This window comes from Medicago truncatula, chromosome 5 (assembly GCF_003473485.1).
Source record: "Medicago truncatula cultivar Jemalong A17 chromosome 5, MtrunA17r5.0-ANR, whole genome shotgun sequence".
NCBI lineage: Eukaryota > Viridiplantae > Streptophyta > Magnoliopsida > Fabales > Fabaceae > Medicago > Medicago truncatula.
This window is the reverse complement of record NC_053046.1, coordinates 8,464,968-8,597,482: the sequence shown is the minus strand read 5'-3', so window position 1 is coordinate 8,597,482 and position 132,515 is coordinate 8,464,968. Positions and strand designations below refer to the sequence as shown.

Below are 132,515 nucleotides of genomic sequence, written 5' to 3'. Positions count from 1 at the left end.
AGGGAGCAAATCGTGCCGATTTTGACCAGGAGGCGAGCCCAAAGGCCGAGGAGGAGGCACCATCAGCAGGATCAGGACCGGTAGTAGTATTTTCATTTTTAGGACTTGTTTTTTAGTTTTCGTCTTTTGATGACATTGATTTGTATATTTGTATATTTCTACTTTGATGACATTATTTTTAATTTCATGGGCTTTTTTTACTTTGTTTAATGTACAAAAATGTTGGTTTAATTAAGTTGTGCATTTGCACCAATATTTTTTTGTTATTTGAACCGTTATGATGAATTTTAAACGTTTGTGTAAAAATCCGGCTTTCAAAATAATTTAGAATGATATTGAAATGTTTTTTAGAATGAAGATTTCCTCGGCAGTTAACTACCGAGGTTTTCTTCGGCAGTTAACTGCCGAAATTTTGAAAAATCCGGCTGCAGTTAACTGCCAAGGATCTTCTGCGCTACAAAATCTGGCAGAATCTCCTCTCACCCATTATTCATCTTATCTTCCAAATAATTTCTTCAAATTTCTCTCAAAATCTCTCTAAAAAACACAACAAAATCCAACCAACTTTATTCAACAAAATCACAGGTAAGTAATTATAATGCTATTAACTTACATTTTAGTTGTTATAAATGTTATTATTTTTTAGTTTTTGAGTACATTTATTATTTTTTAGTAGATTTACATGTTATAATTAATTTTTAGGGTATATGTTAGTTGATTAATGTTGTTAAAATATTTGGATGATGTTTTTGTTATATGATTAATTTTTTTATTTTAGTAAGAGTATATGATTTAAAATTTTAGGGTTATTTTTATGAATTTTAGAGTCTATGTATAATGTGCACATCAAGTGTTCGATGAAATGTTTGAATTAGTTTTTCATTGATTGTTTTTAGTTTCTTATTGTGTAGATTTAAAACAATGGCCGGGTGGATCGACGTTCATGCGCAATTCAACGGCGGAGAACCTCAGAGGTTGAAGGTTCGGTGCTTTGGTGTAACGTTAAGAGGTCTCAAGGATAAACTGACTGAATTCAACCAAGGAGTCAACCCCAGAGACACAAGGATGGTGGAACACGTTTGGTATAAACGTCCAACGCTCGACGAGGGGAGAGTATCATTCACTTGGGTGGAATTAACGAACGAAGAAAACGTGACGACCATGTTTTGGGAGCACAACATGTTCCGGTGGATCGATATGCGGGTGAAGTTGCTTAGATCAACTGAAGATATCATCAAAAGTTTGATTCCGCCAGAAGATTGTCATTAGTTAGGGTAAGGTGCATTCCAACTACAACAATTGTCTTCCTTTGAATGGGGTAATTCAAACTTGTCAAACAACAAGACTCGAGCATTTCGCGAGCACCTCATGTTTCTCCTTTGAAAATATTAAATTCTTGTTATGCTGGTTTAGATGAAGGTATTAAGTGTCAAGGATTGAACCTCAATTCTGTGGCACTTGAATACCATCATCTAAAGCAAGCCTCACAAAAATTTATTCTTTTCAAAGGGAAAACATGAAGTGCTCGGCGAAATGCTTGAGTCCTGTTGTTTTGCAGGTTTGAATTTATCCCATTCAAAGGTAACACAATTGTTGTGGTTGGAATGCACATTCCAACTGCAACAATTGTCTTACTCTGGATGGGGCAATTCAAACTTGTTAATCGGCAGGACTCCAGTATTCGATGAGCATCTTGAACAATGGTATTCAAGTGTCAAGGAATGCACCTCATTCTTTTGACACTTGAATACCAGCGTTCAAGATGCTGATCGAATACTGGAGTCCTGCTGCTTAGCAAGTTTGAATTTGCCTCATTCAGTGGTAAGATGATTGTTGCAGCTGGAAGGTAAATTTTGGAATCTAATGTGTAATGCAATGTAATGTGATAACATATATTTTGTTTTGAATGGAACAATAATTATCTTATTTTGTTTTCAAATTTATTTATTCCAAATGCAATTTTATTCTAAATACCATAATGTCAAACAAAATGTGCGCGACACAAAAATAAAACATAAAAAAATCCAAAACAATTAGGCATTAAAAGCCATTACATTCATTCTTCCTCGTCACACAAATCAATCGGCTTGTCCGCTATAGTCCCTGCGGTACCTTGTTTTGGTTGAGGACCGAAATAGCATGTCCTCCCGCTCCTCCTCAACCTCGAGTGATTGTACACTGGCACCTTCGAACCCTTATTTTTTCGGAACCATGGCAAACAATTCCATGCCACGTCATAGGTGATTTTTCTTTTTTCTTCTCATCACCCTGAACGTTACCCTGATTCTGAGACATATCTACATTAAAAAAAAATGGCGATCAATTCAACCTATACTAACCTAAACTATCCTAACAATTCTAACCTAAACTATCCTAACATATCATAAAATCAACAAATCAACATAATCAAACCTATATAATCGAAATTTAACAAAAAATAACATACAATTCGACCACAAAGCAACAATGCAATAAGATTCAAAAAACTTACTTGTTTTTGTGATTGAAATTGGCTTGTAATGGCTTCAAATGACTCAAAATCGCACCTTGGATAATTCAAAACGCAACAATGGAGTTTTGGAAACTCCTATGCAGTTCTATTCTTATAACATTTTCCTCGGCAGTTAACTACCGCCGGTTTCCTAAAAACTCCTATGCAGTTCTATTCTTATAACATTTTCCTCGACAGTTAACTGCCGCCAGTTTCCTAAAAACTTCGGCAGTTTACTACCGAAGGGCATTTGAGTAATTTACTCGTGTGCACAGCCAAACCAAATGTGGGAACAACAATTCTCCTGAAGTTATGGCAATGTAATGATGTTACTTTATGGCTGACGTGGCTGGCTATGTGACAAAATGGAAGGACATCACAAATCACAATACTACTATGTTAAAACTCTTGGGTTATGTTTGGTCGACATCTTTTTTCTCCTACCACTCCTATACCACCCCTATGTGGCATTAAATTTCTTTTTTTATTCATTTTATTAATACAACAAAAAGCAGGACCTGGATCTTCTCCTACAGTTTTTGTGCTTTGATCTCTGCTGCGGTAATCTCAACCTTTAGATTTATTAAACGGACTAGAGACAAAAGGTAAAATAATAAAAAATCTGCAACATGAGGGAGAGAGAGGGGGGGAGATCAGAACACTTATAACTATCAAATATTTCACTATCTTCTCCAAACCTTCTAACCCAACCACTGCAACTCCACCGCCCCATTCAAATCCAAACCTGTGGCCGACAATGATGCGTTGAGTACGGAAATACATTTGATGATGATGGTGGTGGAATGGTGAGAGATTGAAGGTAGTGAGGAGCTGCATATATCTTCCGTATGAACTTGCAAATTTTCTAGAAAAAGTGTAGTCTTAGAAGAATTTTGGGAAGGATAATATTTTTCCATTATTAAAGGTTTGAAAGGATGTTAATTGATTGAAAAAAATTGATTTAATAGTATTGTCGTGTAGCCGCAACATGAATTCATGAGAAGAATAATATGATAAAGCAAATGGAAAGAAAAAAATTGTTTAGCATAAATCTTGAAAGGATAGGTTAAAAAAGCATGAAACGAAAGAGATGAAGAAAAGTAGAAAATCTCTGAAACACTCTTAGGATCACTTTTTTTTTATATATATTTTTAATTCCTTAATAGCTCTCAGCCGTTGGATCAAGGGTAGGAGAGATGGTTGAATACACTTGGTTGCAGATAGTATTTTACAAAATTGCCCTTAAAATAAAGTGTGTACAAGAGTGGTTGCCACATAAAGGTGTTTATGTATCACCACTCAAAACTCTTACTATAAATCCACGGGGTACTAAAATTCGAGCTTATACTTGATTATTCAACTCAAAACGGATATTTAGACTTGTGAAATCATATTATTTAACGAACTTTGATTCTTAGGAAGATAAGATCTTCTCTATTTCTTTTATGGAGATACACAGGATATTGAATAAGCAATCAAAATAATAACTTTTGAGTAAATTATATTCCCTTCATCTCAAAGATGCTTGAATTACACTCTCCTTCCCTCTTATGTTAAAATATACACTCCCCTCCTTTGAAAAGTAAAATTTACACTCCCCTCCCCTATAAGATGCTTGAATTACAACCATCTCCCTTAATAATTAAATATGGACTACACTTTAATCTGTTTTAACATAAATAAATATTTGTATAATTTATATTAATTTTGAATCACAGTTTAAAAAATATAATGTCGTTTCTTTATAATCTAAATGTCAATGACAATTAAATTTAAATATTTTGTTATTAATTTTATAATTTAGAGTATAAAATTCACTTTTAAATAACCATACTTAATCGACTTTAGTAATTTTTCTCATATTTCAATTTTATTTTGGGTTGTTTCATATTTTATAATAGGGTTTAAAACTATATGTTATTGAAATTGTGAATAAAAAACAGAGAAAAATATGTATTCAAAATTTGATTATATTAAGATGAACCCGCAATGCTATTTTTCTTTTAAGTGTGTTAGATTGTTAGAAATAAAAAAAAATTGAGGGACTAAAGCGTACATTTTAACAAAAAAGGGGAGGAGAATGTAATTAAAGCTTCTCTCAAGGGAGGGGAGTGAAATATTTTCTAATATGTTTTGAATAAGAGAGGAGTGAAGTGTATATTTTAACATAAGAGATGAGGGGAGTGTAATTCAAGCATTTTTGAGGGGAGGAGAGTGTAATTTACTCATAACTTTTTATAAAGTAGTTTAATCATTGTTTAATCAAAAGTAGTGTCCTCAAAATAATGGTTAGCAAGATTCATCTTTTATTCATTATTAAACTCTTGAGTGATTTGAATGTATTTAAGATATTTGGACCTCACCCAAGATAGGTTATGATTGAATCGAGTAACTTGAGGTTATCTGCTTCTACTCGTATAAGTATACGTAAGAATGCTTATGATAACAGATAAAAAAAACTTATGACATGCTCATATGGTGTTTCAACTATGTTTAATAGCTTTTTATGATATTGTTGAAAACAACTTATATTATGTCTTATATATATATATATTTTTTAAATGGAGAAAGATAAATGTCACTAATATCCATCTTACAATTATCGTTGAAGGAATTTGAATTTTATCCATTGAAATTATAAAGTCAAACCATAATACCATTAAGATTATCCTTAATGATAAGGTGTTAATCATTTAAGACCTCGTACTTAATAAGTAGTTTCATTGAAGATTTTTTTTTGGAGGTCTTATATGACTGAGAGTCACACTTAAACATCACATTCTTAAGTGGATCCTAAAATATTTTTCATTAAATTAATAATTTTACAATGTTCGTTTGGCATACATTGTATATTAGTGGGATCCAATTAGAACTTTTGTCACATGTGCTCCAATGAAGTTAATGAGTGCTTGTTAGATACTCGTATTAAAAAATTATAAATAATTCATGTGTACACGTGAGACCCATTTAAATACTCAAAATTAAGAATCTTTTTTTTTTGTTTGGTCTATTTGTCTAGTGGCTAGAGCTCACACAATTAAATGTGGAGAAGTAGGGTGTTCGGGGTTCGAACCCCGACCCCTGCATAAATTATGCAAGAGTCACTGAATAGGTTGTGTCGGGGTTGACTCCAACACTATTTCTCATCACTTTGTGCAGTTCACTAGTATGTCAGGTTTCGGCAAAGCTAGGAGGTCTTTTCTACAGTTAATATGGCTTCTGACTTCTTGGATGATTTGGAATGAGCGTAATAATCGTTTGTTTAAAAATGTGATTACCGAGGTTCCTAGATTACTTGATAAAATTAAGTTGTTATCTTTAGCGTGGCTGAAAGCTAAAAATGCCACTTTTGTTTTTGGAACTCAGATGTGGTGGTCAAGTCCCATGGTTTGTTTGGGCTTTGGCTAATCACTGGAGGTTGTTTCCTCTTGACTTTGTTACTTTGTTTCTCTTTGTTTGTTGATAGTGGTCTTTTGGCACACCTTATGCAAAGAGATTGCTATCGCTTATGGTAATATAATTTCATTTTGGCTTGTTAAAAAAAAAATGCTTTTAAGATGACACCTCTTTAACTTTATTTTTTCTTTGTTATAAAAATATCATATACATAAACACTTATTCTATAAACATTTACTTAAGTTGCTTATCAAATTAGGAGCCTAATGATACAATCAATAACACCTGTATTTGGTTAGATTGCATTTTACAAAGAAAAATGAAAGTGAGAAAATAATTCAATTATTTTTATAGTACATTAATGAAACAAGTCTTACATTATATAAATTAATTTTTATCACTAAATCAATAAATCACATCATTAAATCAAATAATATATGATAAAATTCATTAATTTAATGATAAAAAATATACTTGTACATGTTACAACACCATTTAGTTGTGGTCTTAGAAGTATATTTTTGCTTTCTCTCACTTTCTACTTCGAAGATAAAGTTTTATATTCTTTTTCTTTTCAATTTCACTCCAACAAACACACGTAAAAAAATCATTTCACTTTCTCTTTTGACTTAGATTTATGATCATTAGGTTTGAGTTTGGTTTGTTTGAAGTCTCACACTAGGTTTTCAATTTTTTTGGTGTTTTAATATGTTTGGACACCTCATCCTTTAAGTTAATTTTTGGGATAAAATTTAAGCACAATTAACGTAACAATTAGAGCGTGGTTCAATCCTCCTTAAATCACTCTCAATCTTTGTTGTCGAGTTCCCAAAACTTATGATTGTATTTTGATTCTCTTTGTTTATTCTTTTGTTTGTTGTTTGGTATGATTCTCTTAGTTCATCTTTTGTAGAATGTTCTTATATCGATTTGTTCCTTTCTCTATTTTCTTTGTACTGTTAAAATAGTATTAGAACCGGGTTATGATTGCAATTAGGGGTGAGAATAGACTAGATTGGGCTAGGCTTTGTAAGGCCTGAGTCTAACCTGCCAATTTTTTTTTGAAGGCCTAAGTTTGACATGCGACCTGTCATATGCTTACTTTTAAGGCATGAATCTTGCTTTCTGAAAGCTTAATATGATCTGCTAGCCTGTTTAAAAACCTATTTCATATGAACGTATTTAAATAAGTAATGTGATCTAAATTTAAATAGACTAACAAACTAATATATCAATTAGATTAAACTTTTTTTTTTCATAATCAACATGAGTTTTTAGGGAATTTGACTATATATTGTATCATATTTCAATTCAAGTTTATAATAATACATTTAAATATGCAAAAAAAAAAAATGTGTACACTAATAAACTTAAATTACTAAAAAAGTTAACAAATTTTTATTTTAATTCAAAGTACAAAACATAATATAATAATAAATACTATTATTCATATTTACTTAAATAGGCGGCAGGCCTAAGAGGCTTTTTTAATGGCTTGTGGCCTGACCTTTTAAGTTAAATAGACTAATAAAAAAAATATAGACCTTCTCTATTTATGAAAAAAATCTGACCTAACCTTACTTGTTATAGATCCTTGTAGGTCGGTATGCCTTATTCTCATCCCTAATTGCAATGTAACAATTGAACTTAGATTCTACATTACTAGTACTCGTGGTAGAGCTTCTAATATGCTAATTGAAGTCACAACCTAGGCCTTTATTTGGCTAGGGATCTTGGTTACCGGACTATTATTATGGAATCCAACTCTAAAACGACTTTGAACTTGATTTCTAAGGAGCATCAACATGATTTCTATCCCCATAGAACATTACTTTCTCTCATCAGAAAGTAAATATCCCTCCCTTGGTTGGTGGCCTTCAACCACACCTTTAGAGAAGACAATGAGCGTGTTGATTAGTTGGCAAAGTTTGATCCGAATAGTGTGAACATTTTAAAAATGTAGACTTCTCCACCTCCTCAATTGAACCTTATCTTGTTAGCGGATGTTTCTGAGGTTCTTAGGAATTGTTTTTCTTAGTTTCTTTATCTTGTTTATTTTTTCCATTTAATAAAAAATAAATCCAACATTACTTAGATTCATGATCATTTGGTGTATAATTGTGTTTGACCACATCCATCTTTTGAGCTAATTTTTAGAATGAGTTGCAAATTCATTTAAAATATTCATTATAATTTAAAATGATGGTGATCATAATATCTAAAATTTAAAAAATAAGTATTTGTTTTATACTTTATAAATAAAAATACTAAATAGTAGCACACTTTTATTTTACAGAAAAATACTCCTAAATAGTATGCTTCAGAGTATTTTGTTTTTAAACTCTGACAATGTACCTGTAAGATACTGAAATATCTTGCTTCCATTTGATTGATATAATGTCAGTATATGATTTGTTGATTGATAAATACCAAAATCCTAATAATGTGATATTGAATTAGACAATTATTATCAATTATAAATTAGATGAGAGACATTGAGTTGAGACAATGGCAATGCAATGCACCTCGATAAATGTCTGAATCTGATATATGACAAGACTTTTCAATGTTTTCATCAATCTGAACAGGAATATGCAGAAGGTGTTATATGAAAAACAAAAATTTATCCTAAAATAAGATCAAATATTTAATTTAAAGAATGGAAACTCAAGTACTGCTGCAGTAGAAGCAATCTCACGCGCGGGTTATAATTCATACATATATGAATACGACAGTTATACATACAATGATATATATCACATAATAAGGGCTTTGTTTGGATGACAAAAGAAAGAAAAGGAAAGAAAGTAGCAGGAAAGATTATTGAAGGAATAAAAGTGAATAGAGGAAAGTGAAATGATTTTTTGATTGTTTGGTAGAAGTGAAAGTGAATAGAAAGTGAAAGGAAAGAAAGTGATATATTTAGTAAATGACACAAATATCCCTACATTAGAATAAAACACTTTCATATAAACATATGTTAATATTTATATTAATATACTATATATTTATATAGTATTTTAAAATAAAATATTACTATAGCATTTATTTATTAATTAAATTATTGATGTATCATTCTTTTTAAATATTAGTTGCGACATACATTTGGTACTTGCACTTGGTCATATAACACTAGCTAAACTGGAACATAACTCATGCACGCCAACCAAAGCAAGGGCATGAATGTCTATTTGAAAAATTGAACAATCTTTCCTCTTTCTTCTCAATATTGGATGGAAAGTATTTATGTTGTATGGCCCACCAAAAAGGATCATTCCTCACCTTTTCTTTGGATATCCAAACTATGGAAGTTCAATTTTCCGTAAACTTTCCATCCTTCATAGCATCTTTCCTTCCTCTATCTGTAGTTCCAAACACAAGTGTGTTTGTTTGTCAGGTGAGAAAATTTGATATTTGGGTAGATTAGTGATGTAAAATCGATTTATACAATAGTTGAGTTGAAAGTAAAGTGAAATATGTTTGGACACACCACACATTAACATACTCCCCTCTGTCACATTTATAAACAAAAAATGATTTTTTAAATACATTGAATAATTAATGTATCTTGTCACATTTATGAGTTGGATACATTAATTATTGGATGTACCTTAAAATTTGATTTTTGCTTGTAAATGTGACCGGAGGGAGTAAGTGAGTTGAATAATAAGTGTAAAAATCATTTTTAGAGTTAGAATTTACAATTTATAGTTTTAAGTAGAATGAATTTTAATGACAATTGATTATACTCTAGAAGAGCTAAATTTGTCAAAATCAATTCTATATATCTAAAAACAATTTTGGTTCATCCAAAAATGAAAGGAAACATACAATAAATATTTTTTTATGCAACTGACTCATGATTTGAATCCTCTCAATTTTAAAAAGACTTGAGATAGTTACGGGGATGATTTCATTATTAAAATCTATTAGATTCTACGACGTGAAATCCAATGTATTTTAATGATAAGACACGTATCTCTCAAAATTTTATTTTATTTTTACAATTAAGAGGATATAAATCCACTGACCCAACATTTATAGAAAGTCTTTCAAATTGAAAGAAAGCCAAGCGTGGTAAGCTCATTGTAATGAGAATGGAGAGTTAATTTGTGAGTTTTTATAGTTTTTGGGATCATGTAGTGTTTATGCGGCATTATAGTGTGAGGTTCTTAAAGATTTGAGGTTGGACTTGGATCAAACCCATAGCTTTAGGAGGGTGAAACTTTATGTTGAATATAATGTAGTTTTCTTAAGTGTTTAGTTAGATGTTTTCAAATATTTGAGAGTTTGATGATTGATTTCTTTAGAAAATTTGTAATTTAATAAAAGATGTCTTGAAATTGTCGAGTTTATCACAACAAAGAACAATCCAAATCTCAATCCTTTCAATTGTTATGGGAATTCAAGTATAATGGCAAGGTAACTCTAAAATAATTAATGTCATCTTCAAGGTACAAAGACGTGCTTTACAAACATAACCCTCTTCTCTCATGGTTGTTATGTTGCTAAAATCCATTAAATCCAATTACCTATGTCACCCCAAGAGTTTATAGACTACTCTCATGTTTACAAATCCTTGTCTAATCTTATAAGTTCAACAATATCCACTATCTTTCTATAAATATTGTTGCCTTGATTTTTCTTAAAAGCAATAAAATTAGATTGGACTTTGAAACACCACAATAAAAGAAAATAAAGAGATCATGGATAGTTCATCCTGGTGGGGCTTCTAACACATATATTGCATGTATTTCATACAAGTGGGACTTATAACTCACACTTGACATATAACAACTCATCATATGTAAATTCCTCCATTCATCTCGGTATGCTCCCCTCTCAAGCAATTTTTTTCACATACACTTGCACTCGTTGGCTCACAACATCAATCGAATACACAACATGAAAACATTTGTCAATAAGACTTTTGATACAAGGAAGCAATCCCCTTTAGGAGGAATGTTTTAGGAGATTTTTAAATGGTTTACATGAATTATCCAAATTTAATCTTTGTTCTTAAATTAAATATATGTTAATAATAAGCATTAATTTATCATTTTTTTAAATACTATTTGTTGAAATTGTCTTCAAATTGTGATGCTGTGAAAGCTGAAAATCGTGGCGCGATTTTGTGCAGGCGTGACGCAATTTGTGGATAAGGTTGTCGTACCTTGGGTCGTACGCTTCAACCGTTCACTGGCGCGGCGCGATTTTGTCTGTCACTGTGTACTATTTAAGTGTTTCAGCTCATTTTTGAAGATAGAGGAGAGAGAACTTCAAGAGAGGAAAACTTGGGAAATCAAATGAGGTAACTTTAGGGCATGAGGGTCTTTGATTAGAGTTCTCTTGGGTTCGGAAACATTGTAAACACCTTGGGTGAGTGAAAATCATTGAGTGTCTTGTTCATTTGTGAGATTGAGAAAATGGGTAGAACTTAGGTTTGTTCTTTGTGAGCTTGTTTAAGCTAATTTCTTGTAACCCATTTGTATCCCTCTGTAAGAACTCATTGATAGTGGATTGGAGAGATCAATCTCTCACCCAGATTAGGTCAAGTTGGACCGAACTAGGTCAACAATCTTGGTGTGTTTGTTTTCTCTTCTCTCTTTATCTTTTGCTTGTGGTTTTGAGCTTTTCACTTTGATTACTAGATTAGATCTAGGTGTTGTTATTATTATTGTTGTTGCTTGTGTTCACTTTGTTATTGGTTACTACTTTCCTTTGCTCCACACATCATAGTTTATATTAGTGTGATTTTGAATCCAAATTCACAACACTATTTAAAAAATGTAAAAAAATTCTTCATTTCTTCGTATATTTTTTATCCCTCAAAACCCTCAATTCCTCACTCCAAACAAAATGAAATTAAGTATACCTAATTTGATTTTCTTTTTTCATAGACCCATGAGTTAACCATTCTCTGCTCAAAATCAAAGCAATGAAAATGATTAGACTGCCGGTCAAGGGCTCAAAGCAATTATATAGGGCTTTTGAAAAGATTTCCAAAAGTGTGTACAATTGATAAGAACCTAATTCAAACTTTTGCTAAAGGACAGACTCCCTCCTGCTACATCGAATATACTTCAAATATAACTTAAGTGCTTACGCATATAATTAAATAGAGTCTTAATCTTAATTTAAATAAATGTATATCAGCTAATAACTTCTCAATTTTTCCCCTACAAAAAAAAAACTTCAGTTTTTAAACATCAAAAGAAAAGGAATGTAGAGTAGCGTAGTATATTTTAAAACCTGAGTTTTTTTTTTTGAAAACCTGACATTTGTCTATTAAACAACTTGTTTAAGAAATGCTAAGCAAATTAAACCATGATGAGAGTGCCAAATTTTGAATATGATTAAAAAAAATTTAACCAAATTTTACTCGCCTTCATTTGGATTTTAAATTACCGGGATCCCATTTGGCCATTTCCTTTGAAAAAAAACTACGATCATTGCATGGCATGGCCAACATCAATAACTCAATAGAAGCGTCACAAAAAGTTAGTTGTGGTGACCAAATGTATGTTAAGTTGTATTCTTTTGAATGATAAATATACTCCCTCCGTCCCTATATGTAAGCACCTTTTTATTAGAAGAAAAAAATGCTTACATATAAGGACAAAGGAAGTAATATATTAATGATAAAGGGCTAACATCAGGTACTCAAACTCATTACAAATAAGAATGCGAAAAGTTATAGGGATTAAAGACCCACACCACAAAAAACCGTCTAACCAAATAGAGGGAGGGTTCAACTACCCACTTGTAGAGCGTAAAAAGAGAATCGATTGACTTACCCAAAAATCATTTTGGAGAAGAGAGATTAATACAATCTGCCAATTGCTCAATCACAATCTTGAATGAGAACGTAGCTTCATTTCACGATATTCAGATCAATCATACCACAAAATGTCAAATCAAAGGAAAACAATTTGCGAGTCGAGAACCCCTTCCATAGGAGCAAAACACCGAGAATAAATGGAACAAGTCGGACGACGTTTTAAATTGCATAAATGGTTGCATTTTCACATGTTAACTTTTTATGTTATATACAACTTTCATTCTATGAATTGTTTGGAGATTTGGTAACTCAACTGATTTATAGGAGTTGATAGGATTAAATGACTAGAGATCAAACCTCATTGAAGGGGAAAAATATACGAATTGCTTGAGTTATTACATCATCTTCATCTCTCGACCTGAATTTAACATGTTTAAGAGACTGTTATTAGTTCCTTCAGCTAGATTTAACCATTTTTAAAAATAACAACGAATACTTAAAAAAATAATAAGGAGTACTTTTCTTTCTTTCTTTAATATATTTGTACTTTATCGGTGGCATATTTTGGGCATTTTATTGTACTAACTATATAACTTTGAAAGAAACTAATCTTTAAATATCCTATTTTATCAATTTAAAATTAAAAAAAAATATTTATTTTAACCTTTTACCAATCATATAAATGATAATGAAAAATAAAATATAATGGAGTACAGTGAGTACACCAACTCATTACAAAGATGATAATAAAAGGTGTGAAATGAGCAATTCAAACTTCTTGTGATCGAATTGGTGGCATTTTAATATATTTTGCTAATTAAAAAAAAATAAAGTAAATTGTCTTGCATAAATATTAAACTGTGATTCAATTTTCAGTTCACCTGCATTATATACTCATTCAATACGTTTTCTTCAATTATTTATTCTGTTTTAATTTTTAATTTTTTACGCAGTTGAAAAATAATTAAGTGAATCCTTTTGTAAAAAAAAGTAAAATAATTAAGAGAATCCTATTCAAACGGTTGTGACTAGGATAGATATTGTCGCTATATTCTTTTTGTTATTGAAGTTATGAGTGTGTCTGATATGAACTTTTTTAAAATTGATTTAAAGGTTTTTAGTAAAAAAAAAATTAGTTGAAGATGGATTTTTACCATTTTTATTAAAAGATAAATTTATTTATAATAAGAGAATAATATTTTATTAAAAATAATAGGATTCCACTTTTGAACCGAGTCTATCCCTCAAGTTACAAACACTTCCCTTCAATACCTTTAAAGAATCAAAGTAAACAGTGAAAATTATTACGTGGGAGTCTATCCATAATTATGTCGAAGAAATCATGCGAAATTCCATTTGAATATAAATAAATTCCTTTAAAATAAAAAGAGAAGCCTTTATATATATGTCTAAGAAAAAACTTTTTGTAAGGGTTGGAAAGTAAGTCACTATCGAATCGATCGAAAACATGGAAGGAAAGAAAGAAAGGAAAAATAAAATGAGAGCAGTATAGTAGAAGTAGAAGTAGAAGGCTAAGATTGAGAGATATGGAATGATATCTTTAGAGATACGGGTGGAAAATTAGTGCAACAAGATGATTACCCGTAAGACTAGGAAGTGAACCTCTGCGGCTGCCTCTCTCTCTAGCTAGGGTTCCCTTATATGAGGTAAGCAAGTTCAGGGTTTTGCATGAGAGAGAGATATATATCAACAAAGAATCAAGGTAAATAAAATATTCACAAACAAAATTATGGTAATTCACACTCACTATAGTACTTACTTTCTTATTAAGTAAAATTAATATAGATTTCACCACTTTAATGTGAGACCAATATCTAAAATATGGGATACACATTGATTTTACCTACAAGAGAGTGAATGCTACAACAAGGATTGAAAAAGGAATGTTACTAAAAAATTCATTTGATTTTTTTTTTTTTTTTTTTTTTTTATGTAGTATTTGAGTTGATAATTGATTTGATTACCTTTCTATTAAATTTTATTTATCTCTTTTTCGAACTTCTAGTTAATCAACGTTGCTTTTTCTTAATGTATCGTAGGATTAAGAAGAAAGAACTCTCTAATTTTGATCGGAAGATCCATATTTTTATTTTATTTTAAATATGTTTTGCCAAGTGTGAATACTAGTTGTTGTCTTAATCAATCAAACAAATGAGATTGCATAATTACATAATAATCTCAATCACAAATTTTGTTTTGATTTAAATACAAGTATTGCTAAAAAAAGGATTTTGATCCTCTAAGTATTTTTTTCCTTTCTATATAATTTGGTTCACTCAATTTCCCCCCAAATTCACCTAAGGCGACACCATTAATTTTCGTGACATCTATGAAATTTGTAGTGAGCTTATTATTCTTCATGTTCTTGAAACCAAGTTTCTCCTAAATAATTAAAAATCCCCAAAATCTCAAAAAATATTCAAAAACATCAATCTTCTTTTGATTATGCTAACTCATATTTCTTTTCTTCTAATTCCTTATAGATATTCAACCAAGATCCAACAATATGATCATGGGTTATACTAACCAATACCCGAGTACCTCTCGTGCATCATCAAAGGATGATTTTGGGATGGAAACGAAGGCTTTCAAAATTTGAAACTGTTGTAATAATTTCATTTTCTCACACGTGGCATTTCTTTATTTACATTTTTTATTTTACTAAAAAATTAATTTGTTATTATTAACTTGGTGTCGCAACAATTAAATGTGTTACCTCAATATAATCTTGTAAGAAAATTGAAGTAGAGAACCAATTTAAAATGGAAGAAAATATAGAAAACTATAATTGTTGAGTAAAAAAAGAAGAGAGAAGGGATAAAATAAAGGAAAATACCCTAGGAAAGGTTGGCATCTATGTAAATGCATGATAAGGAAAGGAAAATCTCATGATGGCGGTGTCAAAATCAAGCAAATTGTGTAATCTGAAAAGTTGAAAAACATAAAGACACGTAGACGAAGGAAGAGAGAATGTATATTATTTTGAATGTTTTTTGGTTTTGCATCGATCAAGATCAACCATGAGACTGTTACAACAGAATGAATTCAGAAAGGAAAGATTGAATAGTTCCATCCACCTTGGTTTTCCTTATTCGTTTGTTTTTATGTATAACTTGTACTACCCGTAGCTTACGCACACACGATACAAAGACAAATTATGTTCTTTTTGTTTTACGGTAAATTATGTTCTTTTTATGTGTCTTCATTTGCTTCCAATGGTCCACAAATTTCGGTTATGTGATTATAATTTAATTTTTGAAAATAAGGCATTATTTAAGGAAATTAATATAATTTACACATCTTAAATGATGTTAGCATGATCTTTTATTTTTTTATACAAAAATTCAACTCCGTCAAGTGTACGTAGTTATGATCAAATGGTCGATGAATAATATCAAGATGAGTGTTTTGATAAAGTTTTACATATTATTTCTTTGGTTTTCATTTGAACTCTAAATTTTTTTTTGAAAGAATTTGAACTCTAAATTATCAATAGTCTCTTTGCCTAAAAATTACAACAACAAGGGATGCGTTTGGTTTGCAAAACAACAAATACTGTACATAAGAGAACAATACACGAAAGAGGGAGAACAAAACATGACAAATTTTTATGGCATTGATTAATTTTTTGTTTTATACGATTTTTGGGGACGAAATGTTATTTTGGTATTTTAGACAACTTGTACCTGGAACAAAAAGTTGTGATGTGGTTTGGTGAGGAACAAAAATATCAGTTTTTGTCTTGTCCTTTGCTTTCAGTTTGTCCTGTATCTGAAACAGTTTTACAAATCAAACACTGAATAACTGAAGTTGTTATGTCACGTCCTTCGTTTTTTAGCAAATCAAACGCACCCAAGGTCTATTCTGATAAGTGTGATCAACTACATGAATCAAATCGAAGTATTAAAGATAAAACAAAATTTGTATAAATACCATTAACAAGTAGTACCGTAGATAGTAAGAATATGACATAACACCACAATAAAATATATATTATATATATAAGTAAAACATTTTTACTATCGGCACATGAATATATTAAACTAGGACATTTTTAAGTGATGGATGTGCATGCCATAAACAAACTTGCCTAGTTGTTACATACCTATTGAAATTAATTAACTGACTCATGATCACTTGAATTGATAAAAACTTTGTACATATGAATTCATGTAAGTTTTTAATTTGGGTAGCATTTTAGAAGGAAGATTGCATGCAGCGAGGGCACATATACGTTTTCAGGTTTCACTGTGGTCTTAATCATAAGTTCACTCACTTTCAAGGGCGGTTGTAATAGCAGCATAAAACGGTGAAAGGTGGTGGGTGAAGCAGTGGCAAAAAAATGATGTAGCTTTCGAGTTATGATCTCACAACAAGATAAAGATCCAGAAACCATGACATACTTTGCATTTAATGCTAAAGAGCATTTACTTTTTGGGGCGCGTGCTCAGTCGCATAAATTGAATTATAAAGACATGTTGCCATCAAAAAGTCTTCAACTTACATTTACATTCCTATCCTACCATTCCCCTAGCCCTAGCTACCAACACCCTATGCGCCTATATATTTTCCTTTTTCTCCTATTTGCTCTTAATTCATAAATAAATTGCTAACACAAAATCTTTTTATACCATGAAAATTCACATGAACACCGTTTCAATAATATCAATTCATTTACTGTGTTTGGTATCTTGTGGGTATGTTCGTGATTCTGATATACCTACTCTAAAACTAAACATAAGGTTAATATATGTTTGATTATACTTTGAGAAAAATTGAGTTTGAGTCAATTAATTCCAATTAAAAATGAGTCGTAGATAAAATAGTTTGTGTTTTGATATATTAATACAAGGGTAAGTTGAAAAATAATTTTTTGCTAGAATCAACTCCACAATCAAGAACTATAAATAATAACTTCAAGTAAATTATGTTAGAATTACTTTTAGGTGTTGGCTATAGTAAGTGTCCTTAATGGGTCTTTTATTGTAGGAGACTCAATTTATTTATTTATTTTTTGATGAAAATTGATTGTTAGCCTTTGGATATAGTAAGTAGCTATTGAATGGCATGGATCTCTTGACAAGTTGACCCATTAAAATTGTATATTTTAAATTTAATCATTAAAGTTGATCTTTTAAAAAGTTACTGATTTTGAAATGAAATTGTAATAAAGGGTGTTTTTGTCAAAGATGGGATAACTGTAAAAATCCCAGCAACTATTTATTTAGCTTATGTTCTCCTACATTTAATATTTTCTGTCATTAACCAACTAAACGAGCTTGTAAATTCTTAAAAAAGCAATCCTTTAATTTTTGTTCATTGAATCTAAGGTTGGGCATGCTTGATAAAACGTTCAGTAATTTTAAAATTCGTCGCATGCCTTTTGTATTATACTGAGTGTAACGTTCATTTTATTTAAAAAAACGGTTTCCACATAAATAGGTTTTTTTAAATATTATTTGATTTTTTTTAGTTTGATTTTATTTAGAATTTTGATATTATGTGGTATTTTACTCTCATATTTAAAATTGAAACAATAAATCACCGTTTATTGAAACTAAAAAGGTTAAATTTTATAACGATATACCTATTTTTATGAGAATGATAAAATAGTGGACAATAGTACAACTATACTTAAAATATAAAAACACTATGAATAATTAATAATATAATCTTAAAAATATATCTAATTAATTGATTGTCAAAAAAAAAAAATCTAATTAATAAGAGTTCAAATTAACTTTAGTTTATCGGTCATTCAATATATTAAACAGGTATGATTACCTCTGTTTTAATCTACCACTATGAATAAAGTTATTACTTTTTTTTTATTTAATCACAATACTATTTCGGATTTCAATTATAAAAAAAAAAATAAAAAAAATCTAACTTCAAAAATTTACTTAAAGTATCATCTATTGGAACTTGTCTCACAGAGGTGCTCGGAGCAAACTGAACATGTTCAAACGAACAGTAACGGTCTATGAAAATCTTTCAAAGACTAACTTATGGTATATGAAAAATTTCTAAATACTAACTTCCGTTCTATGAGAATCTTTCAAATACTAACTTTTGTTTTATGATAAACTTTCAAAGACTAACTTTCGTTCTATGAGAATCTTTCAAAGACTAACTTTTGTTCTATAAGAAACTTCTATAGACTAACTTTTGTTCTATGAGAAACTTCTAAAAACTAACTTCTGTTGTATGAGAATCTTTCAAAAACTAACTTATGTTCTATGAGAAACTTCTATAGACTAATTTCCGTTCTATGAGAATATTTTAAAGACTAACTCTTGTTTAATGAGAAACTTCTAAAGACGGACTTTTGTTCTATGAGAAACTTCTAAAGACTAACTTTCGTTCTATTAGAAACTTCGAAAGACTAACTTTTGTTCTATGAGAAACTTCCAAAGACTAACTTTATCTTGTGAAATTCTTCTAAAGACTAACTTCCGTTATCCGAGAATCTTCCAAAGACAAACTATCATTATATATATGAGAATTTTCCAAGGATTGAAATGTTTGTATAATTTTTTTTAATTAAAATTTAGTTGTAAACGTTTATAATTTTTTGGGTTAAATATGTTTTTGGTCCCCATAAATATGTCAACTTTTCATTTTAGTCCCAATACAAAATTTGTTCAACTTTTAGTCTCTCAAAAATTTTTCATATTCACTTTTGGTCCCTCCTTTAAAGTGAACTCATACGTAGATTCATATTTTTGAATAAAATTTTGCAGAAAAATTCATAATATAATAAGAATCTCTCCTAAAAAAAGTTAGATTTTTTTAACAAAACATGAATTTAGTATGAATTTTTAAATGTTTTAAGGTTAAAAATTCATATTTAATTTCTGTTTTGTTAAAAAATTCTAGTTTTTTTTGGGATTTTTTTTAGAATATTTAACACATTTTTGCACAATTTTATTAAAAAATACAAAAATTAAATTAAAAATAGGTACCGAAAGTAGTGATTGAAAATTTTAGAGGGATTAAAACGAAAAATTGATATATTTATAAGGACCAAAAATATATTTAACCTTAATTTTTTTATTAGAAATTATGTGTTCAATTAATGTACTATTTTCCATATGTTATTCTATCGTAATAATTTATTAAGATTGATGGTGTTAAATGATTAATAATCAAATAAATATAATAAAAACACTACCAAAAAAGAAATATAATAAAATAAAAAGGGAGGGATTAACTTTTAAAAATAAACAATGTTAATTAAGGCGTGTATTAAACCGGGAGGAATGGATATTCTCTTGTTTCAGGGTAAAGGACAATAAAAGAGAGGAAAGGTAGTGAATTTGAAGTACCTTAAATGCCCTTTGCCTTCAATTTGAGAATATAATTCTTAAAATTAAAATTACACACAAAATCAGGTAACTAACAGTAGATTTACCTACAGTTGCACGTTATAGCACCAATGTTAAATTCTTTTTTTAGTAAAAATGCATCTCGCACGTTAAACGACGCCTTACTTTTGGTACTTGAAAAACACTTCTAAGATATATAAAAGTGAAACCAAACATATTTCTAACATTAATCAATCAAGTTAATAATTGTTTGCATCAATAAAAGTGACTTGATAATAGGTGACTCAGAAAATTTTAGATAGAGTGCAATATCATTTTAAATTTTGAGCCGAGTCTAATTCAATAATTTTAACATCAATTTGTAAGTTGATGATTTTCCTCATTTATAAACACATATGTTTAATCCATATTTAATCAACGTAAGATACTGTAACCATATGTGCAAGCAATAAAAGATTACAATTTTTGTAAACTAGCCATTGAGCTAGTTTGTACTGTCTCGCTTTCTCAACGTGTTAAACGAGACGAGAAAACTTGAAAGTTTTATGTTGAAAATCTCTACTGATCTTACCTAAAACGACGGGTTAAACGAGACGGACCGGCAAGGTCGGCTCGTTTTAACACCCCTAATCAAAACAAAATCCAAATTAGTAGTTGTTGTCCCTTAATTTTATGAATCTTTTTATAAATTAATTTTATCAATCCTTATTTACACGGAAATTAAACAACATAAAAAGTTGAGGAATAGATCATCTCATTAAAATTTTATACTGATTTGGTGGGGTATTTTTACAAGTATATTTAGTGGTTTTTCATCACAAATTTTATTAGAATCTCATCTCATCTATCTAATATATTTATAGAGCGATGGATACAAAACTTTCACATGATACCATTTGATGAAATCATGCATTTCCGTATGAATATACTATTTGTTTTATATTGGGATAGGAGATATTGTGGCCGTGTGCATAGAGACAAAAAGAAGACAAAGCAAAGTGTTAGTTTATTTGTCATCTCCTCCAATAATTTGTAACTAAATCACTTCAAAAAGCTAACTATATAAAGTTTAAGAATAATTCCCTTTACATTTCAACCCTATCATATACATATCTCTCTATTTTATTATCTTCACATAAAGTGCAATCACTTTAGTAGAAAAATGTGACATGTTAAAGAGAATCCTAACCTTATTGTGTGATCTTGACTGAGAGAAAGAAAGATTAATTAATTACAAGAAAATGAATATTAATTGAAAGGAACGTATAACTAAAAAAAGGCTTTATTTACATACTATATTTTCTGTTTTTGGTCATTTCCCAGTACTGATCATAATCAAGTCTTGTGCAGATATAATTATTAATTAGACATTTTGAGAGTACCTATTCTCTTATAGAGACTCAAGAAACTGTATAATTCAAAATCTTTGTCACACATATATAGAAATTGTACCATACAAAACCATAATATATAGTCTTCTTTGCTCATCAGTATCATCAATTCTACCACTGCATCAAAAGTACAGTTAGAAAAGTTATACTTCCTGATATAACTTTAGAATATGTGTACCAATATGCAGAACAAAATAAATTTAAAACCCTAATGAAAACAAGGTTCATATATATTGGGACCCATACCATACATATGAGATTCATACTAATGAAAAATACATTTTTACCCTCCACTTTTTTTGCTCTAGTACAACAATATCTTAGTAGCTATTGAAAAATGATATATTCATGTAGGGGCCATGTCTGATTTCCACATCAAAAGAAGAACCTATTGAGAACTCCCAAATCACACTAGCATCATTCTATTTCATTCATTCATTCAGTAACATCTACTTTTTTTCATATCATTTCATACATAGATACATTACAGTACATTTACATACATACCCTTTATTTTCTAATTTAAAATTTAATCAATGTATGCAAATACATTATTTTTTACAATATACCTGGCATACAATGCCTTTTGATCCAAGTAAATTCCTGGTCACTTTCTAAGCTCTCTTTTGTCCCTTCCCTTTTTATGAACATCTCTCTGTCAACTTCAGTCCTTCTCTCCCAGATATCATTTCTGATTTTCTCTCTTTATCACTCCATGTACCATGTGCATGCCCTATATCATCATATTCATATTATTTATATTTATATATATAACCTACCAATACAATACATTACATGCAGTAGTACTCTCTTTCACACTCACCTACCCTCTCTATTCTATCTTTTATTTTATTTTTTGTTTTCTTCTCTTTGTTTTGTTCTTGTTTTCAGTCCAACAAAAACATGGAACAGCCTCAACAACAACAACAACCACAGACACAACAACATTCACCAAACAATGGGATTATGGGAAGCAGACAAAGTAGTACAAGGTGGACACCAACAACAGATCAGATAAGAATATTGAAGGATCTTTACTACAACAATGGAATTAGATCACCAAGTGCAGAACAGATTCAGAGAATCTCTGCTAGGTTAAGACAGTATGGTAAGATTGAAGGCAAAAATGTCTTTTATTGGTTTCAAAATCACAAAGCTAGAGAAAGACAGAAGAAAAGGTTCACTTCTGATGTTAATGTTGTTCCCATCATTCAAAGAGCACCAAACAACAATACTATTATTTCTGCTGCTAATTGGAAACCTGATCATCATGAACAACAACAAAACATTAATGTTCATACCAACCATTCTACTTACAACATTTCATCTGCTGGTATATTCTTTTTCCTTTTTGAGACAAGAAAAAAAAAAGTAACTAATTGATTAAATATTATATACTATATCCTATATTAATTTTTGTGTGTGTGTTTATTTAGGGCTTTCTTCTGCTTCATGTTCTTCTGCTGAGATGGTTACTGTAGGCCAGATTGGTAACTATGGATATGGATCTGTCCCCATGGAAAAGAGTTTTAGGGTAAGTTATTGACATGAAAAACTTTATACTATTATTTCAAGTTTTCTTTCCCTTTGCAATGCATTCAAATCCATGATCTTTTATTTAATAACCAAAAGGACAATCCAGAAAATTTCCATAATAAGAAGAACAACCTCATAAACCTAAGCATTAAAAATAAAACTTTAATTTATGAAGTGAAAGTAACACTTGTATATTGAATCATAACTAGTTAATGCTTCTGTAGATTATTAAAACTCTATATTTTAGGTATAGCTTTAGACATGTCACATATATTTATTTTCTTCTGCAAAATGTTGAAATATCAAGTTTTGATTTTTTTTCTTCTTTTTCTTAGGAGTGTACAATTTCAGCTGGATGTAGCAGCAGTCAAGTTGGAAGTACCATAAACCCTCACATAGGATGGATTGGTCATCATGTCGATCCATATTCTTCAGCTTATGCCAACTTATTTGAAAAAATAAGACCAAATGAAGAAATCATGGAAGAATATGATCAAGGACAAGAAAATGGTTCACCTGAAATTGAAACCCTCCCTTTATTCCCTATGCATGGTGAAGACATTCATGGTGGCTATTGTAACCTCAAATCAAATTCATCTAACTATGGTGGTTGGTATCAAGCTGAAGATGCTGGATTCATGTATGGTTCTCGTACTACTTCCTTGGAACTTAGCCTCAACTCTTACGGCTGTAGGTCACCAGATTATGCTAATTAAATTTGCTAAGTTTAAAGATTTGAAGATGAAGCTTAATTTATCTTATATATAATAATAGTATGCTACATATATATAATGAATTTAGGGTATGTGTTAAGGTTATATATATTTAATGAATGTGAAAATTAATGTAGTTAGTTTGTTTCTGTTTTTAGTCAAGAGTTGTTCCTAACTTGACAAGTGTCATGTAGGCAACTTAATTGGACTGACAATGACTGATTATTAGTAATAATTATTGTTATGTTATTTTTGTTGTCCATTTCCCTACAAACATTCTTTGCATTAATTTGCTAATTCAAATGATTGGCTTTACAAAAAGATACTAATATACTAAAAGTGATGATGGAATGTTAGTAAAAGTTAATCACACACAACACATAATTAGCCAACAACTTTACTCAAGTGGTAGCATCATATTTGGTTTGCAACCAGTGCAAAATCATGTGCTGCATCAAACTCCATCGTTTTCTATGAATTAGTGACGTAGTTAGGACATGTTTTTTTTTTGGATGAGTTTTTGGGTTAGTAATTGATTATATTATGTTATTTTTGTAACAAAGGAGAAATTCATTTGTATCCAAATTCTTCACTTTAAAAAATAAAATTAGTACTGTCTGATGTGTACAACTTATATAATAACTAGTTATATGCTTAATGTTTTGTTTAGGAGGTTGTTGATAAGTGGATCTTGATATCGTGTTGACAGTTGATATATTCGTCAACTTTAACCATTTTTTATTTGCACGGTTGCTCCCTCTCCATCTTTTTTTTATAACATGATTTCACGCTCGTACGCGAATTCGTTAAGCTATGCCTGTAAGAAGTGTTTATTTTGTTAGGATTGATTAGGACTGGTCCACTCGATTTATATTATCACAACGTATTTCTGATTTGGTTGTATCAGAGTAGGTTTAATGTTCTCAAATCTTTATGTCTTATTTTATTTTATTTTATTTTATATACTTAACTTTTTCGTCTAAAAAATATATCTAATATCTACGCCTACAAGTTTTTTGAACATACATGCAATTCACCACTTGGTAGCACTGATTGTTTGAGTTTTGCAGCTGAACTCTTTGAAACAGAAACAAAAACAAAACAAGCAGTTACATGAATTAATTAATCATCTCATTCATCAATGTAAGATAGATCCATTCATATTAGAGATTCATCAAATCATAATAAGTTCATCCTTAGGTTGATTTGAGATGAATAAATGAGTCACTAGAGTATTAATTTGATTTATTAATGGTTATAGCACGTGAGTGAGTTATAAATAAGTACTGTAGACAGAGATTTAGGTGGGGACCAATGAAGCCATCTTTGTCAGTGGTGTGGTCTTAAGGAACTGACAACTTGTACGGCAAGTTTGGTTTTCTTTTTTTTCTCATTGTCTGATTCATATTATTAATATCTTCTTATGCTATAGTATAGAGATAGAGATACAGCTTTATTTTATGTATCTCTGAGCATTTTATGTGTGTGTAAATGACAGAAGGATATGACTAAGAAATTGCATAAAAATAAATAGGGCAAGCAACAGGTCCGTTAAAGGAGAGAAATTAAAAAAGCATAGAATTAGACTGTGCAAACTGTGTCTGTCTGTGACCCTCTTTTCTGTTCACTAGGAGAGTATATATTTTGAAGTTTGAACCAACATCGAAAATAGTTACCACTTACAACATCTAATATAGTCATTATTATTTGCATGTCCTCCTCTCTTAGCTTATCTATGAGTATGAATGAATAACGAATCAATGGTGAATCAAATTTGGATCCGGATTATCGACCGTCGGAAAATGGTGCAATAGCAAATATATCATTAAATATTGATCAAAATTGGATGATTGAGATTCATCTATAGTTACTATTTGATCCCATGAATCGATTTCCATGAGTATTGATTCATGTCATGTTATAAATTTAAAAATGATTGTTATTCTAGTAAAAACATTTTCCCTAAAAAAAAACAATTCTTGTAAAAATATTTATAAATTAACTTTATTTTAAGCAACACGAAGAAAAGGGAAGAAGAGTAAAAATGGGATATGATTATGGCCTTTATATACAAACAAAATTGAGGATACTAAGGTGTGTTTGGATTGAAGGTTTAGGAGGGGAAGAGAGGGGGGGTCTCACTTTTATTTTTTAAATTACGAGCAATGTAAAATGTGTTTTAAAAATAAATTAAGTGTTTTTAAAGTATTATATGATCATTTATAATGTTGTTAATTTAATTTTTTAAAAATCATTTTATAATGTCTGTAGTTTAAGAAATAAATGTAAACCCTTTCCCTATTAAACCCTCTATCCAAACACACCCTACTACTTCATAAATATACAATCATTGGGCTTAACACATAATTGCTACATTGGGCTTGCTAAATTTCGCAGACAAACCTTTAATATGAGAAATTTACTTTTCCCACCCTGCTGCCTTCTTGCACGCCCTGCAAAAATTTCAAAAATATCCCTGATCCGAATTATATAAACCAGACCAGATTGTAGAACTAATGAATACCAGATATTGACTAAAAAAGTTTTTAGTAATCTAAACTTAAAGCTACCAGATATTAACTAAAAAAGTTTTTAGTAATCTAAACTTTCTTTCTACACTTATCACACCCTATTTGGTAATATGAGTAACATGAACCATGAAGTAGAACTAATGTTTCATGTCATGTGAATGAAACAAATGTTTTAACCACAACCTTATATTTCTAGTCAAAATGAAGCTCCTAGTTAAGTAATACAAATCAATTACTCTTCTTAGGAGGCATGCTCTTCACCATATATACGTTGCCAAGTCAGAAACAAACTCTTGCACCAAGGACAAAGCTTTATTTTCTTCCTGCAATTTATACTTTGCACACCTAAATAAATTATAACAATATTAGTCAACAATGATAAAGAAAAGTTGCAAAATTTTCAATTTGCACGGGGTTTGGAATAGTTCCGAACATCCATCAACTACTTAGCCATTGTTTGGATCCATGTTTAAGTCTCATATTCCCGCTTCCCTATGTTTGGTTCAACTTCTACTTCTCTTAAAATCACGGCGAAACCTAGGCTAAAAGCACTTCTGTGAGGACGTCACCAATGTGGATGCTCTTACGAAAAAACAAACTTTTAGTGACGAAAAAAGTGTAGTTATGTTTACAAAAAAAAAAAAAAAAAAGTTGTTATAACCATAAGAACTAGGTTTTGCAACTTTTGTAACTTTCAAATAATTATGTTATTTAAACATCAAAATACAAATATAGTCTTTATCTCTCTCACTTTTTATTTTCTCTAACTTACACGTATTTCAAAAATACACATAAACACCTAAAGATATCATTGTGCTTGACATCAAAATTTTGATGTCAAAAAATCATTTCGCATTTTAAAAGGAGAAACATTTGTTTATGAAAAGTGCTAAATATTACCATGAATGTAGGATCCTATTGGATTGACTTATATGTAGCTTATCAAAAGTATTTTATGCAAATAAACTAGTTTTTATGTTAATTCATAAATTCTAACTAACGAAAGTTGTATTTTTATAAGCTGATTTTTCATAACTACTTTGACTAGTTATAAGTAATACATAAAAGTTTATTTATTTATTTATATAAACTATTTTGCATAAGTTCAAAAATATGTCAGTTCAAACAGCCCTATAGTATATGTTTGTGTCTACTTTTGGTGGAGTCAAAGTTGATTTTAAAGATGTAGAATTGATTTTGTATTTATTTTGTTTATCTAGAAAATAAATAGAATCGACTTTACCGGAGCTTTTGATTATAAAATTTATTCTTATACACAAATTTATTGTTCAACTCGCTTTTACATGTATGCAGAAATATAATTCACTTTTCCTTTAATTTGCTTTTTACGAAAATAAATTTTACATAACCAATTCATCAAAATCAAATTTTGTTAGATCAAAATCAAACGCACAATATTGGTTAGATAATATTGGTTTCTTATACTCGAGAGTTTTATATCAACATGACTCTGCAAAACTGCAACCAAAGCTCAAACAAGCTGAAGCTTGAAAACATGTGTGAGTTTAAATAGAGAAAAGAGGGCATGCATTGTCAGTTTAAACTAGTTTTAAACAGACAATAAATAGCAATCAAGTATTTTACAGTTATTCTCTAAATTCTAATATTGCAGTTTTGAAATGGACTTATGTGGCAATATGGTGAATTCAACTGTCATCGGATGTCAGTGTAAAAGTAAATTATAAAGTGGTGAACTTGACAAAAGGATGATGGTAAAGAGTTCAATATCATGTCAACAAATTGAAATTTAAATATAGTCTATAAGCTTCTCAAATAGATGGTTCATTATAATTCACATTTCGCGATTCATAAACCTTTTTCAAAGAACAGTTTAAGACTGAATCTAGGAAGATAGGAAACAAAATGAAAAAGATGAGCAATAATCATTGTCTTTTTCTAACAAGCAAACAAATCACAAGCCAATCTTGTAAAACCAAACATCATGACAACGAACATCTAGATTAAAAGATAACAAAAAAGACATCATTTGCATCCTAAAAAGAGATATGTATGTTTTCAAAAATCATAACTTTATGAAAATTAAGCTATGTTTAGTCATCATTCAAGATCTTTGTTTTCTTTATGCAATTTTAAACTTTGCACGCCTATACAAAATAACACCAATATTACATAACAAAGGCTAATTAAGCTAATGTGGTTAAAACTGTACCAGGGAAAGGATCATAACACCAATCAATGCGAAAACAAACATACTATTCTTATAGGAAACACACTCTTCACTGGATTCTACACTTCTACACCATAGGATGAAGAGGAAGATATATTTATCATGTCACCATAAGGTAATGAAGAATCCATGTGTGTCAAGTCTCAAACAATCTGTTGAGACAACGAAATAACTTCTTTTTCTTCCTGAAATTTAAACTTTACACACCTATATAAATTAAAACAATATTAGGAAAGGATAGCTATGTAATTAAAAGCACACCTATATAAATTAAAACAATATTAGGAAAGGATAGCTATGTAATTAAAAGCACACCTATATAAATTAAAACAATATTAGGAAAGGATAGCTATGTAATTAAAGTAAGGAAATAAACAACACCATAAATATATTAGTTGTAAAAGCAAATGATTGAGAAATCATCATAACCTTAAGTGAGAAGATCTGTACTTAACAACAAGCCTTCCTTTATCCAAATAGAATGCCAAAATAGGAAGTTTAAATATAAGCAGTAACACAAAAAATTCACACATGACCCTTTGAATACTCATCTTATGATTAAAATTAATTACTATGATTTTTATGGGAGCATCAACCATCAGATTAGATTGCCCAATCTGAAATATTAAATTAGAAGCTACAATATTCTTACTTTGAGTGGATATTCAGCACCTCAATATTGTCTCCTTTCATGACATCCTTCAATGAGATTAGACTTGGAATATGTTGAATTACTTCAAATGATTGTGAAGAAGAGCCATGAATTCGAAAATCTTTGACTCCATATTTATCGGGGTTATAGTAAGTAAAACAATCCAATGAATGATATAACAATACGGCAGCACCCTCTTCAAAGTGTTTTACCGGCAAACACAAAGCATGACGCCGCGGAGAAGGATTGGTCAAAGTATCAATGTGGTAAATCTTAGTCCATGACTCTCCATATTCGTTCATAACCCACATTGTAACATAAGAGAGATAGTTCCAGTCACAAATGTAAAGACATCCCTTTAATTCTCCCAAGCTAATACGTCTTCTCACACCACGAACTTCGGTATTATGATTTTCAAACACAGATGAAGGAGAAGGAAATGATTGAAACCTCTCTCTTTCAAAACAAAAACACAATATAGACCCTCCCCTTTCCTTAAATCGGATCCAATGAAGTGCACGATTCACACAAGTGGGATACATAAGATAAGAAGAAGAAATTTGAGGATCCACTTATTTCTCCATGTTGGTGTTCCGAGTGTGTGTATCTCAACAATTACCACACGCTCAATCTCACATGCATAATCACATATTGCACGTCTAGCATATTTCTTCCAAATATTTATCACTTTATATTCATTAGTTTTAGGATAGAAACCACAACCAGCTGCTTCTTGATTTAAAATATAAGCTGTGTCATTTGGCATACGAATCGTAGTAGCTTCAAGAAGTCTTATGAACTCCCCTGTGATTGGATTGCAGATCACTAAAGGGTTTCCGGTAGTTGGTTCAGACAAACAAAGCAAGCCACTGCAAGAATTCACAATATCAAAATGATCACGATCTCTGTTGCAAGCAATATAAGGGCGCTTGGATTTATTCTTGATCCTGTCACTTTTCTCCCTAAATGATTTGATATAACCACGAAGAGGAAGCTTGAATATAGGATCAAGCTTCACATGATTGTTGCTTCCAATCTTGAACTTTTCAGGCTCACACTCAAGATGGTACATGGTTCTTGACACTAGTCTATCGTCATCTGTCCAAATCATTAGACAAACTTGTGATCTCTCAAAGTGCAATTTAGCAAAATGTTGTTCTGAAATAATTGTTTTCCAAATCTTGCAAACACATTTACAAATGAGAAGAGACTTGATGTGAAGTTTAAGCAGAATGTGGGCAGTGAGGTGAGATGGAAGATTATCAAAATAAGGGCAAAGTTCATCATGATTGTCTGCCTCATCAACTTTTCCTTTTTCTTTATTGCATCTTCTTCTAGCCCTAACAGGGGCAATTGAATCCTTTTTTCTTTTCATGGCTACACTTAATTGCAAAAGGAACAGAAACAAAATAAGTAAATAAATAAATTAAAAAAACACACAAAAAGTAAGAGCAAAACACATAAGATTGTTTCGATTAAACATAAAATCAGAACAGTGATCAGAGAAAAGAAGAAAAAACACCTTGGGTCGGATTGGAGAATTGCAAACGCAGGGAGCGTGCGTTGGTAGAATTGTTTGCGAGAAAGGAAATAAGAGGGCAAAGGGTTTGACTTTAGACCCAAATTTAATCTATAAAGAAAATTTAAACCAATCAAATTGTAGGTTAATATGTTAATGAGTTTCATCAAATTGTTAAGGATAGTTTGATTTTGATTTTATTGGTCAGATTTTACTTAGTTCTGGACCGAACTCCGAATTATCGGCCCTTTTTTTTTTAGAATCGGAGGTTAAAAAAAAGGCCAAACAAAAGAGAGAGGGGTATTTTAGATATCAAATTAAAAGTTTATTATTGATTTTTCAATTGTTAATTAGACCCAAATTTAATCTATAAAGAAAAAAACTAAATCTATGTAAAAATCACTTATTATCTTATAAGTGGTGTCTGAGTGTGGCAGAGTCGGAAGAGCACTCATTTGTTAAATGTTGTTTTTCGGAATTCATTTGGTACAGAAGTTACAAGTGATTCGGTGTGAAATCACTTACCAATAGTGAAAAACGAATAAGAGGCATGGTTAAAATTTACAAATAGTGAAATGAAATTTTTTCTTCTATTATAAAGATATCCAAATAATGATAGTGTATTATGCTTTTATGCAATAATGAGTGACTTTATCCATTTATGGGGCTTATCCTATTTTGTAGTGTGTCATGGTATGAGTTTCTTCTGCATAACCATCCATTATATACTACAGCAGAGGTACATTAAGTTATATTTTCTACTTATAGATCTTCTTTTGTCTTTAGCAAAAAAATGAAAAACAGTGGACCATATAATCATGCAATCTCCCACGCATTTTAAATAGATGCAACACAAATTCAATTTTGAACATATTTTCTCATATAATACAGAAGTTTTTATTCCCTTTTATTTGGTTATGAACTGTCATAAAAAAACTTGAAAAATTCCAATCACATGAATTATTCGCTGCAGAAACAGAACTAAACTAAATTCCCTATTATGTATCAACAGTTATCCTTCTTCATTTCCATACCTCCCACTAAAGGACTAAACTAAATAGTTCAAACCATAAAACTAAGGTAGTTATAGGATAATGAGAAATTATATACTAACTAACAACCTGAATGTGACAAAAGGATGTAAAGGATTCAATATTATCATGCCACCAAAATTGAAATTCAATCATTAAAAATTTAAATCTAAACTATTCATCAAAGCTCCTCAAATCAATAATTCATTATAATTAACGCTCAGGGATGCAGAAACTCTTTTCAAGGAGCAGTTAAAGACGAAGAATAAAGGAAATCAGGATTGATGAAGTAAAACACATATAGGAGATCGGGAAACAGAATGAAATAGCTGAGCAATATAGTCAATCGTTTTCTAAACCAAGCCAACAAGATAACAGGCCAATCTCGCAGCATAGACAATGATTAAAGTTTACAAAAAAGACATCATTTGCATCCTAAAATGAGATTTGTATTTTTTTTCAAAAATAACAACTAGCCAAATCAATAATTTTTTTCATTAAAATTAATTTGATTTTAATTAAAATTATAGATATAGATAATAGATATTTTATATTTTCTTTTTATTTATTGTGATAATGCGTGTAAACTATAAACGATAGTTTTTATGAAATTTTGATTAAAATTAATTTGATTTTAATTAAAATTATAGATACAGATAATAGATATTTTATATTTTATTTTTATTTTTTATTTTTATTTTACTTCATTTTTTATATTTTGTACTTTCACAATGTAACAAGCTATATTTATCTTTGTTCTCGTGAGCTTAACTCAGTTGATAAGGACAATGCATAATATATGCAAGGTCCGGAGTTCGAACTCCGACCACCACAAAAAAAATTATATTTATCTTTTTCAATGATAACAACAGATAATATCTTCCAAAAAAATATAACAAATATGATACTCCCTTTGTTCTTTTTTAAGTGTCTTTTTTGAATGAATTTTTCGTTCCTATTTAATTGCCTTTTGGTATTTTAATGGTACGATTTGTCAATTATATCATCTGTCAATTACTCTTATCTTTTTCAATAAAACTAATTAACGTTATTTATTTGGAAAACTACATTTTTTTTAAACAAAGTTTGTTTCTTGTTATCTTCAAATTCAAACAAAATTTTGTTACAAACAATGGTTTCAAGAAGAGTTAAAATTCTATAAATAAGATGAGTAGCAACTGTTAAAAATTTCAAGTGTAAAGTAAAAGAACAGATTTGAGAGAAGAAAAATAAAATACTTCATGAATGTTCAAAAGGAAGAAAGAGTGGAAGACTCGTTGAAACTGCTGATGAGAGGTGAAGAGAGATAAATAGTTGAAGACTTGTTTGACAAGATAGAAGAACAAGAACAAGGTGACAATGAAGAAGAAGAAGTTGAAATAATTGTTATATTGCTTAAAAATTTAAAATAATTAAAAAGATGTGCACAATATTTAGAAAATTGACAATTGTTTGATATGAGAGAGAGTGGGCAAAAAAATGGAATTTGTTGGAGAAAAAGATAATAATTGACAATTGTTTCTTACGAGAGAAAGATAACATATTAAATTTATTGGAAATATAAGGTGTGTGCAAAAAATCAGGAATTTATTGGTGGATTAAAATGAGGGTATAATATGAAGAAAATGTGCAAAAATACACATTGTTAATTTGGTGTTAATTTTTTGAAAAGGCACTTAAAAAAGAATGGAGGGAGTATAAATTATCATCCTTCTTAATGACACCAATAAAATAACATTTTGAAAGGAGAAAAAACCAATCGCTCTACTTTTTTTATACATAGGATAGATATAGGTAAACATCAAAACAAAACAAAAATGAATGAAATTATCGAATATAAACAAAATTCTATTCCAATTTTACCAGTAAATTCAATGTTGATATTTTTTAAACACACTGTTGAATGTAGTATTATGCCCTTTCGAATAAGTGTATTATTTGAAATAATGTTTTTATCTCGTCAATTAATGCGTAAGTGTACACCATCTGGTAATTATCTTAAGAAATTTTTTTTTTTTTTAAGTTCATTTAATAAATAATGTATATGATCTACAAAATTTTATTGACCTGTTAGTTTCTTAAGAAATATATGCTAATTAGCCTTCTTATAAATATATCAAATGTATACTATTTAAATTTTTAAGTGCAAATTAGACCTTTTTTTTTAGTGATCGGGGTTTGAACTACGGACCTTTCATATTTTATGCATTGTCCAAACCAACTGAGTTAAGCTCACGAGGACAGTGCAAATTAGACTTTTAGACAAGGTAATAGGTAGACCGGGCTTTTGTTAGTTTTTTAAGAAATAATATGTTTATTAGCCCTTTTATAAACATCTTTACAAAATTTTATTAACCTATTAGTTTTTTAAGAAATATATTCTTATTAGCCTTTTTATAATATGTCAAATGTTCTATTTAAAAAATTTAGTACAAATTAGACTTTTAGATAAGCTAATAGGTACATCGAACTTTTAAAAATGTCAGATCAAATTTAAATGTCAAACTAATAGATCAAACTTAAACTTTAATTTTTTTAATTAATCATGTCCTATTTAAATAAAGTTTGCATGACCTAACCTATTTTCACATCTAAATGTGTGTGTTTGATTTGGAGGCAAGTGGAATTGAATTAAAGTAACAACAAGCCTTCACTTTTTCAAATAAAATGTCAAAAATGGAATTCAAAACATAAATTACAACATAGGAACTCACACATGTCCCTTCAAATACTCATTTTATTATTCAAATAAAGAAAATGCTAACTAGTACTCCCTCCATCCTAAATGTATGATGTTTTGGGCATTTCACATATATTAAGAAATGTAATTAATATTGTGTGGAAAAGAGATATTATGAGTTGTTTTACAAAATTGTCTTCAATAAATGATATGGGAAATATAAATGAAGGAATTAAAAGAAGAGAGACCAATAAATAGTTAAGGATATAATAGGAAAAGTAACATTAATTTTTCATTGGTATTGTAAAGCGACATATAATTTGGGACAAATATTTTTTCTAAAGTGACATACAATTTGGGACGGAAGGAGTATCTCTCAGACATTAGTTAAGGAGATTAATATAGTAAAAAATTATTGGACGGGTCGGCGTGTTGACCCGTCAATGTTTTTTTTTTAAATAAAAATCTTCACATAAACAATGTAAAAATAAATAAGTTGAAATCCAATTTAAAGAAATTTAAATATATAACTAATGGCTCCACTGAGAATATGAAAATAATTATTCAAACATATAAATTACATCTTCTAAAATTCTATAATAAATCAATAAGACATTAAAAATAAAAACTCCATGAGTTATCAATTAACTAACCGTTAATAATATAAGGCTAAAATCATAAAACAAAAGTGATACAATTAATTGAATTTTCCCCCCCGCTATATGGAGGTGAAAATTGAAAAATTGATTGTGACTTATAAAATAAAAAGAAGTGAAAAAGAGAGTTTCTTTTTAACATATCAATCCGACGAGTCAACCTGTACAGCCCCGTTTTTTAGTGGGTTAGGTGGAGCGGATAACCTACTTATGGCGGGTTCAAAATCTCAACGTACCCCGCTAAAATCGATGGGTTAAACGGGTCAACCCAACGAGTCTAACCCATTTTTTCATTCCTAATTAAAGGAGTATTTTGTGACAGAAATTGAGAGAAGGGGGATTAATGTGAAAGAAAGAAGATGATGGACACAATACTGTTATATTAGCTCAGTTGTCAAAAATAAATTTTTGAAATAAAAAGCAAAGAAAGAACTTAACAAGAGAAAAAAAATATGTCATTTTATAAAGTTTTCATTGAGTTTCTATGAGTCTTGATCTATGTAGCATATGTTTAATTAATATTTTCTTATGTTGCAGTTTCATTTGATTTGGTTCAGTTGATGAAATAAAAACCGCAAACTGAACCAAATCATGCGGTTGAATTAGAAAATGATTTGAATTCATCCGAATGAAATACTCTCTCCGTCCTAAAATATAAGCAAAAATATCTCATTTTTTTGTCTTAAAATATAACAAAAAAAGACCAACTTTTATGTTATTATTATGTTTTTTCAAACAAATCATCTTTTCCAATGTAAAATTAAATGCAAATTGCATTAAATTTGTTCTCCATTTTATTTTCTCCATAATTTTTAACCAATGAGAATTATTTTTACATCTTTCCAAGAAACTTATTCCAAGAAGAATACAAAAAATTATACCTCAAATCACTAAGTGTTAGTTTTCTTAATAAGTGTGAATTAATGTTTTTTGCTTATAAATTAGGACGGAGGGAATACAGTTTTGGGTAGGATTGGTCTAGTTTACGGTTTTATTATTGGGTTGGTTTGATTTTGAACACTCATCTATTTCATAGTAAAATGTGGGTGTTTAATTAATCTAGTGGATCTTAAGAGATGTCTTTGCATATACACAAATACAAATAAAATTTCAAGGACTAATACCTCAAATTCGTCATTGAATTTTAAAAAATCGGCCAAATTCGTCCCTGAATTTTGCGAAATATCTATTTAGTCCTTGAATTTACAAAATGTCAATCAAATCAGTCCCTCCGTTAAGTTGGTCTGTTAACGGAGGTGATGTGTAACGTTAACCTCTTACAAGGCTTACCACGTCAGATGTCATGCAAGCAGGGACCAAATTGATTGATTTACAGAAAATTGCCAAGGACTCTTTCTCCCCTTTCTCATTAACGGCTCTTTCTCCTCTTCCTCATTAACGGTTCTTTCTTCCCCAAATATATAAATTTGGAACCCTAATATTATAATTCGTCACCTAAAGTTCAAAATCTCCCAAATTTCTTCCATGAAATGATGTCAATGTTCTTCCCCAATTCAAAAAACTTAGAACCCTAATTTTTTTTTTTATTCAATTCGAAATTCAAAAATCAGTGGTCATTGTTGAAGATTCGGTGTTCAGAAATGATGGGCGGTGGGCGTATGGGCAAAAACAACTACAACAGTTAGTCTTCATCTTCAAGCTTTATGTACAATGATGAGGTGAGAGAGCTTCAATGTTGGTGTCATAGAATGTGTTGTACGAAAAACCAACACTGTCCTAGAATTTGTTTGATTGAGTTGTTTAAAATGCTATTGTATTGTGTCAAATCCATGTAATGTTGTAATGAAAATAGGTTGTCAATGAATGAATCAAACCTTTCTGTCAAAAAATTTCAATCAAATTGATCCTTGAATTATATGCATATCCATCATATCGATCCTCAAATTAGTGAAAATATCATCAAATAGGTCCTTGAATTTTCACAACAGATATCATTGTGATCCTTGGTGCATAAATTTGCTGAACAAAGTAAAAAGTAAAAGACATACACTTTGATTATAAAAAGACAGACATTTGCATACCATCATAAGTCATATATTTGATGTTCATAAGTCATTACATAGCCAAAAAAAATAACATTACATAGCAATCAAGTCATCAAATCATTTGATGTTCTTAAGTGATTACATATCCAAAAAAGCATAAACTAAACAAGTCCAAAAAGCATTAATTAAATTAGTCCAAAAGCATAATTTAAACATGCATCAATGCTTTGGAAATCCTGGAGTAGGGATAAACTACATGTATTGGGGTTGAGTAGAAGCGGATGGTCCGTAATTTGGAGCAGTTGGATTTTGTGGAGCAGGACCCTCAGTAGTGTTTGTTTATGCATGCCATTTGAAATCACTGGTCCTCTCATGTCATATCTCTTTGTACTCATTCTCTGCAAATAAAATCAATCATATCAGTCATTAAATTATAACAAAATCCAACAAATTAGTCCTCAAATTATGACAGTAAGTCTCAAATCGATCCAGGACAACACAGGTAATAGAGGGGTATAATTGGAAACACATGAAAAATTACACTGAAAAGTTAAATCTCGAATTTTTACCATTTCCATCAATTTAGTCCTTGCACACGTGGCTGCCTTGTTGACACGTGTACATGACAACACAACATGCAAGAGGACACACCATCAACACTAACGGAGCTTTTGGATGGAGCGACTATTTTGATGGACGTTTGTAAAATTCAGGGACTAAATAGATATTTCGCAAAATTCAAGAACGAATTTGATTGATTTTTCAAAATTCAAGGACGAATTTGAGGTATTAGTCATATTTCAATGCTATAATTCGAGAATTGCTGTTGACACATTGAGTTTGGCTGAGAAACACAAGTAAATTACTCAAATACCCCTCGGCAGTTAACTGCCGAAGTTTTAGAAATCCGGCTGCAGTTAACTGCCGAGGAAAATGTTATAAGAACAAAACAGCATAGGAGTTTCCAAAACTCCATTGTTGCGTTTTTTTTATCCAATGTGCGATTTTGAGTCATTTGAAGTCATTCCAAACCAATTCCAATCACAAAAACAAGTAAGTTTTTTGAATCCTATTGCATTGTTGCTTTGTAGTCGAATTGTTTGTTATTTTTTGTTAAATTTCGATTATATAGGTTCGATTATATTGATTTGTTGATTTTATGATATGTTAGAATAATTTAGGTTAGAATGGTTAGAATTGTTAGAGAACTTTTATTGAATTGTTAGGTTTTGATCGCCATTTTTTTTAATGTAGATATGTCTCAGAATCATAATCAGGGTAACGTTCAGGGTGATGAGAAGAACAAAGAAAAATCACCTATGACGTGGCACGAAATTGTTTGCGATGGTTCCGAAAGAAGGGTTCGAAGGTGCCGGTGTACAATCACTCGAGGTTGAGGAGGAGCAGGAGGACATGCTATTTCGGTCCTCAACCAAAACAAGGTACCGTAGGGACTGTAGCGGGCAACCCGATTGATTTGTGTGACGAGGAAGAATGAATGTAATGGCTTTTAATGCCTAATTTTTTGGATTTTTTTTATGTTTTATTTTTGTGTCGCGCACATTTTGTTTGACATTATGGTACATAAAATAAAATTGCATTTGGAATAATTTTGATTAAAGTCGCGTTTTGAATAATAAAAATTAATTAAATCTAACGTGAATTCAACTAATTAAAATTGCGTAATGAATAAATAAATTTAAAAAGTGAATAAATAAGATAATTATTGTTCCATTCAAAACAAAATATATGTTATCACATTACATTGCATTACATTCTGAAATTTACCTTCAAACTGCAACAATCATCTTACCACTGAATGGGGCAAATTCAAACTTGCTAAGCAGCAGGACACCAGTATTTTGACACTTGAATACCAGCGTTCAAGATGCTTATCGAATGTTGGAGTCCTGCCGATTAACAAGTTTGAATTGCCCCATCCAGAGTAAGACAATTGTTGCAGTTGGAATGTGCATTCCAACTCCAACAATTGTCTTACCTTTGAACGAGATAGATTCAAACCTGTCAAACAATAGGACTCAAGCATTTCACCCGACATTCATGTTTTCCTTTGAAAAGAATAAATTTTTGTTAGGTGTGCTTTAGATGATGGTATTCAAGTGCCAACGAAATGAGGTTCATTTCTTGACACTTAATACCTTCATCTAAACCAACCCAACAAGAATTTAATATTTTCAAAGGAAAAACATGAATGCCGAGCGAAATGCTCGAGTCCTGTTGTTTGGCAGGTTTGAATTTATCTCATTCAAAGGAAGACAATTGTTGTAGTTGGAATGCACCTTACCCTAACTAATGACGATCTTCTGGCGGAATCAAACTTTTGATGATATCTTCAGTTGATCTAAGCAACTTCACCCGCATATCGATCCACTGGAACATGTTGTGCTCCCAAAACATGCTCGTCATGTTTTCGTCGTTCGTTAATTCCACCCAAGTGAATGATACTCTCCCCTCGTCGAGCGTTGAACGTTTATACCGAACGTGTTCCACCATCCTTGTGTCTCTGGGGTTGACTCCTTGGTTGAATTCAGTCAGTTCATCCTTGAGACCTCTTAACGTTACACCAAGGCACCGAACCTTCAACCTCTGAGGTAGGTTCTCCTTCGTTGAATTGCGCATGAACGTCGATCCACCCGACCATTGTTTTAAATCTAGACAATAAGAGATTAAAAACAATCAATGAAAAACTCATTCAAACATTTCATCAAACACTTGATGTGCACATTATACATAGACTCTAAAATTCATAAAAATAACCCTAAAATTATAAATCATATACTCTTACTAAAATAAAAAGATTAATCATATAATATAACATAAATCATTAAACTTATGTTTAACATAATTTTTTTTGTTATAACATAAGTAAAATATAACAAAATTATTAAATTATAACATAAACATCATGCAAATATTTTAACAACATTAATCAACTAACATCTACCTTAAAAATTAATTATAACATGTAAATCTACTCAAAAATTAAAAAATAATAAATATACTCAAAAATTAAAAAATAAAAACATTTATAACAACTAAAATGTAAGTTAATAGCATTATAATTACTTACTTGTGATTTTGTTGAATAAATTTGGTTGGATTTGGTTGTGTTTTTTAGAGAGATTTTGAGAGAAATTTGAAGAAATTATTTGAAAGATGAGATGAATAATGGATGAGAGGAGATTCTGGCAGATTTGTAGCAGAACATCCTCGGCAGTTAACTACCGAGATTTTAACTGCCGAAGGAACGTTCTTTACTCGTGTGGCACAGCCTTATCAAATGTGTAAATAGCAATTCTCCAATAATTCTTCTAGTTTATCAGTTAAAAAAGAAAATAAACTCCTCGCCCTCTTAACCCCCTCCCTCTCAACAGCGTTGGTCCATTCTTTCACCAGTCTTGTTGGAACGCTTTTCCATCGAAATTAGGGTTCCGAACTTCTTCAAGGTAATTCTTTCTTCCACTCCAATTTTGTTCCTAATCATTCTTCGTTGTTAATCGATCAATAATCAACATCATATTCTAATCATAATCGCTTTCTTAATTCTCAAATTGAAAGAAACCAACTTTTTGTCTCGTGTTTGATTCTTAGTTTCTCTTTCGTCCTTGATGATATTGATCAAATTTAATCACTTTTTTATGTGATTTAGTTAACTTATTTTGTTTATTTTACTTTTTTACAACTTATTGTAGTCATGAAAAGAAAAAAAGGTTCAATTGCCCCTGCTAGGGCTGGCCAAAGACGCAATAAATCAAAAGGGAAAGTTGATGAGGCAGAAAGCCATCAACTTTGCCCTTATTTTGATAATCTTCCGTCTCACGTTATTGCTCACATTCTGCTTCAACTTCCATTTAAGTCGCTTCTCATTTGTAAATCTGTGTGCAAAATTTGGAAAACATTGATTTCAGAATCACATTTTGCTAAATCCCACTTTGAGCAATCACCACTCAGTCTCATGATTCGGACCAATGACTATAGCCGAGTTTCAAGAACAATGTACCTTCTTGAGTCTGATCCTCAAAAGTTTGAGATTGGAAGCAACGATCATGTGAAACTTGTGCCTATGTTCAAGCTTCCTCTCAGATCATTTAGGGATAAAAGAGACCAGATCAATAATGAATCCAAGCGACCTTTTCGTGCTGCGAGATTAGTTTCAGGGAAAAACGACGAGAACAGTTATACGGGTAGACAAAGTCTTTATATTGCTTGCAAAAGAGATTTTGATAAGTTTGATATTGTGAATTCTTGCAATGGTTTACTTTGTTTGTCTGACCCATCTTTTGGAAACCCATTAGTGATCTGCAACCCAGTCACTGGGGAGTTTATAAGACTTCCTGAATCTATTGCGGATCAAAATCGGGTAAGAAGGCTAGGACAAGCTGGTTTTGGTTTCCAACCTAAAACTAATGAATATAAGGTGATAAACATGTGGGTGAGACATGTTAAACGTGCCAATGTGTGGGAGTTTGAGCGTTTGACCCTTGAGATAAACACACTTGGAACCCCATCCTGGAGAAATGTTGAAGTGGATCCTCAAATTTCTTTTTCGAGTCTAAAGTATCCCACTTGTGTGAATGGTGCACTACATTGGCTAAGATTTGATGGTCTGCAAAGGTCAATATTGATTTTCTGCTTTGAAAGTGAGACGCTGAAGTCATTTCCTTCTCCTCCACAGATGTTTGGAAATCATAATAATGGATTTCTTAGTAATAGACATATTAGCATGGGAGAATTAAAGGGATTTCTTTACATTTGTGATTCGACCTTTTTATCTGATGTTTCAATGTGGGTTATGAATGAATATGGCATTGGAGAATCATGGACTAAGATTTACAACATTGATACTTCATTCAATCCTTCGGAAAGTCGTGTTCCACGGAGATATGGTTTAAGCTGGCCAATAAAACACTTTGAAGAAGGTGCTGCCATATTGTTATATCATTCCTGCAATTGTTTTATCTACTATGAACCTGAGAAATATGGATTCGAAGTTTTTCGAATTTACGGGAGTAGTTCAAATTTTTTTGAAGTAATCCCACACATTCCAAGTCTAATTTCATTGAAGGATGTTTTGAAAGGTGACAATATTGAGGTTCTGAATATCCACTCAAGGTAAGAATGTAGCTTCTAAGATTTTATTTTTATTTGCAATTGAATCTGATGGTTGATGCTCCCTTACAAAGTCATAGTAATTGATTTTAATCATAAGACGAGTATTCAAAGGAACTTCTGTAAGTTTCCTATGTTACCAGTTATATTTTAAACTATTTTGCCATTCTAGATGTAATTAAAGGAAGACATGTTGTTAGGCATATATATTCTCACAGTTGTGATGTTTCGTCAATCATTTGCTTTTACAACTAATATATTTATGAAGTTGTTTATATTTGTTATAAATTTAGTTATTTTCCATTATCTAATATATACCACCTTTAATTACATCTTTGTGGCTCTGATAGTTAATGGAAAAAAAATCACGTGGACACAATCTTTTATTACTAATTACATCTTATAACTTTCCTTTATACTTTCGTGTTGACGGAGGAGAAGAAAATGAATGGACAGTTGTTGTAATCTCAGTTATTTGGATCTTCTTTAGTTGCTAGGTAGTAAATAGTTTCTTGAGGCTGATCCATCCCCTGTAATTTGCAGTTTTAGCTACTATTACTTAACCAATATTCCCCAATATTGTTTTAATTTATATAGGTGTGCAAAGTTTAAATTGCGGGAAGAAAAGGAAGTTCTTTCTTTGCGATCTCAACGATTGTTTGAGACTTGAAGTTCATGTTTTTCATCATCTTATGGTGACTTGATAAATATATCTGCCTCCTTATCTGATGGTGAAGAACCTGCTTCCTAAGAAGAGTACGTCTGCTTTCGTATTGATTGTTATTCTGACCCTTGCTTATTACAATTTTAGGTATGTTACTTAGACTTCGTCATGTAATATTGGTGTTATTTTATATAGGTGTTCAAATTTTTTAATTTGCATGAAGAAAATGAAGATCTTGTTGTACAGACAATACCTTTGTCGTTCGGTGCTGACGCTTTTGGTGAAGAGTACAACTGATTAGAAGGAATTTCAAACAGTAGGCAGGGTTATAATTTGGCTAGTTATGATTTTGAAAAAAAATACATTTCTTGTTTTAGGATGCAAATGATGTATTTTTTTGAAAAATTTAATCTAGATGTTCATTAATCATTATCTATGCTTTAACGAGGCTGTCTTGATTTAGAAAAAGACTGATTATTGCTCAGCTATTTCATTCTGTTTCCTGATCTCCTATGTGTTTTTCTTCATCAATCTGGATTTCCTAGATTCCTAGTCATTAACTGCTCCTTGAAAAGGGTTTCTGAATCCCTAAGCCTGAATTATAATGAATTATCTATTTGAGTAGCTTTGATGAATTGATTAGATTTAAAATTTAATGATTGAATTTCAATTTTGGTGGCATGATATTGAACCCTTTACATCCTTTTGTCACGTTCACTTTAAAGTTATTTAAATGAGTTTAATAGAGGTTTATTGTCAATCTAAAACTATATTTCACTTTTAAATATGCATTTTAAAAATACTTGATTGTCATTGGTTGTCGGTGTAAAACTAGTTTACACTGACAATGCATATCCCTTTTTTTATTTAAATTCTGAAATATTTTCTGACCGATTTCTTACGAGTATGTGCAAGACCCTTTTGTTCTTTTTTTGTTCAGCTTTCACAATTCTATATATTCTTATGCAAACACAATCTTAGTGCTTAACCGCTCCCTAAAAAGGATTTTGGAATTTCCAAGTGTGATATACAGTGAACCAATTATTTGAGGAGCTTTGATTGCATTGACTAGATTTAAAACTTCAACAGTTGAATTTCAATTTTTTGGTATAATATTGAATCATTTACCATCCTTTTGTCAAGTTCACTCGTTATTTAAATTCAGACATGTTTTCGGGTCAAATATGCTTTGTATGTGAGTAGGCACACAAGTCCCTTTTATTTTCATTTTTTTTATTATTCAGCTTTTAGCATTCTATGTTTGAACCCATACTAGAGGGCAACACTAGTAAGTGGTTCAAGAGTTTGAAACCATCAACTGGATGCAGTTTGGGAAAGTAAGCAGCCTAGTTATTTTAAACATTTTGTCTCACATTGATAATCAAAATTCTTCTGTCAAGTGACAGCATTGCTTCTGTCAAACTGCTGATACATGATAGTAGGCAGCAGTCCATTTAGGAAAATGTATGTGAGATCAATAGGGTGATCATCCATTGATCAGATTAACATGGTTATTTAGTGTATAGATTCATTCATTCAATAAACTGATTCATTCCATTCTAGTGGTGGGAGTAGGGCAACCCAAAACCATTAGAACCAAGAATGCTGTTATGTCATTCAATTAAAATTATTGCACAGCTTTTCAATTCTTTTTACTTTTCTAATTTTTATGTGTTTCTTCATTTGTTTTTGAATCTGCAGCAAACTGCAAATCCATTTAGTGTAATGTTTGGTTTGTTTATTAAAAGTTTAGTTTAAATTAATTAAATTTGAAGTTTTAAAAACATCTTGACTGGGGTCTAATTTGGATGGAATAACTTGGTTGAACTTATTGTTGTGTTGAAAGTTGAAACTCTATCATCACAATTAAAATGAAATTTAAGATTCGACTCAAGCAGATTTTATGAGTCCAAAATCCAATTTTAGAAGCTAAACTGGAGTAATTAGTTTTTGTTGATTATGTCTGCTCAGAAACTAGGGAGACTGCATGATTATATGATCCACTGTAATTCATTTTTTGTCAAGACTAAAGAAGATAGAAGTAATAACTAAATGTACCTTTGCTGTAGTATACCAGTATAGTATATAATGGATGGTTATTCAGAAGTAATTCATACCATGACACTTTACAAATAAGGACAAACCCCATAAATGGATAAAATCGCTCACTATTGCATCAAAACATAACATAGTATCATTATTTGGATATTTTATTATAGAAGAAAAAATTTCATTTCACTATTTCTAAAATTTAACCAAATTTAGTAGAATAATACATAATTTAGGCCATCTAACACTTGAAATCGAAAGAAGAAGAAGAAAAACATAATTTTACTCCTTTAAAATTAGGGAGGGTTTCCTACATGTAGATAGAGTTTTGAAATGTAATTGTGATGGAGTTATCATCCTTGAGATCACAAGATATGGCGGTGTGGAGGATGCTTTTTACTCTCACAGTCCTAACACATCATAATTTGGTATACTAATTAAGGATTGCAGGGATATCATTTCTTCTTCAAATGATGATTTAAAGTGTCTTTTGTTAGTAGAGATGTAAATAGAGAAGCTCATGTTTGGCTAGAGTAGCTATCTCTTGGCCAGTTTCTTATCAATTTGATTTTATACCTGATTGTATTCACTATTTGATTATCAATAAGAAAGTGAGTGTGCACTCTCTTTAACACTAATAAAATTAGATTAGGATTTTTTAAAGAAGGTCTCGATTTCGAACATTGTGTATGGAAAAAATATTGTTGGGATTGAAACTTGTCAGGTGACAGGACAGTAAAATTAAGTTCAAAGCAATATGTTGGGATGCATTTCTTTGTGTGATTACTCATTGTATACGAGGGAATTCGATGTGAGAATCTATAAAGTTGATTCGATAGAATATATGTGTTGTGTTCTCTTCATTCTTTTGACTTTTCATAGGATGCTGCAAATCCCTACCCGAAGTATACGACACTTCGATCCCAACATTTTCCGCAAACTTCCAAAAGTTAAACTTAATCCAACATCATGATGATACCACATATATTTAGGGAGAATGTAATGTTTTGTAGATGAAATTAAAACCAAATAAAATTGTGAGTTATTTTAATTGATTTTGTGTATTTGTGCAACTTTATTCGAATTTATTTAATATGCAACTTTAATCAGATTTATTCAATACGCAACTTTAATCGAAATTATTCAATATACAACTTTATTCAAAGTACCAAAATGTGCAACATAACAAAAAAACAAAAAAAAACAAAAAAACATCCAAAACAATTAGACATTACTAGTCATTACATTTAATCATCTTCCTCGTCACATAAGTCAATTGGGTTGTCGTCGACGGTCCCTAGGGCACTTGCTTTTGGTTGAGGACCAAAGTAACAAGTCATTCCGCTCCTCCTCAGCCTGGAACGATTGCACCTTCGAACTGCTTTTTTTAACGGAATCATTGCATTCAATTCCATGCCATGTCAAAGTCGATTTTGCTTTCTCCTTCTCACACTCCTTTTGTAATTGAACAATATCACCCTGTTTCTGAGACATATCTACACAATGCAAACATCGAATCAAAACTTACTCTAATCCTAAAAAAGTCTACCACAAATTTCTAACAATTTTTACAATTTCTAATTTCTAACAATTCCTAACATTTTCTATCACAACTCAATCAATTCTACTCTAATCAACATCTAATAAATCAATCAAATTATAAACATCTGATATGATAAAATAAAAAATAAAAAATCAACGTAACATAAATATGTTACAATTTATCCAAAAAAATCTAACAATTCAATAAAAAAAAAAATGCAATAAGATTCAAAACACTTACTTAATTTTGTGTTTGTAATTGGCCTTGAACGACTTTAGCTTCGACAAAATCGCACCTAAAAATTTCAAAACCGTCGATTCTTTACATCCGCATTTAACTACCGTCGGAGCTTTTACATTGATGTTTCAGCCTTTTAGGAAATTTCAATTTATAATTCTTCTAACTTTTCAGTCAAAAATTAAAATAAGCCTCGCCCTCTGAACTGAAGTGCTTCAAATTTTCATTGTTTCTTTTCCTTCTTGTGTTTGCTTCTTAACCCCCCCACCCCACGCTCTTAACAGCGTTGGTTCATTCTTTCAACAATATTGTTCGAACGCTTTTCCCTCGTTTTCTGTCACACCAAATTAGGGTTCCCAACTTCTTCAAGGTAATTCTTTCTTTCACTCTCCAATTTTTACTAACCATTCTTCGTTATTTTAATACTAATTGTAATCAACATTATACTGTTCTTTTAATCAATCATTTACATCAGTTTGTTTGGTAATTGGTTTTTTCATTCCCAAATTTCTTCAATTAAACTTGTCATTTTTAATTTGAAGAAAACCAACTTTTTGTCTTCTCTCTTTCATCATTCTTTAGATATTCAATGTTCAATGTTTGATTTCTTGATCAAATTTTAATCACTTTTTTATGTGATTGAATTTAACTTAATTTGTTTATTTTTCTTTTTACAACTGATTGTAGTCATGAAAAGAAAAAAGATTTCAATTGCCGCTGCAAGAGCAAAAGTTGATGAGGCAGAGAGTCGTGAGCTTTGCCCTTATTTTGATAAACTTCCGTCTCACCTCACTGCCCACATTCTCCTTCGACTTCCATTTAAGTCTGTTCTCATTTGTAAATGTGTGTGCAAAGTTTGGAAAACAATTATTTCAGAATCACAATTTGCTAAATCGCACTTTGAGCGATCACCAATTAGTCTCATGATTCGAACGCGACACCGAGTGTCAAGAACCCTGTACCTTCTTGAGTGCGAGCCTGATAAGTTTGAGATTGGAAGCAACAATCATGTCAAGCTTGCACCTATATTCAAGCTTCCTCTCAGATCATTTAGGGATAAAAGAGACCAGATCAATAATGAATCCAAGCGCCCTTTTCGTGCTGCCAGATTAGTTTCAGGGAAAAACGACGAGAACAGTGATAGGGGTAGACAGAGTCTTTATATTGCTTGCAACAGAGATATTGATAAGTTTGATATTGTGAATTCTTGCAATGGTTTACTTTGTTTGTCTGACCCATCTTTTGGAAACCCAATAGTGATCTGCAACCCAGTCACGGGGGAGTTCATAAGACTTCCTGAATCTACTACAAATCGAACTCGAGTAAGAATGCAAGGTCAAGCTGGTTTTGGATTCCAACCTAAAACTAATGAATATAAGGTAATAAGCGTGTGGATAAGACATGTTAAACATGCCAATCAGTGGGTGTTTGAGCGTGTGATCCTTGAGATAAACACACTTGGAACAACATCCTGGAGAAATGTTGAAGTGGATCCTCAAATTTCTTTTTCGAGTCTAAAGTATCCCACTTGTGTGAATGGTGCACTTCATTGGATAAGATTTGAGGGTCAGCAAAGGTCAATATTGGTTTTCTGCTTTGAAAATGAGAGGTTGCAGTCGTTTCCTTCTCCTCCACATGTGTTTGGAAATCATAATGTTTTTTGTTGTAGGCCTATTAGCATGGGAGAATTAAAGGGATTTCTATACATTTGTGATCCGACCTTTATATCTAATGTTTCAATGTGGGTTATGAATGAATATGGCATTGGAGAATCATGGACTAAGATTTACAACATCGATACTTCGTTCAATCCTTTGGATCGTGTTCCACGGGGTTATGGTTTAAGCTGGCCGATAAAACACTTTGAAGAAGGTGCTGCCATATTGTCATATCATTCCTCCAATTGTTTTACCTACTACGAACCTGAAAAATATGGGTTCAAAGTTTTTCGAATTCATGGGAGTCGGATAAATTATTTTGAAGTAATCCCACACATTCCAAGTCTAATTTCATTGAAGGATGTTTTGAAAGGAGTCAATATTGAGGTTCTGAATATCCACTCAAGGTAAAATTTTATTTTTATTGGCAATTGAATCTGATGGTTGATGCTTCCTTACAAGTCATAGTAATTGATTGTAATCATGAGTCGAGTATTCAAAGGGACTTGTGTAAGTTTCCTATGTTACACTTATATTTTAAACTTACTATTTTTCCATTCCATTTGGAGAAAAGAAGACATGTTGTTAGGTTACTTAGGTAGATATATTCTCACAACGACATGTTGGAGAAAGGTTGTCATGTTTCGTCAATCATTTGCTTTCACAGCTAATATATTTATGATGTTGTATATATTTGTTATATTTTTAGTTCTTTTCTGTTGTCTAATATATACCACCTTTAATTACATCTTTGGCTTTAATAGTTAATGGGAAAAAAATCATGTGGACACAATCTTTTGTTACTAATTACATCTTATAAATTTTCTTTATACTTTCGTGTTGATGGAGGTGTAGAAAATGAATGGACAGTTGTTGTATTGTCGGTTATTTGGATCTTCTTTAGTTGCTAGGTAGTAAATAGTTTCTTGAGGCTGATCCATCCCCTGCAATTTGCAGTTTTAGCTACTATTACTTAACCAATATTCCCCAATATTGTTTTAATTTCTATAGGTGTGCAAAGTTTAAATTGCGGGGAGAAAAGGAGGTTCTTTCTCTGTCTCAACAGATTGTTTGAGACTTGAAAGTTCATGCTTTTCATCATCTTATAGTGACTTGATAAATATATCTTCCTCCTTATCTGATGGTGAAGAGTTTGGCGAAGAGCCTGCTTCCTAAGAAGAGTACGTCTGCTTTCGTATTGATTGGTATTCTGACCCCTGCTTATTACAATTTTAGGTATGTTACTTAGACTTTGTTATGTAATATTGGTGTTATTTTATATAGGTGTGCAAATATTAAATTGCATGAAGAAGATGAAGATCTTGAATGATGTTTTGACTTCTTCCTCCGGTGGTGAGGCTTTTGGTGAAGAGTACAGCTGATAAGAAGGAATTTCCATACACTAGGCAGGGTTATGTTAAATCACAAGTTATGATTTGGCTAGTTGTGATTTTGAAAAAAAACTACAAATCTCATTTTAAGATGCAAATGATGTCTTTTTTTGTAAAATTTAATCTAGATGTTCATTAATCATTATCTGTGCTTTAAGGAGGCTGGCTTGGTTTAGAAAAAGTCTGATTATTACTCGGCTATTTCATTCTGTTTCCTGATCTCCTATGTGCTTTTCTTCATCAATCTGGATTTCCTAGATTCCTAGTCATTAACTGCTCCTTGAAAAGGGTTTCTGAATCCCTAAACCTGAATTATAATGAATTATCTATTTGAGTAGCTTCGATGAATCGATTAGATTTAAAATTTAATGATTGAATTTCAATTTTGGTGGCATGATATTGAACCCTTTTGTCACGTTCACTTTAAAGTTATTTAAATGAGTTTAATAGAGGTGTATTGTCAATCTAAAACTATATTTCACTTTTAAATATGCATTTTAAAAATACTTGATTATCATTGGTTGTTGGTGTTAACACATATCCCTTTTTTTTTATTTAAATTCAGAAATATTTTACTGGGGTCTAGTTTTTGTTTATTATGTCTACTCACATTCTTTCCTTGTCTAACGAGGGAAACTGCATGATTATATGATCCACTGTTATTCATTTTTTGTCAAGACCAAAGAAGATAGTAGTAGGAAATATAACAAAATGCACCTTTGCTGTAGTATACTAGTTAGTATATAATATAATGGATCGTTGGTTATTCAGAAGTAATGTAATGTTAGGGGGGTTTTCCTACATGTAGATAGTGTTTTGAAATGTAATGTTGATGGAGTTTTCATACTGACCCCTTGAGTCCTAACACATCATAATTTGGTATGCTAATTAAGGATTGCAGGGATATCATTTCTTCTTCAAATGATTTAAAGTGTCTTGTTAGTAGAGACGTGTCTTTTGCAGGGAAATGAACATTTTTCGGTCCAAAAATAAAAGTACATGATATCCTTTACAGGGAATATAAGAAATCAATAGTTGAAAAGTTGATGTATGTATACTAATTTTTTTTAACTATATACATTGATCTTTCGACTATCATTTTTGTTTATATTTCTTTCTGGAGGAAATATATAACAATAATAATATTTCGTTCTGGAGGAAGTATATAATAATAATAATAATAATATTAAGTTATTTAGAACTCAATTTCTGTAAAGCGAGTCGTTGTAAATTTGAGGTGTTAGCTAAGTATAAGAATTTAAGTATAACATGCAAAAAAACGTATCATTTTTCCAAAATTCGCATTAAGCACCCATGCACGTTATTTGCAACTCTACTTTCTCAGGTTAATACAAAAAAGTGCTATAAAAAACAACACTATATGATGAAGAAGTTTGTAACCTAAGAAAATAATAATGAAAACATATCTAAATGGGTGAGGCGTAGATTACCCTCTCTTGTTTAAGAGGTATTTACCCTTTCAAGATATCAGCCAATCAAAATGTACTATACAAATGTAACATTAAATGTCAAATAAATGAGTCAATTTTTTATAAAAAAAAAAAAAAAATCAATTTTAATAAGGTAACTTTTAATTTTGGGTTAAATATGTTTTTTGTCCTTATAAATATACCAACTTTTCGTTTTAATGCCTCTAAAATTTTCCTTCAACTTTTAGTCCTATAAAATTTTCAATCACTACTTTTGGTCCCTCTTTTAAAGTAAACTCATATGAAGAATTCATATTTTTGAATAAAAATTTTCTGAAAAAATCCTCCCTAAAAAAAATTAGAATTTTTTAACAAAACATGAATTTAATATGAATTTTTACATTTTTTACGGTTAAAAATTCATATTAAATTTGTGTTTTGTTAAAAAAATATAACTTTTTTTGTGAATTTTTTTTACAATATTCTACACAATTTCATTAAAAAATACAAAAAAAATAACTTAAAAATAGGGAGTAAAAGTAGTGACTGAAAATTTTATAGGGACTAAAAGTTGAAGGAGAATTTTAGAGGGACTAAAACGAAAAGTTGGTATATTTATAGGGACCAAAAACATATTTAACCCTTTAATTTTTATTTAATTATATTTAGGTATACAATCTTAATTAATTTACAATATAGGGCTTGTAACAATTAAAATTTCACATCAAATTCAACTCATCATATACGTTCATAAATTTTGTTCCATTCCAAAACCTAGAGTACACATAACGTGCAATTTCTTCTTCATTCTTCTTCTCATCTTGATTGTTCAATTCTCTTGTTCCAGAACTGCCGCCGTTTCCAATTATCGTGAGGATCGTTGTCGTTCGTTAGATTCCAGACATCGTGAGATCGCCATTGTTTCCAACAGTTATATCCACGAATTAACGTTCACCTTATGAAATTCACGTTTGTATTAGCATTATTTATTATTTATTTATTTCACTTTGTCTTCTCTTCCATAGATTAACTGGTCTCACACCGTGTTCACAATCTCAACAAATGTTAATTTCGGCAACACAAAATACACCAGGAACAAACAAAACATAACAACACAATATAATGATTTGAATAAAACAAATTCCAAAAGTAAATTTAATAATCAATATTGTACCAAAAATAAAATTAATAATCAACGCATTGAAGATCCATTTATCTTAATCAAACGTAAAATATGTGTGATAAAATATAATTTTATATAATCTAAAACAACTCAATCAAACTCAAAACCCAAATAAAAATGGAAGCATCATTGGAATTCATGCCAAAGTTGAAAGTCACCACTGTCGCATTATAAGTGTGAAACGGTTGCAATCAAGTCACAATAGTAGTAAGAAAGAAACGAAAATGAAAAATCAAATCAAGAAGAAAAATCAAGCCACGATACCTGATGTGATTATGGAAACAACATCGATTCTCACAATGTCTGGAATCTAAAGGACGACAACGATTTTCACGATAATTGGAAACGACGACAATTCTGGAACGAGAGAATTGAACAGTCAAGATGAGAAGAAGAATGAAGAAGAAATTGCAAGTTATGCGTGTTATAGGTTTTGGAATGAAACAAAATTTATGAACGTATGTGGGGTGTGTTTGGTAAAAATAAGCTATAAGCTAGCTGAAATCTGAAAAACTAGCTAATAATTGATTTCTTATAACTGATAACTTATAGCTGAAAAGATGGTTTATTAAAATTAAAGTGTTAGGTAAAATTAGATGTTGAAGTGGCTAATAAGTATAAAATGACATAAAATGACATGTTTATATATATATATATATATATATATATATATATATATATATAGATAGATATTTTTTCTAATGTATTTATTTTTTAATATTTTAATTTATGGTTAACTATGTTTTGAATCCCTATAAATATTCAAACTTTTGGTTTTAATCTCCAATAAAATTTCACTGACAATTTTGATCTCTCCTTATTTTTTTTTGTACAAAAGAGGGCAAAAGTTCATTGATCTCGACTTTTATGAATCCCAAAAATAAGAGCAAAGTGGAATAAAATGTAAGCAAGAATATATAAAATATTACAACGTACCGTAGGCTAGTTATAGTTAAATATAAAGCAATTCTTTTAAGAAATATATATAAAGCGTTTATTAAAAATAAAATAAAGCATGACGATTTTTTTTCAAAGGAGAAAATGTGGCAGTTGTTTTATTAAAAAATAAGCTATGAACTTGGCCATTATCTTTTAAGCCATGAACATGTTTTATTAAAAAATAATTAAATTAAATTAATAGGGTTAAAATTGAAAGGAAATATAAAAAAACTACCATGTATAAGCTCAAAAGCTACTTGAAATAAAGTGTGAAAAAACTTGCTGATTTAAATTAAAGTGTTTGGTAAAATTAGCTTTTGAAGTTACTAATAAACACAAAATTACTTAAAATTACTTTTTTTACCCATAAATAATTTAAGGCTTAATAGGTCATTTGGTCCCCTAATTAATTTCAAGTTTTCATTTTGGTCCCATAACTAATAAAACTCATGTTTTGATCCTTCATGTTTGTCTCCGTCAGTCAAATAAATCCTGACAGTTAACTTTAACCCCCCAAAATGTTATGGTGGACCAACCTTCAGAGTGGTCCACCATAGGAATTAATTATTTAATCTCAACCCTTTGATCTTTCTTCATATTCTTCCCCAATCTTGTTCATCATCTTCAACATCACATTCATCAACACCATCATTTTCTTCATCATTTTTCCAGAAAAATTCAAAAACCTCGACCATCATCAGTAAATGGAAAATTCTTTACTCTTTCCATCATCATTCATCAACAACAACAACATCATCATCACCATTAATTTCTATCAATAACAACCCCAGAAAAACAAACCCAATTGCAGATCAATAACATCAACACAAATCCAGTTTACTAGAGAAACAACCGTAAAGTAAAATTGCAGCAAACAAGGCAAACAAGAATAGAATGAAGAAGGATTGAATTCAAAGAACCCTTCTTTCTACTAGTACGAACCATAATTGCAGAAGCTTTTTAGTATTTCAACAACAACAACAAAAATGAAATCAAATTGGGTAAACGTGAAATTGAATACAAGGATCCCAAATAAAAATTTAAAGATCCCAAATCAGAAATACTAGGAATTCCAAAATTTGGCAACAAAAGAATGAAGAAGGATTGAAATCAAAGAATTTCATAGAAATGAAAAAGTGGGTCTCAATCTAAGCTATCTAGGATCACGAAAATGAGAAGAAAGTTCCATATTCAATTGGAAGAAAATAAGGGTTTGTGGGTTCAATCCTGAGTGAGTAACGATGGAGAGAAGAAGAATCATTAACCTCTTTCGTCAACTTCCTTCTGCACCACATCATCATCCAAATGTCGCCGTTTCGGAGAAGAAGAATCAATCTTTTTATAGGTTGTTTAATTTTTTGACTGTTTAGTTTTTTGGTTTGGTGTTGATGAAGAAGATGAAGAAAGTAAAAAAAATTAGTTGTTGATGGTTCATTGTTAGATACAACGTGAAGGTGTGAAAAACACAAGAAGGGGGGGTTGAATTGTGTTTTCTTTTTCTCTCTAAAAATACTTCTTCTGATAAAACTTCAGAAGCAGTTTGTGAATGCTTATGATGAAATGATCAGAATCAGATATGCAGCGGAAAAGATCAAAGCAGAGAAAAGAAAAGCAAGACACAAGCAGTTATCCTGGTTCCTTCCACAAATCGGAAGTAGTCCAGTCCCCCTTGCACTTCCAAGGAGATTTCACTATAATCACAAAGATTACAAATGCTCAATACTCTCTAAGTATGAGACTTCTCAAAAAATGCTCAAGCACACACGCAAGAGTCTTCCAATGCTCAAGCATTAAGCAAGAGTCTTCTAATGCTCAAGCACGCAGGCAAGAGGCTTCTGATCAAACAAAAATACAATGAATTAAGTTTGACTTGAACACTTGATATACAATCAGTGGTGTTCACAATACAATACAATAAAGACTCTAGACTTTTGAATTTCTAAGATGTATCAAATCAGTGCAGAAATTCAGTGTGCTTTGTAGAATCAAATTGACAGAGTTTTGGCGCTTTTTAACTTGTGTATCTCTATCTACAATCTTCAAGTCTTCACTCCTTTATATAGAGGCGTGAAAGAGACGTTGAGATAATTAGCACGTCTAAAGAGTCGTTTGAAATCATTTGATCATTCACTAGTAATCCTTTGCCTGATTTGGGTGTAGTCCTTTGAAGAATTAGCTTCAAATTCATTCCCATCTTGAAGGCACAAATTCTGCAGGCATAGCTGTTGTCTTGTCTTGTAGCGTGGACAAAACAGAGTAGTGGAGGTAGTGGTTGTACACTTGTACTTTGTCAACTCTGATAACGAAGGACAAATGATCAGCGCTATCCAAATGACCGTTGATACCTTCCTTTCAATTCTTCGTTCTTCTTAGATAAGATTGAAATGAGAAACAGCTACTTTGGATCTTCAGTTTGAATATATGGATTAAATGTAGCTTCTGGTGATGATTTCGCTTCTGATGAAAACTTTGCTTCTGATTACCTTCTGCTTCTGATGACGTCATCACTTCAGATGCACTTCAGCTTCAGAAGCACTTTAGCTTCAGACACAGTTTTCTTCAGATGCTTAGAATTTCTTTTTCTTTCCATTGTTCTTCCAAGACCTATTGAAATAACTTGACTAGCCTTTGGTCCTGTACACTTGAACAATTATTAGCAATAACCAATTGACAATTTTTAATACCTTGTTATCATCAAAACTTATTAAGGTTCATTGTGAAACACATTTTGTTCCAACACAACGGCCCTTCGAAATCTAACCGTCCTTTTTTGAAAAAATAGATCAAAGGGTTGAAATTAAATAATTAATAGGATCTATGGTGGACCATTCTTAAGGTTGGTCCACCATACACATTTGGGGTTAAAGTTAACCGTCGGGATTTATTTGACTGACGGAGACAAACGTGAGGGACCAAAACATGAGTTTTATTAGTTATGGGACCAAAATGAAAACTTGAAATTAATTAAGGGACCAAATGACCTATTAAGTCATAATTTAACTAAGAAATTATCTTAATAATTTTAATTTATTTCAAAATATTTTTATGGAAAATTATTTCTTTGATTTATATTGGTAAATATGTTCAAAGAAAAAAATAATGATAAATATTTACATAATTTTTTTTAAGGAATAAATAAATATTTAGATATGAATTTAATAGAAAGTGACCGTGTAAAAAAAACCAAATCTAAAACAATATTTCAACCAACGGGAACAAAAAAAAAAACAAATAGAAATCAAGGATTATGCTTGTTCCCATGTTTTCCGCCAAACACTAATTTATTTTTTTTTGTTTAAAAAAATAAATAAAGAGATTGATATGGAATACTGCTATTTCGTGTTTTTCTTAGAAATCCCTTTGTGGGATTTAGCATTGCTCAGAAACCAATCTAAAGCAAATTGCAAAAAAAAATTAAGCACTACGTGGGAAGTTTTTCCCTTTTACTTTTACGTGGGTAGTTTTTTTTTTAATAAAAAATAATATTAAAGGTTAAAAATGGAATAAAATGTAAAAAGCTACAAGCTATAAGCTCAAAAGCTACTTTGATTAGTTTCTTAAAAAATGCTATAAGCTAGTGAGAAAAGATTTTTACCAAACACATCTCATTCTATCAAAACTAGCTTATAAGCTAGTCTAACAAGCTATATGCTAGCTTTTTTATGTTACCAAACACATATATATCAAAACAAGCTTATAAGCTAGTCCAACAAGCTATAAGTTAGCTTATTCGTGTTACCAAACACAGCCATGATGGGTTGAATTTGATGTAAAATTTTAATTGTTACAAGCCCTATAGTGTAAATTAATTAAGATTGTATACCTAAATATAATTAAATAAAAATTAAAAGTTACCTTATTAAACTTGATTTTTTTTATAGAAAAAATTGACTAATTTATTTAACATTTAATATTACATTTATATATTACATTTTGATTGGTTGATAACTTGAAGGGGTAAAATGCCCTCTCTCTCTAAAGAAGAAAGGGTAATGTAGAAAAAAACCATCTAAATACATCATTACTTCGATGAACTTCACATATACATAAAAAAAATCCCGAATTTATCTGCAAATATATCCCACACCACCTTCCTTATATTAATGGATCTAAATATTACAAGTCCATCACATCAAATTACAAATTAATTAGGTTTTCTTACAAAAAAAGTATAATTTATAGAACGTAATCGGAACCTGAATTTATTCTGACTCCCAAGTCCCATCTAGTCGGAATTCTCCGCATTCATGCAGTCAGAACATTAGTGATCATCTGACAGATAGACGGTCCAATTTAAGCTTTGGTATTTTGAAATATAAAATTAAAAGATTGAACTATACCATTGATATCTTCAACTGCGTGAATGCAACGTCCCCCAAATCCAAAATCCAGAGTATCTATGAATTACACGACATGACGGACATCGAAACAACCATCTCAGACGTGTCGTCGGCGGAGCTACTAGCACTAGAGTGGCGGTTTTCCTCCGTATCCCTGGCAGCTTTTTTCTTTATGAACTCAATGCAATCTGCTACAGCTTCACTATTGTGAGTATCATAGTGGCTATAACGTCTTTGCCTTTCTCCGTCACCGGAACCACCGTGATTGGTGGCTGTTTTTGAAAATGCAGACATCATCATTAATCTGAACACTGCTTCCCTAAAACGCTCTAACAATGTCATCGGAGATGGAATCTTGTTCTTGTATGAGTTGCTTTTAAGCCTTGGCATGCATTGACCCTTCATCATTTTGACACTTTCTTCTTTGTTCCTAGGAGAATCTATATTTGCATTGGACAATGATTCATAAATATATGTTTGGTTTATATTGTTTAAAATTTTAAGGTGATATGAATTAAAATGTACTTGTATTTGTTTATGTGGAATTTAGCTGCGTGTCTTGTTACTTTGGCATCTTAATTATATAAGGTTTGACTAATATAGTGCTTAGTTGGTTTTTATTCGTTACTTTATTGAAAATATTCTTCCACTTTTTTGGCTAAGCAAGATTGTGGAGGTTATGGCGGTTTGATTAATTAGATAATTCATGTTTCTATACTATATATCTGTCTCTCTCTACGTTTGCAAAACAAGTGTTTATGTTAAATAAATATTATAAAAGTTTAAATATATATTGAGCCATGCTCATGTTACTTTCGAATTCAAATTTTGTCTTGGACCGCCTGACTTAGAATGCTTCACATGGTTACATGTGCTTGGTAATTTACATTATTACATTATACTATTGTTTTCACATCCACTACACATGAGTGATGAGATGTTTTTTTGCTGCCAGAATTATAACGTGCGTGTGAAATTATCATTATTGTTTATAACAATTAATAATATATTTTTGTTAATTTAGAACTAATTCTTTTTATGTCTTATCGCATCATAGAAACTTTAATGTATATGACTAATGTTATTTTAAACAAATATTTCACAGTAATGATTAGTTTTACATCCAACAATTTGCAACTCAGTCTTCATCTTAATAACTTTCTGAGGCAAATATCATATTCTGCTCAGCCAGCTTCTGTTTCATAATTCATATTCCAATTCCTTATAAAACCATAGATTCTGAAAATGGGGCATAACCCATATGTCATAATTAAGAAGTTCTCTAACAAAGTAATTTTATCTAAGGCCTCAAATCAAAAAAATCGAATTCAGGGAATTCGATTTTTTTTTCAAGTGAAACAATTTTTAACAAGATTTTACTTAACTCTCAAACAAATTCCATACTGTCAATGCCAATGACCTCTTCTACCAAGAACCGGAGGGGGGGTTAACAAAAAAAAAACTATGTTATCGTATGTTGTTCTGTTTGGTTTAAACTGGTTTTAGCAATATTTGAAAGGCAATGCCTTTTCCATTGATCCTTTTTATAAACGATTTTTTTTTTTCCTTTTTCAATATGACATAGAGCAATTGTATGAACTTTCAACTTTGTATGAACTTCAATATAGGTAGTGTCTCATATACAACCAAAATACGATAATTATAAGAAAATCTTAGAGTAAGGGGTTACTTTCACTTATAAATATAACCAATATTATCATGAAAAATGTTATTTCGACACCCATATATACACACACCTTGAAAGAGAAAAAATAAAGAGAATAATGTGATAAATATGTTATGTTAGTAATGTGATAAGGTCATTTTTTGAGAAGAAATGAAATGTTGAATGTGTGTTAGAAATTGAGTATTCAAATATTACTCTTGTATTCTTTTTTTGGTTACATATTACTCTTGTATTCCCATATCATTATTTAATGTGAGACATTTTTTTTTTGTTATCATGATATTGGTATGGGGTATTCATCGTCACTTAGGAACGACTGAATTTTTTATCGAGAAACCTATAAGACATATAAGGTGAGTTCTCCTCTTCAACTATATTTTTTTTCAAATGTATGAGTTAGAAATCGAATCTCTGACCACGTGTATAAGGAGTTCTAGTCTCTTTTGGACCAATTCATTGTTTGTTGGTATTTAACGTGAGACTTTGAATAATAATAACACTGACAAATGTTCATTTCTTATTTGATTATAAAATTCTTCATCCATTGTACCAAAAATAATAATAATAATTTGTTCATCCGATTAATTAAATGATTCCCTCCCCTCGTCATGGTTAAATATTGAACTGTGTACATCAAGTACTTTCTGCATTGAAAACAACTTATTTTGTTTATACCTTTAATAGCATAGATGAAACTTTACATGACAACGATTTACAAGACAGAATCGTTTGGTTGGTAATGAGAGAGGAGATGTGTTGATTGGTTTAACCATAAACCTTTTTACTGCTTATGCGACCATTGGTGCCTGCCTTGTTTTGTCTCTATAGAAGAATTTAGGAGACAAGAGTAACATGGCTTCACATGTTTATCAATTCATAGGGTCCCCTTGTCATGTTTAGACTCCAACCCCTTTGTTTATTGTGCATTATATTGGTTGATGATGTTTAAGTATAGGTTCTAAGGGGATCTCTAATGGGATCCTTACTTAACAAGGATTACTTCCCGTTAAGGATCCTTCATTGGAGGAAGAAAAAAGAAGTCTCCGTTAAGGAACAAAGAACTATATAAGGACTCTCTCCTGGGTAATTAACGGGTCCCATGTTTAAAAAAGTAATAAAATGTGTATTATTTGGTCTCATTTGTATAAACAAGTAATAAAATGTGTACTATTTGGTCCTACTTGTAAAAAGTAGTAGTAGATAAATTATTTTTGTTTAATGATGTAAAGATAGTGGAACATATTTAAGTATTTTTTATTGGAGTTCATGTTAGTGTATTGTCATTAGAGTCATTGAGTCCTTAATAAGTACTTTTATTAAAAAATTATAAATAAATGATGTGTCACGTGGAGTCCATTTAAGGAGTCCTTGTTAGGGAACTACCATTGTGGATGTTCTAACTTAATTGGAAAATGTTTATTCAAAAAAATAAAAATTTATGTTTATTCAACCCCTTCTGTTTTATTTTTTTATTTTGACCGACTAGAAAATAGAAATATCATTATCGACTTCTCCAAAAAATAAAAAATATCTTTATGTTTATATGTTTGTGTCTATATGTTTATTATCGACTAATGCACACAGGCATTGAAGTGTTTGTCTATATGTTTCCCTTGACGGAATATCACAAACAATCTCTGTGACAAAAATTAAACTTAAAATTGTGAACGAAATTCTAACATTTAATAGTATTATATTTGTTTCAAAAATTCAAAATTTAAATAAGGATTAGACCATCTACAATGGGGTTTCTTCCCCTATTTAACATCAAGCTAGATAAACATCCCATTGTGACATCAATTAATTGGATGCCTATATATAGGAGTGTTTTTATGGACACCCTCTCTCTCATATTGCATATGATCCCAAATACACAATTAATTGTAATTTTTTTCTCTATTCAATTATTATATTATTTTAATAGTAAAAAAATAAAATAAATAATACTTACAAGTCTTGTATTTAATCGATCAACTTTAAATTTTTAATAAAAGACTACTTTTTTCCCTCAAAAAAAAGTAATAGACTATTTTTTACTACATCAAATAATTTATTCATCTTAAAGTTAAAAAAGAAATTAAGCGTGTGTAATTTATTATAATTTGAATTTTTTTCAAGTTTTAATTTTTTTTGAATTATTAATAAAATTAAAAAATTGTTCACTTTTTTTATAGTTTATAATAAAATTAATTCAATATTTCAATGTTATATAATTATGAATGAATAGATAAATTATTGTTAAAATAAAATGATATATAGTTATTACTGGGACACATTTAATCATTTTTTTTGGGTATTGGGTTCGAGAGATTAGGTGATTATTATATATTAGTTATGAATTGAGTAATATGTACCGTCGGGATCCGTATAAGCACCAAAACGAGGTGTTGCATTGTAGATGGTCTTAGGAATAGTTTAGATTTATTTTGTTGTTGTTAATCTATTTAATATGTTATGATTGATCTATGACAATATGTAAAAGAAATACAATATCTTTTTGGGTTGAATTTTTCATTATTCCAGCTATATCTTTAAATAAACTTTTCTTTAAGAATGTTATATTATTGGTGTTATTGAAAAAGATAAGAATTTTAATTTTGTTATATTGTTGGTAACAGATAAGTATAGTTTTCTACTATTTAAAAGTTACAAATATATATACATATAATTTTAATCAAAATTTAATAAAAACATGTGTTTATAATTTACATGCGTTAACACACTAAAAAATAGACGGGCTGAACGCTACTTTATATAAGGACTTAAGAAAATTTAATTTAAAATATAAATTATGATTAGATCAAACTAAATTTGATTTGATTCAAATTTCAAATTAGAATGAAATAAAATTATTTAATTTGGTAAAGAAAGATAAAATCATAAATATTTTCTTTCATTCTTGGTATATAGGTGTGTAGATGTAGATGAAGCATACCTTTGCTTTCTTCCTTAGGCTGAAAGCCTCCTTCTTCTTAGTCCAAGCCTCTTCTGTTTATTTTGTTACAAGCCTTATCCAGAAGGTTTTTGTTTTATTTTTGGTGAATCATCCATAAGATTGTTTTACTCTATTTTATTTTTGTTCCAAGAGCTCACCATGATCAAGGCAAATTTCAAGGCTCAGCGAATGTTAAGATTTATGTAGATACTTCATGTTAATAATGAGAGTTGAACATATATATTTATTCGATATAAGTCAACTTTTTAGAAGAAGAAATATAGACAAAAATTTGTTTGAATTAGAAGAAGAAATATAGACAAAAATTTTAAAAACTAAATAAGAATAAGATGAAATTATCATTCATCATCTTTTTTTCTCTTTCATTTCTTCGTTGTGGGGTGGCTTTGGATCAATTTTAAATCTGAAATCATCCTTCATCATCTTTTTCTCTTTATTTTAATCAAAATAAATTATTTTCACATAACTATATTTTTTTTTAATTTAGTCATTTGAGCGTGTCGTTGTGTTATTCTTCGTTTAGTGCGACATAGTTTGATTTTCTGTTTCTTCCGGTGTTCATTTAGTTTATATTGAGAGATCGACTTTAGTCATTTACATACACAATCAATGATTTGGACGTCAATCTAGTAGATACGGAGGCACATATATTTTGGTCACTTTTATTTTATCATATTATTTGTAAATATTTTGTCGTTGTATGTTATTAACTTTGATTTTATTAATTTGTTTGCAAATATCTTTTACATTTTTAGTGATATTAAATATGTGGTTGTATTTGATATACTCTATCGATTTAAATAAATAAATATCGTTATATATATATTATATATATATATATATATATATATATATATATATATGTAGAAAAATAAAAAAAAAAGTTCATGTGTCACACATTCCTTATAAACCCTGAATAGACAAATTGATGATGTGATAACAACATGCCACCAAATAAAGAGTTTCCAATACCAATTGAGCATGCTTTATACTGATGCAGACACATTTGGTCCTTGCATTGCAGCGCTGCAAAATATATAAAATAAAAGCAGCAATAGTTGTATCCTATTTTAAAGAGGATTGCAACTTTTAATTAAACAAAAGCTTTTTAGATGACATTGATATTTGGAATATTAATAAATAAAGTAAAATTAATATGATATTTTTGTAATTAAATCGAAAAAATTGAAAATGAAAACAAAAACCAATTAGTTCAAGCCTGTTAGGTTATAGAAAATGTTTTCATTTTGTTTTTTAAGTTTTAATTTTGAAAATGACACATCATTTTTACTCTGTATATTCTTTTATAGTATTTGTATAGCATATAATAAAACAAAACAAAAAATTGAAACCTCTTTGCTATAATTTTTGTGTGTACTTTTAATTACAAAAATTTGACCTTTTGATGATGACAAAAGTCTAGCCTTCATCGTAATTAAAAGTAAAAACATATAATATTTGATCAGCAAACTTCTTGGAGTGTTGGTTAAATAATGTTCCAGTTTTGTACTTAAGAATTAAGAATATAGAATCGCATTGGTTTGTACAATACTATTGACTTAAAATTTTGGAGTATATTCATCCTCAAGATCTCAGGTTCAATTCTCTTTAATATCTATTTATTTTTTTTGCTTTCGCACCGGTTTCCGACCCACCAAAGGTGGACGACTAATCTGGCTCGTGCGTAGAGGCATGTGCACTGGCCAAGCATTGTTTCCCCTAGGAATCGAACCCGGTATTCCCCGGGTACGTCCTTGGAAGGAGCTCCTTGCCACTTGAGTCCAAGCAACTTGGTTCTCTCTAATATCTATTTAGGTGAATAAGTTTAACTTAAAACAAATTAAGAATGGAAACAAGAATTAAAAGAGATTTATTAAAAGTAAAAGACTCGTATCGTGACTTTAGAGTGTACAAAACTCGACCCAGTTATAATCTAGAGGACATGATTTTAATCAAAATATTATGGATCTTGTTATTATATAGTTGATTTTGATCAGATTATATTCATACTGTCAAGTAACAAAATTTTGGTGAATTGTTGTTTATTTTTGTATAATAGTATTATCATATGAGTTATTTATTGATTTATTTTATTTTATTTTTTTCAAAAAATGGATATGCCTTACTATTGGATTGTTTGTCTTGGGATTAATCCGGCTTTGTATATATATCGCCTCATTCTTATTGAACTCGTTTATCATCAGAATTTATCGGGTTCATAGTCGGATTTGGGTCTAAAAAGTTTGTCCCGTTTTAATGTTACGGTCGGATGAGGGACACACAAAACCCTATCTAGCTCATTTTTTGTACACCTCTAATATGACCTACATGGGTTGGGTTTAGCGGTAAAGACTAGACTTCTATAGCGTGACAAACAATGGATTGGGTTTAGTGAAAAAGACTAAACTTCTATTTCGTGACATACAATTGTTGATGACTAAAAGTGATATGTATTCACATTTAGTATCTAACAAGTCTCGACGAATATGTCTCTAATAGAAAGAACATATGCGCGCAAAAAAAAAAAGACCCATCTTGTGTGAAATGTTTTCTCAAATTAAAATGCAAGATATTTTTTTAAAAGTAATAATCATGTTACGGCATATATTACGGCTCGTATATATGTTTCATTCTTCCAAGCGAAACTGTTATTTAAAACATGGGTTCACGTTTTATTTCATTTGCTAAAGGAAAGAAAATTGCTGGGGTCTTATTCTCAATTCCATGGTCCAGGACTTCATAATTTGGTATCCTCATCGTACACGATTACTTCAAAATAGTAACAATGCCATGATGACACCTATAAAGGCAATACCATTTAATCATCTTATGAGTGGACAAAAATAACCAAAAATCAAATCGAACCGGTTAACCAAACTTTACTAAAATTAACTGAACCCATAAGTTTTGGCCTTGTACTGCATAGGTTTTATAAGCTCCGACTCTATCTAAAACTAGTATAATCTTATGTTGGTTTGTGATAAACAACCATAATTAGTTAGTTAGTTAAAAAAAATTAATTGATTGTAAAGTACATATTTACTTAATTAGTGTCTGATATACCTATATCTTGATTCAACCATTAATTCTAGTTTGTTGATGCTTTATAGGAAGTATCAAGATACATTACTTCAGCCATCAAATCTATACAATTGATTACCAAACAAATCTATTACAATTTAATTAGGGCAGATTATAGAAGAGGGGTTTTAGTGTAGCTAGCTTATCTTCAAATAAGCACACGAAAGATTTCCATTCTAATCCAATTGGCTCAAATAACAACCCATGTTGCCACTAGTTTTACAATACTTTTTCTTTTTTTTGACAAAATAGGATTCAATTGTATAAGTTAATGAGATATGGAATGTTCCACTTTTTCTTAGAAAATAGGACCACAAAACCTATATTTCTTTAAATTTAAGATCACATATACTAATCATATTCTACCATTGACCCTCATATATGAGTTTATTAATGGAAGTCATATTGATGAGGGGAAAGATGGAATGTTGACCTCGTGTAATTCTTAACACACATCTCTTATGTTCAGTCCTGAACATATACAATGGATCTTAATGATTGATAATAGACGATCAAACAGATCTTAGATAAGTTTTGATACCATCTTAAAATTAAAATTGATTGTAATTCATGTCTATAGAACTCATTTATAAGATGAGAGATTTCTCACACTTATAAACTCATTTTCATTTTCATGTTATATCTTACTCCCCTCGATCCTATTTAGAAGAAAATTTTGACTTTTTAGATTCATTGAGTAATTGACGTATCTTGTCTATATTCTAGAAGAAAAATATGACATGATACTTGGTAGGAGATTTCGATTTGATACATTATCATCATATCATACATTTGTAGTCGATCGGTCATAACTAGGATTGTCCGGTATCATAATACCATGGATTTCATCCAAAAAAAAAAGAAGGAAATAAATTATAGAAAGCGGAATACTATGTGCCTATGGAATTTTCCAACATGATAATATCGATTATAAACAAAATGCTAGAAAAATTTGAATTAAGGGCGAAAAAAGTGGCCCACGTTGTCTATTGAAAAAGCAGCATGCATGCGAACCTCCACTGTGGTTGGAACTTGCTTTGCCCGTTAAACAAGTTTAGCCTAAAACACTTATAGTCCCCACACCCACATGACTTTTGTTCTCTCTTTTTTTTCTTCTATAAAACACCAACACATCACAAATAACTCTTCAACCTCATAATCCACATACTTCTCTTCTCTTCTCTATCCCCCCCAAAAACATTCAAAGTTGGAGGTGCAAATAGCAAAACAATGGCTATAAAAAAATCCAACAAACTACCACAAGCTGAAGTTATCAAGCAAATTGTCAAAAGATGTTCAAGTTTTGGCAAAAGGCAGAGTTACAATGAAGAGGGTCTTCCTGAGGATGTACCAAAAGGTCATTTTGTAGTTTATGTTGGAGAGAATAGAACAAGATACATTATTCCAATTTCTTGGTTGGCACATCCTCAATTTCAAAGTTTGCTACAAAGAGCTGAAGATGAATTTGGCTTCAATCATGATATGGGACTTACTATCCCTTGTGATGAAGTTTTTTTTGAGTCCTTAACTTCAATGATGAGATAAAAATTAAGGATTGGTAGATTTTATTAGTGGAGATTACCAAATATAAAATCCCTTTGTCAAGTGGTGGTTTTGACCAAGTCACCCTACTAAAGGCACGTTTAGATTTAAGGTGAGTTTGGCAGAATCATGCACACCGCTAGTGATTTTACAAAAGCTGCACTTTGGAGTTTGAACGAAATTACGTCAAACCAGCACTAATAACATTTTAAGTTTGGTATTGCAATTGCTAAATTGTATATATAGGTCTATATATGTATATGGATTGATGTCCAAGTAGAGAATTTCCTTGGCAATGTCATTTGTATCTTGAGTAATGATTTATTAAATGAAGCAATGTTCTACATTGGATGAGGGCATTTTGCCTCTTTTAATTATTTGAAACCCTCTTTGATTTAACTTGCTTTTGCTTGTTTGAGAAATGAAATATTGAAAGGGTAATGCTTAATTCCAAATAAATTGTTTTAGGCATTAATCAAATTTAAACATTTTGACAGCAAGATATAAGCTCCAAAACACATAGATTAAACCCATATCTAATGATGGGGTTTGGTCAAACCTTACATTATTAGAGGTGTTAGGAGCAAAGGGAGGGGGTAATAAAATGAAGAACAATCAAAACCCCAAAAATTCAAAATAAAAATAAAAATTCATGATATGCAAAGGGATTTTGCAGGGTGGAATAGGGTGTGGGGTATATTTCATAGTTATTTTACAAATTTGATAGTTGCTAGTGTTCTTCTATAGTTCTACTTCTATCCAATTTTAATTTTTTTGGTAAAGTATAGTTCTATTCAATTAGCATGTGAGTAATTTGTAAAGATGAATGTAAGGGATGTATCAAGAGTAGAATGATTGAGACATGAATAGGTTATCCTAAAAGTGCAAAATTTTATTGCATTACGAAATGCACTAGCAAACTTCACATGTATGTATACATACTTTTATAAGTTTATTAATTATGCATGCTATATATTTTATGTCACATCCCTTTCAATTACAATTCAAGGTAAGCTAGATTCTCTTTCTTTTTCCCTCTAAGAAGTTAATTGACTTGAAGAATAATCCCTCCAAATAAACAAAGCATTTTGAGAAGTGGCCATCATCATGTTAAGGGAAAAGTATGAAAATTAGCCACCAAATTTTTTTCATGCATTAGTTTTGCTTCTTTCCTATCTCACTCACTTAACATGTGACCTAAAATGTAAGTAACTGAAATTGGATGTGTTTAAATTCTTCATCTCAGGCCATGATTAAAGAAGTTGCTACTTATTAGTCTTGTGGCCCAATTCTTGTTTTTGTTAGTTATGAGAAAAAAAATTCAAAGTTTAGAAAAATCTTTTCATGAAAATAATGCTTGAAAATCATTTAAATTTAATAAAGTTTAGGAAAATTTTAAAAATTCGAAGAAAGTAAACTTTGAAAAGAAAAACAATTGCATAATTTAATGATACATGATCTTCAATTAGGATGAAGTTTTCCCACCTCCAAAATCACTTTGAAGTTCGTATGAGGAAAAAAAGTACAGCTTTTATGTCGTTCAGATGTATATTTCCATATAGAAACACAGTTTTTTTATGTTGAAAATACACTTAAGATAAATCATGTAATTTTTTAGAAATATATATGGAGCATCTGCAAACTTATTCCCTCTCAAATCATACAGCTAATATGAGTTTGGACTTTTTCAAATATAGTTCATTTGCTCTTCCACCCGAAATAAAGGACCTAAAGTACTTGTCCATACAATTAGAAGTGCTATTTTTTTTTTTTTTTTGAGGGGAATTAGAAGTGCTATTGTTGAGATATTTTCCTTATAAATTACCTGAAAAGTATATAGTAAATAGTATTTACTAAATACGTTGGCAACTTGGCCACATGTTACTGTCTACTTGGCAATAGTTGCAATTAAAAATTGATCATAGTTAAATCAGATTATACATATTTCATGTCAACAAACCCATGCTTAATAGGCTAATCCAGCTACATCATTGTCCATCTGAGGCACATGGAAATGGGGCCTCATTGTCTATAAAATGGGTCTTCCGGACAATTAAGCCCTTAATCATTTTGTCCTTTCCTTAATTAACAGATAACAAAATCCGATTACCTTAGCCACAAAAATAAAGCAAAAGTTTAGGTTCTTTTCTTTGATATCTTAGGTTTCAATCACAGAGATGTCCCTGCAGTGATGGATTTTGATTTTTTTTATGGGGGTGACAAATATTTTCAGAATATGTATTAAACAGTTTTAAAAACTAGCAAAATTATGGATTGGTGCAGTGGTTTATTTTCTTGAATCTAACATAGAGAACGGCAGTTCAAACCCACGCCCATAGGGTGTTTAGGAGCTCGTCAATCCACTGTGATACCGATGTAACATATGAAATAATATGCATAATATGACAGTTATAGGAAACTTGGGGGATCCTATGGGTCTCCAAGGAGATCCGCCACTGCGTCCCTGGTCTGATACATCTTTTACATGGCTTAGAGTATATGCAATGGAAGAATTTAAATGTATTAAGTATAGGTATTGTTGCCCCATAAGTATATCTCATATGGTAAAATATTGCAGAGACAGTTGATATGTTGGAATGCGGAGTCAACCTGTAATCTCCACTTCTCAACATATATGAATTTAGCCGCTAGATTTTTTTAAATAATATCTATCGCATATAGGCTTAAAGACATCGTGGCATAACCATCGAGGTGAAAAAAAATAATATGGTATTATTAGGTATGTACATATGTTTTAAAAAAAAAAAAAAGGTATGTACAAATGAATCTCAATTATCTTTTGGGATTCGTATACTCATTAGTATACATAGCTATTTTTGTTTACCCAAAAACACTTTGTGCACAAGTTGAAGAGGCATGGGTTTCTTTTCTCTCGTGTTATGTGTGGGTTATAGTATAATAATTTTTTTTTTAAGGAACTCAAATTAATAATTAACTTGCTAATAAGTCAATAATGTCACTTAATCAGATAAATTAGCAATAAATTAAGACCTAGTTTCTAAAAAAAATAGTATATTCTTTTAAACAAAATAATCACTAGAATTTCATGTATGAAGAAAGAAAATAAACGTATAAAATGTTTTAAATGAAAAGTTTTAGTTCCTTGTCTTATTTTGGTTCTACCGTGACAAAATTTATCTTAAACAAACACAAAGTAGTTTCTGTTTTTTTTTGGTAGAATAAATATTTTCTGCTTATTTTAAAAATCTATGCATTAGTGTTTTAATTATTAAATATCTCTATTTACCAAAAAAATTAAATTATTAAATACAACCATGTTTAAGAGTTTAATATTTTCTTGTAATCATATATCCATAATGGTAAGATCTTACTTCATAAGATTTGAGTCTCACACATCTTTAATAAAATAAAAAACTAAATGTAATGATATAAAGTAGTTATTGATAGATGATTAATGAATCTCGTTTAACAAAGAGTTATATTAATGAATGATGTGTGCACATTTAAATACTCAAAAATATATTTCTACATTTCAGTTAGAGTACACTTTCAATTAAGAGGTGGTCCTCGGTACACCCCTTCTGGATCTCTCTCATACCATTGATGATGCAGTATATATGAGATGAAATGTGGAATTTGTTTTCTTGTTTTATTTTCGTCTGGTTTTTAGAGAATAAGACTTTGACCAGAAAATATGTAAAGTATGGTCAATAATAATTAATTATTTGAGTCTAATCACCTCATTAGATGAAATGCAAGAGTTTAAGATGAGACGTGTTCTCCTTTAGTAAAAAGTAAAATGATCTATATGCAACAACAAAAAAATGCACTAGAGTATAATTGAGTTTGCTTTTACAATTTATTCTTACTTAAAGTTAAAAATTAGAATTTTTTATTCTAAAATTGAGTTTTACACTCACATTTATTGTTCAAATCACTTTTACATAAATTTGTCCAAACATTAAACATTTTACATTCACCTTACTTAAAATAAATTTTGTCACGGTAGAACCAAATACTCCCTCCGTCCCATATTATAAGGAAAAAAAAATTACACTTATTAAGAAAACTAAAACATAGTAGTTTGCAACATAGTTTCTTATGTTATCCTTGAAATAAGTTTTATAGAAAGATGTAAAAACAATTTTCATTGGGTTATTGAGAAAATGAAAGATAGAGCAAATTGAATGCACTTTGCATTTAATTTTTCTTTGGAAAAGATAATTTTTTGAAACAACATAATTAAATATGACAAAAGTTGATCTTTTTTACTTATAATTTGGGAGAAAGAAAATGAGTTTTTTTTCTTCTTATAATTTGGGACGGAGGGAGTACACGCTAAAGGGAGTATTGATGATATGATTAGAGCAGTCAAAACGGGCTTTGGATTTTATCGGGCCGGGCCAAAAAGCCCGGTTGAAAACGGGCTTGAAATATACTACCCGAGCCCGGCCCTACACGGGCCGCGGGCTTAACGGGCCGGCCCGTATTAAAAATTATATATTTTTTTTAAAAAATAAGTACTATAAAATACTGAGTAAATAGTCAATTTCTCCCTGAAATTGTAAGTTTCGTCAATTATCCCCTTGAAATTAACAAAACTTCAATTACCCCCCTGAAATTGCACAACGTTGATCAATTTACCCCCTCCGTCAAATTTTTCTGTTAGTTAACATGACGTTTTGCAAATACCCCCCTGAAGTTTTGTACTTATGTGCAAAATGCCCTCTGAACTTGAAAATTTATATATTTTTTTTCTTATCCTTAAAAGTGACTGCATTATCACTGAATTGTGGAGCATATTAGCTCTAGATATGATATACAAATTTCAAACGTGCAAATAATCATTTTCGCCTGTGAATGTGTAATGAGTAGTCACAATAGTCCCTCCTCAATATATTGAAATTGAAAATAGTCTTTGATTGTGCACTTTGTTGTTCAAAATAATCTTTGACGATAAAATAATCCTTCCATGTTAACAATAACTCTTTTCTTATAGGGATTAATATGACTGTAAACTGTAACAACCCGTTTTCCCAACTTGAAATTTTTTGCATAATAATCAGAGTATTCAACTTAAACAGGATGTCACGCTTCTTTAAAAGATAAATAGAGTAAAATTACTATTTATATAAAACATATTTTATCAATAATTCAAAATACATTGCAGCGGAAAACATTTCTTATTCAACGTAATGGCACAACGGCCTCAACATAAACAACTTATTAAAATTCCGTTTTAGGTGGTTCATCAACATAAATCATAAAAATATGTAACACATGGAAAACAAAACAAGATCCCCATCGCGTTAAGTATCAGAGCGACTCTAAGACGACGCGTGAGAGAGTCAATTCACTTCAACAATTATTCCTGGTTATCTGTACATTATCCACGTAGAGGCAACATTCAAACAGAAGGGGTGGGATTTCACATTCAATAATAATAAGCATATAATTCTATAAAAGAATTTAACAGCACATAACAACATCTATTCATCATTAGTAAAATCATAAACACTAACTTAAGTAAGAGAATTTATCAACATAAACAACAACAATTAAACAATGTTAATGCTTCACATAGTTTCAACTATACATCATCAATTAACTTCGAATCATCATTAACAATGATGCACATAATTCCTCAATAACAACTCATTAATTATTTCGACAACTTGACAACACGACGACAACACCGACAACTCGACATCAACGACAATGCAAAGACAACAACAACATCAACTCGACAATGTAACAACAACAACTTAAACATGCATGTGGTATCAATCAGGGCATCAAGCCCCCAACTTTAAGAGCGAATAAGGCTCACAGGGCATCAAGCCCCCAACTTATAGAGCATAAGCTCTTAGGGCATCAAGCCCCCAACGTATAGAGCGAAAAAGGCTCACAGGGCATCAAGCCCTCAACTTTAATGAGTATGCATGGACTCAGCAACCAACAACTTTAACAACTTAGAAAACTTCGACAACAACTTACAACTTTAACGACATTGACGACAACAGCGGAAACGACAACAACAACGACTTCGCATCATAATTCATCAATTATAAACAACATCATGTAACATCATATTCATCAGTATATACATTCATATAATAATTCATCAATCGTGAATAACATCATGTAACATCAAAACATAGGTTAAATAATCTTAAACACCTTAATTGAATTCATAGTACACAAGCTTTGAAGTTTGAAGACAATCCATAAGTTTTGGGTTGACCTAGAAATAGTTATGCGGAATTTTCATAAAATTTCACTAAGACCTCCTTGGAGTATTTTCATCATAACTCAAAAACCAAAAATCATTTTCAAGTCAAACCAAAGCCACAGGAAAGCTAACATAATTATCTACAACTTTCATTTTTACACCAAAGGCCAATTCAAAACAGAAACATGTGAAAAAGACGCAAGAACATGAAACAGGAGATGTTGTCACTGTGTAGCTCTCGGGAAAAACCCAATTTTGACTTCCCAATGCCCAAATTTGATTCCAAAACTTGTCTAACCATTTCTATACATGATAAGGCACTCAAAACCATATAAAACTTGACCCAAAATATTATTTTAGAAATTCACCAATTATCAACCTAATTCATCGGATTATCTACTCTTTCTACGATCAATTTTAGTTTCAAACCCTAATTCTACAACATCAAAACCTATTAACAACTACAAGGTTAAACTCTTGTTCAGGATTACATACTTATGATTGAAGAAGGTTAGTCCCACCCTTACCTTATATTAGATAATCGGTCTCTACGAGATTGCTCCTATTCTCTTTATCTGACTTCTCACTTTCTCCCTTTTCCCCCAAAAGCAGTTTCACGTAATCCTTATTTTCTAACTCTAACTCTCCCCTTTATGTAAATCCTTAACCTACTTATTTTTCCTTATTTCCAAATCTGCCCCCAAAGCCTCATAATTCTATTTTAATTATATAAAATATTTCTATAACAAATAACAAATATATCTCTACCTCAAATAACAAATATATCTCTATAACAAATATATTTCTATAACATATATATTTCTACACCAAATAACAAATATATTTTTACACCAGATAACATATATATTTCTACACCAAATACCAAATAACAAATATATTTCTACACCAGATAACATATATATTATACTAATAAATACCAACATATAACATAACAAAATATCACTCATCAAAATAAATCGACTAAATTATAAAAGACATCTAAACTCAATAAAATAAATAAATAATAAAATAGTGCGTTACATAAACAAGTACTTATAAGGATTGATATGACAATTCTTTAAAAAAATGGATTGATATGACAATAAATAAATATACTAAGAGATTTATATGACAATATTAACCGAACGTTATAGACTATTTTAATTGATGTAGTTCACAAGATTATTTTAGAATTTTGATATATTAAAGGGCTATTTTGACTATTATGATGACTATTTATCCAATTAAAAACTATCAAAACTATCCTACCGACTCAGAACACCAATTTGCAAACGTCGACCACCTTTCCAACAAATGAACCAACCCATGACATCACGAGACTCTTAGGGTGTGTTTGGATTGAGGGTTTATGAGAGGAAGGTTTATTTATTTATTTTTTAAAAATTACGGACTATATAACATGCTTTTCTAAAATAAATTAAGTGTGATTGAAGTATTATGTAATTGTGTATCATATTAATTTGTTAACTTTTTAAAAAATATTTCATAATGTCCGTAATTTAAAAATGAAAAGTGAACCCTCCCATCCATTCCCTTCATAAACCATCCATCCAAACACACCCTTAAATTGATTTGATCGAGAACACCACGAGACTCTTTTTTTTTTGGAAAGCTCGGTATCCGATCCAAGAAACACCACGGGATTCTTAAATTGATTTCTAAAGTACTCCACTTGGATTTTATTATAAGAAAAATAACTAATTACATATAAAAATATCAAGAAAATTTGTTAACCTCATTTAATTTTGTTGATGTAATATAAAAATAATTGAATTTTCTAAACTACTCTTTCTTTTCATTTATTTTTGTACGTGAACTTATTTTATTGAAATATTTTGAGAATAATATGGTAAAGTTAGTTAGATTTAATTATATTTACACTTGAGATGCAAGCTCGGCTCAGTGATAAGATTTTAATTTTGTAATTTCAAGATACAAACTTCAAATCCCCTCAATGATGGTTGAAAAATGACCATTAATTAACAAAAAAGAAATCATATTTATATATGCATAAAAAAAATCATATTTGTTCTTATGGGGTCTTGATAATCTAGAGTTTAACATGAAGTAAGTGAAATATAATAAGATAGATGTGCAAAATATATTTATATTGTTGGTGCATGATCTTTTAACCTTTAGTTGTTTATAAGTAGAAATCAAATTTGATATCTGAAATTTACAACACTCACATGCATTGTGTACCAACCATTTATACAAGACTTTGTGATCTTTAAACTCATAAATTAAACTAATTAATAAATCATTCTATTTTAAATTTGAATTGAACCGCAATTCTTGATAATGAAGACTTTTTCTAATCTATTTTTTTAAAGGTGTCATGTACTCTTCAAGCATTCTTTTATAAATAAATAAATAAATAGAACTTTTCATTTAGGTTTATCCTTTAATTTCAGTCTTGTAGATATTATTGAAATGATGACTAAATTATACATCTTTACAAGTAAACTCCTATCTACAATTCTAGAAAATAATATAGCCAAAAACATTGTGATTATAGAATAAAAAAGTAGGTCTAATCATATCATTAATCATAACAATTAAAGCTTTAGTCAAGTCTATCCATTTAAAAAGCACATATTGAGAAATTGATAACTAGATGTTAGTCAAAATGGAAAGACATGGTATCATATAGAAAGACTTACTTTTGGAAGTTGTTTGGCAAATCTAAAACCCATTATTGATTATTTGAAGAAGCACACAAGTAGGTGTTCGGTTGCTGAAGAATTTGTAGGGCAAACATGTCAAGTGCATGAACAATAAAATAAAGCTTATGTTACCCAACGTACCAATTCTTTACTATTTTTAATGTAACACATTCATCATCTTTTGCATCCAACAAGGCCTAAACTAAATACCAAACACAAAAATCAACAACCATTGGAATAATGTAATCTATATACTATCAAATATGTCTCCTAAATTTCAAACTAAATGTTCTACTTTATGTATGCACAATTTCATCGAGACCAAATGTCTTTGTCTTCATTGGTTTCTTTTGCTTCAATCCATAAGCGGATTTTAGGTACATTCTGAAACAGTGTCCTTCATATTTTAGACTATTGTTTTGAATTTTAATTTAGCTTGCACATGACATGTTTATGAATTATTATTTTTCATTCGTGGTTGAGCACTAAATTGAGTATATGGTTATTTAATCTTTTCTTCTTTTTAAATTAGTTGACCCTTGCATTTGATTTCAGCTTATGCTTATCAACACACGTGTTTGGTCCATGGTATTTTTTGGCCAAACCATCAATAATTCCTTAAGTTGAAAACAATCGATTAGAAATTTGGAAATTCCTGTTTTTGAGTCAATGCCCTAATATAATTGATAAAAGAAATAGTTAATGTAAATGATATTCAAATCATGTTTGCTATTAATTCTTTATGCATAGTCTAATCAAATGTACTTTAATATTTTTGTTAATCTAGTTCCTAAAAGTCTTTGATAATCTAAAGTTCGGTCGAAAGATAAGTAAAATATGAACAATTTATTCTTTGGTGAAGTTATTTAACCACTTGAATCAAATTGTTTGATTATGTCCTTCAACTTTCATTCCGACTAGTTTCTTATATATGCATTGATAAGCAAAATAATGCTATGCACTTTTTGCTTTGTATGAATATAAGTTGAATTTTCTTATGACTTGATGTCAACTCAATAGTATATGTCAAAAATGTTTATTATACAGAATGCCAAACAATCAATATTGGAGAAAATCGAAGTCCTTATATCAAAAACAAAAATTGAAGTCCTACATGTCACTAGAGATAAAATCCCAAAACATTTATAAAAAAATGGACATGTATCAGTTGATTTTGTAGCTTTGAAGTACGTCCAAAATCTAGGATATAATATCAAAGCTTATCCTGGATCCATAGGACCTCCACGGAGAATTTGATTATAATAGCATAGATACAAATTTAGGCTTGTTTATGCAAATAGTCTTGGTAAATATACGTCATTTGTGTTTTCGTCCCTAAACTTACTAATCTTTTCAAACAGCCACTGCAATTACTAATCACTTGGATTTTGGTCCTTAAAACTTGATATAGTATTCGTTGAAGGAGTGTATGAGAGTAATCTATCTACTCTTAGTCATCTAGGTTTTCAACCATGGTTAACTGCCTAGTAGAAACACTGTTGAATAACTAATGAGGCTTAATACCTATATTACTACGTACCTACAAAGAAATCAAAGTGGAATAAAAAAAACTAGTGTGAGCTTATCATTGTCTATTTTATGATAAGTTTTACACAGCAAGCTAAATTTTGGTAAACTCTCAGTGACACATACATGAAATAGAAGGGCTAGAGCAAAAAACAATATTTATCTAAGTTCAATTATACTCAGGAGAATTACAGACACAAACATCAGTGTCCACATTTTTTTTTTACTATATAGTCTATGTACAGCATCATCGATGAGGTCCCTCTGATACTTCTAGAAGTAACAAAAAGTGCTAGTGACCAGTTTTCTCTTTAGAAGAAAATAATTGACTCAAACCATGTGAATTTTGCTTCCCTGTGGCAGAAGCAGAAGGACGTGAATTTGATTCAGTAAGCATATAACAGCTTCGGCTTGACTTAATTGAAGAATTTGTCGAAAAGTTGCCTTCGGTGTCCGAAAGACATGATGTGGAACCAAAGTTGTGTGAAGATGAAAACTCATCATTCATTCCTTGAATGTCAGAAGTAGAAGATACACTACATGCTTCAGCATGATCAATTTCATCTGAGGTATACGAGCCATTAGAATTCGACCAGCCATAATTCGGTTTAATGGAAGATTCATTTGTTTGAAATCTTTTAGAGTCAGTTTGTGGGCACATTGCTTGTAATTGCCTACCAAGTACATGTAGTGTCTCCTGACATTCTGCTAGTTTTTTCTCTGCAGCTGCTAGTTCTGTGTCCTGTAATGACATTAAGGTATCGAAAAACTATGATTGAACAATGAATTTATGGATGAAATAAATGTAATAAAACATTCATCAGAGCTGTTTCTAGTTCAGGTTGGATCTAATTACACATAATGACATTACAAAACAGCTGCATAAGATGTTGCCAAAATATATAAATAAATAAAAAACAGATACAGTTGTGATTCTACGAAAAGTTAACACAACCTCGATTTTAAACAAAGAGAGAATTAAATGTTGAATCAATTCCATTACTGAACCTATTTGTTTATCTACTTTAGCATGCAGAACATGTACGACGGTATATAGGAAATAATGCAGAACCAACCATCACCACTATGATATGTACTAGTAAATAATGTAATGTAATTACCTTTTGAGTATTGATGTCATTATTTTCAGCTGAATTCGTTGCACACACCAGACACTTGTCCCTTCAAGTGGCAAACAGAAAGAAAAATCAGAAAGCACTCAGTAACAAATCACAAAGCTCAAATTATACAGTATGTATGTAAGCTATCATATTGTTGCCAATGGGCCTAACCTTTGCATTTTTTCCTCAATATCTTTGTGCCTCACCAAAGAATCGTGATGACATTGTTTTTCCTCCTCTAGATCATTCTTTAGCTCATCTATTTTTTCCTTTAGAAACTTATTTTCAGCTTCTAACTCTTCTACATGTGTTTGAAGTGACTTATAAGACTCTGTCATGCATTTCAGCTGAATCTCGGCCAAGTTGTATGATTTATGAGATGACGCCAATTGCGCTTTCAGTTCTTCCAGAAGCTGTTCATGTTCCACTAAATTCGCATTTTTGTCCTTAAGATCAAGCGTATCATCTGATTGTTTATCTACGGCGTAGTTCTTAACTTTGTTACCAATTTGCACACTGGCATTGTCTGATGAGCATGCCATTTTCTCGACTTCAAGGAAATCGTCCATCAGTTCTGAGAAAGTTTCACTTTCGTGATTCTCAAATTTAACTGAGCTTCTAACTCTACTGTTACCAAAATGGTCAGAAACTGAGGATGCAAGTGACTCAACAGGACTTCCCGGATCCTTGTGCCAGCCATCAGATATAGAAGTGATGCTCGGTGAATTACTAGAAATTCTACTTGAAGAACTCCTATAATTGTTTGCCAAATTTGATTTCTGGGAACTTCTTTCTTGATGAAGAACTTGTACCTCCGCTTCTAAGCTCTTAAGTCTGTTAACTGTTTTGGTGTACAAGTTCCTAGAAGCCTGTAATTCAGCATTACTTGAGGCCAAAGCTTCTTTCAATCTCTTTGTTTCTTCTTCAAACACCTCCAATTGTTTTGTAAGAACCTCGGATTCTTGCAGGCCATTAGTTTTTCTTTGATGGATTCCACTGATGACGTGGCGTGTACTTTCAACTTCTAGCTTCATTTGTGCCAATGCAGCAGGACCAGGCAACTTTTTTCTCAACAGACCACGAAGCCGATGGCACTCGCCCTCCAGCAAGGCAATAGTCTTGACATCCTCGGTGTGTCGTTTGTTTGCCACTTCTGCTGATTTCATAATCATGTTCTTCTCTTCATTTCGGATATCCATCTCCTTAGAAATCATATGCAGCTCATACTTCAAAGAACTTACTTCTTTCTCATACGACTTAACATTCTTCTTTTGAAGCTCTAACTCGGACTCAACTTCGGACTTTTCTTCTTTTAGTTTCACAATTTTATTTGAACTTTCATGAAGTGATCTCAGAAGGGAGGCATTTTCATGAGCTTCTTCGCGAAGTCCTTTATCTAATTTGTGTATTTCTGCTTCAAGCTCTAACTTGAATTTCTCCCACTGTTGAGATTTCATAAGAATCACCTCTTGTATTTTTTGCTCACTTTCCTCCTTTACAGTTCTTATCTGCTTCATGCATTCTTTCAGAGCTCCATCTAAGTGAGCTATTCTCTCGTCGCAACTAAGCTTCGAAAGAGTGATAGATTCAAGTTGGTGTCTTAAGGAAACAACTTCTGCATCAGCTTTCTCCCAACCTAAAATGCATACAAGTATGAATCAATTTTATCTGGTATTTTTCTGTTAGAACAGCTACTCGGTTCAAAAGTAAAAAGATACAAAAAACGCGAATAAAGAATGCATGATGTTTGAGCACGGAGTTTGGCCATTCGCACCTACCTCTCTGACTACAGTGTGATTACAATACCTTTTTATTGATCAAGCTTACACTTAGAGTTTACAGAGTATAACTTGTACTTAAATACTACGGTCTAGTTTACAAGATACCGACTTGTCCACTTATCAGTAACTATGAGTCATACCCCAATTTTTCTTAACAAGTAGAATATAGAAAATGAGTGATCTCTCTAATTATTTCATATTTCAACTAATATAAAGTCTATAGACGAGTTTTTATTAAGTCCTACCTGAGACGGCTTCCTCGGCAACTTTTGCGTGTTGTTTAACCAGACTTTCCTTGTTGTCTAATTCTGAATAAGCTGCTGATAAATTTGCTTCCAAATCTTTTATTTGATTCTCCATGTTTACAACTTGATCTTCCAATCCAGACATACGCGTGTATGACTCCATTGAAATTTGAACATAGTTCTTATTTGTGCAATTGTCCTGCTGAGAAAAATACATAAGAAAAGAACAGGACTAGTGAGCAATTAAGCTTGTTTTAGATATTAAAAACTTTTCCATCCCAAGCATTAATAATTAAAAAAAAAAAAAAAAAGTACCTGGTTTCCTAAATGTGCCACAGAAGACAAGGTGGAACCAACAGAGTCAAGTGTAACAAATGGTTTCTCAGCCTTTGTGATTTTGTCTGATGATTTTTTCTTCCACGGCCAACCTCGACGGTCCATCTCAGAATTCTACTACCCTGCTCAAAGTATGCTCAAATTGAGGACTAATGCGCATAACTTTATCATCATCAGGTAAAAAGTATTTAACAGTATTGAATGATATTATTCTTGTTATAAAATCACATCAATCATAAGAAAGAAGCTGAAAATACATTCTATAATCAAAATTTGTGTCAGTGTTGGTACCTAAAAATTATAAACCTTTTTACTAGATTTATCCAATCAATATTTCATAACTTATGTTAATGACAGCATATTACAGTGATATGATGCATTTTCATTCCCAACAAAGGTTTTTCTTTTACAAAAAAAAAGAAAAAAGAAGGGAAAATTACAAAACCTTTTAACCACCTATCAAATGGCCTTTCCTTGCCAGCTGTAATGTAAACCATGTAGCAACCACATTTCAGATTGAAGGTGTGTCTCGTGTTTAAGACGTATCACTATCCAACACCGACACGACACTGATACAAATAGATTCAATCATTTCTATTTTCTTAAATTTATTATTGTTAGTGTCGGTGTAGTGTCCGTACTTCATGTACCATAAGCTTTGTAAAAATAGTCCGTCTAAGCTAAAATATTCATTTAGTAAACATTATAATGGGTGCTTATATAAATAGAAACATTAAGAAAATGTAGAATGAAAAATATAACATACCAGAAGGAAGTGAGTGATGGAATGAAGAAGAGCAGAATGAGAATGAGAATGAGATATGGCTGTATGAAAGTTCCAAGAATGAATTTGAATTTGAAGTGTTAATTAATAGTTATAACTGAAGAGAGAGAGAGAGAGAGGAGCGGGGTGGCCAAATGTGAGCGTGTGTGGTCACTGTTTAAACGCTCCTGTGGCTCCACCTTTATTACAAAAAACAAATAACAAATCATATTATAACGTCGTCATAGTCAAAGAATATATGCATTGGATTTTTATTTTTGGATTATTACAAATACAAGTACAAAATTTATTGTGTAAATTTTGTCCATTTGAATAAGGAAGTTTCTTTTTCCATGCTTGTAGTTTTGTGCTATGTCGTTTTGTGTTCCTTTTTCCACATTAATTGTTGTCGTTTAATTGGTGAGCATTTTCACACTATATGTGTGAATTTGAATGGTTATAAAGACTGGGTTGTTTTGTTCCTTTGCTATGTTGACATGTTGATAGAATTTTGTTCCTATTTCGTAGTAGTTGTGTGCTTGAAGTTCATTCATGTTTTATTTTCGACCAATTGCATTTATAAAAAAAAAAAACAAGGGATTATTCAAAATAAACTGTGACATTGAAACTTGTAAGTATTGTATAGATCCCATGTATAGGTTTTTACATTAAGCTATAATAATTTCCATGCGATAAGAAACAACATATTTTTTAAGATAATGATACTGATTCTTTAAAAAAAATAACGACACTGATAGAGTTTGAAACAAAAGAAACAATGATAAAATATAGTGATAATGATTTGGTTGAAGTCTCACTTTAGGGATTTTGAACGAGGTGAAATTAGGGTTGTACTTGTTTGGTTTAGTTCAATTCGGATATGAACATGAAAAAAAAAATTGACTTGAATTATACTTTTGAATATGAGCAATGATATAGAGTCGTTAGTTTGAATTTTACACATTTATACATCCACATTGATTATATCCTTTTATGTGCTCTCTCTGGTAAAGGGTAGTTGGAAGAATTCAAGTTTACTTATGCTCCAACGTCAAGCATATCCATCACATTCTAAGGTATTATTTGTTTTGAGTATAAATCTTCTACGATTTTGTTTTTTATAAAACGTCAAGCATGTCCATCACCTTTTTAGGTATTGTTTGCTTTGATTATAAGTCTTTCACGGTTTTTTTTCTTTTATAAAAAGGTGCTTGTTAGGTTAAGGAGTGTGTATATTGTTTATAAAGTACAATTGATCTCAATTATTAAGCAATGTGAAATTTTTCGGTGTGTCAGAACTATAATTCTCAATCGAGGCTAATAAAGTATATGATCTATCATCTATTCTTTGTGGCTTAGACTTCGCACCCACATTACATCGCCAATGATCTAGTAAAAGGACCAATAGATGGTGGAACTTGTTGTTGTCGTTACAAAGGAGGGTGTGGTACATGTAAGTATTTTGATCCCAAAGTCAACGAGAGAATGAGTGACAGGATACATGTATTGAAAAAGGAATTACGTACCTTTGTAAAGTATTGGTTACCCGAGTTATGATGAAGAAATGACCATGAGAGAGTGATGGTGCATCATTGATGAGATGATTTCTTCCTTTAAACGGGTTGGACCTAGGTCGACTCCAAAAAAAACTTAAATGCATATTTTTGTCATCATATTCCATAATACTCCATAATACGTAAAAATTATGCAGAGAAAGAAAACAAATATAAAGGCAGACCTATGGCAATTGAAGAAACTATTATTTTTTGGCATCATATTCCATAACTGTCACTCTAGAACATGCAACAATAAGTCCCTATAAGTATAGCTCAGTTGATAGAGACATTGTGATATGCAATGGTCGAGGTTCGAACTCCACATTCTCCACTTATTCACCTAAAGAGGTGAATCTCTAACCACTGGGCCATCAGAAAAGAATATGTAACAAGAATAAAAAAATTAAAAATATCAAAGCAATGTTTATTCTTTTTCACCATAATGCCCTAATTTATATAATTTCATTTCACTTAACTACTCTATTAACTAAAATTAATAAGAGTATATTAATAAATCATACTAATTTTACGATTGAAATTAACCCAACTAATTATATTCTTAAGAATCGCGCACAATCCAAACGTGACATCTAATATGGATCGACAAAAGTATCAAGATTAATTGAAATACCGAAAATTCACATAATTGTAACTTGTGAGTGTTTCTTGTGGTACTTACTAGTGCTCACATGCATTGATAGAAGATACATGCACAACTAAATGATCTCGTCTAGTGGTAAACAAACATGCATTGGACTTGGAGGATTCATGATTCATGCATTTAAAGGAAGATAAATATACATCCTTTTACAAATGTTCTTTAAGTCAGAATGTCTTCCCTACCTCTGATTACGACACCATATTGTCCAGATGGATAAATCGACAAAAATAGTTTTAAAGAATTGTGGGGGGTGAGAAAAGAAGGTTAGAAATTCAAATATTCCATAAAATCCATGGGCTTATGCAACTCAAGATCCATCCAAACCGTAACTATATATCATCACCAAAACCTCAAACCCTAACCTCTCTGAACCCATTTCCATATCTTCGCCGCACGGTGGTTGGAGTCGTAGGTTCACGTTTCGTGCGAGATGGGTAGGGTTATCAGGGCACAACGTAAAGGAGCAGGCTCCGTTTTCAAGTCCCACACTCACCACCGCAAAGGCCCAGCACGTTTCCGCAGTCTTGATTTCGGTGAAAGAAACGGTTACCTTAAAGGAGTAGTGAACGAAATCATTCACGACCCAGGTCGCGGTGCACCACTCGCTAAGGTCACTTTCAGACACCCTTTTAGGTATAAGAAACAGAAAGAGCTTTTCGTTGCTGCTGAGGGACTTTACACAGGACAGTTTATTTATTGTGGGAAAAAAGCTACTCTTGTTGTTGGGAATGTTTTGCCATTAAGGATGATTCCTGAAGGTGCGGTTATTTGTAATGTTGAACATCATGTTGGTGATCGTGGTGCTTTTGCTAGGTGTTCTGGTGATTATGCTATTGTTATTAGTCATAATCCTGATAATGATACCTCTAGGTTTGTTCTCTCTCATTTTAATCATTATTAGTCTTCATTTATCATTTTTAATTAACCTATTGCAAGATTTGTGTTATTGCTGTTTAGTAATTAGAAATATATAAATATGATGAAAATATGATTAGTGTGTCATGAATTTGTATTAGTGTAATTGAATGTGAGAAGAAGTTAGAAAATGATCACATTTTTTTTTATTAGAACAAGCGAATGTGTGGTAAGACCAGACGAGATATAATTAGAAATGACAAGTCGGTGTAACACCTATATTAGAAAAAAGGGTAGAAAGTAGAATTGTATTGTTTGGACATGTAGAGAGAAGACTTATGGAACCTGTGGTAAGGAGAGTAGATTAAATGGAGGTGAGTTAAATCACTTGAGGTAGGAGAAAAGCTAGAAAAACTATAAGGGAAACTAGTATTAAGAAGGATCTAGAGATTAATGAGTTAGTGAAAGACATATTTTGGATAGAAACACTATGTCGTCGTTTGATTCATCCTGCTGCCACCACACGTCTGTATCCATTCTACCGCGGAAATGGAGAACCACATATTTTAGCTTCTAACAACTTTGGTCTATGTTTGGGAAGCCGTTAAAACAAACACATACTTAGTGGGAGGCTTGGTTGTTGTTGTATTAGCTTAAAAATTTGAATGATGTGGGATGATGAAAGTATGATTTATGTTGATGTTATCATTTTGTAGCTTATTTTGATGTCATTCAGAAATTAGTATGTGAGTTTGTATTAGTATGAAGATCTAATTCATCATATGCACGAAAGTTTTGCGGTTAGTCAATCATAACTCTCCGATCAAAAAAATTGTTTTGACCATAAAAGTAACTATGTTTATTGTCACACATATAAATGATTGTGATTCGTTGACATTGTAAAACTTATTTCGCTTCTGGTGCATGAAAAGTATACCGTTGGTATAATTGGTTATGAGAAGTAACAAAATAATCACAGTTTTTACAATTAATATTAGTATTAAAATTTGAATTATGTGGTAATCTATGTTAATGTCATATTGTATGTTCATTATGAATCTGTAGAACTGAGATTGAGAAGAAACAAAAAAATAATCTCGTTTTTTATGATTTGCAGTAGTATTTAACTTTTATTGATGATGGGTGTTGATGGTTTTTTGACAGGATTAAGCTACCATCAGGGGCAAAGAAGATTGTTCCAAGTGAGTGCAGAGCTATGATTGGGCAAGTTGCAGGTGGAGGAAGAACTGAGAAGCCAATGCTTAAGGCTGGTAATGCTTACCACAAATTTAGGGTGAAGAGGAATTGCTGGCCTAAGGTTCGTGGTGTGGCTATGAATCCAGTTGAACATCCTCACGGAGGAGGTAACCACCAGCATATTGGACATGCTAGTACTGTTAGGCGTGACGCTCCTCCTGGACAGAAGGTTGGTCTCATTGCTGCTAAGAGAACTGGTCGTCTCAGGGGACAAGCTGCTTCCGCTGCTGCTAAGGCTGATTAACTTATTAGACTATTTGAAGAGATTCTTAGGGTTTTATTTTGTTGCAAGATTTTGAAATTTTGTTTGATTCCTTGTTTGTTCGAAACTACTTGGGTATTATTTTGAGATCCTTTTGCCCCATTTATTTATATGAAACTTTTATATGACAATGGTTTACATTTGTTTTCAAGTTCTATTCAATTCATAGTTTACCTTCCTATTGGGTTTCATCCGGTTCTTAATTCTTATGTTGTTTTTTATTGCTCTCTCTTTTTTTATTTTATTTTTATTTTTTATGCTGTGAAATTTATTTGTCTAGGTTGGTTTTTTAATTGTAAGTGCAGGATTCATACCTTGTTAAGGGAATGGTTGTTAGTAATAGTAATTATGTAGTGAAAAGGCTACAAGGGTCAAATAGGTTATACTAATTTTTTCAGTTTAGCTGAATTGTGATGCTAATTCCATTCAGAACACGAACCAATTTGATAGCATCATGGCCTTATTGTTAGAAACTAGTGCCCATATTATTAGTAACTTGCATTGCATTGCTGAATTGCTACATAGCCTAAGTATTCATATAAAATTAATTGCTGAGAATATTCCAACTGTGTCACAACCAACTGCTATCAACTTGTTTCCGGTTGGTGAGATTTGAAGATGTGTCATGTTGATGCCAGGATATGTTTGGTTCACCAGTTTACCCTTTTCAGCATAGCAATCACTGCCTATTGGCCATGCAACATGCAGTTCACCATCGAGTGAGATGTTTAGAACACTTTGATTACTCTGTGGCAAGAATGGTACGTCTGTTGAGGTTGAAGACGTTTTGTTGCAATCAATGAGAAAGGTGTTGTCTAGAGAACAACTCTTGGTGGTTCCAAATGGGAAGGGAATAGTGACAGAGCCACACTTTGTTGGACAGTTTGGTAGTGACGCCGGTTGAGTCCCTACTTTTGTATAAATGACAGCAACCAACCATTAGCAGCAGCTGTTTTGAGTGCACATCCATGTCTTTGCTATTTTAGTATTTAAAAATAGAAAAGTCAAAATGACTGATTTTTCCTATGGAATTGAATGATCAAATTAAGATGGTTTTGTCTATTATTTATTATAATGTGTAACCAAAAAAATATATTTATTATAATGTAACTTTAGTTTTTGGCAACAGTGATTGCAATGTCACACTTGTGTTAGCAAAACGTATCAGAAGCTAACCACTGGAGATAAGATAACTCTGTCTTTCGACCTATAAAACTCAAACAGCATGGTTAGAGACATTGCAATCACTATATTATTTAAAACTAAAAATACGTTATAATAATAAATGTATAGTCATGTTTATATATTATGTCCAGTCAAAAATATTGTTTATATATTATGTCTTTTTTTTTTTGTTGAGGGAATTATATATTATGTCTTAACTTTATGCTAATCTTGAAAGGTCAATACAGAGGACAAAAGTGGATGTTTATAAAGAGAGTTCATATTCATCTTGCAACAGTACTAGTTTTTTCTCAAGCATATCAGTGTTTTCTGTGATTGGAGGAGGAGCAGCATTTCTCATGAATATGATCCAAGGGTTTGGGAAAAGGTGTTTAAGTGGATAACTTATTTATATCTTTTTAATGTTTATTTCTAATTAATACTCAATCACTTCAACTCATCATTTCTAACAAAAATTACTAAACAAGTCTCACTAAGAATTTTCCATCCATAGTAAAAATCAATCCATCAACAAATTTCTTATCTTTTGTGACATTTACTTTCTTTTTTAAATGGTAGCACATACATGTGAGAGAGAGGGTGGTTATGCAAGGAGTGATCTCTTTTTTATGAAAGAAAAATGATATTTGTATAACCATTTAACTATAATTTTTATAATAATCTGTTTTGTCTTTCTTCTTATTAATCAAAAGCAATAGAGAGAGAAAAATGAAGAAAAATGATAAAAGCATCGTGTGAATACAATCAATGAAACACACTTGGTTGGACACAAACCCAAATAAAAATATTTAGACACACATACAAAATCAAGTAAAAATTAGAAGAAAATAAAATTACAAAATCTATGTGACTAAATACTTTTAATTTGATTTTGTTAATTTTACGTGAGTGTGTCCAAATAATGTTTATACTAACCGTAAGTAATGGTTGAGAGAGAAGGTTTTTCCATTTCTTAAATTATTTCCAAATTATTTTAAAATAAAACAATGACGTGTCATATTTTAATTTGTTGTTTGTAAGAATGATATGTTAGATTTGTTCCTACACAAGAATTTCTCTTTTCTATAATCAAGAGGGTTGTCCAAATATTATCATAAAATGATTGTCTAAATATCATTTTTCTTTATAAAATGTGTATAAACCTCTCTTTTTATAATCCGACAATGTATACAAACTAGTAGTATAGTTAAATGGAGTAGCATTTTCCTTTATATTGTATATTGATGTAACTTTTGCTGGCTTTTACTCCCTAATGATCGTCTTAGGGCACGTCCAGGAGCTTAGGATTATTCAGTCTCTATGCAACTATTACTGAGTAAGCAATGAAATATCCAATTTTTTTAAATGGATGACTTTAAAATAGAATTTAAAGTATTTATTATTTTTCATATTTTGTGGGTTCTTTTCGTTTGATGTACTAAGATGTTCATTGAGATTAAGACAGATCTAAAGTCGACAAAATGCTTATAAAGTATCTCTCAACAAATCCTAACATTAACATTGAGATTGAGAGTAGAAGTTGAACGCACATTTTTATAAAATATATGTAAATTCTTTACATAATGGACCAACATATGCTGATGGACATAAACTAATTTTTTTGAGGCTAAAATGCTAGTTTCTGCTGGTGCCTTATAATGTGCAGCCTAAAAAAAAGCATATATCATGATTATATTATTATATATGTTTGTATAGAGTGCATGTTTGGATTTATAGTGACTTTGTTGTTGAGTTTAAATGTAAGTTTTAGTTTCACATTGACTACAAATGAATTCAATGTTAGGTACTTATTCTCGTTTAAAATAAGAGTTTTTTTTTTTTTTTTGAAAACTCAGTTTAAAATAAGAGTTTTTTTTTGAAGAGGCTAAAATGCAATATATTACCACAACAAAAATGGCCTTCCTAGCACAAGTTGTGCTAAAGAAGAAACACCAAAATACAAACAGAATTCGTCACAATATTTACAAGGCAAAAACCAACCACCAAGCAGCAAAAAAAGAAATAAAGACAATTACCCTATTCCGAGAATAGAAAACGGACTTAGCCACCAACCATGATAATTGAGGGGAAGACAGACGTGTTTCTCCTTCAACCACCTGTAAGTTAGTAACTTGATTTTGTCCACCACCTGCAAAATAGAGCAAATTTTGTTGTTGAAAATCCGATTATTTCTTTCTTTCCATATTTCCCACACTGTTGCAAACCAAATAACCTGTATGATTGATTGACGAGACAAAGTCACCCCACCAATATGAGTTATTATTTGACTATGTATATTATTCACATAACATAACTTGATTGTATTTTTTTTTATACTAATATGCACTAATCATAACATAGTTTGACCATATTATTTTTTATAACAAAAAATCTAATTTGTCCCGCTATGAAAATGTCATGGATTTTGGGTCCCAATTTTTTTTTGTAAAAGATTAAATTAAAATTCCACTCAATTTTAATAATATATTAATATATTTTATCTGGTCTCTACTGTAAGAGAAAGTTCACTCGCTAAATTCATTCAATAAATGATTTATTGACGATTACATGCATCGTTATTGAATGAACCTAAAAAATGAATTTTCTCGTGTAATAAAAAACTGATGTAATAAACTTGATTGATGGTAATCAAAGTTTATTTTTTATTTTTTATAGTAGATAGACGAAACGGCAAAACCATTATAAACTCACACACACAAGTGGAGGTACCGAGATTCAAACCCCGGTCATGACATCCAGCTTAACAATTTTGGCATTTTGCCAGTTGAGCTAGGATTTCTAGATAATCAAAGTTTATTTTATTAACTAACATCGTGGTCAGAATTCAAATAAGAGAAAAATCATTCACACTCCCTCAAAAAAGAAAAATCATTCATACACAATGTCACTTTGAATTGAGTTAGATTTTTTTTCTTTCAACTAGGTAGAAAAAATATATTGACTAGTATAATTTTTAATTATTTCAAAATCACGTTTAAGACATCAAATAGTAAAGTAAGCAATATTAGCTCAAATAATCAATCAAGCAATTTTCGTAGTGTAAAAAATTCAGAATCAGATCAAGAAACCGCGTTCCTTACATCATCACTCCATTAATAAAGCCACAAAGATATCTCACTCATTTCAATCATCAATATTAAAAACTTTCTTCTCTCAAACAACAATGGCAGATTCATCACCCAAAACCCCAACACCATCAACAACAAACGGCGACACCACTCCACCACCGCGGAAAGTCGCATTAATCACCGGAATCACAGGCCAAGACGGATCATACCTAACAGAATTCCTCCTCAACAAAGGCTACTCCGTCCACGGCCTAATTCGTCGTTCGTCAAACTTCAACACACAACGAATTGATCACATCTATGTCGATCCACACGACGCTCACAAAGCTCATATGAAGCTTCACTATGCCGATCTCTCCGACGCTTCCGCTCTCCGTCGCTGGCTCGACACTATCCTCCCTGACGAAGTTTACAACCTCGCCGCACAGTCTCATGTCGCGGTTTCGTTTGAGATTCCTGATTACACTGCAGATGTTGTTGCTACTGGTGCTCTCCGTCTTCTTGAAGCCGTCCGATCTCATATCGATGCAACAGGAAGATCTCACATTCGGTACTATCAAGCTGGATCTTCCGAAATGTTTGGATCAACTCCGCCGCCGCAGTCTGAAACGACTCCGTTTCATCCTCGATCTCCTTACGCCGCCTCCAAAGTCGCTGCGCATTGGTACTATTACAATTCTTGATAGAACTCATAAATAAGATAAATGGATAAATTAATGAAATGGAAATAGCAACGGATACCGATAACTAACTTTTACATCTCTAATAGGTACGCTGCGATAATAACAATGATATTGATGTAACTAACTTTTACATGTCTGATAGGTACATTATGAAAATAACACTGATATTTATGTAACTAACTTTTACATCTCTAATACCTTGAAAAACAAGGACACTGATATGTAGTAACTAACTTTTACATCTCAAATAGGTACACTGTGAAAATAACACTAACTTTCTTTTACATCTTGAATAGGTACACTGTGAATTACCGTGAAGCATATGGAATTTTTGCTTGTAACGGAATTCTCTTCAATCATGAATCACCACGTAGAGGAGAGAATTTTGTTACAAGGAAGATTACTAGAGTTGTTGGAAGAATCAAGATCGGGCTTCAGAGTAAGTTGTTTCTTGGAAACCTAAGTGCGTCGAGGGATTGGGGATTTGCCGGTGATTATGTTGAAGCTATGTGGTTGATGCTACAACAGGAAAAGGCTGATGATTATGTTGTGGCGACGGAGGATTCACATACGGTGGAAGAGTTTTTGGAAGTTGCTTTTGGTTATGTTGGATTGAATTGGAAGGATCATGTTGTGATTGATAAGAGATACTTTCGTCCTACTGAAGTTGATAATCTTAAAGGTGATGCTAGTAAAGCTAAGAAAGTTCTTGGTTGGAAACCTAAGGTTAGTTTTGAAGAGCTTGTTAGAATGATGGTTGATAATGATGTTGAGATGGCTAAGAAGGAGAAAGTGCTTGTTGATGCTGGGTACATTGATGCTCAACAACAACCTTGATTTTCTTTGTTAGAATGATGGTTTTTAGATCAATTATGGTCTTTTGCTTCTTTTATTTTAATCATATAATGTTGCTGTTACTTTCGGTGATTCATTCATCATAGTTGATGGACTTTAATTTGATTTGTTCACGGTTTACATCATGGTTTTGGAGTTGTTATTTATTTTGCACTTGTGAATATATCAAATCTATTACTCTACATATCAGAACGGATCAGGCTATCTATCAATCGATTTTTAAATAGCACGTTCATCTCGCTTTTCGTTCATTTCCGCCACGCCAACATAGCCACAATAAATAAGAAGAAGCAGGCGAAGCAGCTAGAAGCGCTCGCTTCTAGCCCTTGAATTCTTATTCACGAATGAATTGGGAAAGCCAACACAAAGATTAGATTCTGACTTCGTAGAGCCGGTGCTGCTGTTGCCTGCGCGTAGGGTGTCCCCCACTCCCGTCCCGGGGCGCTAAGGGGCTTTTGTTTTTGGAACAGACGGCAATCCATTCACATCTTGTGGAAACTAAAATGCTAAGCAATATGATTCTCATTAAGTCTAATTTCTTTTTGGCTTTGTAATGTGCTGAGAATTTTGTAATCTGGTTATTATGCCTTAATTTGTTTCAGAGTTATTGTGGGGGATGGCGGACCATGGTGGAAAGCCAAAAGTCTGCCATATCCACCATGGCGCCACCATCATATAAATTGACCATGGTGGTTTATTAAAAATCGGCTACCAATCCATTTGGGGTTGGCCTAGTGGTTGGCTTGGGATCTTGGAGTTTGCTCCTCCAGAGGTCTCAGGTTTGATTCCCTCTGGTGCCAATTTCGGTGGGCTAAGTTCATACAGAGCTTGCTCTGGCTTTAAACGGGGCCCCCGCAAGTGGGCGGTGGGATTGGTCCCCTCGGATTAGTCGATTCTTGGATCGGATACCGAGTTTTCAAAAAAAAAAAAAAACGGCTACCGCAATCTGCCATGGTATTTGACAATACTGATTTGTTTCTTTTGATTATGGAATTGAGAAATGTTTCACCCTAGCTTGAAAGTTACAAGTCTGAAAAATGGAGCAGTACCAGACTGATTCATTGATTTGTTTATTTTCTTCAGTTAAAAAAACCAGAGCGAGTTGAAGGAGTATTTATATCCAGACATTCTATTACAATCATTCGCTGAGACATTTTCTCGCAATTTCTTGCGCTAGAATCGCATAAGGCTTAAGACCACAGGCATTCTGTATTTATTGGCATGAAAAAGTACCTAAGATGAGCATATAGTTAAGAGTAAATTACATATACCTCCCATCTCCAAATTTTATCTTTTTGTTTGACTTTCACATACTTTAAATCAAATAAACCTTTCAAAATTTGTAAGAAAAATTAACCCAAAGTTGATTCTCACTGAAATAACTGCACAATGCTTATTCTAATAAGAAAATCCAAGGGTCTATTTACTTTGGAAAATGTTTTTTGTTTCCATTTTTTAAAATATATGTTATTTTAACTTGCTAATAAGAAGATTACATACTTTTAAATTGAATCATTTGTGACGGAGAAGAGATGAAATGATAGCCAGCGAAGATGCATTTCCAGAAATAATGAAAACAATTTTAACATTTTTATTGTTTCTGGAAATACAGACAATTGTTCACTTCAATAGTCACTTATCTCCTCTTTAGCAAGTAAAATTAACACAAATTTAAGAAAATAAAAATAGAAAATGTTTTCACGAAGTAAACAGACCCTAAGTTTGTTATACTACTCTAGTCAACTTTATTTTACAGTAAAAATCAATTGCATTCATCCTATAGTTAAAAATCTTGGTAGCTAAACTAGTTTGAACTGAGAGAATACTAACATAACAACTAATATTCCAATATTTGCCAATCCGAAAAAGAAAAGAAGAAAAAAAACTGAGATGGATTGAGTACTTTTAGCCTATTAATGGTGTATTAATTTTACCCGGTCATCCAAACAACAGAGAGAGGCATCTCAGGTATTGAAAATAAATGCTAAAGGCCTGCTAGGTTTCAAGGATTATTTCATTTCCTGTTTGCAATATTACTTTTAAAAATGTTATCATATTTTCGTTTTGTATAAAAAGATAGGAACTGTTGAAAACAACTTATAAAAGTATCTAAAAAGGTAACATAATCTTAGATTTTGGGTTGGGTCTAACTCAACCGAAAAAAATCCGACTTATAAGGTGAGTGATGTGTGACCCTATAGCGGGTAATCAAAGTGATCTGGCAAAAACTTTGTTGCCTTTTTAAGCCATATCACATTCAGATGTGGAACTCCCAACACAAAGTAAAAAAAGGTGACAATTTTTTAAGTACTAAAGAAAACAGAACATTTTCTTAAATCAAAGGGACCCTAAAAGTGCGAGTTTGAGTTTGGATACAGAAGGTGTATATATTTCACATGGGAAAAAAAATTGTGTGGAAAAAGTTGCCCTTGGTCTGAGTGGAGAGAGTGGGTGTATTATAAAATCTAGAATCCAATATTTAATGAACCCATTGAACTATTTTTGTATTAAACAGACCTGTTTTCTGCTTATTTCTTCGACCCTTTCTTCTTGCCAATCACGGTACATTGAGAAGAGCTTGAGTAAAACCTTGGGATTCACTGTAGCTGTTTCAACCAAGCAAAGGGAGCAGCTAAGTATTAATCCCAAATAATATTGTTGGTATTAAATGCAGCTGATAGGATACAAAAAGAATGACCAGAACAAACATAATATATCAGAAAAAAGGACCAAGATTTAAAAGTGATTGAAAAACCTGAAGCTTACAACAACAAAGTTCATTTTTAAAAACAGCAAAATCATATAGGAAAAGTACATACAGCAAAGGACATGCCAATATGCCATTCCAGCAATCACCATCATTGCAATCTAGCATGAACTCACAACATGACATACTAACACAGACAGCTATCATCTGTGAGCTGTGATAGGAGAATGCAGACAAAAAGATTTAACTGTATACAGAAAGATTCCTTAAACACTTCCAAATATATACTTTCCATATTTGCAGCAGGAAGCTGAAAATTATCCTTGCTATTGTTCATTTTTCATAACCAGCTAAGTTTAAAATCTAAGAGTGAGACCTTTTCTAACGTCAGGTATTATTAACATTAAGAGTTAAAGTTAACGGAGTCCACTTAAACAGCTAATATTTTTCTAGGGACTGATCAGATGCAACAGAAGGCAGATTTTCTAGCATGTGTTGTTGTGACAAACAATAAATATATAAATTAGGAGAAAATAGATCCCTGTATTTCATTTTTCTTTTGAGAAACTAGCCAGCTAAACAAACAACCCATTGTTAAGTAAAGATGGTGTAAGCCCAGGCATTGATATCTTTGTCACTTCATGATAGGATCCTTTCTCTATGAATGAATTCCCAAAAATTGGACAAGGCTACCCCAAAAGGAGCACTCTCCTTTCACACTAGATAATTCCTAGTCACAAAATATAATCTTTCAGAGCTATCTTTCCCTTCTACCAATTGAGGGGTATTTAAAGACTTTCTATGAATATCCAAAATAACAAATCTTAACAACCACCTAACAAATTAATCAACTTACTAACAAATTTCTATATACTAATATTTTTTTTTTTTTTGACTAATTCTGTAAACTAAATCTTAACTACTCTAATTATCCTATATTATATATCCCAACACTTCATCATTTCAGGATGAGGAATTTAAGAATATTTTAACTCGGAGAAAATAAATGGCAAAAGATGTTAACCCAGTCGCAACAAGCAAAAACTAGCAACGATTAAGAGCCCCAGGCAAGAAGACTTGAATAAATGAAACAAGAGAAAAAATTGTAAATAAACATCATAAACATAAGACATACAATCAAAAGAAATATTGACGTAGTATCTGAAAACACACAAGATTAACATTTAACACAGTCCATGTACAACAAAAGCATTCTGAACAGTTTATTTACACCAATTTGATGACATAAACACTTGTACAAGGGTTAAGAATAGCTTATAAAAACAACTCATCATACGCACATGACATGTTTTCAACTTATTTTCACAAACTTCCAAAGATAGCAGAGCATGTAAAAGCAAAATAAAAGTTGGTTATGTGGAATATCCTCTCCTTCATTTTTCGATTGTACAATCAATACATGAACTATAACACTAATATGATAACCTGATAAGCCCTCTATTCTAAGAAGTAATAAGATAGCAGTAATCAGTGTCTGTTTGGATTAACTTATTTAAGCTTATATATATATAGGCATAAGCCCTTGTGAGATTTGTTTGAGATAGCTTATGGAAATAAATTAAGACATATGTATAATTTATTTTTAGCTTATTTCCATAAGCCCTCAAAGATAACTTATGAAAACAGCTTATAGTGTATATAAAATTTGTTTAACTTTATTTTATCTTTTATTATATAAATAAATTATACATAAACAATTACATAATAAACGCTTATGCTAAAAGCATTAAGTTGTTTATCCAAACATGACTCATCATATAATGAGTTGTATAATCCGATAACATAGCGAAAATCTACCTAAGAACTAACAACCAATTCATTGCTACAATAAGCCATACATTCTATCTACTAGGAATCCAAATCATTAAGCCATAAGTGATAATCACCTGAAGCCTGCGACATCCAAGGCCTCCTCACTAAAATATCTGTCAAACTACCCTCTGTCGGAGGATTAGTCAATATCGGAGGCGTCTACTGTTGCAACAATCAACAAAATCATCAAATTCACACCTTCATAGATATAGAACAAGCTAATAAAAAAAGAATGAAAATAGAAAAAAGATAACATACAATTTTAAGGGATTTAAGGCGCTCTAAAATGGGATCAGAGGTTTCCAATTGTTCCGTTATGGTCGTGATTTTGTAATCCGTCGCCTACAGCCATAGAATTAGGTGAGTTTTGGAATCGAGAGTGAAAAAAAAAAAAATGAGGAATTCAAAGAAATTTACCTGTACTATTTATAATTTTAACATTATTTATACAAAAAATGTTTTTTTCTTACAAAATTATTTATACAAAAAATGTTGTAAATATATGTCGATGGGAATTACTTTAAAATAACATTAAACTAATTTATTCATGCATTTTACACACATTTTAAAAAAGTTTTAAATGTTGGTGTGAACTGAACCGTAGATGCATTAAATTTCGTTTTGAGATTAATTTTTTTTAATGTAATTTAGTGTTGGAATTTACTTTTTAAGATGAATAAGGAACGAATTCTCCATACCAACCATACTTGCGGAATATTCTGTGACTATTTATTTATAACAAAATATATTTGTTTGCTTTGTATTTCTTTTGTCACAAATATTTGTCTTTGTGTTGGTGAAATGTATTGTTTATAATTGATTATTATACGGATTAATTTATCTTAAAATTATTTACATTGAATGTATCCTAACTTATTTTATTTTGAATAGATGGTTTAAGAAATTGATATTTAAAGTTTACTACTATTTATTTTTGAATGAAATCATTTTAATTATTTTGTTAAGGAAAACAAAAGTAATGTTTATGATTTAGCCCATGTAACTTTTTTTTTTTTTTTTTTTTTATGTATTTCATTTTCTTATGTGATATCTACTTGTTTCGTTTCTTTGATTTTAAAATGTATGTATGGAGTGTAACAAAACCAAAATGTATGTATGGAGCTAGGATACGTATATATATGGATATGTTAGGGATTAGATTTAGGATTTTCAACATATTTATATTTATACGAAGAATTTCAGGTTTTGACAATAATTTCATCAAATCCACAATGCTAATTTCGTCTTGCTAAGTTCAAATTATATCTTTTTGGTAAAAAAAAAGTTCAAATTATATCTTTCAACAAAAAACTTTTTGAAAACTGTTGCGCTCAATTTTTCTTAAGTATAACTCTATAATCTATCTATCTATCTATATTTATCTTAAAGTGTAGAGTTTTCTTTTTTTTTGTTACAATAGTGTAGAGTTTTCGATACATAAGATTTTCACTTATTTTCTCTCCTTTTTTTAATGACACATCACCAGATCCATACCCCCACCACACCCAATAGATACTCTAAATCCAAGAATCCAGATCAACCAACATGTAATTCAGTCACCGACACCATGAATGAATGATAACATACGCATTTTTTTATTTGACAGGAGATACCTATCATGATAACAAGTAAGGAATGATTTTTTAATCAGGATAGTTTTTAAGTGGTCTACTCAGAATAAGAATTACAAAAGGCAAGTAAGTATAGGATAGCAAACAAATTTATTTTATTATATATTTTGGTGTATTAAACATGAGATTTAAGCCTAATCTGACTTACTCTTTAAATGGATTATGAGTAAGAGTTTATCATTCATTTGAGTCACATAAATCTCGAAAGATCTATCTTTGTAAATTGCATGTAGATGATGTTATCCGATTTATACAAAAAAAATCAATTTTATTTTTATCAAATAATTTACCGACCATAATTAGAATAAGAGAATCCTCAAAAAAAATTAGAATAAGAGAAAGATTAAGCATAATATCTCCCAAAGTGAGATCCCTATCAACTGATTTATGATAGCTGAATGTAATCAAAATTTAAAGTTATTAAAGGAAAATATTGATTATCCCCGTGAGTTTAGTTCAGTTGGTAGGGATATTGCATATTATATGCAGGGGCTGTGGTTCGAACCCCATACACTCCACTTCTTCACAATTTAATTGTGTGAGCTCTAGCCACTAGACTACTTGACAAAAAAAAAAAAAAAAAAGGAAAATATTGATTGTTTACATAAAAGAAAAAAAGAAAAAACAAAATTGACTACTATAATTTTCAATTATTCCAAAAACACGTTTAAGACATCAAATGGGAAAGTAAGCAACATTAGCGCAAACAATCAATCAAGTAATTCTGGCAGTGTAAAAATTCAGAATCCGATCAAGAAACCGCGTTCCTTACATCATATCACTCCATAAATAAAGCCTCAACGAGATCTCACGCATTTCAATCATCACAATCACAATCTCTCATTTCTCGCACAACAATGGCAGATTCATCATCAAAAACCCCAGCACCGTCAACAACAAACGGCGACACCACTCCTCCACCGCGTAAAGTCGCATTAATCACCGGAATCACAGGCCAAGACGGATCATACCTAACGGAATTCCTCCTCAACAAAGGCTACTCCGTCCACGGCCTAATTCGCCGTTCTTCAAACTTCAACACACAACGAATCGATCACATCTATGTCGATCCACACAACGCTCACAAAGCTCATATGAAGCTTCACTACGCCGATCTCTCCGACGCTTCCTCTCTCCGTCGCTGGCTCGACACTATTCTCCCCGACGAAGTTTACAATCTCGCTGCACAGTCACACGTCGCGGTTTCGTTTGAGATTCCCGATTACACTGCTGATGTTGTTGCTACAGGTGCTCTCCGTCTTCTTGAAGCTGTCCGATCTCATATCGATGCAACAGGAAGATCTCACATTCGGTACTATCAAGCTGGATCTTCCGAAATGTTTGGATCAACTCCACCGCCGCAGTCTGAAACGACTCCGTTTCATCCTCGGTCTCCTTACGCCGCTTCCAAAGTCGCTGCGCATTGGTACTATTACAATTCTTGATAGAACTCATAAATATGATAAATGCATAAATTAATGATAACTAACTTTTACATCTCTAATAGGTAGTACGCTTTGAAAGTAACACTATCGATTTAACTAACTTTTACAACTCTAATACTATGAATAACAGCGATACTCATATGTAGCAACTAACTTTTACATCTCGAATAAGTACATTGTGAAAATAACACTGATATTTGTATAACTAACTTTTACATCTCGAATGGGTACACTGAAAAATAACATTAACTAACTTATACATCTCGAATAGGTACACTGAAAATAACACTAACTAACTTTTACACCTCGCAATGTAACTAGTTTTTTTACATATCTAATAGGTACACTGTGAAAATAACACTGACACTGATATGTAACTAACTTTTATGGATCTGATAGGTACACCGTGAATTACCGTGAAGCATATGGAATTTTTGCTTGTAATGGAATTCTCTTCAATCATGAATCACCACGTAGAGGAGAGAATTTTGTTACAAGGAAGATTACTAGAGCTGTTGGAAGAATCAAGATCGGGCTTCAAAGTAAGTTGTTTCTTGGAAACCTAAGTGCGTCGAGGGATTGGGGATTTGCTGGTGATTATGTTGAAGCTATGTGGTTGATGCTACAACAGGAAAAGGCTGATGATTATGTTGTGGCGACGGAGGATTCACATACGGTGGAAGAGTTTTTGGAAGTTGCTTTTGGTTATGTTGGATTGAATTGGAAGGATCATGTTGTGATTGATAAGAGATACTTTCGTCCTACTGAAGTTGATAATCTTAAAGGTGATGCTAGTAAAGCTAAGAAAGTTCTTGGTTGGAAACCTAAGGTTAGTTTTGAAGAGCTTGTTAGAATGATGGTTGATAATGATGTTGAGATGGCTAAGAAGGAGAAAGTGCTTGTTGATGCTGGGTACATTGATGCTCAACAACAACCTTGATTTTCTTTGTTAGAATGATGGTTTTTAGATCAATTATGATCTTTTGCTTCTTTTTTTATTTTAATCATATAATGTTGCTGTTACTTTCAAGGATTCATTCATCATAGTTAAGGGAGTTTAATTTGATTTGTTCCCTCACAGTTTACATCATGGTTTTGGAGTTGTTATTTATTTTGCACTTGTTAATTTATCAAATCTATCTATTACTCTACATCCATTCACATTTGGTGGAACCTAAAATGTTGAGCAATATAATTCTCATTGAGTTGATTTCTTTTTGGCTTTGTAATGTGCTGAGAATTTTGTAATCTGGTTATTATGCCTTAATTTGTTTCAGTGTTACCATGGGGGATGGCGGACCATGGTGGAAATCCAAAAGTCTGCCATATCCGCCATCATATAAATTGACCTTGGTGGTTTGCAAAAAATCTGCTACTGCAATCTGGCATGGTATTTGACAACACTGATTTGTTTCTTTTGATTATGGAATTGAGAAATGTTTCACCTAGCTTGAAAGTTACAAGTCTGAAAAATGGAGCAGTACCAGACTGATTCATTGTTTTGTTTATTTTTAAAGAAAAGTACAACAATTGATTTGGTCAAGTCGATAATTCTTCCTGCATAAGATCAAAACCAGAATCTAGAAAATTGTACTTGGACACCCTATACAAATACCAGTCAAAAAAATCTGAGAACGTGAAGACAAGGGTTTTTGTTTAAAACGCAAAGGGTTTTTGTTATTGTTTGTTATATTCTTTTCTTTATGCTGAGGTAGTGCCATTCACATCTTAAACAGTCTTTTCCTGAAACGAAACAAATCATCTATCTACCTTAACTGTCCCCACTAACATGTTGACCCTCAGAAATAGTGAGATCCACCTTTAGACCAGATCTATCCTGGGGCACTGATCTTTAGATTCATTGATAAAAACAATCTTTATTTGTTTAAATAGCACTGTTGATGAGAACAACAAAATGTTGCACAATTACATGATCATGTAAGCTATAGTGGGAACATCCCAAAACCAAAAACTTAAAAAACAACGAAACAATTAAATGATAGATTCACATCTGATACTAGTGTTGTGTTATGACGTTCTTTCAATTTTTGGCATCCAATTAGCAAGTCCAAACTTTTGGTGTCGGTGATGATGGGTATCAAAGCTCCCTAATATACAAGCAATGTAACGTGGCCCCATTTTTGTAAGGTTGCCATGAGTTAGATCTCAATTAATGAAAAGATTCACGCATTCCATCCAAAGCATGGCCCATAAAAAATTAGCCAATCACATGATTGTGATGCAAAAGCTTTAGAAGCTTCTGAAAATGTGAGCAATAATCAGACCTGTTAGTCCAAATACTACTCTCCAGGTGGACTTGTTTTTTTAACTGTTTGCAAGCTAGTTGAACTTGAACAAATTTCTTGGTCAGCCTTAGCAATTGCAAAAGGTTTGATAGATGATCGGAGGGATTCCGGGCCCTCTGCTTCAATCCTCTTGCACAAAGCATCACAATTACTGATAACTTCTGTCAACCTTCCTTTGAGCTCTCCAATTTCTACCTGCAACGAATTAACTGCATACGCAAATTCCAAATGAGTTATGGTTCAATCAGTTCAACCACGGTTTAACCGGATGAAAAAATAAATAAATACTAAAAAAACAAGAATAGTAATTAAAACTAAGTAAAAAATAAAATCTGAATGAACCAACTGCAGTACAATTAGGATCAAACCAACCGGCAAACTGGCCGATTCTGGTTCACCCGATAGAACCGGCCAACTTGATCCAGTTTTGAAAACATTGAAGCAGAGTAAGTCCCATGCCCCTAAGTAATTACTTGTTCACCCATGCCTTGTAAAAATCATGACAGACATGCAAATGAATCAGTATTAAATGATTTGGTGAGCCTCATAAAGCAATGAAAGAGGGGATTTTCCTCTCAATTTAGCAGATCATGTGTTATAGGGTTACTCGTTGCCAGTAAAGTTGAAAATCAATTCCTAGTATTCCAAATATTGTAAGAACTTAGAACTGTGTCTGATAATACCTCCTGATAGATGCCGTGAAGCACTCTTCATTGTGGACGTTGAGTGATTATATCGCTGAAGAAGTTTGACTGCCAAAGCATCAGCAACTTCTATTCTGTTTTCTATATCCTCCTGCAAACCAGAGAGGGAACACATGTTCATTTCCCTAAAGAGGCAAAATCCTCTAAACATCGATGGAAACAATGTCACTATTTAGTAAAATAATTTTGCTACTTATGAAAATCATCTTCAGGTTTCAAAATTTCCTGCTACAGAAACTATAATAATACTTATAATAGTTTGATTAAATACATTCTATTACAATCATTCGCTGAGACATTTTCCTGCGCTAGAACCGTACAAGACTTAAGACCACAGGCATTCTGTATTTATAGGCATGAAAAAGTACCTAAGATGAGCATATAATTAAGAGTGAATTACATATACCTCCCATTTCCAAATTTTATCTTTTAGTTTGACTTTAGCATACTAAATCAAATAAACCTTTCAAAACTTGTAAAAAAATTTAACCCAAAGGCGATTCTTACTGAAAAACCTTCACAATGCTTATTCTAATAAGAAAATCTAAGGGCTTGTTTACTTTGGAAAATATTTTTTGTTTTCATTGTTTTAAATATATGTTATTTTAAGCCATATCGCATTCAAATGTGGAACTCCCAATACAAAGTAAAAACAAGGTGACAATTTTGTAAGTACAAAAGAAAACAGAACATTTTCTTAAATCAAGGAGACCCTAAAAGTGTAAATTTGAGTTTGGATACAGAAGGTGTAGATATTTCACTTGGAATTTTTTTTTATATCTATGCGGAAAAAGTTGCCTTTGGTCCGAGTGGAGAGAGTGATTGTATTATAAAATCTAGAATCCAATATTTGATGAATTCGTTGAACTATTCTTGAATTTTACAGACCTGTTTTTTGCTTATCTCTTCGACCCTTTCTTCTTGCCAATCACGGTACATTGAGAAGAGCTCAAGTAAAACCTTGGGATTCACTGTAGCTGATTTAACCATGAAAAGGGAGCAACTAAGTGTTATCCCAAATAATATTGTCGGTATCAAATGCAGCTGATAGATCCAAAATGAATGACCAGAACAAACATGATATATCAGAAAAAAGGACTAAGATTTAAATGTGATTGAAAAACCCGAAGCTTACAACATCAAAGTTGATTTTTAAACAGCAAAATCATATAGAAGGAAAAGTAAATATAGTAAAGGACATGCCAATATGCCATTCCATTCCAGCAATCATCAACATTGCAATCTAGCATGAGTGCACGGCATGACATACTAACACAGTCAGCTATCATCTGTGAGCTATGCTAACAGAATGGAAGCTAAAAGATTTAAGAGTAAACATGGATATTCCTTAAACACTTCCAAATATATACTTGCCATATTTGCAGCAGGAAGCAGAAAATTATCCTTGCTATTGTTCATATTTCATAACCAGCTCAGTTTTAAAATACGAGAGTGGGACCATTTCTGACGTCAGCTATTATTAACCTAGTAACATCCTTAATTAATTAATATACTGGATTACGAGTTATAGTTAACGGAGTCCACTTAACACCTAATATTTTCTAGGGACTGATCAGTTGCAACAGAAGCCAGATTTTCTAGCATGTGTTGTAGTGACAAACAATAAGTATATAAATTGAAAGAAAATAGATCCCTGTATTTTCCTTTTTCTTTGGGAAACTAGCCAGCTAAACAAACAACCCATTTTTAAGTAAAGATGGCTTAAGCCGAGGCATTGATATCTTTGTCACTTCATGATAGGATCCTTTCTGTGTAAGAATGAATTCCTAAAAACTGAACAGAATTAAGGAAGCAAAAGAATGATTCTAACTAGAATAAAGATTGAAAGCAAATGAAGGATTTCTTATTGTAGAGAGACTGAAAGAGAAGATACAAAGGCATAAAATGAAGATGATAAGTGATAACCTTGCACAGGAGGCTACCCCAAAAGGAGCACTCTCGTTTCACACTAGATAATTCCTAGTCACAATTTAATTTTTCAAAGCTATCTTTCCCCGCTATCAATTGAGGGGTATTTAAAGACTTTCTAAGAATAACCAAAACAACTCTTAACAACCACCTAACAAATTAATTAACTTCCTAACAAAGTTCTGTAAACTAATTCTTTTTTTTTTTACTAATTCAATAAACTAAATCTTAACTACTCTAATTATCCTATATATATCCCAACACTTAATCATTTCATAATGAGGAATTTAAGAATATTTTAACTGGGAGTAAATACAGGGCAAAAGATGTTAACACAAATGCAACAAGCAAAAACTAGCAACGATTAAGAGACTCAAAGACTAGAAGGATTGAATAAATGTAACAAGACAAAACATTGAAAATAAACATCATAAACATAAGTCATTAGAATCAAAATAGATACTGATGTAGTATTTTAACACAGTACACACAAGATTAGCTGTCCATGTACACCAATTTATTTACACCAATTTGATGGCATAAACACTTCTACAAGGGTTTATAAAGAGCTTTATAAAAACAACCTATAATATACACAAAACCTGTTTTCAGCTTATTCCCATATGCTTCTTAAAATATCTTCTAGAATGTTTCTTAAAATATCTTCTACAATGAATTTCCTCTAATTCAATCTTCAATGGTATAATTAGTTCATAAATAAACTCTAACACTGATATGATAACTCAATAAGCCTTCCAGACGATTAGGGTCTATTTCGATTGATCTTATCTACTGCATAACCACTTGTGAGAGTTTTCATATGAGCTTATAGAAACATCTTATGAACTGACCATAAGTTATTTTTAGCTTATTTTCATAAGCCTTCCGGGATAAATTATGAAAACAACTTATAGCTTATGTAAAAATGATTGTATTTTATTTTATTTTCCATAATAGAAATAACTCATACATAAACATTTATATGATAAGTGCTTATGCTAAAAGCATTTAATTACGTTGTTTATCCAAACATGATCATCATATAATCAGTTGTATAATCTGATAACTTAGCGAAAATGTACCTAAGAACTAACAACCAATTAATTGCAACAATAAACCCTACATTTCAATCTACTATGAATCAAAATCATTAAGCCATAATCAACAATCACCTGAAGCCTGCGACGTCGAAGGCCTCCTCACTAAAATATCCGTCAAACTACCCTCCGTGGGAGGATTAGTCAATACCGGCGGCGTCTACAGTTCAAAAAACTAATAATCAACAACAACATTCATTTTCTAATAATAAAACAAAAAAGAGAATGAAAATAGAAAAAGAAAACATACAATTTTGAGGGATTTAAGGCGCTCTAAAATGGGATCAGAAGTTTCCAATCGTTCCGTTACGGTGGTGATTTTGTCATCCGTCGTCTACAGCCACAGAGAATTGGGTGAGTTTTGGAATCGAGAGTGAAAGAAATAAAAATGAGGAATTGGAAGAAATTTACCTGTACATTTGAGAAAGTAGATTCTGAAGCGCCCATGATTCGAGAAGAAGAATCACAACGTAACTATAAACTATCACTAAACACTGACTAACAATATTTTGGGGAAGGTCTTGGAATCATTTTTGTTTTATTTTCTTATAGATTGTCCCTGTGTAATATCCTTTTGTTTTTGTCTTACTTTTTATTTTGATAGAGAAAATGAAAATTACTTTAATTACTTTTTTGTACGAGTTTAATTACTTTTTTTTTTTATTCTATTTATAATTTTTCACATAATTTATAAAATAAGTTTTGAATATTGTACATGGAAACTAGTTTAAAATAACATTAAAGCTAACTGGATTTAAAAAAAAAAATGTTAAATGTTAGTGTGGACAGTAAATGCTGGTAAGCTTGTTTGGTGACTATTTATCTATAACAAAATATATATTTTTTGCTATGTATTTCGTCCTTGTCTCGTGTATTAGTGAAATTCATTGTTTATAATAGATTATTAAGCAGAGTAATTCATCTTAGAGTTATTTAAGAATTCGATATACTAAAATTAATTTTTGGTGGGAACCGTGGATGGATGGAGAGACCTTGAAGAGTAAGTTTATTCCTCTTTATGATCTTGCTGATAATGAAATGGCAACGGTGGCGGATATGAACTCTTTAGGTTTGGGGGTGGATGGTGAGGCTTGGAAGTAGAGGCTGCGATTGTTCGCTTGGGAAAAAGAGCACTTGAGAGAGTGTTGCAAGTCTTTACATAATATGGTCTTGTAGGCCAATGTTTCTAAAAGGTGGCTTTGGCAACTTCATGCATCAAAACAATACAATGTTTCAAGTGCTTATCATTGTCTGCTATCAACCTATCTCCACCCTTCATATGGTTCTGTAATATTGTTTGGAACAAGGAGGGCCCCCTTAAGATCGGTCTCTTCGCTTGGCGTTTGATTCACAATTTTATTCCTATGATGGACAATTCAATCAGAAGGCGAGTTCTTCAGTCCAATGTAGATCTTTGTGTGGGCGGTTGTGGCAAACATGAGGATATTGATCACCTCTTTTTATCTTGCGAGTTTGTTTGAAAAAATTTGGTATGACATTTTTAGTTGGCTTGGTTTTACCACGGTTCATCCTGTGCGTGTTGCATATCATTTACTTCAATTTGGAAATATAGGCGGTTTCTCAAAAAACATATGCAATTCTCCTTGTTAATATGACTTTCATGTGTGTGGATTATTTGGTGCAAAAGAAATGTTTGCATCTTTCAGCAACAGGAGGATTCATCACATCATCTTATCGACACAATTAAAGTTGCAATATTATTGGTGGTTGAAAGCAAACCCCACCAATTTTACTTTCAATTATCATATGCGGTATCTTAATCCACTCTGTTACTTGGGAGTCTCTTTGTAACAATCTTTTTCTTTATTTTTTTTTGGTTGTCGGCTTCCTCTACACATGGAGTTGATCTGCACATCTAGAATATATACTCTAACATCTAATAAACTTGAAAAATTATCTATTTTTTTTTTCCCAACCTTCAAAACTCTATCATTAATTTTACCTTCTTGACCAAACAAAATGTTACAATAGTTTTCCCTAACAAAATGTATTTCTTGAGTACATCTAGATTCAAGTGTCTATATATATATATATATATATGAGGAGGGATATTTTGACTCCAAGAGTAAATTTATAGACTTACTCTAAATCTTAGCCTTTAATTCCAAAATCAATTAATGACTAGGATAGAATAATAATAATTGTTAGGGTGAGGTTTAATTGTTTTCTCTACTGGAACAAATATAATACATCAAAACTGAAACACTTCTTGTTGCAAAACAGCAAAACCATCATCTGCATCATCATAATCTTAAGCATAGATCTCAGACTCTTCTCCATTCCGGAAATCAACTTTTTTGCATGCAAATTATAGTAGTCTTTCGAGTGTCTCGATTTATCATGAAAAGTTGTTGTGATAAAAAAGTGTAAATAAATAGTCCAATAATTGAAAAAGGAAGGGATAATTTTTGCAAAGGAGGTGAATAAAAAAAAATCAATCAATTGAAAGTTTTTTTTTTTTTTTTTTTTTTACAAAATCAATCAATTAAAAGTTATTAATTGTTTTGTTATTTTGTGATGATGAGTGTTTAACTAGCATAGAAAAGAAAATTAAAGTCTACCATATCAATTATTAATAATCAACTTAAACCATTGATTGATATTAGAATTAATGGCCAAGATTTGGAGCAAGTCTATGACTTACCATTGGAGAACAAATGAGAGAGGTTAAGATCTCAAACTGTTTTCTGTGACAAATGGGAGACGAACGGGTCTGAAATAGAAAGAAGTTGTGATATTAAAAACTGAGTCTTTTTTGTTTATGATAGTGATTGTGAAGTTTTTTTTTTTTTTTTAGTAAATGGTGAAATTGAAACCATGAAAATAAGAAGAGACAAAAAAAAAAAAAAAACCAGTAGAAATCACCCAAAGAGAGGGAGAACGATGAAATGGAGAAGAAGGATATATGTTGCAGTATTTGACCCTTTTTGAAGAGCATTTTAATCTTAGCCATTGATTTAGATCTAACCGTCCAAAATAATTCCTCTCATCTCTCATTTGAACTGTCCTATATATATATATATATATATATATATATAAATAAGTTGAATCACAAATATACATATTTAGTCTAAAATTGAATTTAATTTTATCGGTTTTAATCCTTCGATTTTCAAGAAAAATATATCTTTATAATTTAAAATCGGTTGGAGGTAAATAAACTTAACCAAAAATTATTTCACATAAGAATCAAACTCAAATTCTTTTTAACAATATATCTTTTGAATGAAGCTTACCAATCAACTCAATTATTTGATTCAAATACATCAATTTTTTATTGATCTAACTAAGTCGTATAATATGGAATTGGAAGGAGTATAAAAACTACACGAAAAAATACTTCAATGAAAAACGTCTTGTAGATTTTGTTTGGATCCTAAATGTCTTCAAATTCTACCTTATTATTCTATCCATTTTTAAATATAAATAAAATGAACATTTTAGGTTCATTCATTTAATGATGTATGTGGTCCATAATATAGATCACATATATTATTAAATAAATGAATCTAAAAAATTAATTTTGCTTATATTTAAAAACGGAGGAAATACATAATACAATTTACCGACATTGCAATCAATTCTTTCTGAGCATCATCATTGCAAAAAAACCAGAATGAAAAACAAAGAATGTTGGATGAAAATGAAGGAATTAAATCAGCAAAAAATCACACTCCTCATGTTATCTGCGCGCTTCCCCTTTTAAGCCAAAGTGACCAAAACAAAAACACAGTGGCATTCTAATCCACCGCCAGAGTCACGTCACCGATTTTTTCACTTTCCACAAGTAACTCTTATATTGACACCACGTGTACGTTCTTGATATCTCTTTGCCACGTTGGCAACCTCCATCACTGGACTCTACCAATAGCAAACTAATTATTATCTTACTATTTAACACAAGTTACCGTTTCATCTAACTCACTACTCAGTAAAAAAGTTTCATTAGTTATGTCTGCTTCCGGAGAAGTTGATGATGTTGAAATGCCGGTGGAGCCTAAACCTGTGAAGGAAATGAAACCAAAAGCTTCCAAACAAACCAAAACAGCTTCTCATCCTCCATATTTTGAGGTAATTGTTTCAAACTTTCAATATAGTTTCAAACTTCTGGTTGATTTAAGCGTATACTTATTTATTTTTGTAGATGGTTAAGGAGGCTTTACTGGCTCTAAAGGAGAGGAATGGCTCAAGCCCTTACGCTATAGCGAAATACATGGACGAGAAGTTCAAGCCGGTGCTCCCAGCAAATTTCAAGAAGATACTAAGCTTGCAGCTTAAGAATCAAACCAAGAGAGGGAAGCTGGTGAAGATCAAAGCTTCGTATAAACTATCTGATGCCGAGAAGCCGAAGAAGGAGAAAAAAGACTCTGTTGCGGAGAAGAAGCAACAAAACCAGAAGAGGAAGACAAATGCAACGGTTGGTGGTAAGAAGAAGGTTGTGAATAAGAAGAGCAAGTCCATTAAGTCTACTACTAATAAGAGGGGTAGAAAAGCTAATGCTGCAACTGAAACTATGTAATATAGTATGTGTGAATATGATAACTGTTTTTTGGCCTGAAGTCTCTTTGTAGTACTCGCAGCTAGCTAGCTTTTTAGAATATACGACTCAAGTGGAGCTGTTTTTTTGAGACATCCTTTTGCTATTTTTGTTCTGATTTAAATTGTGGGATGAATTTTCTGTATCATTGAGAATGTGCGGACTAATCCGATGTTAATTCACTATGACAATCAAAGTGCAAGTATTAATAATTGGGAGTTTCTATGGTGCAATCATTAAACTGATTTTTTTTAAAAAGTTAATTTTATTTTTAATGTTTGATTCATTTTTAAACTGTTGATTACTAATTAATGATCAATAGTAATTCATCTAGTAATGCTTGCAACATTTTGGACTTACAAATAATATTTTATCGTTACACCTTTAATATGTAAACAGAGTTGGTGATATCATATGATAGTCTTAAGTGTTACATTTAAAACAAGGTAGAATAAAATTAAATTAAGTGTATTCTTGTTAATTTGATGAATTGATGATACTATGGGGATTGAACTTTTGATACCACTGTACAAAGAGGGGGTGTTATTCACAACACTTTTGATGTTACAGTGTTAACTTCACCAGAAAAGTCATTCTCATGACCTCATCATAGAATTTTCCTTAATTTATCTGAGCATCTTAACTCAGGAAAAGTTCATTCTTTGAGATGACCGGTGACATTTCAATACTCAACAACTTTTAAGTTTTCTACGTAGGTAATGTTTATTAAACATTCATATCTAGGGATGGGCAAAAATATCCATAAACCAATTCGAATCGGTTAATCGAACCGAACTGTATCAAAATTAACTGGACCATTTAACCAATTCTTGAATCGAACCATTATTTTAATAACAGTTCACTAACCGAACTGAACCGTTAGTAACCACAATTATCCGAACCAAACCGAACCATTAACCATATCTATTTTAAAAAGAGCTTATTCAAAACAACTTATTTTAAAACATTTTATTTTATGCAAAACAACTTGTTTTATGAAAACGACTTATTTAAAAAAAAAAAAAAACTTATTCAAAACAACTTATTATAAAAACAGCTAATTCAAAATAATTTATTTTATGTAAAACAACTTATTTTAAAAAACTGCTTATTCAAAACTGTTTATTATCAAAACAGCTTAAATTACACCAGATTTTTTATCGATTTATGCTTTTAAAGATCATTGATATATAGTTTTGGATCCTCGTTACGATTATAAGACGATAAAAGACAAACAAATATTATGTACAAAGTTCCAAAACCGACAAATGAAATATTAAAACTTCATTTTGTCTTCTAAAATAAAAAACTCAATACAACAATAAAATATCTAAAATTAAGTGACGGTGATACTGAAAGTTGTGGAGAAATTAAAGGAAAATATGGACAGAAGGTTCATTCAAGTTAAAATAGGATAAAATGCAATATATAGTTATATCAGGGAAAATACGTGAATGTTTTAAAATAAGTTGAGAGCAAAGTGTACTCTAAGCTTATCACACAAGAGGAGAGCTTGTATTTGCTTTGATCCCCAAAACTTCTACCTATGCAAAGTGACAATTTTGGCTAAGTGAACTCATTAGAAAGTTGACAACCACGGGGACCAACAAGTTTTACTGATAATAAACATGAAAAATGCTGGGAAAAAATTAACCAACACTTTGTATATGAGTATAATTAGTTAGATTTAAACATATAAGTTGTTTTACTGATTAAAATAAGCTGTTTTAAAATAAGTTGTTTTGAATAAGTTGTATTTTAAAATAAGTTGTTTTGAATAAACTGTTTTTCATAAAATAAGCTTTTATGAATAAGCTGTTTTTTAAAATAAGTTGTTTTGCAAAAATAAGCTGTTTTTTAGAATAAGTTGTTTTTTAAAATAAGAAGTTTTGCATAAAATAAGCTGTTTTGAATAAGCCTTTTTTTTAAAAAAAAAAAAAAAAAAGAGATCGTAAAACAACTTCTTCAAAACAACTTATTACGATCTCTTTTTACTTTTTTTTTATTTTAGAAAATGCTTATTTTTTGTAAAAAATAAACTATTCTAGCTTTTAAATTTAATTTGTTATTTTTTTTCTTCTTAAATGTGGTTTTATTCATTGGATAAAAAATATTTATTTTAGTTCGGTTCGGTTTGATTAATAGGTAAGCAAACGGTTAACCGAATCATAACTTTGGTAACCAAACTTTAGACGGTTCAGTTCAGTTTTTCCGAACCATTTCAGCAATTTGGTTCAGTTTAGTTCGATTTTGTTGGTTAACCGAACCATACCCACCCCTACTAATATCTATTCTACACATCGAGAGAAAGGAAGAAAAAGGATGATCTAATAGATATGATACCTTAATGAGGTGTGGAATGAACGTGTGAATGCAAATATTATTCGACAGATTTCCACGAGCAATTTCCTACAATTTCCAAAAGTTTCTTGTGTTTCATTAATAATGAAATTATTTTTCTCCATCCCTCTCACGTGTCTTACTAGTTTTTTAAAATTATTATCGTTCGGACTTTTCTAATTGTGATTTTGAATTTCATAATCTAAAATCAATGAGAAGATAGAAGATCAAAACTAGTTTTTTAAAATTATTATCGTTCAGTTCAGACTTTATAATCTAAATCGTATTTGTGATTTTGAATTTCATAATATAAAATCAACGAGAAGATAGAACATCAGAAATTTTTCCATTAAATCCAATTCTAGAGCAACGCGATTCAACTACAAGTTCACCATAAAATGAACTTCAACAACAATAGCAACATAAACAAAAAAGATAAATAAATTTTCACATTGAGTTCATCCGTGCACGTCCTAATTTCTTTATATGTCCTGGAGCGAGCATATCTCACTAATGTAGCGTCTAATTCAATTGGTCCCTTGAAATTATATAGAGAATTTGATTCTCACATCATCATTGTTTTGAAGTTGCATGTTGTGAATCAAACATGTCCATTTGAGCCGATTGATAGATAAAGATACTTAACATTGACCTCATTTCTCGTGTTGCTATGGTTGAAAGGACTATTAATTTGGTCCAATTGATCCTTCAAACGAGACATTGTAACATCAACCTTATTCTAAAATGATTGTGTTTCCCTTTTATGTGGTAAAATAAGAAGATCAATTGGAACTAATAGAGTAAGATGTATTGTACATCTCCCTCCCATATGCATCAAGCCACATGGTCCACATATAATGGCAGAGCTCATATATGGGACGGGCCAACAAGGTATGACTCTTCCGCCTATGATGATGCTTGCTCATGCTCCTCCTCCCCCTCTACCTAAGGTTGTGATACACGCTCATGCTCCTTCGATTGTGGCTCATGAGAGGATCTACCTCTCTTGGCTTTGCACTTCATCAACCTAATAGAAAGAGTCATGGACATCCTGTTACCCATAACATGATTGAGGTGTTTCCATATCTTAAATGTTGACAAAATTGAGAGAAATCAACAATTTTGCATCTCTGTACACATTTCGGATTTTAGAATAAAAAATGACAAGGAACACATTTCATCTTCTAAAATCTAAACCCAACCATTATGATAGAATAACTGCAAATCAAGTAACAAAAATTTGAGCAAATGTGTACGAACCTCTTATATGGTAGTTGAAAATGTAATGGATTTGAGCAACTTCAGATGAAAAATGCACAAGTTGTGGAATTCAAATTTTAGAGGATTTTGACTGTATTTTAGGTTGAAATATGAAAATGGAGATGTGAGGGGAAATGGCTGAAGCCTTTGGTTATTGACATGATTCATATTCTACAGTCCGCAACATATTTTTCTGTTTCAAATTCTATAATTCGAACATGAGTAATTTTAAAATTAAGAGGGCGCGTGAGAGACATAGAAAATAATTTCCACTTTTCATTAAATACAAAATGTAATTTTGTATAAAAAAAATGGAAAAGACCATTTCATACAGTGATTATAAAAAAGCCCAAAGCTAGAGTAGCTATTACCACTTGGAGTCCATTTTACCACAACTTCCCAATCTCACGGGAAAATTGCTATTTAAGACCTATATTAATTGCTCATAGGCACTTCAAATTACACGAAATACCTCGACAGAAAACTTTTCAAATCGGTTACACCGGTTTAAAAAGGTTCAAATTGTAATTAACTATTGTTTTAAAATAAACGGTAGTTAAAAACAGACTTCATCTTGATGAAAAGAAATGATGTTGTTTAAACTAGATTGACTTGGTGATTTAAGCTGTATTTTTTAGAAAATTGTTTTTCTCCCTTTTAAAATTGCTCATTTCCTGAAAATGTTCGGCGTGAGTTAACTCACGCTCGACTTTTTTCAACGTGAGTTAACTCAGGTTGGACATTTTTCAGCATGAGTTAACTCGCGCATGCACTTTTACGATCGGTGAATGAGCAAAAACAAAAGAGAGAAGAGCAATTTTCTATTTTTTTTATGAGAAGTACTTCAACCTAACATTGAGCCAATTGAAATAAGAAAGAAAGATTTTTCTAGTATCCCTCCACTTATCTTCTAATCACTCATTTTTTCATCGAAATTATAATGGTTGTTTTCTCACTTTCAATTATAATCCTTTGCCTTTATATTTACAAAACTTTGTTTCAAATTTCGTGTCGTTTTTCATCCTTTAGTGTAATGTTTATGTTTAATAATATGTGAATCACTTCTAATATATATATATAATTTTTTTATAGGTTTAGCTTATCTCTACATATGGGCTATGAATATTGTTTAATTTATAGGCTTAGCTTAACTCTTCTAACTTTTTTTTTTTGGCTTAGCTTATTTTAAATTTTTAGGTTTAGCTTAATTCTTTTAATTGTTTATTTTTTGCATAAAGGCTTAGCTTATCTCTACAAATGAGCTTTGAATATTGTCTAGTCCTTATATCGAACGGCACATATTGTTGGCTTGTTTTTCAGTCAATATTGAGTTCAAGCCTATATTGTGTAAGCCCTAAGGGGCCAATTTTCACCACTCTCATTTTTCAAAAAAAAAAAAAAACCAAGTGTTTGAGAGATTTTTATATGAAAGTGTACTTTTAGACGTATACAATCAGGGGCGGATCTAGCTTATAGCCGTGTATGATTTTTTTTTTAAAGTAGAATTTTTTTCTTTGGTGACCGAATTTGCAGTCGCTAAGGTATGCAAATCGGTCACTAATATGTATAACGACATAAATAGTGATTGCAAATTCAGCCATTAAAGTAAAATTCAGTCTCTATTAAGTTTAGTGACAGAAATAGTGACCAAAATTCAATCACTAAAGTATAAAATATTAAAAATCGATCATTATTTCAGTTGCTACTTATTTACCCACACTTGAAATGTATTTATAGATCCATCCCTATATACAATTTACATTTTTTAAATGTGTTGTACATTTGAAATGATATTGGGGATGTGACACCAAAAAACAATATATTAGGGACGTTGAAAAACAATATATTTGGAATACCTAACATATATTGCTTAGGAATTACACGGTTCTGCTACTGCCTTATCATTTGGGCTTAATTCAAGTTATAAGAGTCATTTATTCTTATTGTAAAAGAGTCACCTATAAATCCAAAAAATATTAACAGAACTATATTAGTGTTTCAAAGATCCACTGCTTACAAAGGCAACAATGATTTCTTTATACGGCGTTCCAAATAATGACCATTATATGATGAACTAAACTAATGGTGTTACAGGGGCTCCAAGGGATGATAGACATTCGTTAAGATCATAGACATGCTAGAAAAGGTCATATTCACTGGATATATCATCATATCATATCATATAGTTATGCAAGGATGTAGGTAGCCACTCAACCAAGTTCTCTTAAAAACCAACTTAGCCATGTATATAGTCCTCATAGTTCTTTATTATTAGGTAATATATTTAAGGCTTAATTACACTTTTGGTCCTCGTGTTTTGGCCTACTCACGAAACTGTTCCTGCTCTTTTAAAACAGAACAAAACGGTCCTTCAATTATCATTTTTGCTGCATTTTTCGTCATACCTCCTATTTTCAAACTCCAGAAACGCAGAGAAATGACAATTTTAGGCGGTTTTAGACCTACCCCTATGCTCAACCATGAAGTCAACAATGAATAAAACACGTGGGCACTAGGAATCTATTCTATTCAGCACACTAACAAAAAAAACTCTAATTTGAAACATATCTTAGAAATTAGGGTTTTTTTTGGTTAGTGTGTTGAATAAAGTGGATTCTTTGTACCCACATGCTTTATTCCTTGTTTATTTCATGGTTGAGCATAGGGGGTAGGTCTAAAACTGTCATTTCTCTGCATTTTTGGAGAATAAAATGGGGGGTATGACGAAAAATGCAACAAAAATGATAATTGAATGACCGTTTTGTTCTGTTTTAAAAGGGCAGGACCAGTTTCGTGAGTAGGCCAAAATACGATGACCAAAAGTGGAATTAAGCCTATATTTAATTAATGTTAGTCACTAACTAGAATAAACTGATGAATTAACCAAACAAAATTAGAAACCAAAAAAATACGAAGTTGGTCTCTAATATGACCGTTGAGTATTAGAGACACACAAATTGAAGATCAAAGTAATTTTTTATATCTAATTTCTATCACATTCTTTAACATTTTAGAAAAATTAAGTTAAATGAAATCAACAAGACCTCAATCATTATCATTAAGAAATAAAAAATCTTGATAACTAAAGGAAATGCTAAGTTTTGGTGAAACTTTTTTCATTTAATTTTACCTTTCATTTATACTATTTTATTTACATAATTTTAATCATTCTTTAACCAATTGTAACCAAAAAAATCATTCTTTACCCAACTAAATAACTGAATTTAATCTTAATTTTAAAATTCTAATAAATTTAATCAAATTTTCAAATCAATCTTAAGAAAGGAAAACTTTAAGCTTGATTTTGTCATGAGATCGATCAACTATGATCTTTTTTAAGACATGAGAAGTGACATCAAGTACTATATAACACATAGGTCCCTCTTTGTTATTGAAGTCGGCATGAAACTTGTACTTGCAAAAAGTACAATAAGGTATTCTAGGGTTAAGAATCGTATATTAGGGTTTTAGACTCATTATTGGATATCTGAGAGTGTTCTCAAGGGTGGTATTTATAGCCTTCTATGGGCTTGGGTTTTGGTTTCTTAGTCTCCAAGTAATAGGGGTATTTATGTATTTAGGGTGGTTTCTAGAAGATTCTAAAGATCATTATGGCGGCGCTATGGGTAGAGCGCGCCTTGGGCCATATGACTCTTTTCAAGGGTGCTAAGACCTTCTTGAGAGGTCTAAGAAGCCCTTTTGGAGGTCTTTAAGTCCTTAGGAATATTATGACGGTCCACAGCCCCCAAGCACAAGTCTTGGTACAAGGCGTGGTGCTTTTAAAGCTGAAGAGTTCTTAATAATAGATTCAGGCAAGTTCTGAGGATCCAGGAAGGCGATGCCCTCTAGGAGAGCGCGCCTAACCCAACAATCCTTTTTGGAGAACCTTTAAGTCCCTTCGAAGGACGTTTAAGACCCTCCCAAAGGTCTCTAAGCTTCGAAGAATATAATAACGGTCCAAAACTTGAGTTAATAAAAGAGAAAGAAGAGTTACTAAAAGAAAAGCATTTATAGCACTTATGTTCTCAATATCTAAGGCTATATTTGGACTTATTTATACTTCCTTTTATATGAAAGCTGCATAGTTGCGTGCCATAATAGGTATCATTGTTCTTTAAAAAAAGAAACCTTGTTAGGGTCAACCATTGCACTAATTTATCATCCTTTTTTCATCACACACTTTGTCTACATTTTTCTACACTCCAGCTTTGGCCCATACATAAACATAAAACTTTCCGACCAAGATCTACTTACCATGTATTCATAACAGGAGTGTACTATTAATCATAACAAGAAGTTAGTATGTTATTTTTTAGCACTGGTTTTTGGTTTTAAACTTTGTTTTCACTTAAGTCATATGCCGACTGAAAAGGATGGGTTTTATAGAGTGGTGAGGTCACTTCCCACCATGACTTCTCTCTCTCTTTTTTTACTAGCACATGTCACGCTTCAGGCATTTGATCATGAGTTCATAATAATTGCAAAGTTCACCTACACTCCCTCCGATCTTATATATAAGAAAAAATTGGATCAATAAAAATTATATCTGATCCAAAATTTGAATAAGATTAAGATATATCCAAATTTTTTTAAGTAATTGTATTTGTTACGAATAATTTATACAAAAAGTAAAAAATACATAAATACGATATTTGACTAATTAAATTCTGACCGACCATACATGAAAAAGAGTTATTGTCATTTGTGAGTGTTACATGCTACCACATAGAATTTTTGTGTTTCTTATCAAATTTCTCTTGTAACAACATGTATTTTTCATATCTTTGTCTCAATTTATTTTTGGCTATGTTGGATTTTGCCGTACTTCTTAAACAAACAACTCAAGAATTAAATGATTGTTCAAGAAAAGGACTATCATATTAAAAAAAAAATTAATCGCAAATGTTAGTAATTAGTCGTTAGATTAAAAATTTACTCTTGTTCGAGTTTAAATCTAAGATCTTCAACTCCTTTTCCCTTAACTCAAATCAGTTGAGTCATCCATTTATAAATTTGGTTGGTTAAATATAATACATCATGGACATATAAGAATTATTCTTAACTTTCTATGCGTTGCGTTGACACATGGACTAGTTAATGATCACTAATCTTGAGGGCATAGTGAAAATTTATAGAGAGATACTCTTGTGGAAGGTTTCTAGAGGGAGTGAAATGGTACTAACCCCTGCAGGATATAATTGAATATCTCATAAAAGTTAATCACATTTAAATATGAAATTTAAAGCTTAAGCTTGATACAAAAGTTACCATCATGTCACTTAATTTTTCTTTTACCATGTTTTGGAACAACTTTTGCATGTGGAGCACAAAAATGCCTCTTGCTTTATGGAGTAATGAAGTTCCAATTAATTAACCGAATTGACATTTGACAGAGTATAAGTTATCATCAAATTTAGCAATCATTGTTAAAAAAAATGGTACAAAATTATTGGTGCTAGAAGGTGTGGTGGATTGATGCTATTGGCAAGAAGGAACAACTTTTTTTAGGGCATATAATTAAGATTTTTTGTGGATGATTTCAATGAACTTGATAGAATTAATGATACTGCTTCAAAATTTAACAATGAGGTGTGTTTCAGTTTAAACTCTTTGAGTCGACAAAAAGATGAAATATGATCCTTTTAGTGCCAAAAGTTGAGCACACATTGTTTACCACTTTTGGACCCTACTTGTTGAAAGAAACTACACGTAGATCAATGCGGACTTGTGAGACATGTCTTGAAGTTGAGCTATCAAAAGAGGATACAAGAGAATCCAAAAGTGTTTTGAAAGTGTGGATAAAGTAGTAAGAAAATAAATTACACTAAAGTTCTTGATTTCAATTCTTGCGTAAAAAAAAGAACATTGATATGCATGTTAATTTTCAAGTCCTTGAATATGTAAGAATCAATTTGGTTTAGCCACATTATCTCACGATTGATGTTTTGATGACAGCAAAACAAATGAAAAATTTATCTACTAACGCCGTGTTCAAGCCGTAAGAAATAAGTAATAACAAAAGAGAGTCAACAATTGACAAATAGTACAATTTATACATTCTATCTACTATCTTCTCTCTTGTTCTTTATTGTCATTCTTTCAACGGTTGTATTCTCTCAAGTATAAAAGGGAAACTATTCAAATCGTTTGAATTGTCTTGGATAGTTTGTCCGTCTATACGTAAAGTTCATACCGAAGTTGATTAACATAATATAATGCAAGGAATGTTAGAATGAATTGATAAGGGGGAGGGGGGGTCTATAGGAATACTAATTGGACCATTTGGTCCACCTATAGCTAAATTATCAAATCTTGTATGTTTGGAGTGAAATCAAACAGATAACTACCAAGCTTCCTTAAGGTATATATAAATATACTATTTTTTTGGGGCCATAATAGCATAAATACAAATATAGTGCTTGCAAATGTTGGAATATAAGGTGATTAAATGGTCGAATTGGACCATTTTGGTCCATCTTGTAGCTAAGCAGCTATACGATCAAAATCATATGAATAAAGATGAAAGAGTATGCATGCTTATCCAAGCAAAGAATCACTTGCACATGCAATAAGTTTATATTTCTCAAATCAACGTCTTGGCTGTTGTGGACCATGTCAAAGACTCAGTGGCGGAGCCAAGATTATTGTAAAGCCCGGGCAAAAAAAAATTGCAACATATTTATAGGGGTTTACATAAGAAATTGCAAGCAAATAATAAAAAAATCTAAAGAAATTGCCCAATTTATAGGGGGTTATATAAGAAATTCATAGGGATTTACATAAGAAATTGAAAAAAATTTGGGCCGGAGCCCGGGCGAGTGCATGGGGTCGCCGGGCCATAGAACCGCCCATGGTCAAAGTCATGTTTTAGAAATGGTTATTGACAATATTAAGTTTGAGTCTTATTTATTTAATAGATTAAATGGTATTCTTATGCAATTATTGCTCATTACATGCACAACAAGAAAGATAAGAAAGACTTTTTATTGATTACAGTTGGCTTCCCTTCCATTATTTGCATATGCGATTTTATGAGGATGACTCTCTTAAAATTTGGCTTCCCTTTCATTATTATTGATATTGATGTAGGAGGGTTTTCTTAGTAATCTAGTAGTATTTTATTATTTCAGCCTAATTTTATTACTTGTTTATTTTATTTTTAGTTTGTTATTTTCGGCCCATTAGGGTTTTATTATTTCCCTTTTGAAGTTTAACAGTTGTAGCCTAAGAGACATAAACTATTGTTCAATCAATAATATTTTAGAGTTTTCTCAATTTCGATCTGGTGGATTTCGGAATCCTATTTTTACAAGTTCGTCGCTTGCGAACTTGTTTCTTTTCAATCTAGGTTTAGCGCTTGCTACCCTACGCTTCCGACTGCGTCAATTATAAATCTTATTATGAGTCGTATTACCTTTTCCTCTCTTTCTCTTAAGCGGAATAGTGAAAAGCTTGACACCTTCAAATCTAAGAGAGACTTAAGGAAAGGAGATCCTCTTTCACCTTACTTATTTGTGTTGCGTTTGGAGAAACAATCCCTTATGATTCATAATCATGTCACTAGTAATGTATGAAGTCCAGTTACGATTTCTAATGGCGACCCTAGTATTTTCATCTACTATTTGTTGATGATCGTCTTCTCTTAATATAACTAAATTTTGTCAAGTGAAGCCAGTTCGGATTAATGTGTTACAACTTTTATTTTATGCTTGAAATCTAGCTTAAAGATTAATATATAGAAGTCCAAATTTGTAACTTTCACTAATATTCCTCAGCCTAAGTTGTGGAAGTTTGAGTCTCTTCTTCATTTTAGTCGTACTACTCAAATGGACAAATATATTGTGTTACCTATGCTTACTATAGAAGAGTAAAAAATTCATATTTTCACATATTGGATAAGATTAATGGTAGGCTAACTAGTTCGAAGAGGAGTCTTTTGAGTAGCTTTGGTCGTGTGAGAATATTAATGTCGTTGTTCATTCTTTTATCTGGGGCAGAAATTCTTGTTATTGGGTTAACCAAAAGACTTTATCTACACCCAAAATTCATGGAGGGGTATATGTTCGTAGTTCGTACTACTAGACTCTCCAATACAGACTTGTTTCAATTTGATACAATAAATGGTTAGATGATAAATTTCTCTGTGATGTCATGCCCTATGTTCATATCAACGACACCCATCTTTGCCTTGGAGGTATGGTTGAGAATGAAGTTTAGAATTTTAATATTTTGTATACTTAACTCCCTACTTTATAGCCTCATTCGGATTATAATAATAAAATGAAAAGAGATGCAATATTTTATGCAAATAGACATCTTTAGATCCAAAGTTCAAGTTAGAATTAGCCATAGTTGAAGGGTTGCAACTTTGATTAAAGAATGTGTTAAGTTGAAATCGGTATATTTGAAAGGTACTACGACTTCAACCAAAGTTAAGCGATAAAAGAGTCTACGAGAAAAGTAAAATAAAGAAAAGAAACTTTTCTTGCTAGAAAGGGAAAAATTGCAAAGAGGAGCAATGGTGAAATGGTCAAAGTTTAGTGCATAGCATAATACAAAGCATGGTGAAATGGTCAAAGAGGAGCAATGGCGCAAAATGCATGCTAGACAACATACGGATTACGGACCCACCAAGCAAACATATATCAATCAATTTAATTCATTCACCATTTCGCTCCTTTTTCGTTTCAAAAATGGAATTTACGGCTCTTCCAAAAGCGATTAAACCCCATTGAAAAACAGTGATTCATCCTCTAAAAAACCAAATTCATGATTCATTTGTACCCTCTCATATTTAAAATAAGCATCGTTTGAAATTTGTATATAGTTTAAGAAGTAATTAAAGTTGTAAAAGACATGATCCTCTTACGAAACCAACCTTATTAACTATTGATACGTTTATCACCATCATAAATGCTTGTAAAATGATACGTAATGCTTTGGAGGAGTGCATAAGATGAACTAGTCAAATATAATTGAAAAAAGAAAAGTTTTAAATTGGGAAGTGAATTGGTGACCCTTATTTTAAAACAAACTTTTTTAACTTTTAACAACAAATAGAGGGGGAACAACTACAAGTATGGGTTATGGTAACAAGTGTCCCAAAGAGCCATTTGCTAAGGAAACTAAAAATAATAGGTTTGCATTGGATTTAATAATATTTTAATGTTTAAAAAGTTAAATCCATCACTTTTTATCATCTTCTAATATAATATTTTTATTTTTATCTTCTTAATCAATAGCTTAAGGACATTCTTTATCATTTTGCAATAAGTATAAGTGGTTTTTTGTTTTTCTTCCCTAATTTTGTTTCTTTTTTTTTTTTGGACCTTTTCTTGCATAGATTTACAAAATTTAAATATATACTATAATTGTAGGAGCTTGAAAACAAACTATTTAATGTTTCTCCGAGGATTAATTTTGTCATCTAAAAAGGACTAGCGACACAATTTGTTGTCCATTTAACTTTCTTTCATGTGTAATTAGTCGCTGATACTTATTTTAAGATAAATATTTTTCTATTACAAATTTCCCTTAAAAACTTTTTTTATAAAATTTAATTTTAAAAATATATAAATATACTCAAAGTTATTTGAATAAATTTAATTGAAATAAATATTATAAAACAGATTTTTAAAAAAAATTAAAATAGATATAATACAAAAATATATACATATACTATATTAAAATAGAAATTTATAAAAAAAAATATTAAAATAGAAAAAAAAAGCTAAGAGACTTGCATTTCCACTTTAAAATATAAATAAATGAAACTTCTAACAAGTTCTTCTATGACACTCTTCAAGGGCCTCAATTAGTAAGTTTTTATAAAAACGTATGTAATCAATGCATTAGAAATTGTAACATTTGACTTTCGTATAAAATAATTTCTTTAATTTGAAATTCTTTAAGAGTGTACTAGGGACTCTCGGAGGAATGGCAATGAGGACGAGTTTTACCTTCCCCGTTCCCATATATGATTCTCTCATATACTTACTCGTTACTCTACCCATACCCAATGGAGATGATAAAATGAATCTCATCCCCATCCCTGACAGGTTCGGGTATCCCCACCACATCCCCGCCCCCACATTGAATAATTTTTTAATTAAAATAATAGAAGTTTTTTGCAATCGAAAGAGCAATGTTATAATGCATTCTCCAGTAATATGCTCATTTTAACATTTGTTTGACCGAATGATTTAGTTACTCCTTTAAATATCAATGGTAATTTTTATAACATGACAATTATTAAACAAAATAACGACATATTAACATAAACTAATTTTCTACATTTGGGACGAGTTTTGAGTATGACTTTGGGGTGTGTACCTATATATCTGTTACCCATCCCATACCCGTGTTTTGAAATCGGGAAAGCCCAAACCCGTCAAAACAGGGAAACCCATCAAATTGAATTTGACTCGGACAGGTAACTACATATGAGTTTTGTTGCACTATCGTTAGCAAGACCCATAAATAAAACAAGTAAAGAACATAAACAAAATAACTATTATTTCGCCTCATAGCGCTTTCTCTTTTTCCAATTTATGCATGATCTGTTGGAAAATCACGTCTAGAATACCATCACCACCCACAAATTCACTTAAATTGAAAAACAAAATACTGAAACTGAAATTATTTCTCTAATACATATATAGAAAAATAACGTTAACCCTAGCTTTTCATATTATTGATATTAAAGTATTATTAACTTTAATATTAATTGATATTAAAGTATTAACTTTAACCACGGGTTAACAGCTACAATATAATATTATAGCCATTTGTGAAAGCAAGTAACTTGTAAAAAAGATTAATGCAGATCGATTATACAACAACAAAAAATATGCATGCATGCTTATAAAGATCAGTAGTGGCAAAGATTATATATAAGAAGGTTCAATTTCTTTTTGTCAGCAGAAAATGAATAATACACACCTGTAATTTTGATATATGTATAAAATGCACCTGCAGAGACTATAGGGACTCATTTTATATATCTATCTACTAGTATGGCATAAGACTAATGCACCTGCTTAATTTGCAACAACTTAAAATAAGATAAAATTCTATCTAGATTCGAGCCATTTTGACGCATGCTTCTCAATTTGCACTCATTCATAAGGGCAGAGAAAATTTAATTCTTCCACACATATTTTTACAAAAATATATAATATGTCTCATCTCAACATATATAATATATATCCATGGAACATTTATATTATATAGTACTATACTACTAATACTAGTACAAATAAAATGGTTATTAATTTCTTCTTGCTTCATTTTTCAAATACGCATATCCCAATATCACTGCAATCTGAACTTGCATTCAAAAATGGACTTAACTTGTTCTCTTCATCTCTATTACCCTGCTGCAGTAACATCAATGCCATGTCCGAGCTAGGATTATTATTTGTTCCAAAACTTGACAACAACACTCCTTGATCAGTTTCAACTTCGTGACTCAGTTGAGAAGCCACAAACTTATCAAGAGCTCTCCAATCAGTAACTGTATTTGTAGTAACATTATCGTTGTTGTTCGATAATAATAGCAACCTGTTTTGGTCGTTAATGTCATCGTTATTATTGTCAGATACTAGAGACATTGTGCTTGGCCTCTTTACTAATGGCAATGAAGGACTTTCAAGCTGAGGAAGCTGCAAAAATTGTTCTGCATGCATGCATGCTTCTATCTCTAGCTTACACATGTTATAACTTTGGGATAAATAGCTTTGAGGTTGCCTTGAAATTATCTGATCAATTGGATCCACCATGGAATTGTTGACCCTACTTGCAGCTTCTTCATAGAAGTAGCTTGTGTCCCATCCTTCAATAGTACTTTTTGTACTTTGGCTATTTGTTGTTCTTTTCTTAAATGCTCTACACACTACCCATCCTTCCTCCTGCACAAACCATATAGTTTAATTAAGTATATGAAACTTGAGGAAAGATGGATTCTCTACTATTAAATAGGGTGTGCATGAATATATTTAGCGAATTTCAAATATAGACCGTCTAATGTCAATAGAAGGACCTCAAATGCATTGATTGTATGTCTGTGGAATTCTCTATGACCGTACGTATGGAATCTAGGTCACTTCTTTTGAGAATTTTTTTCCACACACCATCTTTTTATTGGTTGAGATTCACTTGGGTCTCTATAGATTTATAGTAGACTTATTTCCAAAACGATAAAATTATGTATGAACAACAATTCCGATTCAAAAGAATAAATAAGTGAAAACGTACATAAAAAAAGTACAAAATGCTTGATGACAAAGTTTGACTAAAATACCTACGTCTCTGACTGCAGAGCCACCGCAGTTTATATCTATTACGAATAAAAGTTTAGGTTTGTTTGGGTATGCTCGTTTATCCGTAACTATGAGGCATAATCAACAATCAAGTACAAGTAATATGAATGAGTACATTAAAAAAGAGTGTTAATTATATGTGTTGATGACAGTTGACACAATCATGTTCTTCTGTTGTTATGTATTAGGTTTGACTTTGAGTTGACTAGAGTTGCTTTATATTGCAAAAGAGGAAAAAAAATAGTTACACCTTTTGTTTATTAATTTTTCTATTTTAATGTGTTTTGATGTCTCTTTAGCTTTTGCATAATTTTCCATCAGTTTGGTGAGAGGTAGTAGTATAGTAGGTGTATATGTAGTCAACTAATTAATTGCGTTGAGGTTTACCTTTGACAATCAAAATGTAAACAAAAGTGTGTAAGCATAAAAGGAAGAGAATGAAAGAATATTAATTATTGGCTGTTGAAAGAATGACTTTTGACTTGTTGTTTGGTGAAAGTTATGTTTGAAGAAAGCGTGTACGTGCCTTGTTGAACATTTAGATTATAGTGGTCTAGGAAAAAAGTGAAAGTGAGTAATAGAGAAAGAAAGTGTGCACGATTTGAATTTAGAATAAGTAGAAGTGACATCACATTGAACCACTAGCCAGACAGTAATCACTAGATAAAGATCAAACTAGCATGGCTACATAGAAAAATGCAAAAACAAATGAAAAGAGAATGAAGTCGTGAGCTGCTCTTTTTATTTTTATTTTTTTTATGGTTAGGGTTTGAACCCCGACTTTGTATATATTATGCATTGTTCTTACTAACTGAGTTAAGTCCATAATGACACTCTTTATTAAAATGACACAAATAATCATTTTACAAATTTTAATTTGAGATATAATTAGTTAGTTACATACCATAATTTTTAATTATTTTCTAAAGAATTTAATTCAACTCAGTCCCTTGATATTACAAGATCAAACTCTTACCGTTCAGGTGACCTTTGACATTTAAGTCAAGAACTACTCTATAAGAAACAGGCAAAGGAAAATATTTAAAAGTTGAAAACTACTCGAATTTATTATGAAAAAATATATGATAATGTTAGGATTAGAAAGATATAGGTATTGTATGGTTAATTAGTTACCTGTGGAGGTCCATTTTCATCAGATTCAAGCCTATATTCATGCATGATCCAATCAGATTTCTGTCCATTAGGGGCTCTTCCTTTGTAGAAAACAAGGGTCTTCCTCATCCCAATTAGTTTCATCTTATCATAAACTGCTTTATCTCTTCCTGTAGCTTTCCAAAACCCAGCCATGGTAGCTCTGTTGGTTCTTGTCCCTGTTGGATACTTTTTATCTTTATGGCTGAAAAAATACCACTCATTCTGCTCTTCATACCCGATCCTGCATCTCTCTGCCATTTCATTCACATAATTATATAACTTCTATAGACATAAACAAAAGCATAGATCTAAATAGCATTTCAACTTTGATATTACTTTATATGGTTATATATATTAGATCTTCAAAACCCTAATATTTTGTTAGGAAAAAGAGTGGGAGAAAAGTATTTGTACATGTATGTGTATATACCTTGAAGATCCCATGGTTCAATACGATAAAGATCGATCTCTCTGATAACATCAAGGTCAATTTTCTGAGAAGCAATTTTCTTTCTGAGATAATAACCAACAAGTTCTTCATCAGTTGGGTGGAAACGAAACCCTGGTGGGACACATGACTCCATAGAATCCATGATAGCAAATCACTGGTGCTGCATCAAATTCACCACCACCATTAATACCCACCACCACACTCACTTGATCATGTTTGAATTATAACCAAACAGGATGTGATGTATGTGAGTGTTAATATCAATACATATATACTATATATGAGAGAGAAGATAATAACTCTAGTGAAAAGAGTGAAAAGAAATATTAATAAAAAGTGTTTTAGTAAAAAGGTGACAAGTGTTATCAGAGATAATCATAAGGTCATTTGGTGGTGAGCAACACTCACCATATTAATAAATTGGAAAAATAAATTAACTATAAGCGCGTGTTATAAAACAAAACTATATAATTTCAGAAACAATGATATTCTTTGTTAGAGAGAGAAGAAAAACAAATGATTATGATGAGAGTTTGGTTTTGATAAGGTAAAAGAAAAAACACATGAATAGGGTAGGGCTTGAGTTTGATGAAGCAAGCAAGGGTATATAAGAAACGGACATGTATAGGGTTGTGCTAATGATGTTGTCTTGTGTTAGTGAATGGTGGTGGGAATTATGATTCATCAACAAACGGGGTTCCCCATTCCACATTACCATTCATTATTATTAGGCCTTACTAATAGTATACTATACTATATATTTCATAAATTATTAAAAATACCTAGATAAGTTAATTAATTAACTTATCTAACCAGTTAATGACATGTATAAAACAATCAAAAACAACTTTTGAAGGAAACAGAATGTGCTAATTTTTCAGAGAAACAACAGAATGCATGCTTAGGTTTCTGACTTAAGGAGAATAAAATAGTCATTACTAGGTTAATAAGGATGGGAGTGACGTAATAATAGTAAAACGGGCACGCGTTTTGTGAAAAGTGAAGGGACAAAAAGAGAGGAAACGTTTTATTGGATGAAAAGCAAAGAAAAGGATGAGAAAAAGTAGAGGAATATAGTGCTTGTTTAGATGAAGACATTACAGTCTTGGTTCTTCTCATTACAGAAACTGGGACTACTCTGACTTTATTGTCTTTTTGTCGAGAATTTTCATGTCACATCTTAACTGACTCATTCTCCTTATTAAACGGATTTTGAGGTAAATGTTTTACTACTACTTTTATGGCTACTCTCTCTAAACCTAATACTATGTTCAGAGACTTTGCAGGTGCAGCATTCTTATAACTTTGGTAAATTTAATTCAAACTCAACAGATATGAAAATTTTGGATATAAACCTATAGTATAGTTCTGTTTGTGCACAAAAATGGAAGATGAAAAAAATGTTACATGTGTATTAATTGTGGTTTACAAAAGACTTGTATGGTTTGTTTCTTACATGTTATAGGAAATTACTACAATTCTGTGTTGGGTGAATTAATTGGTAAAGAAAAACATGCATGCATGAACCTAGGTTAAGGAGATTTTGCAGAAGAACATATATATGTTGATGGACTTTATAGTATATAATTATACTACACTAGCTATAGTAGCTAGTGTTATAAGCTCACCTGATGAGAAAATTTTACTAGTTTAAAGAAGAAAAGTACTTCAATGAAGAGAAGAAGTAGACAAAATGATCAAGGAGCTAGGTTTGAGTTAGGAAGAGAGAGGGAGAGAGAGAGAGAGAGAGGGAAATAGATCAGGGAGAGAGAGAGAGAAGAGAGAAGAATTTTCTGTTAGGAGTGTGTGAGGGGATTAATTATAAAGAATAAATAAAAGAAAAGAGTAAGGAAGGAAGGAAGGACCGCAAATCAAATTGCGCATGGCTTCATGGTTGTCCCCCCATGTAGTGACGTCATTACCTAACATTCTTTACCTTTTTCTTTTCTTTTTGTTTCTTTTCCTTTTCATTTGCAGAATATGTCTAACTCTCATCAAGGATTCAATAAACAAAATGGCACAAATTTCCATCTACTTCATTCATACCTATGACTGCACTGCATCCGCGGGAAATTGAACTCAATGCTAATCATACATCAATATTTTAAGAGGAATACTACTTATTGAGTGAAATTTAAAGAGGTATTAATTTCTACTAAATCATGTGAATTACAAAGGGTGAATTATATTGACCGAAATAACAAAGATAGATAATGTGTCTCCATCCAAAATTTTAACGATTAAGTATATGGGTAATCTTTCTTGCATATCTATCATTTTGTCAATTTATATAGATGATTTGAGACAAGTCATTCAAATTTGAATCCGACAATTTTACTCTCAATTGTGATTCATCACATCCTATAATTGTGTATTAGTTATTACAAACGAAATCCTAACTCATGAAGACTTTTGACACAACGGTCTAACATTTGGATTTCATTTATGCTATCACACACCAAACTGAACAAAGGTTCTAATATCATTCGACAAGAGTAGCAATGAGCTAAGTGTCTAGAACCCCTAAGAGATTGACACTATCTTTATCCAAAATATTAAGGCATTAGATATTCGCCACATCCCTTCTATATCCCACATCTTTATCATTCATAGTTGATGTAGAAATTACCAAGCCACTCACACTTGATCTAAGCAAATTGAATAAAAGAAATAAGTTAAGGGACGTGTTTGAGAAAGTTAAAACTTATGGGACCAAATTGAATAAAAGAAATAAGTTAAGGGACCGGTAGATCAATTAAGCCCACAAATTATTAGCAAAAAAACCCTCACAATTTACGTCATCAATAATTGTAAAATTCCAGTCTATTGTTAATTAGTGGTCCAAAAAAATCCTTCAAAATTTTGTGAGGGTTTTTTCTGCCACAAAATCTGTTGTTAGATTTTTTAGGGCTTAGGTGGCGTCACATACTTCGTTACCAAGAAATTTTGTGAGAACTTTGGCCGTCACAAATATGTGAGGGTTGTAGCCGCCACAAATTTCCCTTTCACTTTCTATATATCATATTGCATTCTTCTCATCCTTCTTCACTTATCGCTTCCATCATCTCTCTAAAATATTTTGTTTATCTTCTCTCTACCTTCTCTTTGTTATTATTCTCTGCTCCTTCTTTGTGCTATTATTATTTTCTACATTCTATCAACTATTTTATTTTTAAAAATATCTTTTTATATTTTTAATTTTAAAAAATTGTTTATGTATTTTTATATTTATTTAAGTAAATTTATTTTTTTCTAATTTTTTTGTTGCATTTTTCTAGTTTTTTTTTTTAAAATAAAAAATCTAGTGATTTGTGTACTGCCACATTATTTTCTAAAATACGGTTTTTTGTGGCGCTCTAAACTCATCAATGTTTGTGACCAACTCAAATATGGAGGTTTTTTTTACTGCCACAAACATTTAATTTGTGGTTATTTTTGCAGGTTTGTGAGAGCTTTTGGTGTAATATCCCAAACCCTAATTTATATTTGACACCAAATTATAAGTGTCTCTAATTATCTTAAGTACCAATTAGTGTTATAGGATAAAATGTGGTACAATGATAATTAGACAGAATGTCATTCATATTGGGTAAGCTAGCACTCACACACTTACCTATTTAAGAGTATGATCAACTAGAGTCAACACAACATCCCTCTCCATCTCTTCTCCTCTCTCACGACAACAAGAACAAAGTCTACACAAAAACCATTTTCCTTCTTTGTCTCTTACGAGATTCAATGTGCATTACAAACTCATCCTTCATTCATTACCTGTTGTAAATTCGGTAACTACAAATCCCACATCAATGAAATTTAGATTTGTGGGACAAGTATCAATGGCAACTGATAATCAAGATAACCACAAGCAACAACAACAGATCTAGATCTAATCAACCAAGTGTAAAACAAAACCGCAATCGAACTAAAGGATAAATAAGATAGAGAGGGTAGAGAAAAGAGAATAATACACCAAGAAATATTACCTACTTTAGGGAGAGATTCATCTTTCTAATCTACTATCAATTAGTTCTTTATAAAGAAATACAAAAGGGTTACAAGAAATTAGCTTCAACAAACTTACAAGTATCAAACTTAATTTTCTCAACCTCTTCCCATGAACAAGACTCTCAATGATTTTCACTCTCTCAAGGTGAAACCTTAGAAAGAGATGAAAATCAATGTATTGCCCAATTGTATATCATATCCATCATTTCAATTTCAAATGTATTTTAGGGCTCTCCATACAGAATAATTTTAGTTTTATTGAAAAAAAGATAAACATCCATACAAGTTGAGGTGTCTTCCACTTCCCTTTACTCATTCTATCCTCCCAAAACACTCACTTCTCTTTTCCTTTTAATTCTCAAAACAAAGTCTAGAAAAGCTTGCACATTTTTTATTGACAGAAACGCATTCATCTTTGGGCGGTGAGTTTGCAATCTCTATCAAATAATAACATGCGAAGTTGGCGCAATAGAGAAAAACACTCAAAACTGACCTTCTGTTAAGACAGAGCCAGGGCCCTTCTTTGTTATAGGTACAAATATTCTGAAGATATATCAATATATATAATTGACAAGCATGATTATTTTTTTGTAAAACAAAAAGATAATATTTGACTCATTAAGTAAATGAACCTTCATTTGGTGAAATGAGTAAAATATTTATGAAATCGAAAAATCAATGGTAATAATATTAATTATATAGGCAGTATTAAATCTACGAAAAAAATATAGACAATATAACTTTATCAAGATTTAATTAATTTTCTTATTATCTATTGACTATTGAAGTGTCTTATTCACAAGAATAATTTTTTATTTTATAGAGGATAATTTATAGCTTTTATTTAAACTCATAAAAGAGTAAGATATACATTTTTTTGAGAGGAAGAGTATGATAAACATGTTTCATAACAATTTTTTCTTATAGAATTATAACATTTGTTTTAC

General features: G+C 31.3%; 12 protein-coding genes and 1 pseudogene across 14 annotated transcripts; 9 read left to right on the top strand and 4 right to left on the bottom strand.

The window, feature by feature from the left end:
- The first annotated feature begins 22,116 nt into the window (after positions 1-22,116).
- LOC11430960 (protein WUSCHEL) lies at positions 22,117-23,851 on the top strand. Its single transcript, XM_003612110.3, has 3 exons — positions 22,117-22,741; positions 22,845-22,942; positions 23,280-23,851. Exons 1-3 carry the CDS (start codon positions 22,312-22,314, stop codon positions 23,658-23,660), a joined length of 909 nt encoding a protein of 302 aa, XP_003612158.1. The 5' UTR covers positions 22,117-22,311; the 3' UTR covers positions 23,661-23,851.
- A 4,689-nt stretch (positions 23,852-28,540) lies between these two features.
- On the bottom strand, positions 28,541-30,424 carry LOC11430959 (F-box/kelch-repeat protein At3g06240-like; annotated as a pseudogene).
- A 9,861-nt stretch (positions 30,425-40,285) lies between these two features.
- Positions 40,286-43,241, top strand: LOC11424117 (F-box protein At3g07870). Its single transcript, XM_024785161.2, has 4 exons — positions 40,286-40,408; positions 40,655-42,074; positions 42,669-42,827; positions 42,931-43,241. Exons 2-3 carry the CDS (start codon positions 40,657-40,659, stop codon positions 42,739-42,741), a joined length of 1,491 nt encoding a protein of 496 aa, XP_024640929.1. The 5' UTR covers positions 40,286-40,408; positions 40,655-40,656; the 3' UTR covers positions 42,742-42,827; positions 42,931-43,241.
- A 3,490-nt stretch (positions 43,242-46,731) lies between these two features.
- On the top strand, positions 46,732-49,832 carry LOC11434914 (F-box protein At3g07870). The gene is made up of 4 exons (XM_024783397.2): positions 46,732-46,934; positions 47,252-48,629; positions 49,234-49,403; positions 49,507-49,832. Exons 2-3 carry the CDS (start codon positions 47,254-47,256, stop codon positions 49,295-49,297), a joined length of 1,440 nt encoding a protein of 479 aa, XP_024639165.1. The 5' UTR covers positions 46,732-46,934; positions 47,252-47,253; the 3' UTR covers positions 49,298-49,403; positions 49,507-49,832.
- Positions 49,833-66,259: 16,427 nt separating this feature from the next.
- On the top strand, positions 66,260-67,155 carry LOC11434912 (auxin-responsive protein SAUR50). The gene has a single exon (XM_003612100.3). It carries the CDS (start codon positions 66,460-66,462, stop codon positions 66,772-66,774), a length of 315 nt encoding a protein of 104 aa, XP_003612148.1. The 5' UTR covers positions 66,260-66,459; the 3' UTR covers positions 66,775-67,155.
- A 10,074-nt stretch (positions 67,156-77,229) lies between these two features.
- LOC11420540 (filament-like plant protein 5) lies at positions 77,230-81,634 on the bottom strand. Of its 3 annotated transcripts, XM_024784123.2 has the most exons (7): positions 81,449-81,632; positions 81,128-81,251; positions 80,662-80,804; positions 80,347-80,548; positions 78,492-79,956; positions 78,321-78,381; positions 77,230-77,941 (listed from the first exon to the last, which is right to left on the bottom strand). In XM_024784123.2, the coding sequence occupies exons 3-7, from the start codon at positions 80,785-80,787 to the stop codon at positions 77,492-77,494; spliced, it is 2,304 nt and encodes a 767-aa protein (XP_024639891.1). In that variant the 5' UTR covers positions 80,788-80,804; positions 81,128-81,251; positions 81,449-81,632; the 3' UTR covers positions 77,230-77,491. The 3 variants fall into 3 exon arrangements, with proteins under 3 accessions (XP_024639891.1, XP_024639892.1, XP_024639890.1); XM_024784124.2 differs by lacking the exon at positions 81,128-81,251 and having other exon boundaries at positions 80,347-80,545; positions 81,449-81,634; XM_024784122.2 differs by lacking the exon at positions 81,128-81,251.
- A 2,378-nt stretch (positions 81,635-84,012) lies between these two features.
- Positions 84,013-86,225, top strand: LOC11424816 (60S ribosomal protein L8-3). Its single transcript, XM_003612098.4, has 2 exons — positions 84,013-84,532; positions 85,682-86,225. The coding sequence occupies exons 1-2, from the start codon at positions 84,093-84,095 to the stop codon at positions 86,016-86,018; spliced, it is 777 nt and encodes a 258-aa protein (XP_003612146.1). The 5' UTR covers positions 84,013-84,092; the 3' UTR covers positions 86,019-86,225.
- A 4,099-nt stretch (positions 86,226-90,324) lies between these two features.
- On the top strand, positions 90,325-91,969 carry LOC11424815 (GDP-mannose 4,6 dehydratase 1). Its single transcript, XM_003612096.4, has 2 exons — positions 90,325-90,953; positions 91,269-91,969. The coding sequence occupies exons 1-2, from the start codon at positions 90,385-90,387 to the stop codon at positions 91,807-91,809; spliced, it is 1,110 nt and encodes a 369-aa protein (XP_003612144.1). The 5' UTR covers positions 90,325-90,384; the 3' UTR covers positions 91,810-91,969.
- An 895-nt stretch (positions 91,970-92,864) lies between these two features.
- Positions 92,865-96,620, top strand: LOC112422005 (uncharacterized). Its single transcript, XM_024784701.1, is given in 3 exon segments — positions 92,865-92,872; positions 94,171-94,435; positions 96,432-96,620. Coding segments are annotated over 3 exon segments (462 nt in total).
- Positions 96,621-98,683: 2,063 nt separating this feature from the next.
- Positions 98,684-100,663, top strand: LOC11429397 (GDP-mannose 4,6 dehydratase 1). Its single transcript, XM_003612093.4, has 2 exons — positions 98,684-99,424; positions 99,843-100,663. The coding sequence occupies exons 1-2, from the start codon at positions 98,856-98,858 to the stop codon at positions 100,381-100,383; spliced, it is 1,110 nt and encodes a 369-aa protein (XP_003612141.1). The 5' UTR covers positions 98,684-98,855; the 3' UTR covers positions 100,384-100,663.
- Positions 100,664-101,294: 631 nt separating this feature from the next.
- Positions 101,295-106,042, bottom strand: LOC11429396 (uncharacterized). Its single transcript, XM_003612092.4, has 6 exons — positions 105,891-106,042; positions 105,730-105,813; positions 105,555-105,639; positions 103,342-103,430; positions 102,433-102,544; positions 101,295-101,958 (listed from the first exon to the last, which is right to left on the bottom strand). The coding sequence occupies exons 1-6, from the start codon at positions 105,924-105,926 to the stop codon at positions 101,744-101,746; spliced, it is 621 nt and encodes a 206-aa protein (XP_003612140.2). The 5' UTR covers positions 105,927-106,042; the 3' UTR covers positions 101,295-101,743.
- Positions 106,043-109,049: 3,007 nt separating this feature from the next.
- On the top strand, positions 109,050-110,130 carry LOC11429395 (histone H1). The gene is made up of 2 exons (XM_003612091.3): positions 109,050-109,571; positions 109,645-110,130. Exons 1-2 carry the CDS (start codon positions 109,452-109,454, stop codon positions 110,017-110,019), a joined length of 495 nt encoding a protein of 164 aa, XP_003612139.1. The 5' UTR covers positions 109,050-109,451; the 3' UTR covers positions 110,020-110,130.
- A 14,617-nt stretch (positions 110,131-124,747) lies between these two features.
- LOC11428449 (NAC domain-containing protein 37) lies at positions 124,748-129,343 on the bottom strand. Its single transcript, XM_003612090.4, has 4 exons — positions 129,192-129,343; positions 127,543-127,723; positions 127,092-127,363; positions 124,748-125,546 (listed from the first exon to the last, which is right to left on the bottom strand). The coding sequence occupies exons 2-4, from the start codon at positions 127,703-127,705 to the stop codon at positions 124,923-124,925; spliced, it is 1,059 nt and encodes a 352-aa protein (XP_003612138.1). The 5' UTR covers positions 127,706-127,723; positions 129,192-129,343; the 3' UTR covers positions 124,748-124,922.
- Positions 129,344-132,515: the final 3,172 nt, after the last annotated feature.

Coding starts and splice junctions, on each gene's coding strand:
- LOC11430960 (XM_003612110.3), top strand. CDS start 22,312: ATGGAACAGCCTCAACAACAACAACAACCACAGACACAACAACATTCA. Junction 22,742..22,844: donor TTACAACATTTCATCTGCTG/GTATATTCTTTT, acceptor GTGTTTATTTAG/GGCTTTCTTCTGCTTCATGT. Junction 22,943..23,279: donor CCATGGAAAAGAGTTTTAGG/GTAAGTTATTGA, acceptor TCTTTTTCTTAG/GAGTGTACAATTTCAGCTGG.
- LOC11424117 (XM_024785161.2), top strand. CDS start 40,657: ATGAAAAGAAAAAAAGGTTCAATTGCCCCTGCTAGGGCTGGCCAAAGA. Junction 42,075..42,668: donor GTTCTGAATATCCACTCAAG/GTAAGAATGTAG, acceptor TAATTTATATAG/GTGTGCAAAGTTTAAATTGC.
- LOC11434914 (XM_024783397.2), top strand. CDS start 47,254: ATGAAAAGAAAAAAGATTTCAATTGCCGCTGCAAGAGCAAAAGTTGAT. Junction 48,630..49,233: donor GTTCTGAATATCCACTCAAG/GTAAAATTTTAT, acceptor TAATTTCTATAG/GTGTGCAAAGTTTAAATTGC.
- LOC11434912 (XM_003612100.3), top strand. CDS start 66,460: ATGGCTATAAAAAAATCCAACAAACTACCACAAGCTGAAGTTATCAAG.
- LOC11420540 (XM_024784123.2), bottom strand. CDS start 80,787: ATGGACCGTCGAGGTTGGCCGTGGAAGAAAAAATCATCAGACAAAATC. Junction 79,957..80,346: donor TGCCGAGGAAGCCGTCTCAG/GTAGGACTTAAT, acceptor TATGCATTTTAG/GTTGGGAGAAAGCTGATGCA. Junction 78,382..78,491: donor ATTGAGGAAAAAATGCAAAG/GTTAGGCCCATT, acceptor TGCCACTTGAAG/GGACAAGTGTCTGGTGTGTG.
- LOC11424816 (XM_003612098.4), top strand. CDS start 84,093: ATGGGTAGGGTTATCAGGGCACAACGTAAAGGAGCAGGCTCCGTTTTC. Junction 84,533..85,681: donor CCTGATAATGATACCTCTAG/GTTTGTTCTCTC, acceptor GTTTTTTGACAG/GATTAAGCTACCATCAGGGG.
- LOC11424815 (XM_003612096.4), top strand. CDS start 90,385: ATGGCAGATTCATCACCCAAAACCCCAACACCATCAACAACAAACGGC. Junction 90,954..91,268: donor TCCAAAGTCGCTGCGCATTG/GTACTATTACAA, acceptor CATCTTGAATAG/GTACACTGTGAATTACCGTG.
- LOC11429397 (XM_003612093.4), top strand. CDS start 98,856: ATGGCAGATTCATCATCAAAAACCCCAGCACCGTCAACAACAAACGGC. Junction 99,425..99,842: donor TCCAAAGTCGCTGCGCATTG/GTACTATTACAA, acceptor TGGATCTGATAG/GTACACCGTGAATTACCGTG.
- LOC11429396 (XM_003612092.4), bottom strand. CDS start 105,926: ATGGGCGCTTCAGAATCTACTTTCTCAAATGTACAG. Junction 102,545..103,341: donor AAGAGATAAGCAAAAAACAG/GTCTGTAAAATT, acceptor TCTGGTTTGCAG/GAGGATATAGAAAACAGAAT. Junction 101,959..102,432: donor TTCACGGCATCTATCAGGAG/GTATTATCAGAC, acceptor TTGCGTATGCAG/TTAATTCGTTGCAGGTAGAA.
- LOC11429395 (XM_003612091.3), top strand. CDS start 109,452: ATGTCTGCTTCCGGAGAAGTTGATGATGTTGAAATGCCGGTGGAGCCT. Junction 109,572..109,644: donor CTCATCCTCCATATTTTGAG/GTAATTGTTTCA, acceptor TTATTTTTGTAG/ATGGTTAAGGAGGCTTTACT.
- LOC11428449 (XM_003612090.4), bottom strand. CDS start 127,705: ATGGATTCTATGGAGTCATGTGTCCCACCAGGGTTTCGTTTCCACCCA. Junction 127,364..127,542: donor TGAACCATGGGATCTTCAAG/GTATATACACAT, acceptor ATGAAATGGCAG/AGAGATGCAGGATCGGGTAT. Junction 125,547..127,091: donor ATGAAAATGGACCTCCACAG/GTAACTAATTAA, acceptor TGGTTTGTGCAG/GAGGAAGGATGGGTAGTGTG.